Raw genomic sequence first — 144,179 nt, forward strand, 5'->3', positions numbered from 1 at the left:
TAGGAAACAAAACACAGACGGGGAGCACCCTACACTTTCTCGTAAGCTTCAATCTCACACGCGTTCTCCTTAAATTATTGAGTGTTCTTTTTTTCCACCTTCGCCTCTTGCCTTGGCCTCTCCTTCGCAACCACTTTTCTCCGTTCTCTCAGCAGTAAGCCACCCCACAGCCCATTTTTAACCCCTCAGTATGCGATCACATCAATACAACGACACTCTCCCTTACACCTTGCGTCGTGTCACCTTTCAGCTCCGAGTTATTTTTTTTTCGCGTACATGCTTGAAGACACCGACACACACATAGGCACCGTTTCACGTATAGCGTCCGCTGTGTTGAGGCATCATCACACAACTCGCGTCATAAAGTCCAGTCCTCGTAGCTGAAAGAGTGGGAACAGTTTGTTTTTCTCGTTCTTCTTTTCCTTGTCCCTTTGCCTTGGCCCGTGCTTTGTCGGAACGCCGCGAGCTGCCATTGGTGGCCTGACACCTCCCAGCGTGCAGCGCCACTCGGCAACTGGAGGAGGACACGGGCGTCGAACGACGTCATCTCTGGAACGATCGCAGCATTGGAGAAACAGAGGTGGAGGAGAAGGGATACACAGTTCGTGGTCACACAGTCCTTAGCGTGTGTGTTTTTTTTTCTTGTAGATTTGTGTTTTGTGTGTTTCGCGCGTGTGTGTTCGGTGTGCAAATCGTATCTTTCACTTTTTGTTTTTTTTGTTTGAATTCTGCCTCTCTCACTGCTCCATTATACCTTCGCTTTACACTTTACAGATCATACGTACTTTATATATAATATATATACATATAAATATATATTCCTTTTTCCTTCTTTTATCCTGTGTGTGTGTGTGTCTTTCAGCGGTGTCACACACTGTATCTCTCGTCTTACAATTTTTTGGTTATGCCGACAACCGGTGTTTGTTGGGTGTCGTGTGCAGTTAGGGTGTACACACTCCGCTCACGGTGGGTCGGGGGTTGGTCCGAGAGTGTCTATCCAGGTAGGTGCCTTTTTTTTTTCACCACAGCACACACAGAACGAACGAACAGAAAAGCAACCCGTTACCCCTCCTCACCACTTTCACCCAAACAGTTCACACGGATGACGCGGGATGGAGGAGAGGTGGTGACGTAAGTGATTGCACTCCCTCTTGCAAGCGTACCGGGGGCTCCGCGAGAACACGACTCTTCCGTGGGTGACACTCGCTGGTGAACAAGAAGAAAGACGCCGGTGCGATGTGATGACGTCACTTTCGTCTGGTGGGTGTAGAGGGCGTGCGCGTCGGAAAGCCAGTCCTCGCGTACACCTTGTAGGCGTGTTTACATGCCGAAGTCTCCTTATTGGACTTTTTTCTCCAAGCCTCTCTTGTTCCTCGTAGTGTACAAGATGGCCTCCTCGTCTCGGCGAGTGTTCAGATGAGGTCGATTCGTGTGGGTGTTGCGTGGGTCTGGTTGGTTGGCGCGAGTCCTTATGGTTCGTGCGCACGGCGTTGAGGTCACGTTTCTTCTCCTTGCGGAAGTTTGCGCCACACCGGTCGTGTTTTCAGAGTTCATAATGTTCTTCTACTCGTCGTCGTTGCTGTTTTGTTGCTTGCTCTGTTTCTCGTAGTAGTATGATGATACCACACGTGTGACCGCGACATGCACTTCTGGGCAAAGCTATTCCTTGACCGGATCCTTTTTTTTTTAGCAATGCGATAGGCTTGCCAGTCGAAGGGCAATTGTCCGCTCGTGTTTCTTCATATCTTGCCTGTTTATTTTTTACTTGTACGACGTGCCGGCGCGATTCTCGCGATAGTATTTCTTGTCGTACTTTCGGATTTGCCAATTTCGTGCAAGGATCCAGGTCTGTGCTCTGCTTATCCCAGTATTTCGATCACCACGCGCGTAGATAAGACAGCCGTTGTTATTCTCACGTTTGTTTGTTTCCCGAAAGAAGGGGGCTTCACTGTGGAAAGACACACCGACCGCACTATAGGTTAGATAGCTGCCATACACCGCTGTGGAGGATGATGGGACATGCTTTGAAACAGTTCTGCTCGTTTTGTTTGTTAGTGCTGGTTGCAAAGCTTAATCTCCGATATGAAAAGGCAATTAGGTCTTTATTGGATGCGCGAGGCTGAGATGAACCGATCGGGGGCAATATATTGGTTGAACAGTGATGCAATATTGGTCCAATTTCGCTAGTAAGTTTTAATTACCGAATTCGAGTGAATTTTATAAGCTCAAGAATCCCTTATTACGAGCTTCAGCTTGAGGTCAACTTCCGAAGCGTAAGCTACTCAAAGCTTAATAGTTTTAAACGGAGCTGACTAATTAATTAGCTCTCAGCAATTTAGTCGCGGGTGGGCAAAGAGTTGAATAACTGGCACCAGATGGTGTTCATCGGAGCTCGCTTCACTGAGGTGGTGTACGCATGGTGGCGGATGGTTATTACTTTTTTTTTATTGGGGCCACTTGTTTGTAATATCTTTTTTCGAGTTTGGTCGTGTTACGTCTTCTCCTCCGAGAGAAGTGAAAAAGAAGAAGCTCTGTACGCACATGGCAGCCGAAAGCAAGCAAGGAGGAGGAGAGGGTCATTGTTTTTTGAAAATCGATTTGACTGAGCTGGCTTTTTGGGCGGATTTAGAATTCGCCTAAGAAGCCGACGCGACCACCAGAGGAATAGCAGCTGCCGCTCATCACTTCTAAGGATGGCGGGGTATGGTAGCGTAATTGTAAACTTATTTTCGTTAAGTCGAAGTGTTGAATTTCGATACTTTGATGTCCTTGGTTTTGATGATGAAACTTGCCTAAATATCTTAGTTATTTACGCAACGTAACAATAAAATGCACGCTCAGAGTGGCTCTGGCACCACGACGTAACTAATCGTTAATACATGATTTTTTTATGATTCGGCAACGTCATGCCGGATGATTAAGGAACCACGGATACTGCGAGGACCCATAGTGTGTTTCCGTCAGAGAGAGATGGGCTAATTCCATGCTGCCGCTTATCACGCTAACGTTTGATATCAAGATCACCTAAGTTCAAGTTAGCGACGGTGGCAGCTGTATTCAAGTACACGACGAAAACCCCGGTATGAGGTGAATGACGCTTCCGAACCAATTTCCGACTTCCGATTCTGCGTTCCTCTGATAGCGCGACGGCTTCCGATATTTCGTTTTTTCGAATGATTCAGTTCGCCGGAGTCATTGTACATTTAATTGCCGCTTGTATCGATGCGGGGAGATCAGTCGACGAGGGATCGGACGCGTCACGTGACCGCGGGAGCGCGTTGTGACGTCACGAGATTGCGAGGAGCACCGAAATGAAAAGAAGTGGTAGAAAGAAGTTAAACGCATTTTAAGAAAAAAAAACATCTTAAAATAAAGAACGAGCGCACATGAACGAACGAACGAGGCGGGATCGACTGTACTTTTTTTTTTCTTTCGGCTTTTCTTTCCTTTCTCGAAATAATGGTTGTTTTTCCGCGTCATCTCCTTTCCGGGTTTTTTTTTTTTGTTTTTCCTCAATCTGGTGTTTTGTGGGCATGTCGGAACGGGAGAAACAAGGAGAGAGAGAGAGAAGGGGGAGGTTTGTTCAAACAAACGGTTGTTATGAGAACGGCAGCAGCTGCCCTGCCTACGCCTTGGTTTCGCTGTGCATGTGCGAATGGTGGTCGGGGATCACCTGCGGAATCTGGGGTGGAATAGTGTTGGCCATCTTGTGCTCCTTCTTCCACTTCATGCGCCGGTTCTGGAACCAGATCTTGATCTGCCGCTCCGAGAGGCACAGCGCGTGGGCGATCTCGATGCGCCGCCGCCGCGTCAGGTAGCGGTTGAAGTGGAACTCCTTCTCGAGTTCCAGCGTCTGGTAGCGCGTGTACGACGTCCGCTGCCGCTTCGTCTCACCCATGGCGTTCACGCCGTCTGCGTCAGAGAAGAACAACAACATTATAAGACTCACGAGGAAGAAGCAGGCTCTATGCATAGTTCTCATCAAAAAACGCTTTTGTCGTGCGTCTGTTTGTGGGCGTGCGTGTGTGTATGTGTGTATGTGTGTGTCTGTAAGCTCTGTAGTCTATGCCTCGTATGCGCGAGCCACAGAGTGCACGCGTGGACGTGCCAGAGTTCATAGTGGTACTGCCCATTCGTGTGTGTGGCCGACGCCTAATGGTGCTAAATCACTGACCACCACGGAGAGCGTCCTTGCAAATGCATCTTGCTGCGAAAATCTTCCGCGATTACAGGTCTTTTCTTTCTTTCTTTCTTTCTTTCTTTCTTTCTTTCTTTCTTTCTTTCTTTCTTTCTTTCTTTCTTTCTTTCTTTCTTTCTTTCTTTCTTTTGTTCGGTTACTATTTTCTGCCCACTCATTGTGCATGAGCGGAATTTATTTCCTTGTCGTGCGCGCTTCGAAGCTATAGGCCGCAATAACAAAGCCTTTCATTTCTGTCGCGAGTTCTGACATGCCTGGCTAGAAATGAGCGAGAAATAAACATCCGCCTTGAATCAACGTTTTTGGTTGGGATTATGCAGAGGTGAAACTGGGCTCGAGTTCGCGAAGCCTTCGTCTTATAGATACGTATAGGTATTGTTCGCTAGGGAAATTTTGGCCACTCCCGTAGTGGTACATATCATTAGTGAAGGGCGTCGACCAATGGTGAAATAGCGCTCACAAACGACTAGCTTTGGGAACATTGGACTAGTTGTATCCGTGTTTGTTCCCTTCATTTCTAACTTTTTTTTTCCAGAATGAGGTACATTTACTGGTTATGTAGGCCCTGCTCAATAGCGAAAAAAACGTATACATTAACAAAGTAGGTCTTCACAACAATGGATAGACGTATACAGTGAGATACATCTTCCCTGGGACAGTAGTGTTGAAATGTATCATGCAAGAAATTGTATTATCCGATGCAAGTACAAACAAAACATGAATATAGGCGCACATGGAGACGAACTAAGTATAACGCTGCCTCGTATGGCGTCAAGGGACACTACACAGCATGGCACATTATGCTTTGTAGCATGAACCACATAAAACACACTTCGCTGTTGAAATAGTTCGGGAGATCACCTATGGCATTTGTAACGAAGTCCCCCCCCCCCCCCAATGCTTGTAGAGCCGCATTAACCGGTTAATCGAGTAAACGTAATCGCGATGAACGTAGGAAAATTTTCTCTTCCCACGGGAAGCTGGTCGAAAACCGACAAAAAAAAAGGATTACTCTGAAAATTCTATTCCGTGAAATAGTATCAACGAGATAACGGTGTACACATGAAGAGAAGCATATGCTCAGTTTCGAGCCCTAGTGGTGGCGACATCTTGTGGCACTTCGTTCAACTATTTATTCCGATCGGTATACACTCACTGCTGTGCGGCATAACGGTGTAGGCAGCGATGTAACAACCGCCATGAGGGTATCTTCATGTGGCTTCTTCATGAAGGTCGTGCCACCCGGGATCATTCTCAAAGCTTCACAGTCGCTCACGGCGCAGCAAGATGTCCTTATACCAACACGTGCTGTTTCAGAATGTGTGTACCAGGGCGCCTCGGTATGAGGGTATACGTTAAAGATAACAAGCCTATATATAGGCCGTCTCTGCTGGACTTAAAGCACATTAGAGGCATTAAATTTGTTCAAGCTTACAAGATATCTGCGTATTTTCGTACGTTCATGAGTGTTCTCTCGCGCTACATGCATATCTTAGGCATTTACAAAGATAGTGTCAAGCTTCGGACAAGCTTTAAATGCTCAAAAATACGCTATTAAGTGGCCCAGAGGATAACCGCCGCTGTAGCTCGGTCGGTATACATAATCAGCCACGTTATCCGAAGGTTGTAGGTTCGATACCAACAGCCACCTGTCTTTTCGTCCACTTTTCTCTCTTTTCATTTATAACATGATTACTACAGTTAGACTACAAATATTGTACCCTATATCTTTCTAGGCTGAAGTTCATTCCTTGTTGGTTGCATTAGCTTGTGTGTACAAAGAGATGCGCCTTTCATCCATTCCTTCTTCTTTTGTTAGCATCTGGCACTTCTCAGGAGCAACAACTCGGAGATTGCACAGACTGTCTTTTTCTTGTAATCTGATTGTCCCTGCACGGCTGATGTAGTGTCACACATATAATGACACACATATAATGACACACATAAACACACATATAATGACACACATAAAACCACACATATAATGACAATCTCAACGTTTTCGTTCGGGGCATCTTATATACATCAGATGGCATGGGTCATTCACATCGATTCTATATACAGCACCTTGAAAACATTATAGAAAGCCCCCCACCCCCACACCCCGTTGATCTTCATCTCGCACCTTAGCCAGCCGGACAACGTTTCTAGAAGGCCACTTTAGTAGCATATGCGTTCGTAATAACGACTAACGTGCGACAACGTATACAGACAAAAGAAACAAAACCAGCGGCGGCGCAGTCATATTTAGTTCCACGTAGCAAGAGCACCCTCAAGTCATGTACGGTTGGCACTATTCGCCTTGGTGTTTTGGCACGTAACGTTCGGAACCACGCAACATAGCAACGCCAGATCGGTCATTTCATTCGTGTTATAGAAAACAGCAGGAGTCCCAAACTATACCGACAATTTGTTCTTGGCGTTGGCATAAAACACGCGTGCATACGCGACAGTCAAGGTCCCGATATCGCTACGCATGACGACGCCAAGCCTCATTTAGCGCCGCCGCAGGCTGGTACAACACGTCGCGTCGAAGAACGGGACTGTTATCATTCATTTCCGCGTAGGCGTCAGAGGAGAAGGACGAAGCGGGACCAAAAGGCGCGAAAGTCGCGTGTCGCAAAGACTTCGCCAGATCAGTGGGACAATATATACGGGCGAAAAAATATTATGCCAGTTCTAACCACGTCGCAGGAGTCGATGAATTGCCTTCTATGCGCTGGAATAAAGGTTGCACTCCTATACTGAAATGAGATTCGAAATGAGTTCGTATTTATGAAGCCATTCGTTTTTTCATACACTGCTTTCGGTAAAACAGCAACTGTGAGCTTGAGACACAGGTGCGCGCGCAGACAAAGAGGAGAACGCTATTACGCGTATAACAACTATAGCTTCAATCGCAATTGCTCGTTACTAGTGAGTGCCCATCTTCTCTACCTTTTTTTCAGGTCCATAGTAGAGTATACCGAGTACTCTAAATCGTTAACTACTTTTTCTAAACACACAGTGCCCGTCATGGAGCGCACGGGACAGCTTTAAGCTCTCCCATAGTAGAGTACCAATTACTCCAAGTTGTTGACAACTTTTTCTAAACACAAACATTTTTTTTTCTAAACACATGACCCGGCCCGAGAGTAATTTTTGTCGATGCCACCTCATCAAGTCTGAGGCCCGAGGGACGGCTTTCAGTTCACTCATAGTATAGTACTGAGTATTCTAAACCATTAACCACTCTTTCTATTCTAAACACAACCACTTCTTCTAAACACCGTATGAGTCAGCAGGACGGCTCACTGCTCTACATGCCACAGTTGAGTACGAAGTACTCGAAATCGTTGAACACTTATCTAAACAACGTGCGATCGAACATTGGTTGTGATATACAAACATTAAAGGCAAGGTCCGATTAGAAAAAAAAAACACTCGAAGCGCGCTTGAGCTTCGCCTATTATAGAATGCCATAGCGTACGCATCAGGCTACGCATTGCATTCTCAACTGCTAGCCTAGCTTCGGTTCTCGGAGGATGCTTCAACCGTGCTGCAAGGAAAGAAAACATCTATGCATGCGCATAACCTCGGCCGTTTCGAACTATCCCGAAATGTCTATTGCAAGTGCAGTCGCAATGTGCCCACTAACGATAGTTATAGCGCGAGAACGGAACGACGACGCAGAAACAAGAAGGACTTGAAGGACAAAGGACACGGGCGCTATGTCCTTCGTTTCCTTCTTGTCTCTGTGTCGTCGTTCCGTTGTCGAGCTATAACTATCGTCATGTCATACCATGCAACTAGCCCAAGCTGCCACACTTCTAAGTGCCCACTAAGCCACAATCCTTCGTCTTGTGAATCAACGAAGAGCCCACTATACACGCGCATAAGGCAACAAAGGTACGCAGCTGCTCCCTTTCTTGATGCTTTTGCTGCTGATGATGACTAAATATACCTGAGCGCTTTGTAATAGGTGGGCTTTTAGAACGCCCACTTGTTGAGCGATTCACATATTTTGACACCTAATGCGATTCTACGCTTCTGTCACGCAATATTACAAGCGTTAAGGAGACTCCTCCCGCTTCGTGAGATTTGTGTAAGGATGAAGCTTCATGAGGTCGAAGCTTGCACGTTGGCGTTGCGCACCGTATACCCTCCGATGACGCTGACGACGATGTAGAACAAGCGCGTTCCAGACCACACATTCGCTTTCTACAATCACGGTACAGCACACGCAAGGTACCCGCTATACGAAAAAGCGATGTCGATGAAGCGCCCACTATTGCACTATAACGTTCATCATTCTGCTGATAAGCGAGGTACCCGTTACACATCATTACGTACACTTTGTTCTGTGGCTGACAGATGGATGGATGAAAAACTTTATTGGGGTCCTGAAGGATTCCACCCCTGTTTTATTGGGGTATACGATTGCGGGCCGCTCCCACGTTGACAGTGAAAAATAAGCGCGTTCCACACAATAGGTTCTTTTTCTACCGTGGATGAAAACAACCGTGAACGCGCTGTCGTCATCTAAGCTGCAACGTCACGGGGAATGTGGACATTATTAACGACGACTGGCTTGTGCGAAATATGACGCTGCGATATGCTATAAGATGCATTTCATATTACTATAAACAACCAACAACAGTCAGGGGCACGTGTACAGACCTCGCCTTTAAGAACTTCAGATTACATCTTATCGAAGAACCATTGGCTCTTCATTTTAATGATCACAAGACAGTCTTAGTGAAGGAAAAAACGAAGTGCCCACCTCAATACCATATACGACCAATAAAACAGCATCGTATGTACTGTACACACGCGTTCTCACCCATCTGCACGTTCGAGTTAGCATTCGAGTGGGTAATGTACGAAGGATTCAAGGTTACTTGAACGATACCCCGCAGCTTCGCCCACTCATCATCGTTCGCTTCGTGGATATGCTATGATTCTTTTTTTTTTTTGAGCTGTTTCAAGCGATGGTGTGACTGCATCGTAGAACATCTGATTGACCCGGTTTGATACTCCCTCGAACCACAAGTTCTAATTATTGATTTCACTTGAATCTTTCTCGGTTTTTCGCTCCGTGACAACACCGATTTTTTGCTTACATCCAACAGCGCCGACTCTGACAGTGACATCGAAATTTATGCAAAACGATCTCTTTAACCTTGTCGCTTTATTACTTAACAATAAACAAGATAATTCTAGCACTAAGCGTTTAGTGTAAATAAAAAGTAGAAAGTTAAGCTTCAACTATTTAGAGCATCAGGAGGAGATAAGAATGAAGATATTTCAACGGTTAGTGGTGAACACGAGAGTATTTAGGAGACAAATGGAGGTAACAACAGGTATAAAGGAAGAAATAAAGGAAGGAAGAACGGAAAAAAAATAATGAAAGAAGGAAAGACTACACGTACCCCTTCACTCTCTAATTGCGTTCTCATTTATGCATGCGTCACTTTCTCCCATTTGCCTTGGTTATTCTAGAGTTCTCACGTTTATCTTGAATTAGGCTCAAAGTTCATTAAATATACACTCAAGAAAGGACCGCCATGGCAACAGGCTCGACAAGGCCACTTTGTACGCGTCACGAAAATCAACATGCCAATGAAAACAAGGAAGAAACAAACAATTTGGCAACGCCTGACCCCATGAGAGCTTAAACGAAGCGCAAAACCCGCGACCAGCGGAAGGAACATGTCTGCAAACAACGCTCAGACTCGATGGAAAGCCGTAAGAAAAGCAAGAGATGTTGTTTACCCCAAAACCGGCGCGTCTCACAATTTGTAAATGGCGGAATAAATAAATTATGCGTACGTCAAGAGGGAAGGGCCGCTTTAGCCGGGCAGGAGTCTGTCGCGCAGAGACAATCGCCTTCGTAAACAGGAAGAAAAAAAATACAACGGCACGCACGCACAGGTCGCGCGACCGTATAAATCTTGAGAAATTAATCTTCGCGAGGAAAAGGAGGGAGCCGAGGCGGCGTGGACCGGAAAGGAACTTGGTGCCGAGAGGCGAAGCGAAAGAGCCGCCGCCGTTTCAGTCTGTGGCTTCTTCGAGAGGCGGAAGGTGGCGGGGGGGGGCACAAGGGGGGGGGTTGAAGGGGGAGGGTTGTTGGAGGCGAGAAGAAGCGAGAGGCAATGAGTCAGGCTTCGTTCGTTCGTCGCCGGCGCGCTGGAAACCCGCGAATGCGAAAATCTCTTTCCATGGCATACAGCTTCCTTCATCTCTGCACGCACGACACGTTTTCTCCTATACACTACAGTCTTTTGTAAGAAGACTGCCTTTCTGCTTTTGCTTTCTTTTTTTTTATAACACAGACAGTTTTTTCAGAAGACGCTGCACGCTTTACTTCACGGAAGCCTCCATCCCTGTTTGTCTGGCAGCACTAGGTCTCGCCTCCACTCCTTCTACTCCAATTTGCAATCCTGATGGCACTTCTTCGACCCCACGTCGTTCTCCTGGTAACTCCTTCTTACACGTCTCCGCCGGCGGCGAGACTGTTTTTTTTTCTGTTTTTGTTTTTGTTGACGACGCGCCTTCTACAGCCGGCTTTTACGTATACCAGACAGACTGGGAGGGCTGGTGGGAGGGGGACGCGTCACTGGAGCGGCCTGCCGCAGGCGGCAGTGTAGAGAATTCGTGAGGCTGCTAGCAGCAGTGGTGTGTCGGTGCTTGGGGGCTGCCCCTACGCACACGCGTAGACGAGGCAAAGGCAGGAAAAGAGGCAGGCAGCCAAGCACGCACCCACTTCTCCTCGCTTCGTTTCTGCTGGCCGCCGTCGTCGGACACGCTCGCCTAGCTTAGGCCTAACCTCAAGAGCACCTCCACCCCCCCCCCGAACCCGCAGAAAATGAACCCGTAATAATTGCGTGTTCCGCCCTCTCTGACCATTCACGGGCGGCGGGCAGGTTGATGCATTGCCATAGAGGAACCGGTCTCCGCCACAGAGAGCACATTTTCCTTTTTCTTCTTTCTTTTTCTCTTCATTCGTTTCGCTCAGCCGGAGTGCATTTCTTCGTTCACTTCTGGGGCTGTCTTGCAGACGCTTGTACCCTCAGGCTTCCGTCGGGAGAGTTCTTTCGTGATTCCGATCGCTTGGGCCGACCATGTCGGCTACTGCTACTGCTTCCAGTCAGTTCCTACCGACTCGCTTACCGTTTTTGTTCTCCCTCTTTTTCTTTTTGAAAAGCGCGGGCAGTCACAGCAGAGTGCGCGCGTACACTCAGTGGCGTCGTCACACCGTTCGGATCGTTAATAGATCACGAACTCTTCATATCCGAAGAGCCAGTCCGGCCCAGAAGGCACAGCCGTGAGGAAGGTAATACGCCCCAGGGAGGGGGGGGGAGAGAAACGGGGAGGGGGGCGTCAAAGCATTCTCGGGAATTTCCCTGCGGCTTTCATTTGGCCACCGGTAGGTGGCGCGCGCGCGACAGAGTGCGTTGACCGGCGCCACAGTCCGGCACAGGACAGGAGCATCGGCGGGATGGCGGCGAGACAAGTTGAAAGATCCCCTCCGGCAGGCCACTATAGCAGAAGACGCCACGCAATAACGCGTGCACGGGCGTGATAGAAAGGAGTGGCTTTGCATCGCCCCATCAGGGCCTGCGAGAAGGCCGACCGGCCATCGAAAAACGCGCAGGTCCGGCGAACGAATTCTCAACCGTGCTTCTCGTTTCTTCTCCCCCTCATCTTAGTCCCGATGCTCGGAGCAAATTACTTCCAGATCGAACGTAGATCACACAGAGGTGGGCCAGGATGGTTTGCCGCCTCCAAGTGCGATGATGGTCCGGAACCATGCAGTGGAAGAAGTGGTGGTGGCGCCCCATTCAGTGCTGTGGCACGCCCCGCAGCACCACAGTTGGTGCACGGCGCTTGTCGATGCGGAGATATGCATACTTAATGTGAATCTCATTTCCAACGAAGGCGCCGACTGCGGCGACACGATATTTTTTGCTTCGCAGTCGGGACGGTGGAATGCTTAATTCGGCTAATTGCAGAGAGCACTCTGTAATTTGGAACGTCGCGAGAACGCGGGCCGGACCTGTCGCCAAGGCTTCCCTTCACCAACCCACATTTACGCAGAATTACGCCCGCACTGACGCCTTGCAAAGCCATGTTTTCTGTCTCTCTCTCAGTATACACGTGTGAGCGCACTTCGAAGGCGTTACGACGCCAACCCTGTCGTTACAAGGACGTCTCGATTCGATAGGTCCCGTGTTAAAATAACCCATGTTTTCTTCGGGTGCCCACTGGCCTTATACAGCAGGTCATCATTTTTGTTTGAACTAGAAGTACACCACTTGCTTTCCGCTTTGCATGAAATAGTTTGATAAAATGTAGCGTCATTCTCAGCCTCGTATTCAGGAAAAGGACTCGTACTGAAATCATTCGAGAACGTTTCAGCCAACCGTAACCCTAAACATCTCATAAGCAAAGGCCACTAGCCAATGGCAAAACACTTTTGCGAACAAAGCTTTGTGAATGCCATCCCCGGGGATCTAGGCTTTCAGTAAATGGCGTATGGGAATTCAGTCCCAGGCGTATATGGCAGCGTTTCTTGCGAAGTCTGAGAAATGATGGAGTACCCGCTACGTAACAACGGAATATCTAATATGACAAGCGCGGAACGTTAAAAGGGTTTTAAATTTACAAATTCGTAATAACCGGAGTTAATTGATTGATCGATATGTGGGGGTTAACGTCCCAAAACCACCGTATGATTGTTTGAGACGCGGTAGTGGAGGGCTCCAGAAATTTCAACCACCTGCGGGGTTCTTTAACGTGCACACAAATCTGAGCACACGGGCCTACCGCATTTTCGCCTCCTGCGACAATGCAGCCGTCGCCGAATTCACAACAGCTTTACGTTCGTACGATCGGTTTGCATTGGTTGATCGGCGTCGGTATACGTTTGATATACGTTTATATAACATCGGGTTTCGCTTAGTCTGCTATCACTGCACTCACGGCGTGAAACGTTTCTTGTGTATATATGCGACAAGGAACTTCAATGTGTACATGTGTATGTGTACAATACATGTTGATGAGTGCATGCTCACACATGTGAAAATGTGTATAAGTACTATATGTATACATACACATGTGTACACGTAGTACAGCAACGGTGGTAGGGGCTGGTCGATGCTCTTCAACTTTGTTAACCCACCATTTTTTTCGAACAGGCAACTTCTGCGACTCTACTGATTATTTTACGATTCGCCAGCGAATGACAAACTGAATACGCTAGTAGATTTCTGAAAAACAAAAGTTGTTTAGAACCAACAGCGAACATATTATTCGGGGAAGCCGAATACCAGTGAGAAAAAAGTTCTTACGAACAAAAACGTTTGTCGATTCAGTTCCTGGGAATGGATTAACAAGCTTTTTGTTAACCACTGGCGAACTGCCTTCTGTACAGACACATCCAGCAACACGATTAGCTAACTGTTTTCACTCATTCACAGTTTAAGCGTAAGTCATTTTTGTGATCTCTTAAGCAGAGCAGTTATAAGATTTTCTCGTGGCGTAAGGACTCGTTCTATTTTGATTAAATAACAAAGTATAGTCTTCACTGCTAAAACATATATGTCATGGTCATCTTGCAGTTTGACACTATAAGATTAATATAGAGGGAAACCACCCGCTGCAAGCATTACAATAAATGGTGAACTTCCACCCATTCGTACATCTTTATTATTATTTTGCACTGATTCAATGAGAAACTGGGTATTTTCACCTTTCTGGTATTTCTCGCTCCGTGTGACTGGCTTGTTTGACTCACAAGTGTTTTTTTTTTTTTCAGGACTAATGCGCTTTACTATAAGAAACGGTGCCCTTTGCTGGGGTAGTATTCAGATAAATCGCAGTTGAGGACGCGATCATGTTGCCGAATATTAGCGCAGATGTTCAACCAATAGCCTTAAATAGTAAATCTGGTTCTGCAACGTACAGTAACAGCTAGCAGCTCAGTAGGTCTGATAAATGGTCAAGGAACACTTTTCACCTAAACAGCTTTAGGGACGTCAATGTAAGAAGTCACCAAAGCTCTAAAGTACGTTAGAATCAAGCAGACAAAAAATAAAACGTCTTAGGAAACTGTATTTCCAATCATGATCATGCTGATTAATCAACGTCATAACATAGGTCCCAAACGAAAAAGAATGCCCAATAACAACATAGAAATGTTTATACGAATATCAACGGCAAGCTTAAAATTGAAGTCATAGACGTGTGCAATGTTCGTGCCCCCCTCCCTCTTAATGATGTATATGTGTGGGGCTGACATTGCACCCTCCCCCTCTTAGGTGACTATAGGAAAAGCGCGCCCCTTATCCTCCCCTCCCACATGTGGACGCCTATGACTAAAATGTGTACTTGAGTATAAAGAGCACTTTTTCAGAGTTGTGGTAATCTTGCATACGGAGCACGTGCCAATTAAAAGATACAGTGCACTGGTGTTTGAGCGGAAAGTTCACCGAATGGCACGAAAACTGCGTAGTCTCTGTCTACGTTGCTTCGTTTTTTTTAATAATGTTATGTTGGGTTTTACGTCCAAAAGTCACGATATTTTATGAGAGACGCCGTAGTGAAGGGCTCCGGAAACTTTGACTACCTGGTGTTCTTCAACGAGCACTGACATCACAAAGTACACAAGCTTCCATCTACTTCGTTCTTTCATTATCTCCAATATGACCATCCTTCTGAAAGGTACTATATAAAGCTTCAGATTATTCAGCAGCGACGTTCAAGCGTACATAACTATACAAGAAACGAACCTGCGTCCTTCGAACTATATTACGAATTAGCATCGAAACGAACAGTTAGCGCTTGACTTGGCAGCTGTATACGCAGTAGAAAAAAGATGCCATTTGACACATCTTCGTTTGTCCTGACTAGCCATGTTTACGACTCTCTTTAAAGATAGACGTGAACTCTCTTTGCACATCAGTATACTCTCGTCGAAGGGTCGTTTGACCTCAACGACTTGATATGATTCTCTGACGAAGTTCATACACGTGGCAGGCCAGGACTCTCTGAAACGAGTAACACACACTGTAGATTTGCCTTAGAGAGTGTATTCTTGCGCAGTCTTCCACGTTCTGCTGTAGCGGTCCTCAAGCGATCCGTCCCCGTGGTCACTTGGGACTGCACACTAGCGAGAAGCCGCCGCCGTGACCCCAACTTCCCCGGCATGATAGCCACCGTTATGCAGCTTATACAGAGTCGGCGATTATACGGGCTTATAACACAAGCCGTGCCAACGTCAGCGGCGCTCCTCTGGAACGTCGCAACAAAAACTCGCAGAGCTCAAAGCAGAGCAGTGGGAAAGCCGGGATGAAAAAAAAATAAAGGGGAAAAGAAGATACAAGGGGCAGATAAAACGAAAAAAGTTTCGATGAAAAAAAAAAGGAAGTTCTGGAGCTACTTTTTTAGCTGGTACGCCTCTCTCTCTCTCTCTCTCTCTCTCTCTCTCCCTGAGAGCGCGGGAAACATCGCCGGCTAGCGCTGCAGCGCGCGGGCCGTCCAATCGAGAGCGTGCGGGTCCCTGACAGGCGGTCGACTTGACGGTTGATGAAGATGAACGAGAGCAGAGCGGCGGACTCCCGTCCCGTCACCAGTCGCAAAACCGACGCGTGGGCGAGGAGGCGGCGGGGTGGCGTGGTACCGGCGTGGCGTATATGTGTCGGAGCTGCTGGCCGGACGCCGGCAAGCGACAGCGACACCGCCGAAGCACGACATAACTGAAGGCGCCTTTAACCGCGCGAGTCCGGATGTTGCAGCCGTCGTCCGAGGCGACGCTTTCGGCGGCGAAGGGAACGCGCACACCTTTTGCCGGGCTGCTTGCACGTCTTTGGGGGAAGCACCCATCACCTCGGCCGCGGTGTTGGGGCGTGCGTCGGGAAAACTGCCGCGTGGCATAACGTTCGTCGCACGACGTGCAAAATGATCGATCCGGGGGCTGTTTCGGAGCTGCGGTCTTTTTAAGACTGAAGGGAGAGACACGTTGGGGAGAGACTGCGTGGGAGAGTACAGTTTGCGACGGCATATTGGACACAGGCTTTGGACCTCTCCACTGAAGCTGCACACATATAGTGTGTTACATGTACGACCAAGAAGAGTGATAAACAGCCGGCAGACACGGCTGCGTGGTTCTCGGCCCAAAAGCTTTCTGCGAGCTGGTTGCGATTGTTGTTGTGGCGGCGCAACTGCGTGCGCTGCGTTTTCTTTTTTTATTTTCTTTTTCGCTTGCCTGGCGGTGATGAATGAGGCCCCGAGAGAGCGGACGGGTGGCGCATCACGCATGTTGTGTCTGTGCGCACGGCACACGCTCGACAAGCTGATTGGCTCGAATCGCGCCGTGAAGCGACGACGACGAAGTGTGGTGACGCACATACGGCTCCCTCTTCCCCGAAGAGCCGACAGCGAGGACAGTAAGGGAGTTCAGCGAACACATGAATTGGCTCAGAAAAAAAAAAGGCGGCCGTAATCGATCAGGCGCGACGTCCGGTCGGTCGATGCTGATGTCGCAAAGCGCTCGCCCATCAGCCGCGTTGAGTGGCGACGTGAGCATTGAACAGGATAGCACAATAATATACAAGTGAAGAGGTTTCTATTCTCGTGAATTAATCCGCGCCTTTCAGAGCTCTTACTCAATATTTTTCACTCTACGAACATATAGAATCATCAGGCCGCACAACATGGGGCTACATCATTTAGTAAGATGGCTCTAATACCTTACTTCGAAAAACTTCACTGATAAGACCGTGTTGGGCCCTTGGCCAGAAACCAACAGTGCAACTGTGGTCATAAAAGTGGTTACAACCTTTCTGCAAGCAACTGGACCATATGCGCGGCTATAACATTTTTCTCAGCTAGAAATAATTCTATATACTCCCCTCTCTATCTCACCATCGTCATCCATTAGTCCTTCTCCCCTTTCCTCTTCCCCAGTGTAGAGTAGCAGGCTAGAGCAAGCTCAGTAAAGTTGAGAGCTGGGCTAGTTGGTGAGACATCATTTAACCATATGGTGTAGTAGCGCAAATTCGACGGCGACGAAGAGGACAAGAAAACACGACACTCGCTCGAGTGTCGTGTTTTCTTGTCTTCTTCGTCCCCGTCGAATTTGCGCTACTACACCATATGGCTAGAGCAAGCTATCGCTTAGGCCGACCTCTGCCTTTCTGTAAATAAACCTCTCTCTCTCTCTCTCTCTCTCTCAAACTGAACAAGACTTTTTGCCAACAGTCTACCAAGGGTTACGATGTCATTTACCTGTTATAGCTCTTCTACTGCGTCTTCCCTGGCCTGCTACGGAAATGCTCACCGACCTTCGTGCAACAGCCATGCTATAGGTAATGACCGTTTTAGTTGAGCGTCCACAGAGCCGTTGCCAATGCTCAACTAAATCTTTCTATTAAATGTGCCGTTAGGGAAGTTGTCGCTTCCTGTAACCAGTCTCTTAAATTCATTTCCTATGCCAGAAACAGCATAAGTAGAACTATCTAGGGCAGCCAGTGTCTTTTGGCGAGTTAACATTGCCTATAAGTTAACACGACTGGACAAATAAATTTTTTCGATGCCATATAGTTAAGCACAACTTAGCGAACTAATTGGCATGCATAACAATCAGGGGTTATTTGCCATTGGTGGAATCGGGTTGCCCTGAATCGACTCGGGTCAGAAACGCGTGTCCAGTGGGTCCATGTGTTCTGATTGAAAGAAAGGGCTAGCTTTTCGAATCTGGGGAATCAGGAGCACGACCTCGGGGTCATTACACGAGTGGGGGGCCCACATACGCCATTGTGCATTGAGACTGACACGCACACACACACACAATGGGGAGCGATTGCACGCATGCACTCGTTACACGCAATTCAATCGCAGACAAAGAAACACTCCTCCTGCGACCCGTTGTCCCCAGCGCGTTTCTAACCGCCGGTGGTCGGCGGCTCTTGCACCGAGGGCGCTCGATGTGCCGCATCGCGCGGGCTGCCATTCCATTCGAGCGCACGTAAGCCCAGCAGGCTGAAGAGACCGTATCCAAACCGGCGCTGTCTCGCTCCTTTGGGTGCGCGCGTTTCTTGTGTCTGTTTGTCACTTTATGTTCTTTTTGGATCCCCCGCTACGGTGCTGCGTTATTGGTCCCTGTGCGATGTGCTACAGACGTCACTCCTGCCGCAGCGAGTCCCCCCCCCCCCCCCCATCTCGCAGCCACCCTCGAAGCCGCTGGGCGACGAAGTAGCTTGCACGAGCGTCTCGAATTCTGCTTTGTCCGCGCGGCTGCCCAAAAAATGTGTCTACCTTGCGCGCGGCGGTGGAGGGACGCGCGCGCTCTCTGGCTGCCAGTTGTTTATCGCGACCGAGCGACCATTTTTCATTCGCCGAGTCCAGCGCAGCGGCATTGTGATGGATGGTCGCCGCGAGCTCTTTTGAAAGGCAAGCATAAGAAGAGCGCCCTGTTACTCTCACACTCTTCATCCGCCTCCCCCTTCGCTCTCGAGAAAGCTTGCCCGATGCACCACCGTTGGGCTTCTGCTGCCGCCGGGTTCGCGGCTGAGCTTCAAGTCGACCCGCGGTTTCTACTCCTGCCGAAAAAGACCGCAGCCCCCCAAGCGCCCCTTCCCCCAACATCACCGCCAACCATCTCCCTCCCAGGTATGTCCCAGGTGTCTCAGTGTGCGGCCCCGACATGCCACTGCTGCAGCTGCGGCAATGCCTCCTTCCTTGCTCGCTGCTCTGCAACACCCCGCAGTGTCTTCGAACGTGCATCGGTTCGGCAAGGTAAACTCAACGTGATACAAGATATACGCATATGCACGGCCAAGAGAAAGAACGGCCATTCCTCGTCTGGCATTCCTACACCCTAAAGGCAGCATCCGTGCATGTTGTTGGCGTTTTTGCTCCTGTCTCGCGTCCCTGTCTCACTCGGGCATGGTATCTATTCATCACGCAGTTTTTGCGCCTGAATTCCGATCCTCGTCGCCTCGACACCAAGGAACGCGAGAGACTCGCGGTAGAAGGCATTGGAACGGATGCTCAGCTACAGAAAATTTGGCTGCCGTCGCCTTAAGAAACGAGGTTTTAGCGTCGTTCCGCACTCCAGTTAGTACGTGGCAGCCTTCCAAGAATCACATGCGACGTGTTGCTCGGAGAAGCTTTGCCTTCCGCATGGCGGGCGCCCAGTTTTCTTTTCGTCGCTGCAGTTCGCACGCTTGTAAATAGTTGGAGGAACTTGAACGCTTGAGTAACTGTTTCTAGTTGGCGTGCCGGTGGCCTAACGTGAAACTAAACGAATACGATCTCGTTCCCGTAAGGTAAAGAAAAGACAATAAAAAGAAACTAATCGAATGATGAACAAAGCTGCAGGTGTTGCTTCTCTGAAAGAGGTGAGCCTGAAACGCGGCCGTCATGTCTATGGGTCATTAAATATGTATTTATGACGTCACAACAGCAAAAGAGACGAGCGCTTTTACTTAGGCTTTTTTAATACCCAGGGCCACATTCAGAAAAGTTCTCTTTATCAAGTGCTTGTTCCCATTGGTTAGCCGGCTTCACTAATGATATGTCCGACATGGTGGCTGGCTCAAATATTTTCATATTACCTTACAAGAATTTTTAACGGGACATTTGCATGAATATACGCCCACAAGACAAGTGGATAAGCATACCTACAATAAAGCAGCGGTCTGGAGTATAGACAGAATAGAATAATAAACGGCTGCAGGACAATGCAAGCCTCTCTGTACTATATATAGAATGCAAGCGACTCTGATACAAAGAAATTCAGTCTACGTTCGCTACAGCGCACTGTATCAGCACCTAAATCGACACTTAAAGCCGTATGGCTGCGCGCCGGTTGCTTCTATAAAAGGGTTGCAATCTAGCATTTAAAAAAAATGGGGGGCGGGAGGCACTGGCGTCTGAATGTGCGCCTGTGTGTGTGTCTATTTGAGTGTGTACACAAGTGGTCGCATACATACGGTTAATGATGGCACACACGGGCGAAGTCTATACTCTTTCTGTTATTGTTCGTGCACTGTTGACTGCATTATCTTTGGTTTCCCTGCTTCGGCTAGACCTTCGCCGCGGACGAAGCACCGCAGTGTCAATGCGTAGAGCGGCTCCTGTATATAGAATAGCTGCTGCACACACACTGCCGACTGTAAAAAAAGAAAAAAAAAAGTCCGAAGAGACAGCAACCAGGCGCGATTGTGCAGCTGCCGGCATGCGTCAAGAAGTCGCCGCCACCACCGCCATGACTGAGTCACAATGGACGTCTGTGTAGACGGGCCCTGTGCTCTGCAGACGGCTTTTCGCCCAGGAGATCTTCATGAGAGGCCTCACAAAAATAAAAAAAGGCGACTTCTTGGACGCACGGAGTGAAAAATGACATCGTATATATATTCCGCCACACACGTCTTCGGCTGGGCCACCGTATATTCCGCATAAGCAAACCGGTTGCGGAGGGAGACCGTCTGTGCAACACTTTTTTTCGTTTAAAATTGTGTCTACTATAGCTGCAGTTGTTCCATATTGAGAGCGGGATTTCCAGAAGGCCACGCTTCGAGTGAACACTCTAAACTTCGATTTTAATGAATGGGAGTTGTCAATATATACATGAAGCAAAAGCAGCTGCGTACAGGGACCACCTGTATGCTAATCTTTTCGTACGTTTTAATGGTACACAAGATAATGCAATGGTCAGACATGCTTTCTCCGTTTCACATGTCTCTTTGCAGGAAAGCTATGGCAGGCCCCATGCATGGCTAATGCCCTAGCATTAACGCGCTTTCTGCGCTGATGCTCGTCACCCAAAAATATCTGACCGAATACACACCATGCTTGTCTTCATGGTTCATTCATGAGGCTGTTGAACCGCTCCTTTAGATGCTAAAATGGCACCAAGATTCACCTCAAACCGCCAAGTAATAGCTCTTCTTCTTAGCCTCTTTCACAACATGTAACTATAACAAGCTGTGAAGAACAAATAAAAAAATGAATGAATGAATGAATGAATCTGTTGGAAGTACTTATATTCAATTCTTAGTATTAGTTATCATTTCTCGAACCGAAGTGGAACCGCAGAGAGACAAGAAGGCCGCGTTATCGTGATGGGAGTTAAAGGTGCATGTGACATCCTAAATTAGGATTGTGCGCATACTGCACGATGTCTAGTGCCACGAAAGCTCGATTGTGCTTCTTATGGACCACTGGACTTCACGGGCGCTTGTGAAAGAACATCGCGACACCGTGATGTGTAGTCTCGAGCTGACTATTTAGTCATCTCTTTCTTAATCTTCTTTTTCTCTTGACCTCTTTCCTTTCTAATATTTCCTCTGTCCCCCACCCTAAGTGTAGGATAGGTAACCTAGCCAAGCTTAATTACCCTCGCTGTATTTCCTCTCTATCTCTCTAGAGCATATTATTACCATTACGAGGCCGAAGTTATATGAAGCCTTCCACTATATATATACAGTATCTTCCGCATAGTCTTAACCCCTTTGCGACGTTAAACATCGCAAACAAACCGATAAAACAAGACACACGGAAGAAACATTATGAGCGAATTCAAATCATAGCTGCCAAATTTGGACGTCATTTGTATCGGAGAGAGGAAACACAGAGAGACGCGTCCAGTAACGTGAACGTGAACCATGTTTTTTTTTTGCCATGCATTGCTGAGGCAGACAAAAATGAGAAATGGATAACAAAGTGATAAAAACTGAACACACACACACACACACACACACACGTGTGTGCGTATATATATATATATATATATATATATATATATATATATATATATATATATATATATATATATATATATGTGTGTGTGTGTGTGTGTGTGTGTGTGCGTGTGTGTGTGCGTGCGTAACATCCCGAATCAAGCACTCCTCGCGTTAATGACCGCTTCCTCACCAAAAGGGAGAGGCAAAAAACATAGATGAGACGGCACATACCAAAACAAAGCGGGCTGAGATAACCTCCCCTAAGCGGAGCTTCGGAACAAAGGCGATCCCAATTCGGCTCGTACAAAAGAACTCCGTCGGTGTCGCGGACTCGAAATTGACGCGTCCTTGCCAGTTCATGTACACTTATATAGATATACGAATACGGAACACAAGTACGCATAAACAACCGATGGAATCACAACTGCATGCACGGGAGCAACTGTAGCAGCGAAACCACGAAGGCGTAGCGAAGGGGATGTTACGAGGACGTCACTAGGACGTTGCGAGAAAGGAAATTTCCTGGTGTCCGAACCAATGCACAGCGAGGATTGTAGGAGAGGAAGATGAAGAGGAAGTGAGGAAGAAGGTCCTGGGACGACGACGACGTCGACTGTGCTCGCGGAGCCGGTCGGAAATGGCTCGTCAGCGAACGATCGAGTCAGGAAGTGTCGGCGCCGGGGCACCAACGGCTTCTGCCATTGCCTCCGTTTTTTTCTCGCTCTTCGGCACCAGCAGTGGAGGACCAGTAGCAGAGCTAATTACGGCGGGTGCGATGTGTTTTCGTATACCCGTATACGCGTGTGCCGGGATCAACAAAGGCGGCGCACTTGTTTCTTCTCTCGACTTTGTTGCACGCAACAGCGCGAGAGAGTGCGGGTTGTTCCAGGAACAAACACGGCTTCTGTCGCAGCTGGAAAGGTTGCCATAGTTACAGCAAGCGCAGCGTCGGAAATGCCACTTCGGCGACAAACTTCATCCAGCGCCCCCTGCCTCTATACGTCGCACACACCGACTTTCGCCTAAGCTATGTATACTCACGGGCGCGGCTTTATTGAGCCCCGTGTGGCTGTGTTTCCGTCGGCGCGGAGGGTAGTTTATATATTTACTCTTCTGATTCTATAGAAGCCAGCCTGTGCATCTTCGAATTTTTTTTTGTCTATGCGTGTCGTGCTTGGCTCGAATACAACGACTCCGGTCTGTTATTTGTTTATGGTCTTTTTTTTCACGCGACAGCCCCATATACAGCCGAAAGCGGTTCTGATAAACGAGGCGTTGACTGTTTGTTTAGTTGGAGCCGCTGGAAAAGCTGCCGAGCCATACGAGTGTCGCGACGAACAAGCTTCTCTCCCGAATATGAGGTTGTGAGGTGACGCGTATTGCGTGTCTATGCATTAGCAAGGACGGTGCGTCTGACGCCACGTCAGGCAGCCTGTCACGAAGTTGTGGCGCCTTCATTCCGTCACGCCATGGTTATTATGAGAGAAATAACTCGGGTAAGGTTTTGGTTTGGTTTGAGAGAACTCGCGTGACTGGAGCCTAATTGAAGTGAAGCGAGGAGTTAGATGCCGAGAGGCGCTAATGAAGTACAGATAAGAGTTGACAGCTAACAGAGATCGTTGTGGTATACGGGCCTGTTTCACGCGTGTGTATAGAAATAGTGAAACGAGTTCTCAATCGAAGTGCGATGTGTCGTAAAATATATATATATATATATATATATATATATATATATATATATATATATATATATATATATATAGAGAGAGAGAGAGAGAGAGAGACAGATATATATATAGTTCTAGGGAAGCGCTGGTCGACGAAGTTCTGGCAGGTGGTCGATGCCATAGGGTTTCTGGAACAAGGTACCCTCCCGCGTCCACTCATTGGCCACCTAATGAACGTTATCTTTCTCTAAAAAAAAATAAAAAAAATGACACGTGCACACTCAACCGAATTCTCTCAAACGTTACATCTATCTCAAGTTAGATAGGTATCGATAACAATTATTTTCATAATTACCGCGGAGACGTCTCTGCGATTAGTAGAGAGTTAGAAGGATGTGTCATATATTGATAAAATAAACCACCCGCACCTTCGGACTGGGGGAACTCGAGTAAATGCGTCAGGTGGCACGAGACGCGAGCATGTGCAATGGGGGTGTCGATGGCGCCGGATTTGCGACAAGGTGCGACTATGAAATGCTCCGCATTAAAAAAAAAAAGAAAGACGGAAACTAACATACCGACGTGACAAATTATCCCCTCGCGCGTCATAAGAATCCGGCCTCGTACTTTCGGGTCAAAGAGGCTTTGCAGTTACGTGGAGGGATCGGTTAATCAATCAGGTCAGTTTACGAGGTGGCGCAGTTTACGGTTGCGTCGGCAAAACAGTCAGAACAGTCCATGTTTGTCGTGCACCAAACCTGCGCGGCCATTAGAGCATTATTATTATTATTATTATTATTATTATTATTATTATTATTATTATTATTCGGTGAAGTATACGTGAATCTGTTGCAGCATTGTGTCGTTCGAAAAGTATATGGCGCTATACATTACGGAAAGTGAAACAACATTGATCGATCAAGCGAAACACCAACCCCGGCGGGATCACCAAATGGACACAGCCAGTGGAATCACGTGAATCGGCTCGGGTATATAGCAGCGGAACCTCTCAGCAACGCACGGAGGATGTCGGGATATATATATATATATATATATATATATATATATATATATATATATATATATATATATATATATATATATATATATATATATATATATGCCACCTCAACGTTCACGGCGTGCACATTTTCAGGACGTCCCGATGGGGCCTGAAAAAAGAATGCGGTGACGAAAATAACGACTCATTCCTCACGCAGTCACGAGAAGACAGCGGCAACATTACGAGGAGTCGAGGGGGGAGAGGTCACGGTCTTTGACCTGCCCTGCGCTTGCCTGCCTTCGGTCGCCCTCTCTTTTCGTTGGCTAAGCTTGATGAAGAGCTCGCTGGAGCATCGAAAAATTACTGTGCAGAGAAAAGCGAAAACAAAGCTCTAGTAATTGGTACATTATTGTTTGTGAGATGTATTTACGCGACCTACTAATGGCGGTTCGGGGCACGTGAGTGAGACCACCTGTATAGATAATGTATAAACGTCTCTGTAAGCCGACCGCCTCTTGTCGCACAGGGCATCATATCACATCTTAACAGCAGAGCGGAAGAAAACTGTGCACGTAGGCTTTATAAGTGAGCTTGAATGTTACTTTAAGTGATCATTTCGAGCGATGAATCGCCGTATGCCGAAAGGTGCAGCGAAAACATGTTTTGCGAAGAGTCGCGCTAGGTCTTGCTTCCGTAATGACTTGCCGTCATGGTCGTGTGTTTTTTTCTTGAGAACCTCGACACTTGCGTATACATCCTTCTCGTTTCGTTTGTCCGCCTACGAGTTTTTTGCGAGTGAGTGAGTGAGTGATTACGCATATCCTCTGACAATAGAAATACCCATATAATATAGCACATGCATCATCTGATGACACACATACTGATAGAATACAGTACACATATTCTGTATAATAAAGTAAACATATTCTGTATAATAAAGTACACATGCCAGTATAATAAAGCACATGAATCTTTTTATGATGCATACCGAGTCGCAGCTCATGTATCTTCTGATAATTGATTTCTCAATGGTTCAAGCCACGCACGCTTTGCGTCGGCACACAAGCCTCTAAAAGCTGTAAATACTGAACTTATATTGTATCGCCTTCTAAACTGCCGTTGCCAATCTGTGTCTATATATTTATAAGGGTAGATCTCTACCGAGGATCAGTAGGCGTGAAAACTATAGCAAACATAGAAACGCATAGATAGCGCTTGCACTTTCAAAGGAAAAAAAAAAATCCCTGAAAAAGACGTAACCTCGCCAAGAGGCACACACCTGAATAACCCAACGCGGGATGAAGAGAGACGCAGAAGGGAAGGGGAGAGGGAAATTAAAGCAAAAAGAAAACGGGCCGAGAAGTTGAGCCCACTGGTTCGAAGGGTCAAAGTTCAAGGCTGTTTGCCACTCGGCGGAGTCAAAGCTGCTGGCGTCGCTGCAGCGCATGCAGCTGTGGCGACGCTCTCTTGCTCCCTTGCAAAACTGTGACGAGCCTCAAAGCGCCGCGCCACTTTCGCGATCTCTTATCACTTGCTCTCTCTTCTTCTTACAAGAGGCGTTCTGAAAGCTAATGGCGCGCTGCTGCCACGTCGTCTGAGCTGAAGACGCAAGCGTCAATGTCTTCCTGCTTTATAACCGAAGAGACGACCTTCTCGAGGCCTTGTGCGACTTGTTTTGGTTTCTGAGCCGCGCGCTCCCGAAAGGAGGTCATATTACTTCACTCAGTGTTTTTTGCGTTTGCGTTCCTCAGTTTTTGAGAAATAAACAAACGAAAAAATTGGCGGTAATGTAACGCGGGTGCTGCGCGAAGAGGAGGACCCTAAGAGTATCGGTGCCGAAAGTTTAGCGCCGTAGACAAACCTGTTTGTCGGCTTATTTCACGGTTCTAAAATAGGAAGGGCCACTGTCACCTTTATTCTTGTTTTCTTTTTTTCTTGAGAGCTTCGCGTGTAAGGCGAGATAGCTTCAATGAAATGGTTTTCAAAGTGATCGAATACCTGAAACAACCATATCCTGGATCTTAAGGTAAATTCTTCGGGGTCTTTGTAAATGACTTTTTTTTTTTACGTAACCCGAGACGTATCCTCAGCATATATTATGCACCGCGGCTCGCACATAAGCAGCCAAGCGTGCGCTGTCATAGGGAATATACAAGGTAACTAAATTGTAACCTCTTAGAAAATATTAGCCATGACGTATTATCAGGGTGTCCCGCCACGGTAACTCATTTTTGCATCTAAAAAAAATGCAGGGAGAGGTGTGTATGCCAAAAACAGGGGATTACCGCGTGACAACGTTCGCCTGTAACACGGTTTCAATGTAACTATACGCTGCCCACATTATCGACATGTTAAAGACAATTGTTATTCCGGTTGTGTCAGAAACCAATATGACTGGTACTCGTTGACATTCGTTATGTGTAGTGTCACCGTCCTTAAAAGCGCACTATGATGTCAATGAGCATAAATAAGTATATCGGCGTAGCACGCACAGATCACACGACTAAAACGTCGAATCGCAACGATGAAGCTCGCGTTGTGTTTTAGTAATTTAGCCGTAGTGATAACTTTAATCAACAGTGCTGTTTTTCTCTCTCCTTGCACTGTGTTATTCTGCAGATATCACAAAATGTCAGTGCTGCAAGCTACGCAGAAATCGAGCAAGGTAAATAAGAACAACTCAGTGCAAGCGAGCACTGCGCTGTACACTCTTGAAAAAAAAAAAGTTATAAGGTTGCAACTGCAAGCAGATACGTAGTAACTGCCGAGATTACTACCTTTCTTGGACCGTTACTTACGTTTTGCTACCTGTTTACTACTTGCGTTACTAAATAGTTAATGACTGCAACCGTTACTAACTTCTTGCTACCTGTTTACTACCTACGTTAGTACACTGTTGGTAACTGGAATAAAATAGGTATATAGGTGCAGCCGTTACTGATTTTCCTGCATCGTTACTATACATTCTTGCTACCCGGCCGTTGACTATTTAATTTAAAATGGTAGATAAGACCTATGTATTAATTTATAAGAGAAGTCATCTCAACGTATCATCCTTAACATGAAAAACGATGCAGGAAGTTTCTATAAATCAAGATAAAATCATGTTATAAATTACGCGACCGAGACATGTAAGCGTCCTTCTGCTATTGTGAAAACAGACAAGTACAAGTTAATGGACCACAAGCAAGCGTATTACTACACACACGTGATGTATTAGGCGGTTACAAGAAAATTAGTAAATTACAACAAGCTAACATGAAGCTGCATAAAAATTAACCAGATGGTTAAAATTATTCCGAAGGCAGTCAGTATGGCCTATCCCATTATAATATTGTGGCTTTGGCACGTAAACCCCAGAAACGATTATTACACTTTAACCACTGATATATTGGAACTGCGAACTATTTATGTGCACCGAGACAATGTTAATAAGTTCGGTACCTTGTTTTGGCCGTTGTAGGTAATGCTTTCTCGTGGAACATTTATAGTAAATAGATATGACAAATCATATTATATAAGTAAGGCTGATTAAAGGCCTTGTATAACCAACAGAAGTAACCAAGTAGTATATAGGCTCACATTTTTTATATGATTTATCCTTAAACATAAGTTCTCACCTGTACCAGACAAGCATATTCTATGTAGGGCCTGTATATATACTCATCGAGTCACTTAGCACTGTAGCGTAGAGACCCTCTTACGTTTATTCGCCGCGTTGATGACACAAGGTGCATCGCTGAATTTGAAGGCCGATGACACATAGTGAATGCTCACTGTTTTCCTATAGTTGAGTACGAAGTACTCGAAATCGTAAAACACTTCTTTTTAAACACACCGCGCAAGATGACCTCAAGCTGTGTAGTAAGAAGAAATAAATTGACGAGTAATTACACTTTGGAAATAGTGTGTCAAAGTTAACATCGCAGTATCGGTTACTACTCTTTTCAAACCTTTAAAAGTCACAACCTGCGGTTAGTAACTCCTACAGCAATAAGAATCACTAATGACAAAGCTATTGTAACTGCTACCACCCACGCCGTTACTAACTGCACTTACTAGCAGAGCTTTAACACATGTGACAACACATTACTGCCCCAAACTTAGCAAGAACTACAACATTTTTTTAAAGAGTGTTCACTATACTGGGATGGCATATGGAATACAATCCCAAAGGTGCTTTGATCTTGGTCATAAATAGTTTTGTTTTCGTATAGTAGTATCTAAACTTTGCGAACGTGATCAGAGTCTCAGCTGTCGCACTAGGATGCTATATTTGGTGTGCTTGAAATGACAGCAAGGGTAAGAAGAAACAAGAGGGAGATGAATAAATAAATAAAAATAAATAAATAAATAAATAAATAAAAAATCGCGAGAGTCGACCTATGCAGCGTGTATGTATGTTTCGCACGTATGATGCTGTAACATGCGCGTTTAGAGCATAATCATGCCAGCTACGTGCGCCTGCTCAGACATCTTATCCTCGTTAATCCACAACACAGGGGTCGGATGGGTCGGGTCAGTGATATACAACGAGTTCATCACCACCGTCGCTGACGTTCGTGCGTGTGCGCGTTCTGAAAGCCCTCATCTCGCCCATAACGGCCGCGTTGTGGACAAAGCGCACCTGTTCTCCTACGGCGCCGCCCGGACGAGACGAGAGCTTCGCAAAGTGGCCACTTTTGGACTTCTTATATATACCTCTCTCCGATATCCCTGTTCGCGCGCACCTCAACTACACGCCTTCCTGTAATTGCGCGTTGGGTCAGCGGATATGAGGCTTTCAGCCAGGGAGATGTGTATGGCGTGCGCGCTAGACTGAAACAGTCCATGGCTATATATTCAGGTTATTCACAGTTGTCGTACAGCGTTTACGTGTAGAGAAAATTTGGAGCGCGCCACTTACAAGAGCATTTGAAGCGGTCAAACTATAATCAAGCAGCCGAAGACCACTTTGGCATGGCTTTCACGGATCGGGACCGAAAACTTTCTTTTCGTTTTTCGGTTTATAGTTTCACATGCATTGCGATAACGAACCATACAACAGGCGTGTATTTGAATACATATTGCATTCGTGTTCCTTTCATTATATGCATATGTTTTCCATTATTTGCATTTCACAGATTTATGCCATTACTGTTTCTTGCATTACTAGATTATTTATGACATTCCAGTGAAGACAAATGCCTGGGCCTATTTTCCATTTCAATAGTTCATTTGTACTTACTTTTTATAAGCCTATGTCGTTATTGTTTCTTGCATTACTAGCTTATTTATGACATTCCAGTGAAAAGAAATGCCTGGGCCTACTTTCCATTTCAGTACTTGATTCGTACTTATTTTTTCTAAGCCATGACATGTCATGTTCACCCAAGCCTGAGGACACAGACCCTGTCAAAGCTGATTAACAACCTTTTCGTCGGTAAACGCTAAGCACAACAGTGTTTTCGCCGCTGAAGGAAAATCCTGATTAAATCACTGACTGAATGAATGGCTCAAGCTTGGTGCTTTGAAAGAAAGCAATGTTGAAGCCTGGAACAAACTATTGTATCCGCAAAAAACGCGTGCGAAAATTTAGCGATGTGGCTTTCAGCCTTCAAGAAATGAAAGTCCACCTTGCGTGGACTCTAACGCCATCAGTAATATTACTATGATCTTGAAATAAATGACTACCTATAACAATTAATCCTGAATGTGTTGTACGCTTTCACCACACGTTTGCTTCGAGTTTGGAATCGAACTAAACATTTTCCGGCTACATTTGTTTTTCGTGCTTGTGAAGTAACTACAAATGATGCACATACATGTAATTCCTTGTTGCGTATATATATATATATATATATATATATATATATATTTATATATATATATATATATATATTCGCCGGGAGCTTACCTACGTCGTCCAGCCAGTGCAACCTCACGACAGCAATCAGTATGTGTGCTTGTCTGTTAAAAAAGGAAAAGTGACATTCGCACTTCTAGGCGTGTATATATCCCCATCAGGTCATTTCGACGCCAACAAACTAGACGGCATATTAAGGGCACATCCGGGTCCGTGGGTTATCACCGGGGATTTCAATGCGCATCATCCCATCTGGGGAAGCTCAAGGCTTAATTCAACGGGACGACGTCTAGCATCATTGGTATCCAGCCATGGTCTCGTCCTTCTGAATGATGCCAGTCCTACGTTTTTACGAGGCACTACATATAGCAGCTGCCTTGATTTATCCTTTGTTTCACGCCGATTTGCTACACGGGTAAAGTGGTTTTTGGACATTGAAACACACGGAAGCGACCACATCCCCACTTACCTGAAGATCAAAGGTATTTCGAACACGTACTCCTCTACCACAACACAAAGAATAGATTGGAGTGTGTTCAAGACTCAACTTGAGGATGCTTGTGAAGAAGGCCTGTCCAATGGTCTTCAGCAAGCTATTAAGGAAACTGCACATGCGACTACGCGCACAATAATACGCTCTTCGAAGTACTCTGAATATGACCTCGAGCTGGAGCGACTTCGTGCGATACGCCGTCGTGCCGAAAGACGATACCGACGCACCAATTCCACAGACGATCTACGGACAGCCCGGCGCATCCAAAAGAAGATACAACGGCGCCTTGACAAATTAGACACCCAACGATGGAGGAAATTTTGTGCGTCGCTAGATCCTCATAAACCGCTGTCTCAGATATGGAGAATTGTGCGAGGCCTACGTTCTGTTCCAGAGCAGCGTTTTCCCTTCAAAGCCCTTGCACTTTTTCATCGCCGGCATGAAATTGAGGTAGCAGAAGATTTCTGCGCTATGACCGTGGGCCAGACAGCGTACACAAGCCTCCATACAGTGAATCAAATCCCTCACTCACGGGACCCACGCATGGATCTACCGTTTACATCACAGGAGCTCGATGCGGCGCTCGTCTTATGTAATAAGTCGTCGTCAACTGGCCCTGATGACATCTCATACAAAATGCTGTTCAACCTTGGTAAACGGGCACGAGAAACACTCCTTAACATCTTCAACGATTCCTGGCAAGCTGGCGTCGTTCCGCAAGATTGGAAGATTAGCCGCTTGGTACCGATCCTTAAGCCTGGCAAATCTCCCCTGGACATTGCCTCTTACCGACCGATCGCACTCTCAAGTTGCGTAGGAAAGGTAATGGAGAGAATGATCTTGGCCAGGCTTGAATGGTACCTGGAATACTATGAGATATATCCGAACGCCATGGCTGGTTTTCGCCGTCACCGATGTTCGATCGACAATGTTATAGATCTCGTCACATATGTCCAGCAACAAAAGGCAGGTAAACGACTATCTGCAGCCATGTTCCTTGACGTAAAAGGAGCATACGACAACGTTCTACATGACGCCATCCTCGAAGCCATTGAGTCAGTGGGCCTAGGCGGACAACTGTATTGTTGGACACGCAGCTATTTACAAGGGCGGACCTTGTTTGTGAACACTGCAGATGGTCCAACTTCCCAACACCCAACGCATCGTGGAGTCCCGCAAGGTGGCGTCTTGAGTCCAACCCTCTTCAACCTCGTTCTCATTGGACTTATAGAACGATTACCAAGTGTGGTCAAGCTATCCGTGTACGCTGACGACATCTGCGTCTGGACATCTGGCGTGACAAGGCCTCAGGTACGCGCAAGACTTCAGAAAGCTGTGACGTTGGTATCATTGTACCTCAAGGACCAGGGTCTGAAAATCTCGCCAGCGAAATGTGCATTGATTGCTTTTAGTCGAAAGCCAATGAGACCATACGCTATATCAATCGATGGCCAAGTCATACCGTATGTCAAGACGCACAGATTTCTAGGCGTATTCATTGATAGAGACCTCTGCTGGGGCCCACATGTGGCCCACTTGAAGAAGAGGCTAACAGAAATTGCTAACTTATTCAAGTATCTCGGAGGAAAAACCTGGGGGACTTCAGTACATGCAATGATGCAATTGTACAAGACGCTTTTTCTTGGCTATTTGCGCTACAGTTTGCCTGTGTTGACCAACACCTGTAGAACCAACATTCGGACTCTCGAAAGTATCCAGGCCATGGCTCTGCGAGTTTGTCTGGGGCTACCGCGATGTTCATCATCAGCTGAGACAATCGAGATCGCTAATGACTACCCGCTGAAGACGCATATCATGATGGAAGTGCTCAGAGCACACGTAAGGCATCTTACTCGTGCCCCTGCCCATCATCTAGCTTCACTGCCAGAAGCCCGACCACGTGCCTCATTCTGCCAGACAGTCTTGTCATATCGCACACACATTCCTGCGGGATATACAACTCCATCGAGGATTTCAACTCCCCCATGGAGTATGACCTGTGCACATGTTGAACTCACGGTTCCAGGCATAGGGTCAAAAGCCCGGCTCTCGTCTCCAGCGCTAAAGCAGCTTTCCCTTCTCTTGTTATATGAGAAATACAGTGACCATACTCATCTGTATACTGACGCTTCAACTAAAGTGGATGGGTCTGCAGGGTCGGTGATCTTTCCTGCAACAGCGACAACGGTGAAGTTTCGTTTATCCCACCAGACATCATCGACAGCTGCGGAACTTGCTGCTCTACGTAGCGCAATTGAAGTCATTAAACACCAAGAAGCCAAGAAATGGAGCGTGTTCACGGACTCTAAGGCAGCACTACAGTGTTTGACATTCGCCTTACGCCGGGGACCTCATGAACAACTAGTGCTGGAAATTAGAGAGCTGCTTCACCACCTCTTCGACGAAGGACACAGAATCACGTTTCAGTGGATTCCAAGTCACTGCGGCATATTGGGCAACGAACATGCCGATGCAGCTGCCCGATCAGCACACGAAAATGGTGAAGAAAAATCTATACCATTTTCAAGGACTGATGCTGCAATGACCATCCGAAAAATCGCTAATGCAGAATTAAAATCCCTGTGGAACACCGAGTGCTTACGGCACACGCGACTGCGTAGACTGGACGCGTCTCGTCGACTCCGGCCTCCGTCTGGACTCTCCCGACTCGAGACAACGGTGCTTTGCCGACTATGGCTTGGTGTCGCCTTCACCAAAGCTTTCGCCTACCGAATCGGCATGGAAGACAGTGCTGCTTGCGGTCATTGCGGCAGCGATGAAACTATAGAGCACGTTCTCTGTCACTGCCCTCATTACAGCGTTCAAAGACGGCAACTAGCTGCTACGTTAGCTCGCCTTGACGACAGACCTTTGTCTGAACAATCAGTGCTGGAAAGAAGACATGATTTGTGGGCTCACAGAAAATCAGTGAAGGCCCTACTGAACTTTTTGCGTGGCAGCGGCCTATTGTATAGACTGTAGCACCCCAGCTCCCCCCCCCTTTTTTTTTTCGCGCGCGTCTATTTCCCTCTTCGCTTTCTTTCCAATCTTTCTTCCCCATTCCCCCTTCCCCTAGTGCAGGGTAGCAAACCGGATGCTCCATTATCTGGTTAACCTCCCTGCCTTTCCCTCATTTTATTCTCTCTCTCATATATATATATATATATATATATATATATATATATATATATATATATATATATATATATATATATATATATATATATATATATATATATATATATATATATATATATATATATATATATATATATATATATATATATATATATATATATATATAGGCAGTTTTACTGGCGGCAACCGCCAAACTAACGGGTAACGGGGCGTGGCTCGATGACCCTGATTTCGGATTCAGCGCGCGCCAATGCATGGGCGGACGGCTCCGTCATTTTTATTTATTCCGTTTTTTCTTTCTCGGCCTCGCGTGCGTTGTCATACACGCGAACCGATGCCATAAATGGGTCGTTAAAGTAGGTAGTAGGAGTTGGCGGTGCTCTAGCGGTCTATATTTTTGATAAGTGCCATCGCGAGCTTCAATTGGTGCATCATGAAGGAGACGGTGGGTTGTATTTATTATCCCTATATCGAACGATTCCGAACCGAAAGGCGATCCGCGAAATACTCTACACCCGAACCGTATAACGCTTCTCGTCAAGCTCAGTGGTTAAGCCATCATTCCGAACCGCTAAACGTTTTCGAGCGTATACTTATCGACTGATCTTCGAGTTGTTGCTGTCGAACAAAGGAGTGGTCGTATATATACTTGCTTTTGTTGGTCTCCTCGCCAGCCTCGATGGTAATGATACAGCTATGCCTACGCTGAAATCCGGTCTGCCGAGTGCGCATGATCCATTTAGGCTTCATGTCGCGAAAACCAGTTAAGAAGACACCGCATAGAGTTGAATGACATGGCAGCAGTGGCACTGAAACCGAATACATGATGTTATACGAGATCGCCTGCTGCTGGAATGTTTAGAACTTGGCACGACGCTCTGATGAGACCAACTACAGCGAATGATACATGAATAAGAAGAACGACTCACCCACTCACTCACTCACTCACTCATACACACACACACACACACACACACACACACACACACACACGCACGCACACGCACACACACACACGCACACGCACACGCACGCACACGCACACACGCCCCGCCACGGTGGTCTAGTGGCTAAGGTACTCGGCTGCTGACCCGCAGGGCGCGGTATCAAATCCCAGCCGTGGCGGCTGCATTTCCGATGCAGGCGGAAATGTTGTAGGCCCGTGTACTCAGGTTTGGGTGCCATTAAAGAACCCCAGGGGGTCGAAATTTCCGTAGCCCTCCACTACGGCGTCTCTCATAATCATAGTGTGGTTTTAGGACGTTGAAACCAACAAATCAATCAACCAATCAATCAATCAATCACACACACACACACACACACGTGCACACACCGCATGTTTTCATATACAAAGAATAACCACACATAAACATACCCGCACGTGCGTGCACATGCACTCACGCGCGTACACATACACTCACGCGCGTACACAAATAACGAACACACACACGAATACACTTCCTTGCTTGCTCGAATTCTCTTCTTTTTTTGCTCACGCTTAGTACAATGCAGAGAGCAATGTGATGGATTTACTCTGCAGCGATCAGAATCGGCGCTTGCGTTCTTATCACAGCGCCTTTTTCTTCCTTCTATCGATACTCATCACTGTTCCGCCGATCCGTTCACATAGATTTCGACCGCTTCGGGGTCTGAACGTGACGACGCATCGCCCGATAAGAACAATGACCCGAATTACGCTAGAGCGTTTTGCGCGCGCGAGCACTTATCAAGTGAAAACAGCTCGAGACAAATCGCCGCTGATCGACTTTGCTCGTGGCGCCCCCCTCCCACCCTTTTTTTTTTTCCTGCGGTAGTTCACTCTGCAAGCGTACGATCACACTTTATCATGTCTATAGACTGAAAATAGAAATAATTGCGGTCGCAATCACGCAAACAGTTAATTTTCGTCTTTCCGTTTGTTCATCGCCAGCGCGGAAACAATTTTGCGCAATTAGACCCCGGGCCGTAAGATATACGAGAGCATGCATATGCATAGCCCGAGGAAGAGCCCTCAAAATTGCTCCCTTCGTTGCGTTGTGTATACATATGTGAACGCACGGCAGCTCATACAATAAAAATGCGTGCCACCTACACGAGCCACACATGAGCCACCTACACGAGATTCCCCACTGCTAATACCTCATTATAGGGCTGTTAATATCACAATTAAAAACAAAAACGAGGTTCAAGCCGCTAGTGAAGAGTGTTTCATATCAGGATCGGAGCAACTCCACTATAATAAGAGCTAAGACGATCTGAAAAAGGCGCTTAAGCTAAATATATATCTGGCACAGCGCCAATACTCGGACGGTCAATCGATTAATTTTTTCGATGTTATGTATGTTTGTCGAAATATTTCGTTATTAACGGACGTCACCTAGCAGAGAATGCTACGACACGACATTGATTTGCGCAGCATAGGTTGATCCCCCCTTTTACAAGTAAATGACGCACGGGGGCGTATACTAAACATTCCCATTGAGTTGAACGCTTTTGTTCTATTTATTTTTTGCTGATATGGTATATTCTCTTCATATGAAAGCGCCAAGCACACAATTTTTCACAGGTCCCGAACGTAACGTTTTTTTCCTACTTTACCTTTCTATACTCTTACCTAATTAGTACAGATCGATACCATGGTTTATTAAATGACCCGTACCATGTTAAAATAGGGCATGGACAGAGGCGTATGATGTAATCCTTATCTCGGAATTATCCCCCAAGTGCCACTGCAAATATCTAGAGGGCGTATGCGTGTGAGCATACTTATTAGATTTAAGTATAGACTATTCATTGATAACCTGGGAAAGCAGCACCAGATTTTCATTTATTACACAATTTTGCGGTCAGAGAGCACACGTCTCCAATGACATTGCGCGTTCACTCTAGACCTGCAAAGCGTTGATATCGCTAGGCGGTAATAACATGTAGCTTATCAACCGTAGCACCTCCATAAGCATAGCTCTAAACTTCCAAGCAGGTATGGTTACTATAGCCTGTTCCTTGATTGTTTTTTTTTCTGCACCCTTGGATATAGTTATTCTTTCACGTGTAAGACTCTTCTCATTAGACATGCAATTGCGCATGAAGATCGATGCTGTAGCGCTGACTAGAGGAAAAAACGTTACTGCGACTTTTCTGTTTCTTTATGTTTCGTTTCTTTTTTATCGCAAGGGCCACTCTAGGTGCACACCATAATTATGCAGAAATGGGCAAGTCACCCTTGCATTTCTCGTTTATACCATCGCTATTTATCTTGTTTGTTTTTGTTTTTTTTTCATTCACTTAGTGAATGCCGTCTGAAGCTTAAACCCAACGTACACTCTACAACGTACACACACACACACACAATGATAACTGTCGGAAGGGAAGGGGTGAGTTTTCAAAAACCCTCCTTTCCCGCTTTGGCACCCGGCCGAGCTGACGCCGTGGCCTATACCGCAAAGCGTCATTCGTTAGGGTGGCTTACCTTCGTGCAGAAATGATGCCTGATGAAAAAAAAAAGAGAGAGGGAGAGAAAAAAGGGAAGAAATAACAAAGCACGTGAACAAAGTCACAGGCACGTAGTCACAATATTGCGTATATACCGCTCGAAATGTATTCTTTTAGGTTGCGAGAGTGCAACATGGCGAAAATTGGGTGTGTCTATAGTGAAGATGCCGGCCTTAATGTGTGTACTAGATTCAGCCGTGCGCAACCACTCGCGCCACGTTTTCCCCTTGTGGGCTTGACGAGTACATATACTCCAACTTGCAACAGCGACGAAAATGACCAATGGTTGTTTTCACCATAGGTGACGCAGTCTAATACGGCTAGGTGAAAGAAAAACGGCATTACTGGGCAGTGATCGCACGAAAGCTACCTAGCTAAAGCGATTCTTAAAATGGCGCCGGCAGGCTGAGCAAGGTTTAGCGAGCGTGAACTTCGCAGAAAGCGACCGCCCAATGGCAATCATTCGCATATGCCGAAAAATATTTAGATTACATAGGCGTGCCTTAGGGGCGGGGGAGGGGAGCCATTTTCACTGCAGCTTCCCGCCTTTCCTGTTGGGTAAGTTAGAAGAAAAAACACCATAGATGCAAAAACAACGATGGAGCGATGTCGGGCTTCACACAATGGCGTGTCCTTGGTGCCAGGCCTTCCGGGTCTAAAAGTGGATAGCATAACCAGTCTTTTGAATGCGACATCAGCGATCCTCAGATGCCATTATCGTAAACAATACGATTTCCCATCACCATGCGCCTAAACAAGGCATCAAAGGTCTGAGTAAAGATATGTGGGGCGGAATCGGCACCCTTTTCAACATTATTAGAGGGAGTGACCTCCTGCCCTCCTCCACCACCATTTGCAAGTCCGTGAAGGATGAATTGACAAAGGTATTCGTTCGTGACGGGTGCTTATCATTGGCCGGTGGTCTCCTTTCATGACATGTCCGATACGGTAACTGGCTGGCATGAACCGGTCTTTATGTAATTACTTTTAACATGAGAAATTCATTTTACGTTCAAACAGTGTGCAGCAATTAAACTTGCAAGAGAATGACAACTAGTGTGCGGCGTAATCACGTCATTTTGTTAGACATCACAATTCAGCCTGTAACTGAAATCGCATTTAAAGCGGGCGGACCTACGCTGAGCTACTTTTTTTTTTTCAGCAACGTGGGTCTCTTGATTCGGGTAGCGTACTTCAGATTTTAAGATTATTCTTCGATGGATAGCCGACAAGTAATCAAGGGCGAATGTATTTTGCTGAAAGCAAGGCGTTCTTGCAGCAATAGGTTCTTTCAGCATTCAGCCTATGAGATTCCACGTTGCATAAACAAGTTGGTACCATAGATTTGCAAGGCTATCTTTGCAGCAAGATTACGTACGCTTGAGGGCAGTTATAGGGCTCTTCAACACTGCGTGGTTTACACCTGTAGCCATCGAATTTCCCACATATTGCAATCGCTATCAACCGTGAAAGACTTCGGACCATGAATATTCTCCATGTGGTAGGACCCATTCCTCGCTTCAGAAGCAAGAAACTTAGTCAAGACTGATATATAAACACACTGCAGCAAAATATGCATTCTTTCACCTTTCCTCTTCATTCTCATACACAGTCATTTGTTTTTAGTGCTTATGTTGTTACTGTGTTTACAACATTACTTTATGTTCATTACTGTCGCTACGTTATTACTATAATGGCTGAATATAATGTAACTATATTATGATTATGTGCTTGTTGATTCAGAATTTTCACAAAGTTGACTTGTTTTCGAATCCGTTGCTTCTGCTGCCCCAATGTGGTAGGGCCTAGTCAAGAGGTTTGGATCCTCCTTTTGCCTTACCCTGTGGGCAAACCATGTATACGTGTTAAGCGAAAAAAAAAAGTTACGGGGCGACACATAATGTGACCACAACGTGCTCATCATCAAGCATATGTGCGCAGATAAACGACTCTGAGCAGACAGAACGCTTACGTAAGCTCGTGCATTCGACTGCGTCGCGTCGAAAGCGTGGGTGTGGCGAGAGGAGCTTTGTCCACAGCCTTGAGAAGGGGCTCCGGTGTGCTCGCTAATTTATTCACAATTACTGAGCTCATTAGCTGTTTTTTTAAACAAGAAAAGCTGCGCGCGCCTGCTGCACGGCTTCGTTTACCGACTCAACAATTCGTTCGCGTGGCTGTTGCTGCTGCTTATATGATTCTCGCCTCGTTTCAGACTGTCGAGTCCCCCCTTCCCACTTCGCAAACACGTCGGTTCACAAACAGCAAGCTGCAGGCGCCTCCGCCACCACCCAACGCGCAAGTACGGCACCGCGTCGATTAACGATTAAATGCCCCGAAGCGTGGCTAGTCGTCATTAAGGAACCTCATCTCGGGCTCCAAGATAACGTCGTTTCTTCTTGCCCGCGGCAAAACAAAGCTTGCCAGGCAACAAGAACGCCCCCTCCTCCCCCTTTCCTTTTCCTCACGGACATCCAACTGCATGCTATATGCCTCCGCACACGATTTGAGCACTTCATTGATTTTTTTAATTTTTTTTTAAATTTTTTTACTAGCAAGCGTTACAGCTTATGCCTTTCTTCACGCGCTTGCACATTGTGTAACAGTCCGCGCAGTGATATTATACGATGCCTGTTGCCTTCGCAAGCCGGGCCGCGGCCACGCGCACGTTGGAACACAATGACAGTTATATAGCGTTGGTGATTCGTCGGGAAGGCGCATTGAAATTTGCCGGCTTCCGGTCGTGAGTTCTCTGCGAATGATGTTTCCTAATGGTTTTTTTTTTTTCAGTCGCTGCGGCCACGGCCAAGTTGTAACCTCGGGACTTGCCCTAGAAATATATAGGATACGGGGGGGACTCCGTGGCGTCATACGTCTCCCTTATCGAAGCCAACGCTGACGTTTAACAGTAGACGTTATATATACATGTGCAACTCGTATGCGAGCGTTATGTATATAGTTGTGTGCACAGAGTTTATATCGTGTGCCAATTCAATGTACATGTATGTGCAATAGCAAATGTGCGAAGGTTATTGACTTATTGTAATGAAACTGGGAAATATCGGGAGCTATTTTGCTCAGATTAGTTTAAAAGGCTAGTTGGGTGGGCATACTTAAGGTTAACAGCACGAAGAGAAAACACATAATGGACCGGGAATAGACGGTACAAACGCTGCTCCCAACTGAAATTTTATTGACGAAAAGGCTCTTGTAAATAGCCGAGTAAACGGTAAAAGACAGTGAAAAAAAATATGATGATAATAACCGATGCAAAGATACGAACCTACTAAAAACATAAACAATCACTGTGGCCTGCTGCGCCGACCCTTGTCCCACCTATTTCCCGTCAGCCGTGTGTTTTTATTATTTTTTTTGCACTGTTAACCTCAAAGTTAAAATGCGCTTGGAAGGCCACTGCTGCTGAATAAAAAAAAAAAACTGAAGCGGAATGTAGCACGCTGCTAGGAAAACCTATGCTGTTACGAACATTGTTAGTTCATAAGAGTTTGATGCTTGCTAATTAATATACAAGCACACTAGTTCACTAATGCTTCTTTTGCTTTAGGAATTCATAGGCTCTTATTTTTTTTGTCCATTAGTCAACGAACGAGCTCTTGTCCTACACTCTATAAAATCGAGTTCTTCTCTCTTTATACTACACATGTGCATATGACTTTCGCATGTGTAACTGTGAAATAACTGTATAAATCCTTTTAAAGGGACTCACTAACTCTCTTTTGGAGATTCGTGCGTCACAAGACTTTCCTTGAGCGTGTTAACGTGCCTCTTCATACTTCTACAAACGTAAGTCACGTATATACGTAACAAGAGAGTCAAACGACTCTCTTTTTTCTCTTTTTTTCTTGTTGTGTAACAGTAATCCTCTTCCTATGTCCCTTCCGCAACACTGAAATGCTATTTCTCTTCCCGCTTTCCGAGTGCATCGGTAGCCAACAATGTGTTGAGCCCTGTTTGACTTTCTTTCCTTTCTTGCTATCTTTCCTCTCTTTCTCCTCATCTCCTTCTTTGCCTCCTCCTAGCCAGAAGACACTCTCATATCGCTGCACTTATCAGGAAGACACATTTTGCAAAGTACATGTATTATCGCATTCCAAAGCAACATAAGTACTGAGTAGATATACTTCATTCCTTAGCACTTGGCGCATAACTATTCCTTATGTACTTCGAAGCTTCTATTTTCGGCAGTTATTGCGTAGGCCAAACTTGACGTGATGCTTCAGTCGCATCAGTCAGTCAACTGTTTTGTTACCGCTCTCACTCTCACAACCATACTAGTCTACAATCAAACCTCATCGTAACAAACTTGCACCTTGCACGAAAACAGGTTTGTTTTGTCCTAAAGGTCGTTATAAAGGTACATTCCTAACATTACACTATTGCAACAGTATTTTTAATTTACTTCGTTATAACTGATATTTCATGATATCCGGGTATGAAATCTTCTGTTTTTCAATAAAAGTGGCTTCTGTTGATAAACGTCTTGAGTGTAATGGAATAATTCTGCAGGCGATGCCGGTTGTTTCTACAGCAAACGTTAAAGAAAATGAACATAATTTATGAGCTGGCAATATGTTCCGCGTATTCCCACGTTGAGCGTGCCTATACACTATTTGCGATTCATTGGCTGACACGTTATTATTCTGTGAATCTTATGCATATTTTTTTTTTACTGAATTCAGTTCTGGTAGTATTTTCGCATAGAAATGCAGCACGAGAATGCCAAGGAAAAAAAAAGTATCGTGTCGCAATATGGTACGTGGATAATATATGTAAAAAGTCATGGAGTGGCTAAGTAAATACATATATCGTACATTTAAGCAGCGGACATTTATGACCAAATAAGCGGTATTCGTCTATATATAATGTGTTTATACAATATTTGTGTTTCTTTCCGTCTTCTAATTCTGGTTGTCTTTTCCCAGTGCCGGTGCATGCATTGCCACTTATCACGCGATACTGCGGCTTGTTAAGTCTTTTGGAGAACTCTGCTTGTAACCTATATGGCATTCAGCATTGCAAAGGCTTAATGTCATATACACTGTTCAGAAAGAAACGATCGCAAGCGCACTGGAGCTTGGCGACCGACGACCGTCAAAATAAATCGTATTAGAATGACTGACCCCTGCTATTTGAAGCAATAGCAGTAAAAAACAAAACAGAAAAGAAATATAATTTTCACAGTGACTCACTTTACAGGCAAAATATCGCAGGATAAGTAAACATGAAAAAAAAGAACGCGTCAGTTATAATTATTGTGTGACAAGCATGACATATGCCGTGTTTATTGTAGCAAGTCAAACTTTTTTTCATAATAACCTATTCATACGTTATCACATCCCACAACAAACTCAAGCAGCGAGAGGTAAAGTTATAAGTGCAAGATACTTGAGTCAATAAAAGAACACAGTAGTAACATGCATAATTTTTCCATCTTGTAAATAATACCAAAACTTTCCATGTCCGACATGGGTAGTTATGAGGTAGTCTGAACATATGCTTAATATCTCTGCTTGAATCGCTTCGGCTTGCTACTTTCGGCGTGAAGGCGGGTAATTTCATAACGTGTTGAACGTGTGTGTTTACTGTAGTTATTTTGGACGTTGGGCAGCTGGCCTTCATCTTTAACTTGTGTTTTAAACGCCCTAATTGCAGCAGACGTGCACGGCGCGCGATGATATCTCGTGCAGTAATTTCAAAAGCAAACGATGCCTAAACGTTTTGACCACAGCAGTGACAGTGTCCCAAATCTTATGGTCTCTCTGTTTCACTGTCCCACATTAAGCGTGCCTTCGACTTATCGTCTACAACCGCTGGCGTTTAGTGACCTAGGCTATGGCTTCGTTTGTACACAGCCGAAGCCAACTTCTGCGATTCTATCGCGCTTTACTACGCTCGGCCTGACATGGGCACAGGTAAATCTATATAGTGTGTATAGGCTGTATACAGATAAACACGCAAACCCATTAGACGTACGGGGAGGTGCGAACGAGCCCTAAATCTCTCCACAGATCAGCCGAGCGTGTGCACATCTATATATCCCCAGTAAGGGCGAGAACTGTGCCGACGCTATATCGACGCGACCAGTGAAGAACACGATATTATTGAGACTAATGAGACCACCAACGTTCGAATTCCCCGCATATGGGGCATGCGGCGTGGCTCGAGGCGGGACTGTCAAGGCTATAGGTATTTCGAACCAAAGCAATACGACAAGATGCGACTGTTCCAATATGCTTCCAACAATAAAAAAAAGACTCCTAACATATGTGCATAGTAGCAAAAGCAAGGGACCAAATATGCAAGGTTATTATGATCGTGAAGAATTTTTAATTTGCAATTTTTATTCTTTTCGCACCGTAAAGCAATCTCGCTAAATGCAGATCGCTATGACACATGCAGATGTGTCCTTTCTGTTCGAATACATAGCGAACGGTATAAAAGGGCGGACTGCTTTTCCTGTGGACTCTTGGCAACGTTCAACCATGTGTTGCGGTAATATGAAGCCATCGGCTCCGCCTTCAGCCAAGACAGGTGGGCAGCTCTCTTGCGCAGCCCCGAACTTAACGATCGAACCCAGGTCGTCCAGAGTGCCCGTCAACGGACCGCCAAACTCGGCTTGACGGTCCCTATAGGTGGTATTAGCTGGGTGGAGCGGGGCTTCCCCTGCGTCTTCTCTGGACCAGAATGAAGCTTTAATCATCATCATCATCATCATGATCATCACAACGTGTATTACTATCCCCTATCTTTTTTTTTTTGTAGAAGCTCAGGAGAATAAAAGGCATGAACACGTGAACAACGTTGAACACGAGGCCTGACTCATATACGCTTCAAGACTCGATACTCTGTCCCTGTCTTTTTGATACCTTGGAGAAGACGCTCGTGAAATCGCTTCAGCAACCAGGCCCACGTAATAAATAAATATTCAGTGATGTTTTTTGGCGCAGTTATACTCTTCAACTACTAGCGATGCGGTATAGAGACTGATAAGCCACGATGAAATACTGTCGTTTGAAAATCGACGCACGAGATCTTGGCATCTTCTTAATTACATAACGAAATCAGCTGGTGTACAAGGGAATTCTGGACAAATGCACGCAACGCAACACAAACGAATAGCGCAACCATAAATGTATTATCAAACTAGTTCGTTTTAATTCGGTAGCGTGGAACACGCTCTTTTTGTTTTCCCACACTCGGTTAAAGTGCGGATTGCACCCCACCTATAGATGTACAAGTCGCTGATTTCAGAGTTTGAAAAGTATTATTTAACCAACCTGAAGCAATATTCACTTATTTCTATACGTGCAACAGGAAAAAGCGTTTATACCACAATGCAGAAAGTTCCTCCCGTATTTATCCTTTCATTTTATTTTTCCTAATATTGTCCCAATATGTGACGGTGATAAGCACACGAAGTCATGATTGGAGCCTGCGAAAAAAAGCGTATATATAAAAAAATGTTTGAAGTAAAGATCACGTTTTTTTTATTTTTACGCGACAACCCACTCACGCAAGCACCAAGCAGAACTCCTATAAGGCGCCAGTGCGTCTTTATAAAGTTCTGCAGTGTTCAGTCTTACATACAGCTGAGCAGTTATAACGAACCAAGAAGAGCGTGCACTGGCGCGAACCAGTGCAATTCTTCGTCGGGGCCCGTTTCCATTCATCTTTTTTCGGAAAGGAGGGGGGCATGGCCTGTGCACCCCTCCTGGACTCGTTGGTTGTAGGTTTTTGTCCCCGTGATGGGGATAAAATGAATTACCGGAGGTCGAGCTCGAGAAATGAGCCGACGACGCACAATTCGTCTCCGACGCTGGCGAAGAGACGCCACGGCGTCTTTTGCCGCCGAGCTACACGCACGCACACACACGCGCGCCGACCGACCGACCTCTAGCTCGCGCACTTGCTCGCGGCAACCGTATACCCTCCCCCAACTCTCCCTCCTCGGCGTCTCGACGACCCTGGCTACTTTTCTGCGCTTTGCCCCGTCCTTTTCGGTCGTGAAATATGGCGCTCGGGCGATTAATCTTTCCCGCTATTGGTATGCGCAGGATTTCCTTCTGTGTACATAATGAATTCCGCCGCCGCTGGCGGCGGCTTCAGTCGCGGGCGCTCGGTTTGGGGGAGACGGGTCTTGGGACGGGGGAGAGGGTACGGAAGGGTCTACCCCAGTAGAGCGAACCGGGATCCCCCCCCTTTCTCTCCGCTGCCCCCGCATCAACGGGGGTGGACAGACCACCAGAATGGGGTATACTACACACACACGACCCAAGAAAACCGTCGTCCGAACATCCTTCCCCCACCATACATACACACACACAGAAGGTTCGCTAATACGCGCGACATACAATATACACACGCAAGTTAGTTTTGCATTAGCCGCCTGAGCAAACCACCATACCCGCTTACGCGTTGCGAAGATGGCCGTGTATGTGGCATATTCCCCGATGTGCGAGTTAAGCTCATAGAAAGGCACGAAATGGAGGAAATGACATTGGGTTATACATATATACAAGAGGAGGAAGGTTTTCGAGCGGCAAGCGAGGAATCTTCAGTTCTGCAGCCTCCGGGTGTCATTAATTGTGCGAGGGATTTCATTAATCAGCTTAAGCGCAGTTGCGCACAATAGGGATGGGAGCTGCGGGGACTTCGCGGTATGCCCCTTCGTATGGCGAACAATAGGACGGCGGTTGCGGCCTTATATAGTACGGCAGACACGGCGGGCCTCTTCTTATTCTCTGCGCGAACGGTGACAAGTGCAGGAGAGAAACCCAGGGCTGGAGCCGCCACAATGGGAGTGCTTGCTGCTGCGGCCTTCCTTTTCAGGAGTGGGTGTGAGGGCCTGCGCGGCGTGTCTATAGAAGAGCTTTCGCGGTTTCTGCTTTTCGCACCGCCACTTGTATCCTCTCTCTCTTTTTTTTTTACTTATTGCCCTCTTCTTTACGCTATGTAAGACTTGTTTGCTCCTCGCTCTCACGACTAGCCAGTTTTTGAGGTGCACGCACTTCAAAGCGCTTGCTGTTACTCTCTTTAGTATATTTTTTTTTTGTTCTAGGTATTTTGGCCTACGCCCCTTAGAGAGTTCATAGAAGGTCAGCCTGACGTCTGAGAGTCGAGACTGCGAAGCTTACGTAACACGGGCCCACCAAGAATAAAAAAAGACAGCTTCTCAGGGTACGGTACAGGTATAGTTTAGAACAACGAATAATTGCGGCTACTGATAAGCAATGCTATCCAATAGCTTTACACGGCTCCGCATGGGAGGGTCTGATTTTTATAGACATTGTTGGGTCGGCGTGTTCTCTGTGCTAACGCCATGCATACTGATGCTGAAAGCAGTGCCAATTAGTTCCAACCTTTGCAACAGGTTGCCTCAGTGCACAATCTAAAAACTGCGGAGGTTATCACAGGAGTAAAATGTTTAAGTTACTCTTCGAAGTGTTCTTCTACTCTCGCTAAACAGAGTAAAATTCATTTTCACTCTGTATGAAACGAGGGAGCGGAACAGCTTTATACTCTACCACTCTTTGAGAGAGTGAAATGCCCATATACTCTTCAGGCATGAGAGAGTGAAACACTTGTATACTTTTGCGCTTGATTACTTTTAGATGCGTCGGCACACCGCGAGTGATTAGCACTTCTTAATATCCACAAATATACGCATTAAACCGTATTGCATTTGTTTGTTGAAGCGTTAGAGACGATTAACAAAAGAACAGCGTTTCCAGCGCGCGCCAGTGAACTTCAGCGCACTGGAAGGCACTTAGAACTCTTAATATCCACGTTTTTAGCTTTGGATATGTGTAGTAAAATACGCGAATACTATCTCATTCAATAGGTCACTATCGAAACTCAACGCAGACGGCTATGACATTCTTCTTATATTAATATTCAAGTTTTTCGCTACTACCATCGCACACGGGCGATGATGCCGTAAGCCTAACGTACGATGCGGCTACAGTGAAGTATTGTGGCTTTAGTCGTAGAAGGTGAACAAGAATCACCGAAAGTATGTCCAAGAGGTTGAAAAAGAAAAGCTAAATTGTTTAGTATACACTTCAGAAGCACGATGTTTCGTACGCAAAAATGACTACCCACTTAGCGAGTTAGTGCAAATTACGTTCATATAATTGGTTGCGCTAATCTTCCTGTTTCTACTGTAAAAAAAAAAAAACGAGTAGGATCAACGTTCTAATCTCTCGAAGCACAAAACAAACACAGTAAACACGTTAGCTGCAGTCCGGCTGGTTTCGAGAAGCGCAGAGACACTCAAATCTATGCGTCTAAACAAAAAATTGCTGACATCTCACTAAAATTACCCACGACATAAAGAAATAAACGCCCATGGCCGTCTGTTAATGTGGTGTAGTGCATGGTTAGCGTGGCGGGCTAGCGATCTGTAGTACGTCTAGAGGTTGAGTGCTCGAATCACTTCCTGATGGGTGTTCTTTTTAGATCTTTTTTTCTTCTTTTTTGTCTTAGTGTTCGTTTTTAGCTATCCTTACAATACGCGCGCGCGCAGAGATCTGTCAAAAACAATGAAAAAAAAACACAATTTAGGCTCACGTTCTGCTATTTCTTTTTCGTGAGGTGTACTGTTACTCTCTTTGGTGTGGTCATGCTACTCTGCTCCTCCGTTGAGGTGGAGTGCTTTGACCCGTTCGCGGGAATCACTGTACTCTGCCTGAACAAGAGGTGATTTACTCTGTAAAAGAGAGTGAAATATGGGACAAGTACTCTCCCAAAAAGAATGCCCAGCACTCTCTTATAGTTTTTAGAATGCGACTGTTCACTTCTAGACAAAATATATTAGGACTTCGCTTTACAAATGCTCCCCAGCCTGGTCTCACTAATGGTAAATGCATTCCATCTTTCTTTGCGTTCATTCGTGCCCAGGCACAGGTTAAGATAATGCGCGTATACACAGCTGTACACGAATGCTAAACAATACGCGGGAAAACATGCGGTGACTATATTGAGGGACGACGGCTTACCGCGCTGCTGTTTGATTATCCATAATTTATTGAGACGATATTCAGCGACTAGAGCATAAATGAGTAATGTAAGTACGCTAAGACCCAAAACGTACAACATAAGCTATAAAATTATACGCGGCGTACTCCTCTTACATAACGCACGTGTATACTTGTATAACGTATAGCGCACCGATTTATGAAAGCAGCGCGAGCGATGTTCGAAGCAGCCCCGCGAGACAGCGCTTTTAAGAAGTGCGCGTTCGCAGTTTGTTTCAATGAGGACGCAACGCGGCACCGGGAAGCCCATCCATCGTGATCAGAGACTGCGAGGTTTCTCACATTCCTCACGCGGCGGCTGCGCCAACCTCGCTCGGCCCTCGCGTGGATCACGCGCGGCGGCAACAAGGAATGAGAGAAGCGACGAAAGAAGCTAAGGAAAAGCATCACGTCGGCCACGCTTTCGAAAAGAGAGAGATGTGTGGTTAAATGAAGAATGCCCCCCCTTTCCTTATTTTTCCTCAAGATAGTGCGTGATTGTACGCAACGTGGCGAGGAGGTTCGGAGGGGGAGGGGGGACAGAGCGTCGGCCACGTTGCCAGCCTGAGTAGGCCTTCTCCTCTTGCGTTGCTTCACGCGACACGCAGGCCCAGAGTGAACGAGCGAGTTTTTTTTCTTATCGAGGGAAAGGGTGGCCAGTTGAAAGGATGAGACTCCGGAGGATAAGAGCAGCGCCAGGCGTGTGTAGCCTACACGGAGCCGTTAGCATGATGGGTTCGGCGGATCGAAGCAGGCGAATCCACTCCGCTTCTTCTTCTTTATAGCGGTCCCGACCCGCGGCCCGATTCTGGCCCCGGTCGCACCAGTATCGCCCCTCTTCTTCGCCTCGCTCGAAGGCCTCCTCAGCCACTGCGACCATCCATCAAAAGAAGAAGGCTGGCCGTCTCCGTGGCTCCTTCCTTCCGCCTCTCGCGGAGCTGCCCGCTTCCGCGACCTTCTTTATTTTTGTTTACGTTTTCGTCTTTGGTTCCGTTTATCCTTCACGCTGTCTCCCTTTTTCTACTCTAGGTTACGTCTCATCGGGTCCAGCCTGAATCCTTCAACAGTATACTCTCTCCCCCCTCTCTCAGGCCCTATTTTTGTACTGACTGTAGGGAAAAAGAAAGCAACATACATAAACAGCGTGGCCCACGTCCGAACGTCGTTGCACATTGATTCCACGGGTTTTCTTGGTTTCTTTTTGTTTTCTCCTGTGCAGTTAAGAGTGACAGAAGTCAACGCCTGTCTGTATGTATGTATCTCTCTCTCTGCAGCGTGTATGACCTCTTTTTGTTTTCTCCTGTGCAGTTAAGAGTGACAGAAGTCAACGCCTGTCTGTATGTATGTATCTCTCTCTCTGCAGCGTGCATGACCGCACAGAAACCAAAGACAAACTCTCGAGGCGACACCCCAGTTATGTACGAACGCACCCTGGACAGAAGCGTCACGAATTGTGAGGTAAGAAAATATGCGATCACGCTTTTACTGATCTCTGCAGATCACTTGTAGTTTCGCTGTATACTCGGATAAATCGATTGTTACGTAAGAGAAAGACGAATATATCTGCACTGTGCACGTATTTTGTAATTAATTGGAGGATAGTTTACAACAAACTGCCGCGCTTTAGGACCGAACAACTGCTTGTCCTCTCGCCTATGTCTCAGGCAAACTACCGATTGTTCAGAAGGCGGGCATAAGCCTCGACGACCGCTTTTGAGTTGAATATAGGTAATATGCTCTTATTGTTTCAGAGAGCGCACTTTCTCGATTGGCGCGAGACGCGCAACTCTGCCCTTCGCAAAGTATGCGAGGAAACGTGTTGCTTTTGCGTACGTCGTGGTGCTACAGTAGAACTCCTCACCTGGTTCTTAAAGGAACAACAGCAATAATGAATAATGAATAAACGTTGCTATTAGTCGGCAACTGCACGAACGAATTATGGTGTTTCGTTCGAAGCTCTCGTGGACTTCGAAAATGACGCACGGCGTAAGCATGCTGTAGAATTCCCACTTTCTTTCTTTCTTTCTTTCTTTCTTTTTTTCTTTCTTTCTTTCTTTTTTTCTTTCTTTCTTTCTTTCTTTCTTTGCCATCTTCCTGACAATCTATTTTTCAAGTTGTTTGTGGTGTTGTTCAAGTAAATTTCACAAATGTGGCGCGAAGGGAATAGGAAACGGGTGAGCACTTGTGTAGAGAAATGAGAGACATGCCAAACCCATCTAAACAATGGGAAAAAAGGACTATACGAAAGAAACAGTTTAAAGAAAGGCAGAGGGCGAGAGGGATGAGGCGGGACTCTCTATGCAACGTCGAAAATTAGGTTGGAGACTTGCTATTGGTTGCTTTTCGTTGTTTTTCTGTCTCTTCCAAAACATCCTCGCATGCAAAAGATTAGGGCTATAAAGTTGGCGGCTTTTCGTCCTAATTTTCTTGCGCTGTAGCGAACGGTGGTAGAGAGATGACGACAGTGAGGAATGGTGCTAGTGTTCGTATCATAAACGGTTTTCGGAACATCATTGAGTATTCCTGCACACTACAAATCTGCCGTCGTTCGAGGTCCTATCATGTTCGTTATATATCGCGCGCCGTTCCGTCGGCGTTCCAGGTTTTGAACGCACAACGCGGAACTCTATAACACCATAGACACATCCAAAGCGCGGGCCCTGCGCAAGGCACCAAAACGTTCACCCATTCCAACACGCCAGCGAGCCATCATCAGGAGAGCGAAGGAAGGGAGGGGAGGGGGGGCTACAGGCTAGATGCGTCCACGCTCAGATTCGGCATTCCGGCATCCGCGTGGTCGACTGCGCCAGGCACGTCAGTCATTCCTCGGGCACCGCTGCGACATTATGCCGGTGCCGACAGTCATTACTACCACCTCGAAGCTGGTTTCCCCCCCTCATCCTCAGCGCTCCCTGTCCATACGGCGAGCAAAAAAAGAACACAGCGAGATCGTTGGCCGCCGAGTACACGTCCTCGAGACGGTAAAAAGAGAAAAAAAAAACAACAATAATAAAATACAGCACTCTCAAAGTCATGAGAAGGGGCCAGGAATGCCCTGTAGCGCATGGACCATCGCGGGAGCAACAGCAGCGACTCCAGCAGGGCAACGACAGCGCGGGGCAAGTTTCAAGCGTCGCTGTCGCCAAGGGGTTCTGGGTGGCTGGCCGCTTCCCCTCGCCGCCGTTGCTGCTACGTTCGTTCGCTCTTGCTCCCGTCGTTGCTTGATGCGCTGCTTATAAAGGGGCTCCTAATGCCCACACGCGCCCAGACCTCTTGATTAATTTATCAGTGCTCGCCGTGCGTGCAGCCGCCTCTGCGCATTCATTGTTATTTCTTTCTCTTTTTTTTGTGCTGTACGTCGGGAGAAGAAGGATGACAAAATGCTATGGATGCGTGGTGACGCGGCGCGGCGACTATCGGGAGCTTCGGTGCCTCGCGTATTGCTGATCGTTCTGTGCCTCGGTGGCTCGCGCATAGTTGCATGTGTAGCAGCCGGGCGGAAATATACGGAGATGGAACAAAAGATTTATACGCCGGCACCCTATACGTATAGAAAAAGACGTATGAATGTTGACGAGTCCCCCCCCCCCCCCCATCTATGCTTTTGCGAAAACAATGCGGCCCTCTCGATGGGTGGCGGCTGCCTGGGCGCGTAGTAATGAAGTCAATTCTCTTTTTGTTTCTTTGACGTACGAAGGCGTTTCCATTTTTTTATTTGGGTATTCTTTTTTGTGTGTGCGTGTGAAAATTCTAACTGCTGAAAGTAATGACCATTCCGCCTTTGAGTAGTTTGCAATATATTTCTTCTGTAAGTGCCGCACCACACAAAGACTGACCACCGTGGTGCAGAATAGAGTTGGGCACTATCTCCCACATGAATACAAGCATAGGGGTCCTGCGCCCTGCAGTGGCGTATATACAGTCATAGGTTGATGATGATGATGTAAATGATACGAGAAATTCGAACCCTTCAGCGAAGCAAGCTATTGTCATACAAAAAAAGTAAGCTTTGAGAATGTGAAGAAAAAAAAATATGCGAGACCGCTAAAGCAGCAAGCGGAAAACGACATGCGTACACCAGCCTGCACTTCGCCCCTACAAAACCGAAATTACGCGCGCACCTTTAAAAAAAATTGTAATAACGAGTCTAAGACTTCCTTAAGAAATGACGGCCGTGTAAAAACCCTTCTCGTCGAAACGTGCTCCGGCCACCGCTTAAACGCAATCCCGCCGGAAAGACACGCCTACGCCAGTTAACGTATTATGCAAATCCTCCTTTATGGCGCCATTAACGCCCGGCCAAGCGACACCACTTAAGGAAGCAACGGGCAGGCATGCACGGCGTGCTTTCGCCGACGACGAAAGCGGAGGCTCTCCGCGATAAAGCCTTTCCTTCCTCAACCTCCTCTCCTTCCTCCGCCACGTCATCTCGCGTCTCGAACCTAAACACGGGCTGCGCTCATATCTCTCCCTCTTTCTCTCACCGTCTCACTCTCTCTCACACACAAACACACACATAGGGGGATGAGACCTGCACGACCCGGCTTCAAAATCTCTCGCGCCGCAGTTTATCTCGGCATACCTGTATTCTTCGTTTAGGGACGCGCTTGAGAAAGCGTGAACCTGTTTATATGCGCGATATCGCGAATGCGCGGTTGCGTCTCGTAGACGGGCGTGCGCGCGTGTGTCTTGAAAAAGCGCGATAAACTATTTCGCAACGTTATACAAGGCACTCGAGAGCACGTATATATGCCGGGGCGACTGACAAACGTAAGTTTACGTGGACGTGCCCTGCACACGTACGATTACTATAGAAGCCGCGTTGATACAACGCTATGCCCACAGCAAAAGCTAGTGTGCAAATTGGAAGCGGTCTCCATCAAAACTGTCAGACTGTAGCACTCACTGGTTATAATTCGTAAAGCTGATTCCTTGTCACAGCGTCATTTTGTATGACCTATAACATGTTACAAATCGCCTGTTGACGAAAATGGGTTAGGTGTTGAAGACACGCATTTGCATTTTACAGGGTGATTGTGCAGATGACGGCTAAAGACAATTCAGCGCCTTGCAATGCGACATCCCAGCCCGAACTAACTTTGTAACGTGCAGAATCTTGGCCTTTCCGTCCCTTGAATAGGGGGAAGCCAAATGGACAGCTCGTTCGGTTGACCATTCTGTATTTCCTTTGTATATTTCTCTAACATGTTAATAAGACACACACATAATATCTACAAAAAAAGATGTGTGCAGGCATAGTGTAGTGTTTTCATTTTGTTCTGACAAATCCAAATATTACCATTGAATAACATTATACGCTTGTGAGCGTGGAACAACAAAGAGCGCCACACCTGCTTTACTGAAGTATCGCAAATTTGGGCCATTTATTTTGCGTCCGAATATCTTCGAACACAACAGAATGAAATTCTCTTGAACTCCTGTGTACTTGACTGCCAAATACTCACTGATGCCTTGGAAAGCAGTATATCGTTAAGCAATACTCGTAAAGTTTTACAAAGACCAACACCCAATAGCGTAGCACACTATAGGCGAGAACGGAAACGCCCCCCAAACGGACAAGCTAAAAAGCGTGGGCGGAGACAGCGCAGTAGGACGAACTGCGATGAAACGTAAAAGCCGTACGCAATTTAACGGCGCAGTGTCTATAGATAAGAGCTCCCTGTCGACAGTACTACAGGTGTATTGACATCACACACCAACAGTGAATATAGTGAACTGAAGCGCCACCAAACGTCACGAGACGTGTACTTATGTGCACCGGAAGTCATGTGACCTCATCTGTATGCTGGCTGGCAGGAGTAGGCGGAGCGTCCCATTCGCGGCCTCTTGTGGTCTGTCTCGGCGAGCTATTTAGGTCAAGGTCACACAGTAATCACGTGCTGACGGGTCCTAGCTTTTATAACAGGGAAAGGTACCCCTAACGTTTTGTGAAACATTCTTCCGCAGGAAAGCCTCATATCGCCTTCAATTTACAGGGAAGGCTACAGACACATATACGGTGCCCTGTCATCATATTTTTTCCCCTTGCGAATTGGATGCAAAACAAGGATTTTCTCGCAATTAAATATTCATATTCAGCTGTATTATACAACTATACAGGGCTCAGAAGGAGAGAAAAAAGGCCCCAGCTGTTATAATCTGTTATAATATTGAATTACATCGTGCTATGCAATATAAACGTGCAAAGAACTTACAAATAGTGTTGGTTCTGATATTCATCCTTACAACAATCATGAAAATCCAATGTACTATAAAGGTTGTTTCTCCTGTGTCCGATGAAATAGGAAGAATTGTGACCGAATCAAGACTTGTCTTTCGTAAGTGCGTTTTCCCATGGGTCCTCCGGCTACTATGACGTCATGACATACATTGTATTTCGCATAAGTATTCTCTTACGAAATTTGTTTGCTTTAGAGACGTTTTTGTGCAAACAGGCCATGGGCGGGGTTCAAAGTAACCAATAACGTCGGCTGGAATCGCATAGCGACACAGCTTACTCCTTACTTGTCATCAACTCTACACATCATACAGCTGTGATGACCCTGCAGTCATCCTACACGGAGCAACGTTTTCTTGATACCGATACTTTCTTTTCTTTCTATATGTCTACAAGATATAGAGATTTGCATGTTCCTCGCCTATCTTCATGTGCACCTTATTATCGTCGGTGATGCGAATGCGAATAACAATTACGTAACATGAGCACCCCAGGTAGTAGCTGTCGTATACACAATAAGTTTTCATTCGTTTTTTTTTTGGGCGCCACTTTTCCAACACCTTCTTTTATTAAACCTTTATCGTAGCTCAAGGTTCTTATTACAGTCAAAACTTGATCTCAGTGACGAAACTAGTTTTCACCAATTTGCCGATCTAGCGAACAGAAAAATCACTTCCATGGCAAGTACCCAAGTGGTTCAATGTTGTCACCAACTCGAACTCTATAACGAAGCTTTCATAGCAATGAACTCGACTGAACGAAGTTTTTTCATAAAGTAAATGAGCAAAAACTCAGTTATTTCCTTTCAATTTTTACACATCTGGTTTTTCTTCAGACGTGCGCCGTATAACGCTACCGCGTTGGATCATCTAATCACCCTAATCACGACACTTTTTCTGTTTTCATGAGAGAGCGCGCCTTAGTCGGAAACACCTTTTCATATCAACAGGCCGCCGAGTGGTAGTACGTATTTTGATGTCCCTGCAAACGCTCCCAAAAGAACACAGGGGTTACTTTCGTTGATTAATGATTCATGCGACAGATAGGATAGATAATTTTCCTGAAACTTTCGTACATTGGCTGCATTCGTTCATCCCGTCTTAGAATATTAGAAGCTTGTCGTATAGTTTCACGTAACCGTCTATCTCGTCTACGTGTATCGCGCGGACGTGGGAGACATTCACGCTCGGCCGGCATGACCTCGCCGACTTTCCACGTGCATATAGGCGTGCATTAGTGGGAAATAAAATGTTATGGTAGTTCACGGGCGACGCTACATTACAATTTTAGATTTCGCAGCACCCTAAGCTTCTTTGATTTTACGAACTTTCTAAAAGGCAGGGCGCGCAAAAGACGGCGACAATATTCAACACACCACTAAGAATTCAACACAACACAAGCAGTGTTAGTCGGCTTCTGTGGTGACGACATATTTTTTTTTTTTTGGGGGGGGGGGGGGTCCATGTTTACACGTCTTATCTTTTAAAATGAATGCTTACCAACTAGCTCAGTTCTTTGTTACTTTAAAGGCCCGACCATGCCCAAACACCCGCTGGTGGTGGTGGCTTTCTGACGATGCTGCACGTCCCCTCTCGCTCTCTTTCTCTCCATAGGGAGAGGGTGCGGCGCCAGGTCAGAAAGCTACGTTCTGGCGCGCTGCAACGCGTACATGTTGTCAGGCCTTGAGCTTGACGAACTTCCCAATTTAACGAAGTAGCCATCGAGAAATATGCTATATAAAGAGTGGCCACTGGAGCCTTTTCGTGAACCAGGAAGAAAATTCCGACCAACCGCTCGATGGCGTACCCATGCTCAATTTTACTCTTTTCTGAAGACATATAATAACCTCCCCAGGAGGACAATGAATACCCAAGTTTGGCTTAATTTTTTTTTGCAAAGAGGAAATTTTAGGAATTTGTGCAATTTTCCATATCCGCTCTAAATCATTTCTCGCTGAGGACATTTAACGCTTTACAGCAGAAAACAGTAAAGTAGGACTAGAAAGTGTACTGCATTTGTTTTGCACGAAGAGGCACATTCATGTGGCTTAGATGTACTGTATATGTATTCCCTTTGTAGAAACATGAGTGTGTAGCCTCTTTTCTTTATCAAAGACACTCGCTTTCGGAGCATAAGGGTATGGGTTCAAATCCCAGCGTCGGAAAACAATGTTATTTTATTTATGCTGAGACGTTATCGGGTCTGACCAACCACTGGTGGCGCTGAAAGCAGTGCAGTAGCTGGGGCGCAGGGCTCTACGGGAGTGTCCGCTCTTTATGTATGCTTCTCTATGAAGTAACTCAATCGTGCCCATCACATGGTTAAATCAAGTTTTAACTGCATGTGCATTCATCAGACTGTTATGTTTACAAAAAGTGGTTAACGATTCTGGATACTTTTTGTTCTACTACGGGAGAGCACTGAGCCGTCCTACGCTAATAAATTGGAAGAATTGAAGAAACCAACAGCTCCGCACACATGCAAGTCAAACGTTCATGGACGCAGAAAAAAATGTTATGACGTTCATGCTAACTCTATGCGCAAGTACTCCAAGCAAATGGATGCTAGCAGTTCTGGAATGTATGACTGGTTGCCCCCTTATTTATCTACTGTGTCCGCCAGTCTAGCATATTGCATCGACAGTTAAATTGAGCTTTTATTTATCTTTAACTCTGCGTCGCAGGTAAAACTGTCACCGGGTCGTGCATAGCAGTTTTCTGTAGAACCACTAATGCGTTCACCTTGAGTTCACAGGGCAGGACGAAGTTTTCCTTCGTTAAGAGTCACTTTAATGTGTCATTTACTTCGTGAACCGACTTGAGAGCAATGCATTTGTCTTTCTTATTCCACAAACCCAAGGAATTAAACGTAGAAAGACGAGAAACGACGGCCGCTAAAACGAGTGCACGATAGCCCGTGTAAAAAGGAAGAGCAATGAAAAGGCGAGCAATCCAGTTTCGCGCGAACACATGGACACCGCGCGAGACGGCTGCAGAGGTTCCGCGCGGGCAGCAGCAGACCGCTTGCGCCGAACGGCGAGCAGGTGCTGAAACGCCGGTTGAGAAAACGGATGAACGCGGCCCCGCGCTACTCCATTAGTCGTCCTCCTGAGGATGGCCTCCCCTTTCTTCCCATTTCGGGAGTTCGGTTCGAAGAGAAAGAGAGAGAGAAAGAAGACAAAGCGGCGCCTGGCACCGAGGGAGCATCGCAAAACAGGGGCCTCCGCCGTTGCGCCGCCAGCCGACCGACGTCGACGACAACGACGACTACACTACAGACAGCGGAGGGGCAAGGATGAGGGGAGAGAGAAAAGAGAGAGGGTGTTGTTCAAGTAAGGGAGGAGTCCCTGATTGATTGCCCGCCGCTGGCCTCCGCCGCCGTCTCGCTGGCCTCGGAGCGCGCGAGACTGTAAAGGCTTTGCCACCCTCCTCACTCCGTAAACCCTCCGATGCTTCTAGGGTAGAACGCTGCTTCGGCGTCGCTCCCTCCGAAGCTGCCCTCAAACCTCGTTTTCTTTCTCTCGCGGCGAGAACGCTTAACTGCGCCAACTACGCTAAGGCACTAGTATACGCTGACGTTGCCAACGCGTGTGTCACATATCCAGCGCGCGCGGGAAAAAAGGAACGAAAGACGGGAGCGGGCAGAAGATGCGCTTTCCTCGTGAGGCACTGAAGAGGGGTTCCCGGCGATCGGCCGTGGTAATGGAAGTCACCGGCCGATCCCTTATATTCCCCGAGCGTTTTCGCCTCAGGTGCGGAGGAGGCGGTACACAGCTTAGTCGGGGGAAACCCATATTGATCGAGAGCGCGCGTGTAGGAGACAGCGACAATGCCTGGATTTTTCAGCTTTGAGAGAGTTTGCATTGGCCTTTGTCTTCTTTTTTTTTTCCTAGCTCCACATGCAGCGTATACAGGGCTCGCCGACGCTTTTTAGTTGATCGATCTCGGTAGTCATCCATCACGGTGTTGTTTTAAACGGGCTCCCTTCTTCTTTTCCCTACGCTAAGAAACGCCGCTTTCAGAATCAGTATATACCAAAGACGACGGCGCACAGCGCTGGAAATTTGGCAACAAGCGCTCCGTGACGTGGCATCGTATTGCGCCAATGTAATATGCTATAATATAGATTCTTTAAACTTTTGAATGTATAGTTATTTGACGTATAGAATAAAGCCGTTGCTTGATCAGCACGGTAAATACCCGTACGTATCTTGGTCATTGCAGATATTACTTGATAATGCTCTTCACGCAACCGTTAAAGTAGCCTAGTTAGTAGGACCTTATCGTACATCTGCACACCTGGTTTCATTACTACGTAATTTGGTTACCGGTGAGCTACGTGCCCAGATTTTAACGCCTCCTTGCAATACCACCTAACGTCTTTCCTTCTTTGTTTCTTTCTATCTTACTTCCATTAGGTTACCTGCATATCTGAGTATTGTTACAGGGGGTTTATTGGTACGGGGGTTTATTGAACGGAAGCTGGGATGGCGAGGCCGCACCGGATAAAACTGCCGAGAGATCTTCTTCTTCCCAAGTCCACACTTCTATTCCCTCTTATCAATCCGGCACATACACGTCGTAATATTTCCCCCTTCGCAGACGAAGCGCACCGCGCGTTTCATGCATCGTCCCGCAGTCTAAAAGCTTTGAGGCGAGCCACATGGGTAACCTCGGTCTTGGTTGATCGTCTCCCACTAGCTGTCAGTCGTGCTATTTTATAATCTACTGCACTGAGGCGCTCAAGGACAACGAATGGGCCAGTGTAGTGGGCGAGAAGTTTTGTGGACAAGCCACGCTTGCGGATAGGCTTCCACACCATTACAAGGTCTCCCGGTTCATATGTGACGTGGCGGTGCTTGCTGTCGTAGCGGAGCTTTGAGCGGTCTTGCGATGCTATAGTACGCAGACGGGCAAGACGCCGAGTTTCTTCTGCAAGGCATAGTGTTTCAGCTAATGAAGGATCGTCATTGTCATAAAACGAAAAGATAGTGTCCAGGGTATAACGAGGGGGTCGAACGTAAAGAAGGAAGAAAGGGCTGTGGCCGGTGGTTTCGTGTTGGGCAGTGTTGAAGGCATACGTGATGAACGGTAAGACGTCGTCCCAGTTCTTGTGATTGGACGCCACGTACATTGAAAGCATATTCACCAGTGTCCGGTTCGTTCGTTCAGTAAGGCCATTCGTCTGTGGATGGTAAGGTGTCGAATGACGAAGTTCCGAGCCACACATACGGAGCAGTTCCTCAACAACGTCTGCCGTAAACTGACGGCCGCGGTCGCTTATTATGACGCGAGGAGGTCCGTGGCGCAGTATGATAGAGTGCAGGAGAAAGGAGGATACTTCGCCAGCAGTCGCAGATGGCAGGGCGGCCGTCTCGCAGTAGCGGGTCAGGTAATCGGCGCACACTACAATCCAACGGTTGCCTTTTGCCGAGCGTGGAAAAGGGCCCACGAGGTCAATGCCAACTTGCTCAAAGGGAGTGCTGGGAGGCGTCACAGGCTGTAGAAGTCCAGCCGGAGCAGTCGTGATTGATTTGTGCGTCTGGCATTGAGTGCAACTGGCCACGTACTGCTCAACTGACTGGCGCATGCGTGGCCAGTAAAATCGCTCCTGTGTACGAAGGAGTGTTCGCGTCATTCCCAGGTGACCCGAAGTTGCGTCGTCGTGCATGGCGCGCAGAATGGAGGAACGGAGTGTGTGCGGCACCACCAGCAAGAAGCGGGAACCCGTGGCCGAGAAGGTCCTCTTGTAAAGTAATCCTTCACGAACGCAAAAGCGTCCGGCCAAAGTGGACGCTCGTGCTTCAGCAAATAATGGCTCCAAGCTGACATCCTTCCGCTGTTCATTTTCAAAGGTGGTCTTGTCCGGGAATACTGGAGTCACTGACGCAATTAGGTGATCGAAATTGTCGGCATCGCAAAGTGTTGTAGTAAGCGGCATCCGCGAAAGGCAGTCAGCGTCAGCGTGCTTCCTGCCACTCTTGTATGACACCGTGAAGTCATACTCTTGCAAGCGGAGGGCCCAGCGTGCCAGGCGGCCAGATGGGTCTCGGAGGCTTACAAGCCAGCACAAGGAATGATGGTCTGTGACCACTTGGAAGGGACGACCGTACAGGTATGAACGGAATCGCTGTACAGCGAAGACGAGTGCCAAACATTCTTGCTCAGTCACTGTGTAATTCCGTTCTGGTTTACTTAAAGTTCTGCTGGCATACGCAATGACATGTTCCTTTCCACTGTGTCGTTGTACTAGAACTGCACCTATGCCAATGCCACTGGCGTCAGTATGAACTTCGGTCGGCGCCGAAGGGTCGAAGTGCCGGAGAATGGGCTGCGATGTGAGTAAGAACTTGAGTTGGTTGAAAGACGTCTCACAGTCATGTGTCCATTCAAAGCTAGTACCTTGACGTAGCAGACTGGTCAAGGGGAAGGCAACGTCGGCGAATGCGGGAATAAATCGGCGAAAGTACGAGCACAGGCCTAGGAAGCTGCGAAGCTCTTTCGTTGAGCGAGGTGGTTTGCACGCTTTCACAGCTGCTGTCTTGCTCGGGTCAGGCCTGATCCCATCTTTGTTCACAAGGTGCCCAAGTACTAAGGTTTGTCGCTCGCCGAAATGACACTTCTTCGAATTAAGAACAAGGCCAGCGTTTCTAATGCATTCCAGAACAATGTCCACGCGTTCGTTGTGCTCACGAAATGTGCGCCCAAAGATCACGATGTCATCTAAGTAGCACATACAGACGTTCCATTTTAGGCCACGCAGAATGGTATCCATGAACCTTTCGAATGTGGCAGGAGCATTACATAATCCAAACGGCATCACGTTAAATTCATAAAGTCCGTCTGGAGTTATGAAAGCAGTCTTTTCCTTGTCCGCTGGATGCATGGGAATCTGCCAGTAGCCTGAACGTAAATCGATAGACGAGAAGTATGACGCCGAATGGAGACAGTCCAAGGCGTCATCAATTCGTGGAAGAGGATAAACATCTTTCTTCGTGATGGAGTTCAAACGGCGATAGTCGACACAAAATCTCCAGGTACCGTCTTTCTTTTTCACAAGGATCACAGGAGCTGCCCAAGGGCTCGATGATTCTTGAATGATGCCCTTCTGGAGCATTTCACGCACTTGATTGTCTATTATCTTGCGCTCGGACGGCGATACTCGGTACGGTTTTTGTCGGATTGGCTGTGCTGTTTCTGTATTTATCCTATGGCGTATACGAAATGGAGGAATGGAAGGCGTATGGTCACTCTGGGAGAAATCAAAAACTTGCAAGTACTTTAACAAAACGTCCACAAGCATTCTGCGCTTGTCGGCAGTCAGCGCCTTATCGACCATAGGTAAAACTTTCGAACTGTCTGAGCAGGCGGTCACTTGTTCATCCCGTCGAACGTCACTGAGGACAGCTACTGTTGTTGGCGAGTATTCTTTAAACGACGCTAGTTTAAGTCCTCCTGGTAGCAGCACCGGTTCGTTTGAATAATTCGTTGTCCAAAGGTCTGAACGACCTTCACTCACTGAAACTATGCTGTGGGGTACCAACGTGTTCTTCTTTATACAACTTAGATGGAAAGGCTCCACTAGCGCGTCGAAACTGGTCTTATTGTCGTTAATATGCGAAGAAGCTACTGGAACGCGCACAGCACAGAAGGCCGGGATAACGGTATCTTCATAGACTCGGAGCGCACCGCTTTCCGTACCCGAATTCTCGATAAGTCCATGAGGAACAGCGTCACTTATGATAACTTCGCCATTTCGACAGTCTACAGTGGCTCCGCACATTCGCAAGAAATCTATGCCTAGAATGATGTCATGAGTGCTCCGCGGAAGAACCGTGAATTCTGTCACAAACACTTGATCACTCAGTAACACTGCCGCGGTACAAACACCAATCGGACACAACGAGTTGCCGCCCACGCCACAGAACGTTATCGCTTTCTCCAACAAAAAGGTCACCTTTCTTCCCAAACGAGCTTTGAACGCAGCACTCATGATCGACACGGTGGCTCCAGTGTCCACCAAAGCCATCGTATGTACACCATCAACAAAAACTTGCACTTTGTTTTTAAACATAAGCACCGGTGGAGGTATCTCTTCTTGCAGCGAATCACCAGCGACCTCACCCCCAGCGGCCGCTCTGCCTAGTTTTCCGGAGGCGGCGAAGGGTAGCGGCGCCTAGGAGACGGCGACCGATTGGAGCGAGGGGCTGGCGGGGGTGTCAGACTGCGGTCAGAGGCTGGAGAACGGTTTCGCAGCGGCCTTGGTGTCTCGTAAGATGCGCTTCCAGGGAACGTTGGTGCTTGTGCAAAGTCGGACAGGTGGGATCTCGGTGGGCAGTCGTACCTCGGCGGCTGCCGGTAGTTACAGTACCTGGCAATGTGGCCTTCGACGCCACAGTTGTAGCAGATGGGTAGGGGTCGCTCGCCGAACCACTGCTGAGAGCGCTGGGCTGTGTAGGGTCGCCTAACCGAACGGGGTGGAGCAGATTGCTGAACGGGAGCTGCGCGCCTCTGTGGGGCGGGGCCGGGACGAAGACGTTGGTCATACCGCTGGTCAGACGCGAATGAGTCTCGGCGTGGCCACGAAGCCCTAGCCTCGCGAACGTCTGTCACACATACTGATGGTGGCAGAGGAGCGAACGGGGCCGGGTAGTAGGATGAACAGGTAGGCGTATGACGGATGGTGTCGTGGAACAGTGTGTCTTGTCGCTGTAGTTCTTCCCGCACTATTGTCCGGATAGTAGCGGCAAGGTCGGCGGGCGGGCTCACGTCGACGCTGGCGACCGTTGTTACATTTGCCAGCCTACCAAATTTCGGGGCAATACGACGGGTCTTTAGCTTCTCAAAAGTACGGCAGTGGCGTTGGACGGCGGAGACGGAAGTGAGGTCTTCCCTGCCTATCAAAAAGTTGTAGACGTCCTCTGCTATACCCTTCAGAAGGTGGCCGACCATGTCCTCTTCAGTCATGTACGGGTCTATGATCTTGCAGAGCATCAGGACCTCCTCTATGTAGGTGGTACACGTTTCTCCAGGAGTCTGAGCTCTTTGAGCCAACGTGCGCTCCGCGCTCTTCTTTTTTGAATCAGAGTCGCCGAAGCATTTCTTGAGCTCTTCAGTGAAACGATCCCACGTTGTTAAGGAATCTTCGTGGTTTTCGTACCACATCAGAGCTGTTTCCGTGAGAAACAGCGCGACATTTCCCAGTTGGTCGGTGGCATCCCAGCAGTTGTACCGGCTCACCCTTTTGTACTGTGTCAGCCACGCATCCACATCTTCTCCTGCTCTTCCCGCGAACGGGCGGGGTTCCATATAGTGATATCGAGGTGCAGCTGGCACTGACCTTTGTGTGGTTGAGAAGGCGTGACCTTCGCTCTCGGCCATGGCAGTTGGTGTCGGTGGCAGACCGGCAATACGACGGCTCCGGCGAAGTTCGAACAGCTGTGGCTCCGTGGTTCGTCGACGTATACTGTACCCAGCACCTTCCACCACTCTGTTACAGGGGGTTTATTGGTACGGGGGTTTATTGAACGGAAGCTGGGATGGCGAGGCCGCACCGGATAAAACTGCCGAGAGATCTTCTTCTTCCCAAGTCCACACTTCTATTCCCTCTTATCAATCCGGCACATACACGTCGTAATAGTATTATAGTCTCACAGAAAAGTGAAAATTATATTAAAGTTACATAACTCGTTCTGCTGCTTCAGGATTAAGTAACGACGCACAAATGAAGCGTATGTGAGCCTCTTCAGCAAATAGAGCTGCCATTTTCCTTCTCGCACCTGCTTTCATCTATACAAGCGCCCACTAAGTCGACCACCGTTTGCTTGACTCGAAAGTCATTTGTATTGAGATGCAACTGCCAGACAGATAAATCAGAACATACGGGTCTGTATAATTAAAAGCCTTCCGTCAACAAAAAAAAAATTACGCTTTTTGCCAAGTCAGTTACAACAGAACAAGGCCAGCACGTATACATACAGCTTTGTGTACTTCTCGCGCCTATTGCACCAAGCGAATGCATCGAGACGTATGAGTCACGCTGTACGATTCTCTTGCGCATGGGGGGGGGGGGGGGGTAAACGCAGTTGGCACTGGCACGGTACCCTTCACTTGTCTCTGTAAATGTAGCTTCGCACCGCTTAACCTAACACCTGCTCTCCAAAAGATGGTCATACAGGTACCACGCGGACCTCTTCAGCACAGACATTGCCTTGTTTGTCATTTATGATGTACCGCCCTGTTCAAAGTGCGTTATGCGCAAGTGCAGACTGTGGAAGCCAATAATTAGTGCATCTTAACCACGCTGTAGTATACATAAACGGTCCTAATCAAGTCACTATGGCACCCCCCCCCCCACAATCTGGAAACTAAGCACTCAATAAACAGGTAGGTGCACACACCCACGTACACACACACACACACACACACACACACACACACACACACACACACACATACATATATATATATATATATATATATATATATATATATATATATATATATCCTATGGGCATGCGGACATCCTTCCAGGTCATGAACCCTGCGGCTGTGCATGTCTACGTGCTCGATCTACCAATGCTGCCTGCCCTTCGAGCAGCACCAAAGGGTATATACAGACACGACGAGAACGACCGAGTGCAGGCCGACGCGGCGTGGGGAGGAATATATATGTTCTACGCAGCCACATCGATTAAAATCTCAGCCATGTTATAATGCAGGCACGACCACGGAGAGATTTCGCGGAGAGCCGGCCGACGCGTCGCGTATCGAGACGCGAGCAGTGGGTGACATTTTTGGGCTCCCGTCCAACACACAGCGGGAAGCGGGCCAGAGTGTAGCATTAATTAAACGGCCGTCGGAAGGGGGCGCCTGGGTTATGCGCGCGCTGCGCCGCCTGGCGAGTTGCAAGCACGACGTACAGTCCACCGTACAGAAGCAAGCCGCACTTGCTCCAACCCATTTGTGCGGCACCTTATTTTCTTTATTTCATAGCTCGCCGCCGCTTATCGCACTCCGCGATGATTCAGCGACCGGCGAAACGATGTCGAACGACTCCAGCGGAATCGCCAGAGCGGGAAAAAAGGGCCTTTTTGAAAATCGGGTTATGTTTTCAACAGAGGATGAGCAGAAACCTCGTTACACGGAAGGGATGAGGCGCTTGCTGTTCCGTGCGAATGGATACGTTGTCTGTGCCGCTGTTGCTGCGCCGAATATGAAAACGATTGAAAAAAAAAAGAAAAAACACTTATTCTTAGACATTTCATTTTATCGCGTAGCAGAAACCACGTGGCCAGGTCGCTTTAGTCTATACGGCGTAGACGAATTCTGAAAGATTTTGATTTTTTTTCCCCTCTGCATTTCGCAGGCCAGCCACCTCATCTTGTTCGGTATAGAGCACTTGCGGCAATGCAAAATATGACTGGCACACTCACTTTTCGGCTGAGAATCCAGGTTACCTTTGTCAAAGCAATGCGTTCTTGTTGGCATAGTAATGTACCATTCCGACTTGATTTCACGCGAGAAAAAAAAAACATTGACAAAACTGGACACATAAGTATGCACCCGTGTCCTGTTCTGTCCAGTTTTCTCACCCGTGCTAAAACCAAGTCACAGCGTATAAATATACTTCAATACACATCACTACGACGAACCTTAACTCATCCAGCAAAATAATTGGCACGATTTCTGACCCGATTTCTGTAGTATATACGGAGGCTGTCAGGTATACAGTCATGCATGTCGCCGGTAGAGGGGTGCAAAAAAGGCCCTTGCCCGTCCAAGACACTATAGCATTCACCCGGCTGCCATTCCTCGCCCCTTTTCCTACAGCTGTGCAACACTGGCCCGCATCCTTCAGAGAGAAAATCCTACCGACACCCACGAATACGTGTATGATTTACGTGCCTAACTCGAACAGTCTGTTGTGACTAAACCAGTGAAGCGAAATGTAGCCCCCTAACGATTACAATATGAATGCAATCGTGGCATCCTTCAAGAAGAGTTTAAATATAATGCGGAGCAAATAAGGATGGTAATTACGACGTATATAATAAAGTCTCCGAGTTTCGCCTTACATGTATACTTCATCAAGAGAACAGAGAAAGGTTTTTCGTAGGGTAAGTGGTGCTTGCAAAGCTTTGCCTGTTTGTGACACAAAATGCATTAAGTGAGAAAGGAGATATAGAAGAAAGGAGCATGACAGAAGCGACGAAGTGTTGGTGCTGTTCCATCCTCATTTTTTTGCGAAATGCTTTCTTTCTTTTGCACCAATCAAGCATACCAAAGCAAGTTAACCCGACTCATCAGTTAAACCACACGCTTTACAACGAGCCATTAGTTACTCGTTGCAAATGAGTTCTATACTCTCCAGTGTAAGGCGCGCGCCATGCACCAACCCTCTCTTCCTTCTTAGATTGTTCCAGTTGTCTCTTTTTCTAAACCAAATGGTTACAGGACACTGCATCCTTCGAAAATTTCGGTACATTCAGTACTGCGAAACTGCGGCAGCTAATTGTCCGAACCGATTCGCCCTTCGCGCCCATAGGCTTGTTCGGCGCAGCACTAAACTTCTCTGTATACTCGAACCACAACGCCAGGTCGTGCACATGCCAAGGCGACGCTCACGCTGTAACAGAAACCCCCTAACGACGACACACGAACGGGCCACCCAAATTTGTCCCCGCGGCCCTTCCGGGGTTCTCCCGCTGCTCCCACATAGAACGATATATATAACGGGCAACGAGGAGCTTCACTCATTCGGAAACGGAAAACGCGGAGGACCACGGAGCTCCAGGTCGGTCTACACCACGGGTTCGCGTGTATAACGCTCGGCGGGGAAACACAGCGGCGTGTTTGGGCTCGAGTTTGCAGCGGGGGAACGAGGTGCCCGCGGGGCGAGTCGGAACCATCAATACGCATCACTCCAACTCGAAATCAAATGGGAAAAGGCGGCGCCACTGAAAACGCAGCGGTGGAGGGGGAAGATATTTTTGCAGTCCTTGGGCATGCAGAGTTTGACGCCGGAAGCGTGACGTAAGATTAACGCAGGGTGTAAGAAGAAGAAGAAGCAGGAAGGTTGTGAACAAGGAAAGCGGAATTGACGCGAATTCGGAAGAAAGCAATTCAAGCACACGCAAGCATGCACGTGCTACGAGTGATGTCACGCCGTAACTCGAGTTCTCCCGAATAATCGAAGTGATTCGGTACCGCGACTGAACGTCACCCGATGCTATTCCCATCACAAATGTGTTACTTCATGTTGCTACTGCTCACTTACGATTGCTTGTATGAGATTCGCACATGCATGCACGGCTTACAAAAGCAACCAAGAGTACCCAGTTCCGCGGATTCGGAGGCAAACGGGAAGAGGCAGAGAGACATCTCTGTGTAGGAGCAGGGTTGCGGCGATCACACTGAGCACGCCAAGTTTCGAGTGGCTGGAGATTTATACTTATTTCGGGCGGTGCACCGGAGCCACTCCCTCCGCACGCATGCTGCTGCTGTACCACTGTTGTCGTTCCACGGCAACAGTGGTACACTCCATGCTCTCAGCTAATCTCCATGCTCTCAGCTGAAGCGAGGCAGACAGCTAGCACACTCGGGGAGGGTCGAGAGAAACGGGAGAATTATACACTAAAAAACAAAAAACATCCCAAGCGAGAGGCGCCGCAGTGGATGCTGTGTTTTCTCGCGGGCATGCACTCCAGAGAGAGCGGGGCGTCGAAATCAGATTTGAAAACGCGGGAAAGAGTCGGGAAGCAAACATAAAACGGTGGACGCACAACCCCAAAGCGCGGGCACCACGGCGCCTGCTTTGAAGGGACTCGCCACGAGTGACGTGTGTGTGTGGCGCGCTCCATTACGACGGATGCGAACTGCCAATTCAGTGCTGAGTGCACGAAGCCGGGGAGCTGCATGTTCCACGTCGAACCGACTCGCCCCATGGACTACACGAGAAGCTCTGTAGTATATACAGCTCTACGGTGCCGCATTGACTTATGAGACTTGCCGCACCTCTGAACTGTTGGCCGATTAATGTTTATTTTTGTACGTTTGTGCGTTTGTGGCTCTATCCGGCTGCGCGTGCGAGTGCATGTCTTGTTAACTCGCCCTGTCGCGCCCATGCATCTAGTCCGACAGTATATCAAGAATTGTGGCTGCCAAAAGGAACACACCCGGACGTGCGTAAGATGTTCCTCTGAAGAGTGTGGTGCATGCGCAGCATTCCGTTGTCTTTCCTTGTGATACTCATGCCGACCAAAAACGCAACCTATATTGGTGTTATCGCGAATCAATTTTGAGCGATACACATGAGAGATCGCGGTTAATCACTGAAATAATTTCATTATTTCTGTATTTTCACAACATAAATTCATAGGTGCTGCATATATTAAGCTAATCTGAAGACAATAACCGTGATAACGTTTATGAAAAACAGGCGAACAAAATTAAACCACTGAGGGAATAGTAGGCAATCGCGCGCGCACATACACACACCCACACATACACACACACACACACACACACACACACACACACACACACACACACACACACACACACACACAGTGCGAAGAAGATATGACAGCTATGCAGTGAAACGAGAACAAGTTATTTGCCTTTGAGCACTATATGTAATGTAGTCAAGTTATCAAGATATGGGTATGTCAGAAGATAAAATAAGTGCTTCCGAACTTGAACTTAACGCCGCGTGTTCATCCATGTGATGCATGGAAAGACGACAGAGGACCAAAAAAAAAAAAGGACCAGCCCCACAAAGACTTGAATATATAGGCTTGTGGGTATACGTTTTAAAGCTAAGCGGCACGCTATGTTATTAACCCGGTTAAAGAAGTGGAAGACAGAATTAAACGATGTGAGTGTTCACGCAATAGCATCATCATTTGTAGCATATAAACTCTGGTATGCTATCTAGTATAATTAATGGCCGGTATGCGCAACTACTGGAGACAACTGCGTCATGACAATGCTGGCTCTGACGTAAGCCTTCGAGTAGAAATTACGCCGATATGACGCGAGCTAATGACGTTAAAAACGAAGGCACGTGCATTGCTTAGCTCTAACCTGTCCCGCTGCCATCCGTGAGAACTGTACGTAGATCGGTTTGTAAGAGCTTTGTGATTGGCTGGGCCGCCTTCGCGTATATTATGCCGGCTATCACTATTGGCTGGTCTACCTGCTTTTGATATAGCACAGCTAGCGTGAGAAGCTCATCGTTTTGCCATTCTGGCAAATGACGACAGTTTGTACTAAAATTCAGCAGACTAAAGAACGGTGTTTACGTATACGATCGATGGTGTCCTGACTCGACAACGACCCGCTTCTTGCTGACCCTGTCAAAAAACATGGCCACACCGAGACGTAGGATTAACTAGAAGCAGAGTTAACCAACCAAAAAAAGTTTGCCTAACTATAGGATGAAGGACCAGAATAGTCATAATTTTATATGAAAAGGTTCTAACCAGCATCGCATGCTATATATAGTTTCTGACATAGGGCCCTGTATGAGCATCAACGGTACAAACGCACTGAGTTTTCGAAAACCTAACCGATGAAATGTTGCAGCTTTGGCCGATAATCTGTGAAAATCAATCGAGTACAATAAGCAACAAGCTGATGCGTGCATCTGTAATCTATATACCGGTCAAAAGCGATAAGCTTTCAGGCGCAAAGTGTCGTGTTTATGTTTACTAAACGTGGCCAGCCAAAATAAGCTACGACCAACTACACTCCTTCTCCCTGCATTATTATTAATGGCGTACGAAAACTACATTATGAATTATTAGGTCGTCATAATGTTTAAACTACTGTTGTTTCTTTTTTCAGTTTCTATACTCGGCCTAAATAACCGTATTCTTTCAGAAAAAGTCGGTCGTGATTAAGGGGGCGGTTCTCCATGTGCTCCTTCGGGGGCAGAGGAGGTGACTTGAAGCCTCCCTTTACTGCTGAGTGTTTTCGGATGACTGAGAACATCGATTATCGTACGATATCAATATAGCGATTCTTACAGTCGGATGCAATCGAAGCCTTCCTATGGATGTACGTACAAGCAAGTATGTCGAGCCATGCCATGAAGGGAGGTCACTTTCGTGCAACTATTAGATTCACTCCTTCATTACAAATGCACGATACTCGCACTCAGCGTGTCGATAAGAACGAGCTAGGTGCTGTCACCGTGACTTTGAGAGTTACAGTCACACAAACAAAGCAGCAATAATTTTCCCTAGCCACGTTCAAAACGGATGCAAAACCTATCCGATAAGTATTCGTGCACGCCTGCATGTGGTGCTTGCCAAGCCCCGCCTTCCACCGAGCTGTGCCGCCCTTGCCGGCGCATTTTGCATATCTCGCGAACTTATTTGGCTACTACATTCTGTTCGCTACTATTCGCGCTTCTGGCTTTTATTATTTTCTTTCCTATTTTTTTCCTTGGTGATTTTACAAGCATGGCGGAAGCAGACAGCAAAGATTATTTCATCTCGCTTCTCTATTCGAGTCAGATTGCATGATTTTGTGCAACGCTGAATATGGTCGGCTTGACGATGTTACCTCATCGCCAATTGATAAGGAGTTGTGCCAATAGCGAGGATAAACAGCTAAATTACGTCCTACCGCTTTCGATGCGGTTATTTAAAGTAATACACCTGAAATTATGACTGCATAACGATCTCTGCAATGGCGTGTTTTATTAATACTGCAACTTCAAATTCGCTGTCTTGCTCCATGCCATCAGTTTTGCAAAGGCAAATGTAAATATGTAAATTTCGCGCTGTTCTTTTGTGTCAAGGACATAATTATTTGTATGCTGTTCCATTCCAGTCTACTGCTGAAGGTCATTGTGAGCGTACACGCGGAAAGAAATTCACTCATACACACAATGCGTGCGTCCTGGTTGTTATGAGCAATATAAGAGAAAGAATGATGGAAGAGACGTAATCACACAATTTACCCTGAGTTAAAAACCCACTGAAGCAACAAATGTTGATGAAGTTTTGTTATACAGTCAGAAGTTTACAAGCTATATAAATGTTTACAGCTTCAGAGTAAAACAAATAAGCCAGCAGAGTGTCTTGCAGCCGATAGCAGGCCCCGAGGGTGTGTTAGAACAAGATAGTGCGATCGAAAGGCTAATAGTATATGCACCTGACAGTACGAGAGGATATAAAGAAAACGAAGAATCGGTGAGAGTGAAACTTTTCATCCACTCGTAAATCTTCTTTCGGAGGAACACAACCTTAACTTATCAAATCATCACGGACTCGTCATTTTTCTCATGAAATATAAAAGTTACTAATGACTCAATTTCAGATAGAATGTATGTACCGTGAACACGGTTGACACTTCAGCCATTTTCCCCTTCAAAGTTGTCATTTCTGTGAATATTTCTGGAAGTATACACTCGTCTGAGTCCTGTGTGACTGCCCGGAATACAACCTAGAAAGACAACACCTTTCTAATACAGTAAACAAGTTAGATAACCAGCCGCTGTCAGAACAAAGTATACTGCGCCATCGTCATGACTCATTATCACAGAAGAAGGCCGTGCAAGCGCTACTGGGCTTCTTGCGGACTACTGACCTGTCAGAACGCCTCAGAGTGGACTGATTTTGTGTGTGCGTGTGTGTCGGTGTCTTTCTTTTATTTATGTTTTAACTCTCTCTCTCTCTTTCTTTCAACCCTTTATTTCCCAACCCCAGTGTAGGACAGCATACCGGATACTATAGCATCTGATTACCCTCCCTGCCTTCCTTTTTTCTCGTTTCTCTCTCTTGTTCAACAATTAAAGCGCATATAAGCACTACGCGGTAGCATGCAGGAGCTTCATATTGAGACCTTCATATATTCATATTCATATTCAGTATTTGCATCTATTTAGCCTTCTCGATTGGCTTGTGCCACGGTCATTGCCCGCTATTCGCAACTTTCACGATCTATAAATGGCGCGACAGTACATTCAACATGGCGGTCGTTGAGATGATCGCCCCGAGCAGCCCCGAGAGAGACGGTACTGAAAAGTTATACACATTTGACGAAGAATGCGATTCTCCGCGCTTCGGTGGCACTTCGGTTTATGTTTTTTTATGAAAGTGGGGGAGCGCTAACATACAATAATATTAAAGTATATGTTGGGTAGCACATTGGGTAGACAAATATGCGCGAAATTGTGAATAACGTACACACACTCTTCCCGTTGCTGGCTGTATGTAATCGCGCGCAATGCCTGCTGTCATGTTGGAAAAAATATAATGGGAGCTTCACTAAAATTTCTCAGTAATATCAGAAAGATTTTCGAAGACGTGCTCTATCTTGCATGTCTTGCTCGAGTTGCATTCTGGCGCGAAGCTTGTTCAGCTCACCTAAATTAAGAAAGAAGAATAAGCAGACTAACAAAAATGTTGCTTTTCAATACCGAAGCACAAGCACCAATGGGGCTTGTTCTATTACTAGCAATATGATTTTATAGCACTTTCTTGATTAAAAGAACTGCAGAATATCAAAAAAATAAAACCGCCAAGCAGCGAAGAAAACCTGGCAAAATATACAATATTCACGTTTAATAAGTGACGTACGTTGCCGTTACTGGTCAATGTTTTCATTGTTTGAGAATTACAAAAGATAGCATTGTGTGTGTGTGGGGGGGGGGGGGCAGAAAGGCCAAAAAAGCGCCATCTTTAAGAAACACCGAATACAAATTGTTGCAGATCTAGGTCATGGAGGCACTTCGCAGACGCTTCAGACGTGGAATGATGCGGTGAACGTTTTGAAACCGGTCCCTTCATTCTATTCCATAGGCGGAACGTATTCCTGATTAGTTCTGGTACTGTTTATGTTGCGTCTTGGTGGCCCCGGCACCGACGAAGAAGCATTGAACCGAAGCCCGTAGCCTCCTCCGAGTGCTCGTCACCAACATTTTATGTACTGGTATATACATTTGTACAGGTATATACATTTGTATATACATTTACAGGTATACAGCATTTGTGCATTTGTACAACAGTTTGCACAACGGCCGTGCCAAGCGGATGAACTAAGCGCAAAAAACTGATTTTTGAGGTGCAAACCTGGAGGTTTCTGTACTCGTGCACAAAATGGGTGCTCCATACATTCACGGAGCTTGGTTATCTGCCGACTAAATTTAATCCGCTTAACTACTCACAGCTTTTTGGGGCACTGATTTCAACGAGAGACTTACTTTGCCTCCCGGTGTATACAGGCTGTGACCATCGAGGCTCGCAGTGAAATCAGTCTATTTTCTCTTTTTCTTTCTGCTTTCCCATTAACATGACAAATGTCAAAGGGCCACGACAATATCGAGGCCGTTCACAACGTTGCAAAACGACTAGAAACGCGGGTAAACAAGCAGCAACATTTGCAGTTTGAAACAGGTCCAAAGCTTCGATCATCTCAACAGAGCTTCCGTCCACTACCGCACAGCGGCGCCACGGTACATGTAAGTTGTGAATAGTTAGCAGGAATTTACACTTCACCACGATATAAGGTTCAATATTATGTATATTTCCGGTGTTCGTCTGTGCAGGTATATCGTTTGTGTCATTTATATTTGATACGTAATGTGTTGTACACCCTCAAGCGTCAGTTCATTCTATGCTTCAGCCAGCCGTTGTCAGTCACGTTAAAACTGTAAATACAAGGCACAGATTACAGTACAGTAATACAATTGGTGCAAAATGTACAGTGACCCAGCAGTCGTTTCTGAAAAAAAAAAGCCGTAATGCACATGCGCGTTTCAGTGACTGAGCAGCCGTCTTTCCTGTGTAAACACAAACGCCGATTACGCCGTGTTTCCATGACAACGGCACCCCGGATTACGCTGAACGAGAGAAACCATTATACAAGCCGTGCGGCGTGTATTGTGTACGGCTAATTTAGCGGCTGATAAGAGATAAGCTTCCATTATAGGCTGCACTTATCGCGCGCTCGCGTGTGAAACCGATGTCGCGACGAATGAGCGACAATACGTGCTTCTCTATACAAATACACACTGTTGCTGCAGAGCTCTCAATCGACTATTATGTGCTGGCGATGCTTAACAGAAACTTTATTTTTTTCAACGCACTGTTTACGCTGCTGCACGCAACTGTGTGCCGCAGCGCCCACTACCTGTGATTTTACACTGTTTCACCTGACACACACAAAGTACCGCTTTACGGGCGCCATGATATGGTCTGAAAAAAAAAGGGCTGAACAAGCACACCAGCCATGATGGCAATAAGGGCGCGGTATGTATCGTCATGTGACATTTTTTATTCGGGCTATGCATTTATGTACCCCGAAGACTGAAGAGATGTACAACGCTTTGTAAAAAGAAAATACTTTCTGCATAAGGAAAGCGTGTGTTCTGATGAGCCATTTATGTAATGAAATTTTCATAGAAAACAATCATTGCGAAAAAATCTACACAAACATTAGACAAGCATGAGTCTTCATGATAACTGCAAGGTCCGTATTCGCAGAAACATGTTACGCTACGATTGTATGTAAACAACGTCAGCCAATCGTAGCACTGGACATATCATTATTAATCCCGGTTGGCCAATGGGGTAAAGTGCTCAAGAAACTGAAGATCTGTGAACTTAAGCACGATCTTACTTTTATAGGGCCCCCAGCAATGACATTTCCGCACTATATGTAGTCTACAGTTATCTCACTCTCAGTGCTAACATTAAGATAGAGTAGCCTAGAAGAGAACAGGAATTTTATTCGCACAATGAATACCCTATAGCTATATACCCTGCGCGAGGAATGATTTGAGCAGCAACGTGTTTATGGTCGTCACAGATAGTGCAGTGCAGATTATCTATCATCAGAACATTTTAGGTTTGTATTATTTGATTGGGAGTGCGGGCACTTTCAAGCCTCCCGTTTATACGCCTATACGCAAACATTTCTTTTTTAGTAGCTATAGTCAACAATATACCCTGCCGCTACAGTCCGCATATCTGCAATTAGCAGCGTATTGGCTCATTTTCTTTGACCATTTGTTGGTTAGAAGCTTCGATAAGTGCACAGGTAACCAACAGACAACTAATCATTAAGCTTCAGCGTAACAATCTTGACGCGTAACAAGACACTTACAATCAACAAGCGCATACCTCCCACGGTTAGTTCTTCAAATGATACCGCGCACGCTCGGAACCCTGTGCAATAACTCAACATAAACGTCCCGAACATCCCATCAACCTTTTCATCTATCGAGAAAACACGAACCAGGAATACGTTCTTTGAGAAAGCGAAACTGTACTTAATTTAACGTTGTCGGTTGCTTAAGCAAAGTGCCCCATCCGGCACGATGCGCCAGTGATAAGAGCAAGCGCACTGCGGCTATTCTACAGTGCTCGCTCAACTGGATCGTCGTATCCAGAGAAATCCGTGCTTTCACGGCAAGTGCGAACACGCCTGGGAGAAAGACCTTCCCTCGTCGTGCAGAAACTCCAAGCGACAACCGCCGCATCTTCCGCGAATCTCCCCACCAGACGGCAGCTGATAGCAGCAGCGTGGCTGCTCCAGCGGTGGCAGCCCAGTCGTCTGTTGGCATCAGAGCCGAGCGCGCGGGCCCCGTTGCCACTGTAGTTCGGTGCAGTGCTGTCAAAGCTGAACCCCTACGCGAAACCTCCAAGTTGTGGTATAAGCATGGCACGACGAGAATACCGCTTGCAACGTAAAGACCAGCCCGGTGTGGAGTTTACAAAGCTGTTTACATTTGAAATTGTCTTTGTTACTCGTTTCCAATCCCCCATTTGTTTTTGGACAGGGGGGTCGTATGTGCTATAATTTATGAACAGACAAATATTCTTTTAAACAATGCAGTATGCTTGGTGACGCGTGAAGCAAACATGGGCAGCGAGGAGGAAAAAGATAGCACAATAAATTCCCTGCATACTTAAACACAGCGCATAGAAACATGAATTCCCAGGTGGTCGAAATTTCCGGAGCCCTCCACTACGGCGTCTCTCATATTCATATGGTGGTTTTGGGACGTTAAACCTAACATATCAATTAGAAACATGAATTCCAGCACCACTACATAAAAAACAAGAAACAAATTTATTAACGATAGAAACAAATACAATGAATTTCTATTCTTAAATGTCATAAATGTCATGGCACCTTCAGCAGTGATGCTGAAACCTTCTTTACGTGCAACTGTAACGTAAACTTTTCTTTTGCGAATGCATGGACTGAAGAAGTTGAATTCCCAAAGGTTCTGTGTGATGGACTCTGCTAATGTTATATGCTAGCTTTCGATGTACGACTGAATTGGTTTCTACCAAACTTGCTAGCGTAAGAGGATTTCGTGAGTTCACAGGCTGACGACATCCGTGCGCAACCTCTCTTGGCCATTGGCTGGCTACCTTTGGTAATAATATGTACAAAATCACGATTGGCTCAAGAGTTCTTTTACGGAGAATTCTAAAGTGAGATGCGAATACGGATTTAGAAGCGGGAGATTGTCATTGTTAGTGGGGACATATCAGTTCCCTTCAGAGCTGCCATGCGGTATGAGAGGGGTATGAGAAAATTATTTAGCTCTTACCAAGTGCCTCATTCAATACTTTAGTTGGAGCAAATGACATATTGCTGTTTACATGCGACCCAATCGCAACAGACACCCTCTGTTCGTCATTCTAGCGGTGTTCGAGCTGTCATTAGAGGTTACGCTGACGTTGTGCAACAAGTAGGTACAATTCTACATCAGTGCGTAGCACGCAATTATCTTATTCTCGTGAAATGATTGGGCTCTTCGGTGATCACATTTTTAAAGCGAAGCTGTCTCCCACTTTAATTTCCTGTAACGAAACGTGGCTGCGATGCATGCAAGATGTATGATTTCGATTTGTATTGTATCTCATTCTATTTCATTGTAATGTACGTTTCGTGCGACTTAAAAACGCGCCAACTTTATAAGCTTGTGTGACGTGTTGAAGTCAACAACGTTATACAGCAGAAAGCACAAGACAACACATGCAGAACGGATGTATCGTAGATTTTATTTATGAGGCCGTTCGCGTTCGTTAACATAACGGGGTACCAAGAATGAAAACTCGCACTCTGCTGCACACAACTGCGGCGCGAAACCGAGCGCCGAGCCCACGTTCTCCGGCCGGCCGGGCGGTCGGCTCGGCAGGGGGAGAGGAGGCAACCAGGGTGGCGGGCTCCTGCGAGGTCTTATACCCGCTCGCAAGATACGCCGCAGTCAAACAGTGTCCCATTGACGCCAGCCTGGAACTCGTTATTAGGGACCCATCAAGATACCACGTCTCGTGGCTGCCTACCACCGCGTTTTTGGCAGACCCCCCCCCCCCCCCCCCTCCCTCTTTTACTCGACCATCTCTTCTCGCTTCCAACAGTTCCGTCCTTGCCTCGTGGCGTAGCGTACGAACCCTGGTGGCCGCTTCAGCGACACACACCGGCAGCATCGATCATTAGGCGCGGCGCATCATCAGTCACCGGGAAAAGGGGCGAGACGCCACCTATACGTAGGGTCATGCTATAGCCGTTTCAACTGCGACACTGCACGGCCCACAGACGCGCACATGCCTGCTTGCTAGCCACATTCATTCATACGTCCATATACACACGAACACGCGTCCAGGGGCTGAAAGACGGTGCACAGCCCTCCACATGTATCCATATACAATATATACACACATAGATAGACAGACGCGGACATATAGCCCCGAGGTTCCTTCCGTGGATTCCATGGCGGGCTCTTCGTGGAAACTTCCTGCGGGCGCTTAGCCGTGTGTTATTAGGTGGATTCCGGCCAATATCTTCGGAAGCATCGATTGGACATAATGGTTTTTTTCGCGGTGTAATTTATGACTCTCGCGTCCCCCTTCTCGCGCACTGACAAAAGGACAGGCAGTTTGGAACCTCCGAGGTCTCTTCCTTCTATCCCCCTCTCTCTCTCCCTCTGTCACTCGTGGAGCGCTATTCGTGCTGTAATCCTGTGTTTCGTGGCGAGACTGCGGACTTTCGCCGTTTCTCTTGAGCGTTTGATGGCAAACAGATAAGACATGCGCGCTGCGCAGTTGCATATGCATGCTCGAATTCGCGGTCCCCAATCCTGCAGGCTGCACACACATAATGATAACTCGATTTCAGAACTGGGCTGAACTGTTGCGATAGGTCGCGTGAGCGATTCGCTTTGACGAGCTCACGCTGACTGTATTGCAAGCGTCACTGTGTGGCATCTACGAAGAAAAATATCGTTTAATGCGCCAATTATTACCAGCAGTCAGAACACAGCTCAAACATGTATCGCAGAACATAGACGTGGCTCCATACACGCGTCCTACATATTACATATTTATTATTCCCTACGCATTGGTATGTACATGCAGATTGGAGAGATCAGGCAAAACAGCCGGCCCTAAGCAATCAGCAAACGTAAAGGCTGGTGGTTAATACCGGTGCTGCAATGGAGTCGCTGGTTCTGCTCCATGGTGGTTGATGCCGAGTTGGCCGCGACGGGAAGGTGCATATCAAAAAGAGAATGTAGCGAGCGTAATTTTTTTATACTTTCACGGTTTATTAGAGCTAAGCACATTGTACGCCTGGCCTAATCTTGAGTAATATAGTTACGTTCAATACATGCGTCAGTGCACATTTCATTGACCACACCGAAAACAATCAAGTGTATAAACGTATAGTCTCACAGGCAGGCAAATGGCAACAATGTGAATGAGTAGAATAGGTATAACAGAAGTACCACACATGGCACGCAGACGGAATGTTTATCTCAAGGGCAAAATGTAGCATATACATAAGCAACAACAACGTTTCATGATTTTGCGTCTATGTTACGTTCCATACGTATACGTAAATTTCACACAACCGCACATGCATCACCTAACATGCAACTTTACATGACCTATCAGCTGTTGTATCGTGCGCTTACAGACGCAAAGTTCAACGTGTACTTGAACCTTGTATAAATAAACGTCATCGGAATTTGAGGTGTTCATTTATATATTTTTGATCAGTTATTGCAAGTTGATGAATGAATTTAAGCATCACTCCTATATAATTTTAGCACCTGGACGACACTGTTTGTGTACGTTTCTTTAATACAGTGGCTCTTTTATGTTCCGCAAATATTTTTATGTTATTTGGATATATGTTCAAATATTTTATCGGTGTTCATAGCTCTGTTCGCTTACAGATAGGGTATTGCTCATTTTGCTCACTCTGTCAGTTTTCATTCCTTAATGCGTAAAACAGATGCTACCGTTGTTATAAGCTCCCAAACTCCACTTATTTTTACTTGTAAGCGTGATACTACAAGAATTAAGGCAGCTTTGGAAACTGAAACCTCTGAAGCATACCAGTATAAACATATTTCATGGCGGTCTTGATGTGTTCACGTTACTAAACGATAATGATAGTGGCGTCAAATATATGATATTGACAAAACATGTCAAATCATTTTATCCGCCTAAATGAAAGATAATATCTTGCAGCACTATTCTACGCTGCATAAGCATGCAATCGTAGCTGGTGGTACAAGGTCATCTGATTGTACCTAGTTTCAACAGACGTCGACAGACAGAAACGATCATGCTTATTCGTACTCTGATAATATATTTTTCACAGCTATTAAAAAAAGCTAGTGCAGCTTACAGCGAGGATTAATAACACTTGGTGTTCGTGATTGTATCTTTATTTACTCTGAATTGCAAGCCTGCTCCACATCGACACTCTTTTCTCCTAATTATGTCTTAATAGAAAAAATTCACATATGATAAGATGTCAGCAGATCATTGCTTTATATAACGGCCAACGAAAAAATACCTTCAGCTTCGATCTACGACACCAGTAAGAAATGCGCACCAGAATTTCATATTATGCCCACGTCACGATTCAACTGCAGCGCCTCACAGCGACACACGCAAAAAGGCGACAAGCAATGGCGACGTCTGCGCAGCGATAGGTGGTTGGGGAAGGCGTGTCCGGTGTCAACCAATCACCGATGCGCTTGTAGGAATCGCGTCAAACCTTCACCATTTGTAAGTCTGACTTGCGACATGCATCACAACTTCTTGTTCGTTAATGTTATAACTGTGAAAAATACTTGTATTTGCTTGGTTTAGCCACTGCCAGGTACTTTGGACCAATTTTGAGCCCAGCATAACATGATGGGTTTAAAGTGAGTCACCGCAAGGGGCTATCACACAGACAGCAATCCCACGCAATTTTTTTTTCTTTTCGCCCGGCAGCTTCAGGACATCTTATCATTTAAAACATCATGACTTCGCACGAGCATTTCTCAATGCGCAACGAGGCACATGCGCCTTTTTTTAAGTGATGATTTATTTTTGTGAAACGAGCGTGTGTGCGTCTAAAATTGCCCCGATGCCAGACGAAGGCTACGGAATTACTGCTTAATGACAAACTAAACATGAGAAAGGGCAGAGATAATATAGAACAATAAAGCATACGTTATAGAACACATATCGTATATTTTCATTAGTAGTGCCACTGCTTAAAATTAACGCATGTTGGTCCGCACGTCGATGTGCATCTAATGACAGGCCAGCCAGCGCTTGTGACAATCCTTACAGGTACGTGGATTTCTTCGCCATCAATTTAAATGCGAGGTGCTCATGCCACAGCACCTTTTACACGTGTAATTGGAAACGAAAGACATGCGTACAGTCCTAATGCCATTGCTTGCTCTTTTTTTTTTTTGTTTCTGCTACGTGTATTAAACGTAACGAAGTAACCGTAACGCCGGTCGTTCGTTAACTTAACCTTGTGCTTTTATTTTTCGAGAGCAATGAAGCTATAATCGTAATGACATTCATTGCTCTTATCAGAACCAGTACTTCGTGTGACGCGAGCGATAGATACGTTCTCGTTGAACAGCTCAGGTTTAGTCGAAAGACGCTGCTGCTGATATCTTGCGCGACCAAGCGTGTTAGCAGCGTCGAAGTATCTACACAAATAAGACTACGATATGCACACTGAAAATTAACCGCTTTAATTTTTGTCTGCGACGCTAGTACTGAATTTGATCAAGTATAGTTTGTTCTCAAGTGAGCTGATAGAACCACTTCAAGGAAATTGTCAACGACACTCGCACAAATCGATCTGTTATTGCGCAAACTGTAACGAAAAGAAATGAAGCAAAACAGCCATTCAAGACCCGCCTATAACGACCGTTCATTTTCCAACCACACGGTAGATCTTTACGACACATTGTGCTGAGGGAAGCTCTGAGCTCACATATCTGCACGTTTTAATACTTCTGACGAAGTAGTCATAAGAAACCATATTTACAATGTTCGTGCAAACATTTTTTGTACAGCATTGAAATATAAAAATGGCTTGGTGCAGAACCATAAATTATTACTACCTCAACAATATTTTAAGCAATTTGTACACATGTTACTGCGTATGTGAAGTTGGTCCTCATGCCAGTATTTCCAACCCAGAGGTCTTCAGTTTGCCCATATATCAAATAAGCCTATGCTAACCATTACATGTTTACCGCCACACAGGTTAGAGATCAAGAGCTGTGTCACTGTGATAAGCTGCTGCAAGTCGCTTGCATCGCCACAATATTTTTGTCTCTCTTTCCGACAGACTGTAAAAGCGAAGCTTGCCGCTTACACAGCGTTACGACCTACATAAGGTGTTACAAGAATAAATCTCTTTACGGCTGACAATACGACGTGACAACATTTATTTCAGATCGCTCTTACGACAGGTTGCCTCGCACACGCTGTCTATACCGCGAAGCGCGCGCAGATGTTTCACGTGTCACCGACGGTCGTTGTCGCACAAGTGCTGAACGAGGCACAGGTGTTGGATAAACCACGAGGTGAACTTACGTCGCGATCGAAAGGTCCGGTGCCACGCGACTGAAAGTTTAAGCATGGCCTTCTTGCGACGCCACAACGCCCGGCGTACGAAGGCCAAACCGCACAACGAAGGGAGCGAGCGAGAGCAGAGCGTTTAAAGGCAGCGGCACCCACGAGGCCGTAAATTTGTCCGGGCCGTTAAAACTGCCAAGAGCGCGGTCGGGATTGGGTCGGTCGTTCGGCCGGCAATAGACACCCTCCGAGTCGGCCATTGGGCTGCCGTGTTTTTATGGGGCTGCCTCGAGCAGCTCTCCGACCGGGGCCACTCGAGACGCGCCCCGCGGCCACGGTGCTGACAGGATTACGAGCCGCGGACCTCTGGAGAGAGCCGCGAGGGGAGGAGACCGGCGCGATATTTACGAGCATCTCGCGGCGAACACCGGCAACGCCTCCGCGTGGTCTTGGCGCGTGCCGTGTGTTTACTACTAGGCGCGCGATGCGCGTGGCAGCGACTCACTCTGGCCGACGTGGACTTTCCGCATCCAGGGGTAGATCTGCGGTGGGTTGGCGGGGTAAGCGGGCTTCTGCTGCTGCGAAGACTGCTGCTGCTGCGCCTGTTGCTGCGGTTGACTGCCAGCTGTCGGCGTGGCCTGCTGTGCCGCGGCGGCGCTCCTCGGCGGACTGCTGTGCGCACCCTGCGCGGCGGGCGACGGCGAAGAGCCCCGCGTCTCCGGGCTCGACGGCGACTGGGTGCTCGAGGCGCTCAGGTCCTGCGGCGACGCGGCCGTCGACTCGGCCGTCGCGTACTTGCAGCTGGCCGCAGACGGCGTGGGCGTGCGCGGACTCGGGTGTCCGCCCGGAAGCCGCTGGCCGCAGCCGGGAAAGCCATGCTCGCCGCCGTTCTGCAGGTGCGCTGCCGGCTGGCTGTATGGTCCACCGTAGGGCTGCACGGGCGACGCCGGGCCGCTGTAGCAGCCGGTAGCGGCGTACGGTTGCACCTGCGGCGTGTAGTAGTCCGTGTCCTGGCCTCGCTGCTGGCCGTAGCAGGAGGCCAGCGAATTGACGAACTGGTACGAACTCATGGGTGTCGAAACTCAGGGCCCTCCCGGGGGCGCCATGGGGGTTGGCGGCGCGCAGCAGCAGTCACACGGAACACACAAAACTGGTAGGAGCACACGATGCCGACCGAACTACACCCGATCAAGCCTCAGGGCACGACTGTGCCGCCGGCCCACGGCCGCTCGCCTGTTATACGTGGAGGGGGGGCAGAAGGGGGGCAGCCCTGGCCACAGCGCCCTCTGCACCTTTCTGGCGCGCGAGAGAGAGAGCTCCGGCGGGGTCCGCTGCTGCTGCTTGTCGCTCACTGCTACGTCGCTGCCGCGCGCCCCATGATCGATTCCCTTCTGGGCGAATGAGACGCCAAGAACATTTCCCTCCTAGCCCTGAGACCGCATTATAATTTCTTCTAGCGGCAATTAATATCTGCCAGCTCTCTGCTGTCCTCCTCACCCCGGACACGGCGGCATCCGCCGTCGAGAGTAATCCGGCTACGCGCGTAGCAGGCCGCGACGCCTCCTCGCCGCCGGCGCTGAGCGCGACGTCCCCTGCCGAGCCTGGAGTCGCGCTAGAGGAGGTACCAGCCCTCGCCCGCGCGAGAGGATTTTCCACTCTCGTACCCGGCCGCTACGGCCACCCCTACTGAGTGACGTAACTGGCACGTGATGAAGAGTGCTCCGCCTCAACGCGCGCGCGCATGCGCACGGCCTTCGCAGATCGAGCGCGCCGCTAAACAAGGTTTATTTTGCGCGTCGCCGACGGAAGTGAATGGAGGCCGGAAGTCGCTCTAGTTTTAGTAGCACTTCGACGTTCGACCGTGTTGCATCACAGGAGTCGGGGACAACCCCGGCGATCGAGACGTTACACGTCCACGCTCGCGGCCGCGTCATTTAGACCGCGATTTATGCTCGCTTGTTGCCGCGAAGTTTACTTTTCTTTCCGCCTGGATAGGAGTGCACTCCAGATAGAAGGTAGGATTTTTATTTTGTTTTAATCAGTTCTCATTACTTCTTCCCAACTTAACTTTTTGCGGTTACTTTCGTTAACGTCTTTGCCGCGAAAATGACTCTCTTTATGTAGGGTTGAGTTATCGACATGAAATTGTCCCGTCATACAAGAAATAAACTTTTCTTTCCCCGGTTCGCTTGTGAGGTATTTTCTCTCTTATAGCGCGATCAACTGCAATACCCCTCCGACTACGTTACCAGCATTACATCGTGCGGCGATCACTGGCTTTATGTATACTGCTTTCTGTGAATTGAGTAATAAACAGCACATCGTTACTGAATTTTGGGCTGAATGTTGCCGGAACTTGTAAGGTTGGTGTCATTGACGCGTGATCACCTTCTCTTACGTATGCTCTAGGTTATAGGTTTAGCGCGCTTCGGATCGGATGCTACAGAAACCATTCGACTAGTGCTCGCTGAACTTGGACACCTGTCAACATAATGGACAGCGTCGTCATTGATAGTCCTGCCATCGCAGAGGTTATTAGATATGCCGAATAAATATAATATCCTTGCATGTTTTATCGCAGTATTGTTTTCGTTGGCGAATAGAGATAAAGAAATAATGAAAAAGTAAAGTTTGATCAGGCACGAGTTTATTTAGAGTTCAAGTGCCGGGCGCCAAACCGAGCCTCGTGGGCCAGACATGCGGGCCCGAGAGGGAAGCCACGCCGGCGGCTCCAGTGGCTGCGCGGTTCAAAAGAGGGCGCCAAAACACGACGCCGGCCCCTCGCGCGCCGAGGACGCCATAAATCTCGCGCGAAAGCGTGCGTGGCTGCCTCCGCGCCGGCGATGCCGCCGGCTCACTGGGCAGCGTTGATGCCGTTGCCGACGCTCTTAGCAACCATTACCGTCACCTTAACGCCTTCGGTACGACTCGAGAAGGTGCGAAGACCCACGCTAGCGCGAGTCACAGGTAAATCACCTCTCTTTTCCCGTCGCTAGCGGGCTTTCTTTGTGACCGGCCGTGCCGCTCGATGGAGGCCGCCATGACTGCTTTAAGCGCCTATGTAAACAAACATGGCGCCGCCCATAGGCACCGGCCACGGAGCAGGGCCCACGCGCTTATTATTATTATTTTTTGGCGTTCTCGGCCCGCTCTTATCAATTCGCGCGTACGCAGACGCCTTTGTTTGGTGCGAAGGCGTTACTGTCTTCAAGTGCTACGGTTCTATTACGACAACTGCGTTGTGTAAATGGCCATGTTGGCACTGAATATTGCGGGAGAAACGGATCGGTAAGCGTGTTTGCTCTGTTGCTATTACTTAATGTCTCATTTTCAAATTATCAAAGGGTGTTGTAAGTCAGTAACGTGCAGGTAAGGAATATATTTAGCCTACAAAGTGGTTCAAGACGAGCACGACTTACTGTTCTCGCGCGTAATACACCGTGATTCTGTTCGATTTCGTATAGGCCATGCAAGAAGGTCGACATGTTCATTTTAATTGACTTAGTAATACTTGAAACTGTTACCACACTAGACCACGTTCTCGCAATCGTGCGATGCCCAGGTGATAAACTATTTATTAAATCCATTATAAGGAGAACTATTCAGTGCTATCGATTTCAAAAGCAAATGCTAGTCGAATATCTGGCTGCTGGCGCCTATATGAAAGACCTCATTCAACGTTGTTAAATAGTTCATTCCTATTGTTTTGCATTAATTTAAAGGAAAAGTGTGGGACGGCCAATGTCACAAGGATGTGACGAATAGTTCAATACTACACTTTGCAAAGTTCACTTTTCATGGTACACTTTGCATAGTACGCTTTGCAAAGCCTCGCTGAGCACGTTCCACGAAAATTAAAGCTTTTTGGGCCGTTTTCATTGGTCGGCCTCGTTCCTAACTATATGCGCGGCAACAAGATTGGTTAGAAATTTCCTTAAACCCGTAGTTTCCCTAAGCACTGTAGTGAGGTTGGCGAGTGTCTGAAGAGCCTTGTTCGTGTACCAACCTGTAGATATTCCGTGTGCCTACTTGCTCATCCCTGGCGCTCGTGGCATTTCGTCGTCAAGGAAGAATCGAAGGCAAGAATCGCGAACACATTTGGATTTGGAGTCTCTGCGGCATTCATCGTGGCCTGCATTCATAAATACTCACGCTTGAACTCTTCGCAGTACGTCAGTCAATTTGGACGATTGTCTTATATTGACTGAAATCAGTTGCATAATAGCTAGAATCAATCGCAAGTGCAATGTGTTCCTGCTTTTTTTTTAAAGTAAAATCATGGCATAAATAGACAGTGTGGTCTGTCAGACAGCCACGGTGGGAATTTCCTCTGATATACAATTATTCAAAATTATATAATTATTATGTGCCTTTTGTGTTCAGTTTGCTTTCCATTAATAGATTCACTTAACTGTACAGTGTTATCTAAATAAACTACGAAAGAAAGGAAGAGAGAAAGAAAGAAAGAAAGAAAGCAACCTCGCTTATGTGATGTCTAGCGCATTCGTTAAGAAAATGTTTTGTGTTAATTACACGACCGCATTCTTGAGAGAACTAAATACTGAACTTAATGTAGTTCTTTATAACTTTCATAGCATAATAAGGCGACTACCGAATTTGCTGTCAAGAAGTGGCAGGGGCAAGACAACACATCTCGCACTGAAAGGTACTCCACAAGTTCAAATATTCAAACTGATGGCTAGCTTGCATATAATTATCATGCCAAATTTAAATGTGCACATTATAAATTCTTTCAAAACGCGCTTGGTGCCTTGTGTCAGTGTGGCTCGTATGAGGAGGCGTCAACTTACATCCCCATGCTCCTTGCTTGGTATGGTGTACCTCTGTACGCGCACACAAAAGTCGAAATTGTTTTATTGCACGTCGCAAACCTGTGTGTCTGAAGAAGCCGAAACCAACGCCTCAGCTGCAGATAAGTATAAATGATTCTGTATTTGTATAGTAAGAGAATAAATAATACTAGGTGTAATTTCTCCTTTCAATAGTTGAACATGATAAGTGGCACTTACTGGAATTCCGACATATTAGTAAACGCGTTACAGAGGTTAAATTAAGACTGCCATTACAGCCTAAGAAAAGAGAGTCATTCGGCTCCTTTAAAGGTGCTGTATCGCCACGTGTATGGCTCTCCTTAAAGAGACTGATTAACTCTCTTTGAAGGTCATTATATACTCTCTTCTAAGAGTCGTGTGACGCACAAGAGAGTTAACGGGTCATTTTAAAGCGAGTCATATGCTTGGAAACTCCAGACTCTCCGAAAGGAGTCAAATGACTCTCTCTTTTTTGTTTCTCTTTGGGTGCGGGCAGAACCAGTTTTCGCTTAGCACAACGTTTCATTCGAGTGAACCGGCCCGAATAAATGGATCATAAGGATGAAATAAGATGGCGCAATATCATTAATCGCAATACATGGTGGCCTTGGTAGGCCAAATGACCCGCGGTTCTGTCTCATGTTTATTTCCAAATGGCATGTACACCTTCAAGCGGTCCGATGCTGTAACCTGTTGACTTTAATTATACGCGGTCAAGAATCGCAAAGTCAGTACAAAAAATTATCCGAGTTCTTGTACTTCATGCTGTGGCAACCATGGTACTCACTAATTGTTAAATTCGTTTTGTTTAATTGAAACTTTTTTTTCTGTGGAAACCTAGGCAAAGTAAGTGTACATCGACGAACTAAGACAAATGGTCTTGGATTATGACACCTCAGTCGCACATACGAATATAATATATATATGCTTAAATATTGCCTTATTTCAGAGAGTCAGTATATACTACTGTCATCAGGCAAGTGGGTCTAAAAGCTTTTTATTCCGTTTTCTTAGATGGTCTAAATGTGTGACTATATAAAACTTCGCGTGTGAAGAGGTGTATGCGCATAATTAACTAAGAGAAGCATCTTCTTTGAAGAGGTCGCGATATAGCAAATTTTCACTATCATTATTTACTGCTGGCACCAATTCTTATAGGCCAGCTCCCGCACTTGTCCATGGCTTTGATTTCAGACAAGTATTCTGTTTATGCAATGTATTACAATGGGGCTATACGTGAACGCTTGCTGCAGAGTAGTGGCAGTAACGAGATGGCTGGGATGCATTTGTTATTGTTCACTATCATTGAAGCGTCGACTCGTGGTGAAGTCGCAAGTGCATGGACTGTATTGAGATCTGCTTATTATTCAAACTTACTGAGACGCTTCCCGGTGACGTGTAGTGAACTATAGTCTAATCCAGCATCTATAAGGAGGTTTTTCAAAGATATAAGCCTCGTATGAGGTTGATTAGCCCTCACGGGCGGATCCAGCTATTCATTATAGAGGGGGGCCGGTGCTGGCTAGATTTGCCGGTTCAGGTTGTAATAAGCGGATTTGTGGTTATTTTCTTGTCGAATCGTACAATTCGTTTTAGGCGTCAGTCGCGTTTTCTTGGGCTTAGTGCATTTTTCTTTCAAATATAGGTATTTTAGTAATCATTTTCACCAATAGTGCATTCGTGGTTAACAAATAGCACGTTTGTCAATGGCTTGAGTAACTGATGATTAACATTCAAGTCAAGCATACGTTGGGGGGGACCAACAAGCAACATTAATCATGCATTGGCAAACGTGCAATCAAGCTATAGTGGAGACCACCCTGGAAACATTACAAAAGAGGAAATCTGTTCTTGTTCGTAGCTGCGCATATCTTCGCTCTACAAAATAATCAAAGTGAATTCTACAGCTCCCCTTAGTATTGGAGTGACATTTTTGTTAGAATTAAAAGTATTTCCAACAAATTTTATTATATTCCCGCTCCTTCTGGTCTTCTTGGCAAAAGTCGCCCTGCTTTTTTTTTCTTTAGGGGTGGGGTTTTTTTTTTGTGATTACATCTTGCTTGTTAGCTTGGCAGTGTTTGACAACTCTGGACCGGGCTGTTTTTTCAAGTAGTTTCTATCATCCCCCAAACCCCATCACAACATATTTACAGGTACTTTGTCCGTCTCGTTTGTCCTAATCAGTGATAGAGGTGGACGACAAGCAATGAATGGAGGTGGGGGGGGGGGGGGGGGGGCTGCTGACACAGGCTTTAAGGGGGAATAGTAGGTTGTTAGCCCCCCCCCCCCCCCCCCCCCATTCCCATCTGCATCCGTCACTGCGGATTCACAGGTGGGTGGTCGGGATGTGCCATGATATATAAGGGGCGTGTCTTTAAAACATATAATATCATATATGCAGCACGCTAAGATATAAAAGCCACCACCCATCGTGCCCTTCCCACGAGTTTGTCGTGTCAGTGGTGCACTTCCAAGATTCATAACTTAGGTTGGTATTCAAGTATAGTCATGCGACAGTTAGAAGGCTGCCGATTCACTCCCGCGGCTACTGTCATATTCTACGAACTAGAAGCGCAACACGGCGTCCTGACTCATGGCCCATTCTCACCGCGCAGCTGTGCGCAAGAAGCATTCAACAAAACAGCAGCAACAATTCGTCAGACAAGAGTGTGAATTGTTACAATAATTTATGCTTAGTGCAGCGTATTCGGTATTTTTCAACCTTATAAGAATATAAGTGTCGCTTTGTAGACGCCAGGTGAACCCTTTTAGTTGATTTTCCCATAAATTAGCCAGCACGTTTTTACGTTTAATAAGCAGTGTGCTCGATGTCAACCAGAAACTGTAAGTGCAATGTTTGAGAAAACACCTGCCTTCTGAACATGTGACTTCGCTGAATGTTGATATTGCCAATGCTTTTGAGAAGACAAATATGGTTTTCCTGCATGTTGTATTTACATATTCTTGCGTGTTGCTTTTCTAAAGCACACAGACACGTTTTCTGCTTTACATTCGATCCGAGATATGGTAAACGTGCGGTTTGTCTGTGCATGTAAGCGTTCTCGCTTTATAGCATTGTATACATATGTTTCAGCATCGCGACTAACCGGTGAGAACGCCATGTTTTCAATACGGAAAGTTTGTCCAATTTTTCGGAATAATGTAAGTTTAGCGGGAAGGAACGCTTTCTTCCTTTTGACCAACTTTCTACGTCGTAGATAAGAACGTAAGTCACTCCATATAATGCAGTATATTCATACTCTTGCACCCACGTGTGCATAGCAAGCATACACGATCTTGACTCCAACTATCATCAGACGGTGCGCCCAGCGCTATACCGTCAACCAGTTGGCACCCTTAAGGGTGCTCGCCGTGTCTACACAACTAACACCCAACAATAAGGGTGTTATGACAACCTACACTATAAAATGATTTCTGGAGGAACTGCGCAGTTACCCCGAAAAGGGCTCTTTGCTCCATCGAAAGACGAAACGTGCGCAAAAAAGTGCAGACGGCACGGCAAGTATACCCCAGGTGGTTTAACTTTTCGGAGACCTTTTGTACGGCGTCTCTAATGATTATATGACAACTTTGGGACGTTAAACGGAACAATTTTTATTGCAACAATTATAGGTATACACCCTTCTGTTCTTCAACACCCTCACGAACGGCATAATAACACCCTTATGCCCCTTACACCCTTCTCTGAGGATGTACCAGCAAAGAAAACGGTGTTAAATTCGTTCAAAAAGGGTGTAAATCTGTAAAACACCCTTTTCACACACATAAGGATGTAAAATTTTTACTGCGTAGGGCCTTGCTTTCCTCCTTTTGGAGTAAATCACTCGTTTTTCGGAGAAACTGCAGGAATGTTCGCGCCGTGTGCAAATGACCCATGGGTGCCTACATGAGCCTGTTTCCTTTCAAGCGGTGCCGCATCGTGGCGTGGTGTGCGCGCGTGCCGACTGAGTGGTCGTCAGTTTGAATCCCGTGTGTTTGCTGCGAATTTTCCGAAATTTATTTCCGAATGTGATGATTGCACGTCGATTGTATGCCTAATAAAATGCCTGCACGCACTTCAAAAGGCTGGTTAAGTCAACCAAAACCTGATTTTTCCTTTGCACAAAATGGCTGTCGCTCCTTTGAGGAGTACAACCGTTATAGCATGGTTACTCCTTCGCAGTTATTCTCTAAATGGTGCAATGAGTCTGGAAAGGTATTTACTCCTTTAAAAGAGCAAACTCGATATTCCTTCTTTTTTTTACTTATTAGAGTGTAGAGCACCCTTATTGTAGGGTGTTAGTTATAGACATACAAAGTACCCTTAAGGGTGCAAACTGGTTTACAGTGTATAGGAGCTCCGGGCTTGGATACGTCGCAACCGATAACCGATTGCGTCACAACTGGCCAACACTATACCTGCCAGCACAACCATAACGCTATAAGAACAGGGGAATCACCGTCGCAGTAGTCCGTTTCTTGGGACCAGCAGCGCCCCACAAAAAATGGCTGCAATCTGCAGGCGATGAATGTTCTCGTGTATAGTTCAAACGAATGCTCCGTTGGCTGAAATAATTTTTTGCCCACAAGAATCCACCGATTGTAAGCACCAAGCATCAAGAGCTGCTCTCGGACGAGAACTTCGTTTAACGAAAACGTGTATATATTCTGCGTGTGTCTGATTTCTTGCATGTTTTCGGACTCGCCGCATCGGTGAGTCCGAACTTTCTCCCTTTCTTCCTCTATATTTCCTCTTCTCTCGCACAGGATAGCAAACGGATGCTGCAACCTGTAGCTCTCTGATTTACTGCTTCCATATGGACCTACAAGAACCCAGTAAAGAAAAAGCGCGCCTGTGACTGCCATTCTCTTATGAAATGAAGATAACAGGAGAAATAAATTAGGCTTGTTTGCGTTTACAATGTAACATTATTAAAAAAAAAACAGCTATTACACTCGAGCAGTAATATTACGCTTCTGTAAGACAAACCCACGGCTGCAGCAGCGTTCAAAAAAAGAATGTGTCGCTGAGGCCTACGTAGAGATTACTTGTTAGCCCTCTGTTATATATCAGTTTATACAGATGTTTCTGTGAAACTATCTAGTTAAGGTAAGACAGATGCGCTTCACAAGCGCACTTTGACGTCAGTGTGTTCTTAGTTTGGTCTTAGGTCCATATGGAAGAACTAAATGTGGCAAGATGATGTTATTCATGTTGTATTGTGCTGCAAATGGAAAACAGTTCTACATATATGTTACCTATAAATTAATGAACATATTTGTTTGCCTGAATAAAAGTATGCGGCCCTCGGTGGCTTCTGAACGCAATAATTCTGAGCCGGATGGAAGCGGTTGTGTGAGGCTCTCATGTAAACGAGGATTGTGCCCTGTACGTTTCATGCTTGTATGAACGTGTATTTTAGCTGTTTGTTTCCAAGGCACTATGTACAATCGCATGTAGTACTTTCCACTCTCCCCTTCCCTAGTGCATGGTAGCCTACCGAGGCTCAGCCATTGTTAACCTCCCTGCCTTTCTCCGTATGTTCTCTCTCTCTCTCTCTCGCACATTGTGTGTGCCAGCTAACGTGACTTGATGTGTTTGTCTTATTTTTACTTATATCTGCCAACTAGAAAGGTCAGTTACACACAGAAATAGTATTAACTAAAGTGGATACACGACCAAACACGTGTACATGTCCTGCAACCACATGTTGATTGATTTGATTGATATGTGGTGTTTAACGCCCCAAAACCACCATATGATTATGAGAGACGCCGTAGTGGAGGGCTCCGGAAATTTCGACCACCTGGGGTTCTTTAACGTGCACCCAAATCTGAGTACACGGGCCTACAACATTTTCGCCTCCATCGGAAATGCAGCCGCCACAGCCGGGATTCGATCCTGCGACTTGCGGGTCAACAGCCGAGTATTTTAGCCACTAGACCACCGCGGCGGGGCCTGCAACCACATGTTGTGAGACTATATACTTCCCTGGCTAAATTTACGTGGGATACCCGTATAAGGCAAGTGCATATATGCAGCCGAGGTGTAAGTTTCGAACATTTGGGGTTGAAATTCATGGCATTGCCACATGGATACCGCAGCAGCGGAAATTTTTCTTGTTTGCTCTTAAGAAACTTAGTTGAGTGGCTGCATGCATATTAATGTGTGATTGTCTGTATTTGATATTCGTGTACAGACTGAAAATCGGAACCATACGAAATTATTTTTACGAGCGTGTGAAGTAACTCACCAGAATGACATTGCCGTGTACACCTCACTCTGTAACCACTCAAAACCCATATGTTTCCGGTATTCGCTTGTATAAACCAATTATGACACCGCATCACATAGTCAATCACTTGAATCTATTTTTATAAAACCTAATCTATTTTTATACTACAATAAAATGTACGTTGTAGACGCCACTTAATTCACGGAATATCTAAGCACAGTTCAGCAGAATCCTAATGTTTTGCGCCATTCTTTTGGACAAGCCTTCTCTCTCTCTCTCTCTTGTCTGTGACGTTCTTGCTTCTGACAGGTTCATTTACGTTCATTACGAGTAGCTGTGATGACAGTCAACTCTGAACTCATGTGAGAGCGCAGTGAGACAGCTAATAACATAGAGGCCCCTGTAAAATTATTACTGATAAAACTAACTTCGGACAGTGCTTAGTTGAAAATGGTTACAAAAGGGATGTGTAGAGGAGCTGTCTTTAAACAAATGTCGCAACTCATTGACTCAAACCACAACACGTGCTGTTTAGCATGCGAGTTACGTGCGTTTCATTTACAAATGGTGGCTGTGAAAGTGCTCAGCATGGAAGCAAACTAGAGCACAATGAATCGGTGGATGGACTTGTGTATTGCCGTGTATTAAGCAAATAGAACTAGGTTGATGAAATAAGTCATCTGTTTCAGTAGAGGTGTATGAATTTCTAGACGAAATGGACAAAAATCAGCCTGGATTCTTGGGCACTGAAAGCACGAACCGTGCATGTCGTGTTTGGTGTACCAATGGTGTTACGGCATGTGGCTTCCTTGCCTACACTGTCTCCCTTATTCGCGTATGTGCTCAAGTTTCAACTTTCGCACTGAAGCAAGTGCAACTGATAATGAAAACGAATGGATGGTAGCAAAGAATCCTTCTCAATAGAGCTCTTTCAGACCAAGTATACGGGCTGTCCAGAAGATCCGTGATACGATGTAAGCTTAAGCCTCACTGTCCCGACGCGAGAGCCGTCTCAGGTAATCCTAAAGTTAATTATACCAATTGTCATGTCAGCGTCTAGTGCACAACACAAGACCTTGTCCTGTGCTGTAGATGCTGAAATTGAATACCAACCTGCACAAAGTTACGCTACATCATGGACATAGTGGCGACAGTGCAATAATCTTCTTTTTAGGTAATGACGTCAGGGAACAGGTGAATTATTTAGGGGCAGACGGCTAACCGAAAAAACACCGTTGTGTTACCCATACCAAGAAGCATCAAATTCCCCAAATGCGAAATCATCGGTGTGAAACGAACGACAAGGCATATCAACTCGGGTATCCACTTCCGATAGAAACAGTCACGTGAAGCAATAGTTAATCGATCCAAAGACATTCGCATTGTTAAAATGAGGTATAGAAATCGCATGTTGAAAGTTGAAGTGTTGGCCAAGCAGTAACTGGCGCTGTCGTATGAAAACTACTCTCTTAATCAAGCCCCGCGTGCCGGATAGACGGTAAAACGGACATTTTTGTCTGGTTTCCTGCGTGTAGCCAGCCTTTAACCAGGACCCGATCGTGAGTGTACTGGCTTGTATTGTACTCGACCCGGTCATGTGACAACTACTGACTTGTATTGCTATTCGTGTGCTAAGTGTGAAAAACAAAAAAAAAAACTCACAGGAAGCTTGAGCTTTGTCTTCAAGAGTCGAACGCACGAAGTGATTAGACCCTGTTCACAACGGCTCCTCCTCAGAGCAAAGTGAAGGTCACCTCACTTCGCTCCTCCGTGGACACGTCAACCGTGGCACAAGGAAAAAGAACGTCTGTACACGCAACATTGACCGTTTGAAACTAGCCAAAAAGACCTACCCCAAGGACAGTTGTTAAGTGACCACTACGCCACAATTCTTGCTTCTGCAAATTGGCATAGTGCCCACTGTACGCGTCCGTAACGCAGCACGCGCATCGGCTCCCCAGCACATGCACTCCGTCAATGCTCTGTTGCGAATGCATGAGGTTACGTGTGTACGTGTGTGTATTTCTATTTGCCTTGCTGACGGAATATTACTGGTTTCCCAGCGATATACTGGTAAATATCGCATTTTTTTCGTTCATGCGCGTGGCGAACCTAAACATACGCGTGGAAGCTTGGAGCTTCGCTCCTCACTTCTTGAATCACCATTGAAGATTTGGTATCAGCTTGAAAGAGAAACAACAGACAAACGGAAGGGCTTATTCACCCTTATACATTGTGGAAATGCTAATCTTTTTTATATGAAGCCACGAAATTCTGTACACTGGGGAACACGCTGAAGCTATAAATAACATACGTATACATATGCATCTCAAGACTCTATGACGGTGCTGAGACCACACGATAAATCACTGGGTGGGCCGTTTCGCGATGTCACACTTTCCTTGGCGTCTATAGGAACAAAGGTATATAGCATAAGCGACCTGCACGTTCAAGCATGTCTCGTAAGCGCTCTTATCTCTCTGCAGTGCATGGATTAACCTTACCTTGGGTACAAGACGTATACGTTTACACTCTCCGACGCCACACATCGTCGCGACAAGCACAGCACGCACATGGAAACCTACTATGGGACATTCAAAGCGGCTTACGATCACGGTCACCCGTCTCACGTCCGACCGGGGTCAAAGTCGTCGCCGGCAGCAAACACCTCTGAACACTGACACAGCCACCGCACACTGATGCAGCACACAACGACGTAGCGCGGGTTCTGCCCGGACGAGGGCGCTGCTTCTGGGGAGTTTCTGTTCTTTATTTTTGTTCCTCTCGCGTTCGCAGACGGGGACCACCATCAGGCTGCACTCTCATGGTCGTCGTCTTCGTCCCATTCTTCGTGCTTCTCGAGCGTCCTTCGTCGTCTTTCTTTTTTTCTTTTCTCGGCAATTAGGCACGCGTGGAGAGCGGGTAGGTTCGGAGCAGCACTTCCCGCATGGGCCCTGGAAAGACACCCCGTCCTGGGAATCGGCCAGAAGGGGTGACTCCCAGGGGGGCCATGCAGCCCTTTCTCGTGAGGGGGGGGGGGACCCCCTTAAATGGGTCACTAAATGGCGAGACGAATGCGGACTTCTTTGTTGCCGCGAGCATCCAAGACGCCGCACAGGAAGGTCCTCCATCGAGCCAACGGTTTCAGCGAGCATCGCTTTCGGCTCGCTCTTCGGTTAATGGTTCCCAAAGACGAGTGCTGAGTCGCAAGACAATGGTCTTCGAGTGTCATAAGACCATCAGCGTGGGACCCCCTGCGAGAAAGAAAAACGGTCTCCGAGGCACCCATCGCGGCAGCGACCACCACCTGACTCGCCCCGGGTCGGCTGCTGCGCTATCTGCGTGCATGCGCGCGCCCGATGGCCACATGTGCGCTCGCTGGCACGCCTGTCCCTTTGTGGTCGGGGCAGCAGATATGAAAAATCGTCCCGCGACCGAGGGTGCCGTGGCGGCGTTTTACGGCTTTCGTCCCGTCCCATTGAGTTGAGGACAGTCGCATCGTCAGCCGAGCAGTCGTCGGGGGCCTCGAAAGAAGGAAGCGTAGGGGGTGCCGAAAACGTTCAGAAAGAGGCGCCCCTTTAGGACCGTTGTCACACTGCTCGGAGTGATGCGCGTCGCGTCGTTCTTTTCCGAGGGCGCGCTTTACTCGCGACACCTCGGCCGAAGAAGTTGGGACACAGAGGCAATAAATTAGAGACCCTCGGCTGTCAGCTTGCGGTTTGCTGTTCAAGGTGAGCGCTGCGGATCTTTCACGACGACATTTTTTTCCTCATTTCTTTTGTCAGGTGCGCTCTCGACCGTTTAACGCTCGCGACATCTTGCAGCGCTCATTCGGCGAACTTATCTCGGTCGCACTCGTGACTTTCCGTGCGGCCGTCCGTTTTCCTGGTTTTGGCTGCAAGCTTCTCGCCTGTTGGCTTCAAACAGCATGCCGAAGTGTTATCGTGCCAACTGTTGTTCGTTCCTACGAGCCGTGTCGCGGAAGTAGGCAAGTTCTCCCACCGTCTGCATTCATTTTCTACGTTCAGTTTTTATGTGCTCGAGTTTCGGAGTTCCGGTGATTGCTCATACAACATATCGTCACAGCTATACGATAAGCGTTGCTGCGATCAATGGCATATGCTTTGTACTTTGCCCGCCAGCGGTACGCGGTGCATCGACGCACACACAAAAGAAACCTGTGCTCTGATGCTCTCAAACCGTCATTCTCGCTTGTTCCCGCGTTTCGTGAGGAAGGTGCTTGGTGTATTTAAGGACGATGGAAATGTACACATGACTTGACACTGACACACAGACACACATTCAGTGCGCACGCGCGCGTACACTTTGCGAAGCGGGTTGCACACCACGATGTTACGTCGGGCGCGCACATGCTCCTCTCTTCAGCTGTAAACCACACTGTCCAGCATGGTCGCACCGAGCCCCTTGGAGTCCTGAAGCACACTAACTAGTTCGTTTCCAGGCTTTGGAACGAGGAGTCCGCCTTGAAGCTTGTTTTCTTTCTTGGCCTTCATACGCCGGTTCTGGAACCAGATCTTGATCTGGCGCTCGGTCAGGCCCAGGGCGTGCGCGATCTCTATCCTCCGGCGCCGCGTCAAGTAGCGGTTGAAGTGGAACTCCTTCTCCAGCTCCAGGGTCTGGTATCGGGTGTAAGTCTGCCGCGTCCGCTTGGGTCCTTGCGAGGAATCTGCGTACCGACGTGACACAAACGTGTTATTCCCTTTAGAATTACTGTCAGTTGGGCGTGTTGGTAAATGTTCATGATAAAACAAGCGCAAAAATACACACACTCAGAGAAGACACAGACAAGCGCTTACTAGCAACTGAAAATTTAATTTCGAAGCGAACACTAATAAATACATCACACGCATGTACGTCATTCCCGACTTCCCCTGTCATCACCAACAACGTGATATAACAAAATATGCACGCGACCACAACCCGAAACAAACACGTGTCAAGAACTAAGGAAAGAAAATGTAAAAAAAACAAAAACAAAAATGAAACAAATAAAAAACAGAAAAAACCAAAGAAACAAAAAAATCCCTGTCAGCGATGATTCCCGTGACTGCCAGCTGGTCAAACAACCACTTCGCAAGTTATATCAAGCCATGTACGTCTACAACTAGGTGTGTAACGTAACGTTACTAAGCATGTGTGAGATGATGATGATATAGTCAGATTATAATGGTGGCACTTCCTTCACTTATTCGCGGCGGGCTTCACTGTTACACAGGCAGCGAAATTAGCGAACGATTGAGCACAGGGCAGCGGTTTAGGCTTTCTTGGTTAGATTTTACGCGTTGCTAAGGTGTCAAGTACGTTCGGTGAAGGCGCCAGCAGACTATCTTTATTCATTGGGGAAATGCTTCGACATTAAGGAAACCTGACTGTGGCGCCAGAGATTTGAACCTGTTTAATAAACGTACGGGCTCTTACGACATAATTTCAAAATTAAGGTATATATGGCGACAAGGCTTGCCTAAAATTAGGTATCCCTATGCTTTTTCGTATGTATACAGTGTAATTATTTTGCGTAAGAACTTTTGTTATGTCCTCAACGGGATGTGCCCTTTTTTGTATTGAAACAGCATTTAAATATCGACACCATGGCAGAGCAAGTGTACGCTTTCTTTATTGAACTTCCTAGTACTACAGAATATCTATAGCTTGATGTGAGTAAGTGCGTAAGTATATAGGCACCAGTTAAGCTTGCATGCGTCAAGTCAAATCGTAGCTTATTCTTAATGTCTGTTTATTCATTGAGATTTAATGTCGTACAAATAAATAGCTGGAAGCAATATAGGTACTGATGTACCCAAAAAGACCGACACTACACAAATGGAACTAACACAACACACTGCAGGCTAAACTCCCTGCTCTGCTTCTCTGTCGGTTTCTGTTGCAGAGATAAACACACTTACGAATGTAAGTAAATACACCCTTTGAAGAGTATTGTTTGCAAAGTTTAAAGGTAACACTACCTTATTTATTTTAAGGAACCAGCACTCCCTTAAAATGTAACATAATCCATAGTGGGTAGGTTCTGTTGCAGAGATAAACACAATTACGTATTTAAGTAAATACACCCTAGCTTTGAACAGCATTGTTTGCAAAATTTAAAGGGAACACTACCTTATTGTTTTAACGAACCAGCACCCCCTTGAAATGTAACATAATCCATAGTAGGTAGGTTATCCTAAATGCCACATAGAAGTAGCACTTCATCACATGGGCGTCGGCAGTGGGGTGCAAAAAGGCACTCCCCCCCCCACCCCCACCACAAGCCTTACCAGCACTTGCCCTCACCCAAGCTACACCTGTGCTTTCCCCTTCCCCCCAGCACCGCGATGCATCCCCTCCCCCCAGAAATATCCTGCTGATGACCATGCTCTATCGAACATGTAATGGTGCACATGCTAATGAAGCCTTTCCGTTACTTACTGTGTCTGTGTTCTCTCTTTGCCTAACTTTCCCGGTGTGAAGTTCTTCATCCCCTTCCAGGGTAGCATACCGGTTATTCTAAACTAATATTTGAACATTTACTCTCTCCCCATTTGTTCCTCCTCTACAGATGCGTGAGCGTGTTGTCACTTGCTCTCTCTCGCCCTATATATATATATATATATATATATATATATATATATATATATATATATATATATATATATATATATATATATATATATATATATATATATATAGAGAGAGAGAGAGAGAGAGAGAGAGAGAGAGAGAGAGACGAGAGAAAATATATATATGGATAGAAGTAGATATAGACGTGTATGGGACGCATATACTCGGTACTTTCTTTAAGAGTTCATTTCATGGCAGGCTTTTTTTTTTTATTCTGCCATGCCGGGGTTAAACTGTGACTAGAAGTTGTGCGACACCGAAAGCCCTGCGAACAGTGACCATATTGGTGATTCCACAAAATTGAGTAGTAGTTGCAAAACATTAACACTAAGACAACCAGGCAAAGGGGTAAGAATGCAAAAGAAGTGCTGAAAAATCGCCATACGTGGTGCGATAAGACGTACAAGAAACACGGGCAAAAAATAATGGGTAGGCAGCTAAGTGTTGGGAGACGTATCGAATGAAGACATGCTTAATGTTAAAGCTGTGAGGTAAAATAAAGCGAACATTCGACTACGAACATTAGCCGTATTTTAACCAACGTTAGCTAACAGCCAGAGTTAGCACGTGATGGCTGCATATAGGAGCAAATACGACAATTGATCTATCTGAGAAATTTGACGTTGCTTTTTGCACAATGTGGGAGCAACAAGGTCATGAAGGCACTGTCTTCTCCGCATGTATAGTTATGGGAACTGTCAAACTTCAGTGTACGGTTATGATACTGCCCGGTGCGAATTCTAAGGCGTCTGTTTCATCTGTTTAGGTGTTTTGATATTGCGATAAGTCGGGGGAAACGGTTCTGCTTCGGCAGCGCGCCCCTCTGGATTCAGGCGTCGACGGTGTTGAGCCCCTCCCCTGCTCGGGCAACTCATTTAGTAGCAAGCACTGCTCCACCAGTCGCGTGGCTCATTCTTCAGAAGGAACTGGCTGAGGCTATTTTGTGTATATAGGTGCACGGTTTACGTTAAGAAGAGAACGCCGTGAGTAGCGTGACTGGCGCGGAATATTTCGTGCACCCCATTTCACATCAGCCGCCGCCGACGGAGAGTAGCACGACTGCATCGATAGATGGGACACCGTGGAAGGCAGGTCATGGGTGCGTTCCGCAACAGATGCACGCGCGACGGTGCGCAGTACGGTGGCGCCGCGGGCGGCAACCATGGCCCGTGGAACCTGCCGTCTCGCTACTGTCGTTCCCTCCTCCTTACGCTGTCATCGCAATCGCTGTCCCCAGAAAAGAGCGCATTAACATATATACGGTTGGCAACTGCGGACAAGCTATCTAAAGAAAACCTATCAACGCATGCAGTGAATGTTAAACGGTAAGTGGTGCAATCAGAACAAAAAACACCCTCACACACGACAACAACAAATGCTTAACCGGCCTTTTTCAAAGCCATTGATGCAGGTGCCGAAATGAGTGAGCGGCGGGTAGCAATGTCGCGTAATAAAGTGAAGAAGGCACCCCGGGTTTACATACATACTCGCGCCGCGGGAGCTCTCCAGAACATCCCCGATAGGTGGCGTGTGGAGTCGATAACTGCCTCGTGGGACACCGGTGCACAGCAATATACGTCTCACAGGTGCGGCTGCATGCATGCTGTGCTGAACGCCTTTTGGCGGTTATACGCGTCATTCAATATTGGCTTTGGCAGGCCAGTAGCTTTTTTCATCTGATGTGTATACAGGGAATTGTCCCAACTCTTGCTTGCCCAAGAAGCGTAACTTTTTAACGCCGCGGACAAAAAATTTGCGAGGCGCCGTAGTACCGGTCTAGAGGCAGCTTGTCTTCAACAGGCAGTTCTATAGGATGTGGTGCCACTGCCGATGCGCGCAGTAGTCGTGACTGCGGGCACGCGGACCCAGCGACACCTTTCGAACGGCGCCCCGACATCTCGCAAAATTTTGTCCGTGACTGCGTTGGTCAGTATCTTCTTCGCCTATAAAGTTTCATTGCATCTATAACTGAAATAATTGGGCTTATATATCTTGGACAGGGCAACAGAATTGATTGCCGTGAAGCTTTGATATTCGTGTTACCGATTTCGCACACAATTAACACGTCAAAGTGTCATCGCAAACTCTGCAAAACATTCATACGTCTTCTACATTAATCGCGCAAGTGGATATAAATTACAGAGCATCTCATCTTCTGAAATGTTCTTTCATGCCGAGTGAAAGTGTTCGAGATATATAGTCAAGAGAAAATTTAGTATTAAGAATCTATTTTTTTGCCTGAGGTATCTTTTCTTCATTCACCACGTAAAATAAGACGTGGTGTCTTGCATAATATCGCGAAAGCCCTTTTTTTTTCGAGCTGAAATTTATCGTACGTGTTGCTAACGAAATTGGTATTTTGTAAACGATGTCTTCAAGTACGGTTCGTAAACTTCTGCGAAAAATTTCTGCGCTCCAGGTATTTAAATTTTACCTTACATAAAAAAGGAACTCCGAAACGGCTGTTAAAAGACAGCTGTAAATTGTTTGCTCGAGCAGATTATCAAAACGAACCTGTAATATGCATATTACCAAAAATGTTTTAATTTAACAGCACAATATCTATAGTATAACTAATATATTAACTAATATATTATTTATGACACACAACGTAAGGCTAGTGTCAAATTCCAATTCGTAGAGTCAGTCGAGTATCCTTCTATCTCCAGGTGACACTCTGTTGTAAAATGACAGTATACCTTCGCGCAAAATAAAAAAAAATGGAAGGTCATTTCAGAAACCAAGAATGAGTTTTACAAAATAATAATATTAATTGTCAACTTTCAGTCATGTAGCAAATGAAATCAAGTAAAATAATGGATCGCGCAGAACGCACATCAGAATGTATCTTTAACCTTCAATTGTCTGTCGAGCACTGAAAAAATTGATTGTGAATGTCTACCGACCGTTGGCAACCTGTGTCAATATAAAACGAGCTTATAGAGTCAGAATACTTCGGAATATTTGGTGTGACACCAAGTTAAATTCATCAAAGAGCACAAAAAAAAAAAAACGGGGGAAAAATTGGTGAATGTCAATATGTGAATGCTGACACGTCCGACACATGGCTTACCTGAGTACGACTTCATCCATGGGTAGAAGTTGTCCGTCTTGCTCGGAGACTGCGCGTTCGTGGGAGACCCCTGGCGCTCGTTCCCGGAAACCGGCTCCGCGCTGCCAGCGCTCCCGGCGTAGCTCTCGGGAGTGCCGGGACCGTTGCCTTCGGGCTGCGATCCCGCGCCGTTGCTACCGGGAGTCGCCGCCACTGGACTCGAAGCGGCCGAACTCTGGCCCGGGAACTGCGTGGTCTGCTGCTGAGGCTGTTGTTGCTGCGGCTTGACGATGGCAGCGAAGGGAGAGACGGTGCTCGTCGGCTTGCCGTACTCCTTCGAGGCGACCGCCGCCGACGTCGGGGCCACGTGGGCGTGCGTCTCGGGAGGAGGCCTGGCAGGAACAGCGGCCGAGTAGTACGGAGCCACGTTTGGGGGCTCGTAGCACGCCGCCCCGGGTTGCTGCTGCTGCGGCAGCATGTTGTGATGGTGGTGAGAAGGCGGCAAACCCAGGGATTGGTGGTGAGCGTGCTGCGGATGGCCATGGTGGTGATGGTGGGGATGGGACGGCGACATCGGGTGCTGGTGGGCATCGTATCCGAGTCCCTTGGGAGCCGCGTCGAAGCGGCCCGAGTACGGGTAGCGGCCGCCGGAGCCGAAGGTCGCCGATGCCGCTGCGGCGGCGGCAGCTGCGGCCGCAGCCGCCGCGTACTGGTGGTGGTGGGCTCCGGGTGTGTCGACGTAACCTGCCGGCGCGCCCGAGTACTTGGACGGGGCGTAGAGGTGCGGGTCCTGGGCGCCGGTGGGCCAGCCTGTCGCGCCCGGGCTCAGGTTGCCGAAGTACGAGGTCATGACGAACCGCTGCCGATCGGAGGAGTCGAGGCCGTCAGCATTGCGCGGCCCGTCACGGCGCGCCTTCTCGACTTGCCACGGGGCACCGCCGTCCCGGAGAGGAGGGCGCGGACCCACGCGGACCGGACACTGGGGAAACAATAGTGAGGGAGCAGGCTCTAAGGTACCCGTCGGCCCGGCGGTGGCAAATTAGCGCGCCGCCGCTGTAATCACAGGTAGCCCGTCACGTGACCTGGCCTCGGACGGCCAATGGGCGCCCTGTCCGAAGGAGTCGCTCGTGCGTCAAGCCTGCCAGCCGCATAACCTGGCAGCTGAAATGCTTATGATGAGATATGGATTAGACGTCGGAAGAGAGACCCCCTCACGTGTCCATTACGATGGGTGGGGGGAGCCTGTGGGCTTCTTTCTCTTGCCTTTGCTTTCCTCCTCGGCTGCCGTGCGGCCGGCTCACGTTTCGGGGCCCAGGAGAGAAGAATACAGACACCTTGGGCGCGCGGGCAGCCGCCGACCAATCAGCGCGCGCGACGCTGACCAGCGGGCAGGCCGTCGCGCGGCGCTCATGCCAACCGGACCGAGGGCCACTGATTTGTGGCTCGCGATCACGTCAGCTAGACGGCCTGCTGATGGCCATTCTGACGAGAGCTTGCCTGCCCAGGCGAGACGGACAACTCCATTTTCTCCTCTCAGTGTTTATGTGCTCCGCTGCCAAAGTTACGGAACTGGCTCGAAATACTGGTTTCGCAATTGCCACTGTTTTTCTTCGTATTTAAGAAAAAAAAAACAATTCCGCACAGCAAAGCGTTCGTACTTTAGCATTTTGAAACATGGCGGTCTCGACATCGCTAGGAACGTCGCCTTCCATGTACTAGATTTCGAAGACTTCACAACGGCATAGCGGTTCCCTGTCAATAACCATAATGGGAAACGAGCAAAACCTGGCGTGCCTCGCTTGGTAGCACGTGCTAAAATAACGCTTGTAAGAGCGCTGTCTGATTAGCACCGATCATAGTGCTTAGATTTTACGAAATATTACTCCTTCGGTGATCTCTTTTCGTCGGTTTGTTCGTCTGCGAGTTCAAGGTATGAAACTTCATATCCTACATGATAAAAGTAGCCCTACGTTTGAAGTTGAAAAGCACGCTGAAACGCGTGATCTAGCCTGAGACGCTGCAAAGGGAGTGGTGCTCTAACGACTCTATACACGAAGAAGTAAGAAAAAAGTCGGCAATTGAGTCGGGAGAGCGGCTTTCCCAACGCTATATAGGCGACGTGTTGCGAAGAGAGCGGACGGGAATCGCCTCTCCCGTCTAACGTATTGGGTTACGTCTGTTATGCGCTCAATACATCACGGCCGGAAACACCTTCCGCGCTGGTGTCCGGTTACTCGCGTAATCGTTTACCACTCGCGCGAAAATTGCTTCGTTGCACCTTTTGCAGACGGGCTTCAGGTATATGGGGGCACGTGACCGTTATTCAGGCGAAGCTGCGGACTGCTCTTTTATGAAGGCCGCTCTCGCTTTCTGTATTTGTTGAGCTGTTAACCGGTTATGTTGCTGATAATGAGAAAGGCAGCGTGTGCATCCCGCTGCCTCTTTGAACAACTTTACACGAGCGCTACTCCTTGCAAATTTTAGTTTACACCAGCAAAGCTTCACTTTGCGAGGCTGCATTGAGCCTGTATATAATTTATTCATTTATTTAGAGGTATATCCTTTCTTTTGGAATTCCTCGTTTCTCACCAATAAACAAACAAACAAAAAGAAGCCGATATCAAAACTCAAAGAGCCGGGTTTTTTTCCTCGTTCTAAATTATACGAACAATACAAATGACACTAATTGGTCATTATAAACGCGAAACGCGTGGCCTACGACCCATACTTGATTCGTCACCTTTAAAAACGTTGTGACAGTTCTGACTAACCCTGGCTTAAGAGGATGCGTGCTATGCAGTATTAGCTTCGTCTACACGATTATCCGGTATAGTATATATGCTTCACTGGGTCAGCCTATGTATACTTCTTCTACGGTGAAGAGCAGTGCGGCTCAAAGAAAAAAGTCATCTGCATACTCACGAGTCGTCAGCGTCGACGGCAGAATGGCATCCGTTTCGACGCAGTCTCCCTTCTGCGTCCCGGCGAGCCCGAGCTATAATACCTGGCCGACGCAGCCCGTCGCCCGAGCCAAAGTGGCGCGTGATGCGAGCCAACTCTTCCGAGGAGGCCCTTTGCCACTCCCGACACGGCAGCCACCGGGGGATTCACATGGGCCACCAGGACCCGGGCTCTAAATTTAGCGCCGAACGACGACAGATGTGTGGGTCGCTCCCTGCTCGCATTTTCTTCATTTCCAAAGCGTTTGTGTCGCCGTTTGAGTGCCGCCGCTCACTCGCGACCGAACGAACCCGGTGTCCGACTCCTCCTTTCCCTCGTCAAACCTGAAAAGCTAACAGCGAGGCATCAACGAGGCGCACGCGAACGGTTTCTGCCCGGGAGCTCCGCACGCACAGTCACTCACGCACGCACTCACGCGCCGTTCACATACAGCCAAACACCGCTCGAAGGAGCGACCCGGAGTTCAGCCAATGACCGAGGACCGCCGCCGCAACCCGCGCACAATCGGTCAGCGGAAGAGGTGACCGGTCACTGGCGTTTTTTCTTTCCGTTTTTCTCGCCTCCCCCGACACACCGAGCAGGAGCTGCCTCGGCGTACACGCACGCACAATAATCACACTCCCTGGGCACACATCTAGCGCGGCAGGGGGTTCTCCGACGTGGCTGCTGCGATTGTTGCCCGCGCCGCGGCTTCCGGCCGGTGCGCCCTCCGCGAAAATCCCCAGGGGGTCCACCGCCGATCGCCGCTCTGGCCGTCCCGTCCGGGGCGCTGCGTCCGTCACTCCGTCATAGGTGTCCTCCAGCCGTACGACGACGGCGTAGCCTGGCGCGACTCCTGCGCCGTCGTTGACGAGATGCTGGGGGGAGCGCGATGAAGAAGAGGAACGAAGGCGATAATCCAAAGGGGCACGACGGACAATTCGAAGTCGACAGGGCCGACTCCGAGCGCCGGTCCCTCCTGCGGTCAGGCCGACGTCGGCGCGAGTGTCTGGCTGACGGACGACCCTGGCGGGGACTTGCGGAGCGTTCCCGCGTTTACGTAAGTCACCCGAGAGTGACCTGGGGCTGGCGGCGGCGTCGGCAACCAAGTGCGATGTATGTTTTCGTTTTGCGGCCCTCGGCGGGCGTATAATATCGCCGACTAGGTGCGGGGGACGGCCCAGGTGAGGGAGGGCGAAGGGACGGCCGGGGAGGGCGATGCCGACCCCCTTGCGGCGCTGGTCCGCCTCGCACGTTCATTTCGATGCGCCGTGCCTTTCTTTCCTACCCCCCCTCTCGCGGACATCAAGAGCCCGCGCCGTGGAACAGGAAAGCAGCCTCACGAAGGTCCCCGAGCGGACGCTCATTGGCCGGCGGCCTCTGCATTCGCCGCTCTTGTTTTCCTTGCCCGTCGGCTTCCCAGGCTGCTACACCGTCCCACCTGTGTCTGCATGCATGCCCGGATCGTCGTCTGCCAGCCGCCGCCGTGAACGTGCGTGCGTGCGCGCATGAAGCCGCCGCCGTATACAACGTGGTGCCCCCTTCGCGAGCGCCATGCACGCCACGCCATCGCGCAAATATCTCGAAACGGGACGGCGCCACTGAATGCTGAAGCGCCCGGGATTTCCCCGTTCGAACGAGGTTGCCACCCTTTGTAGGCTCCAGGAGGGTGCTTTTTCGAGTCCAAAAGAAGCAATCACGAACAGGAAGCGCTCCGGGTTTGGCATGTCAGTGATAAATTTTGCCTGAAATGTTTTGGGTAAACTTGTAGTTTTGCCACTGCGGCTGCACAAGAAGCGAGCGAACATCATTCAACAATAAGTTTCATTCGATTTAGGAAAATCCAAACTATACGATTATTTACATCCTTGGCTGCGATTTAAATGAAAGTAACCAATAAAAAACAATTTATAAGAAAGTCTACATTCTGGATGGCTGCTTTGTCCTAGACGCTGCCTAAGATGTGTGAAACGTGAATGGTGAATCAGGGCATAACACAAAAATTATCTACATAAGCGTACATTGCATCTATAGGGTTGCTGCACATACCTCGAAGTCATCCACACAATTATAGGAAACTGGATGGTGTTTCCTTCATTCACTTTGGGACTTGCTTCCTCAATGTTACGATCCATAACCATCAATGTCGTTTATTTAAAGGCACCGTCACTGCAAGAAGCGGGCAAATGGATTTGGGCACCAAATCGTACCAACCCGGTGTGTATAGTTCTTGCGGAAGATGATATTTGTAATGACTGTTGTCTCCTTTTATTTTCCTTTGCGAATTTCCTATCACTCACTGTACAATTACAGCGCTATCAGACAAACGTTCCAATTCTCGCCCCTGCTCGTAAATATGTTGCAGGGTCATTGAACCATTGGTATCGAATGACTGAAATATTTCTTTTCATCGAGATCGCCCCGATGCTCGGCCCAGTAAGCGAAAGCATACCGCAGATGTTATCTCAGTGCGCACAAAGTAAAATAGTTAACTGCTCCAAAGACGTCCTCGTATACCAAGTCGTAACTTTCCTCCGTCCCCATCGGAGGGAACCAAGTGCATGGCACGCGTCTCCTGTCCACGGTACTCAACAACCTCGGTAAAGTAGCTTCCCTCTGTGGGCGAGCCCACGACATTTATGGCCGTGCTAACATATGTGGCCTGGTGACTTCGCGGTTAACAAGTGTGTCAGCCGAGTTTTATGCGCCCCGAGATAAAGGGAGCGACAAAGTGCACTCGGCTTCAGAGAGGCCGACAAAGGCTAGAGGCCAATTGGCTTTCTAACACCTCCCCTCCCCCTTTTCCATTTCTTTTTTTCTTTCTTCGAGCTAAGCAACCTCAGTGCAAGACGACGACAAACGGGCTGATTTCTTGCCTCAAGTGCAGCAATGGCTATAGCACCTCCCCGTAGCGCTTGCGAGAAAAGGAGAGACGAGGAGAGAACTTGGTGTACATTGCGGGGGTCCGCCGCGCGGTTCCGTAATATATGGCTGCGCGGCGCAAGGTCTCTTAAGCTCACTTTACCTCGCAACATTCGAGCCGTTTAGGAGGGGGAGAGACACTCCGAGTCTCGCCGCGAGTGCGCGGGACCCTGCGCAGAAGCCTCTACCCAGACCGTAGCCGAGGGCGGGAGTCGTGGAGCTGAAAGACATAAAGAGAGAGAAGCAAAGAAACAGCAATTGGTTACTATAGCGCGAGGAAGCAAATGGCCGAAAACGCCGGAGGCGATAAGCTTTGTGCGTGTGTCCCGCCTTGGACTCCCGGAGCGCGCGACGCAATGCTTTAGCGAAGCTTGCCTCCGAGAGGGTCGTCTGAAAGAGGGGAGGCTCTTAGCGCACAGCGCGATAGCTCGTAAAACGGCTACAAATCGGTACTCGCAGTATATGGTCGCATGTGTGTTGGTGGGTAAATAAATTTCGGGCGCGCCCCTCCCCGCCACCGCGCGCGGCAGCGAGAGCCCTCGGACCGCAATTTATGGGCCGCAGTAAAATTCGACTCCCCGTCGGCACTTGTGGACAGGTGGGTGCGAGAAGTATAAAGTAAAGTAGAGAACGTCGCTTCGTTATCGCCGAGTCCCGTTCCTTGTAAGCACTTACACCTCTCAGCCCCTTCGTCCCCCCCCCCCCTTTTCTATATTTTTTGTGACGCCTTCTTTTCTTGGCGTAATGCTTACACATGGGCGTGTATATTACAGGAGGGGTCGGCTACTGGGCATTTTACACACACCCCTCTCCTTACTGAGCACGCGTTTGGGGCTAATAAACGTCTGTCGTGGGAAAGTGCCTGTATACGCCTGCGTAGTCCACCTCACGGGAATATTGGAGCGACGAATCGGCTTTGCCATTGCTTCTTTAAAAAAACGACCATCGCCTGCGCCTTCCGTTTCTCCAGTGCGCATTTAACGCTGTTGTGGGTACGTGCTCATCGGCTCTTGTCAGCTTACATTTACTGCACCCTTTTGATAATTTAGTCAAGTTCCCCGTTTTGTGGTTGTTATTTGTTTTCCCTTACTATTCTTAGGTCTCTTCGAAAGATGTACTTTTGGTTTGTGGTATCTTGTCAGTTTGTGGCTCGCTACCTCATATTGGAATCAGCCAAGACTGACGCTTTTTTTTTTTGTAAGCGTTATCATTTCTATGAGTTTTTCTTTTTCTTTCTTCACTGACCACACGTTTGTATGGGTCTGTGAGACTGTTATACAGCGATTCAGGTTATGCCAGACAATCAAGGGTGAACTCAAAAGCGGTATAATTGTTGTCAGAATTCCTTCGCTTTGTTATCACATCTAGCAGACGTCATCATTGCCGATGAGTGGAAGACATGCTTTACGACCGAGAGCTCGCAGTGTGTTCGTGGAACTGCTGACTGCCGTGACTCCCGTGCAGGCTATTCCTACGTGCTCAATTACGGACTGCGATTTCGGTCGCGCATATATATAGCTCTAACCATTCGAATGGTCGTTCGGAATGTTTCAAATGGCGCGGAAGCAAATATCGTCGACACTTCTCTGATTACCATCGATCATCGGCAGCAGCCACTGTGTCCCGCGCCAATCGTCACGTATCTGGTGTGCTGTCACGTGGGACCTGTCCTCGCCACTTCCCCTCCGGGTGTTCTCACTTTCATTGTGTACGGCCTACCGAAAAATCGCAAGAAAGAAAAGCACGTGCATACACGTACTTACTTATAGTACAGAGCATCATAAGCAGCAGCGCGGAAGCATTTTGGGGCGCGACCAAGTTTGCGACAACAGGGGCAAAATTATTGGACGACGGCCGCTGGCCAATGGGAGACTGTGTTTCCACACGGCGCCCATGGGAACGGAACGGCCGAACCAAAGCCAAGATATACAAAGCATTGCAAAATAATAAAAATGCAAAAAAAAGCAAACGATCGGCGACCAGATTTGGCTGGTGCATAGCGTCACCCTCGCCCGTAGGCCGGTGCGAGGGCTATGTACCACCTTGGCCCGTTCGGGAGGACCCGCTCCTCGTTTTATACCTGGACGCCACTGGCGCCAAGTTCGCTTCGCTCTTGTCTCTAGGCTTTCCTTCTCTCCGAGCCATTAAGTGCCATCTCGTAAGCTGGCGGCCTCTACGGACGCTATTCGGAGCTACAGGAGCCTCCATACGTCAGAATCACTCAGGCGAAGCTTGCGGAACACGACCCAGCCTTTTTCGTGTGTATGCGTGGCTTCGGAATGCTTCCGTGCATGAAACATTTCATGATCGCTACACGAATAACTTTTTGACGTGAAAACTCGCTTACTTCGGCTTCGTACGCGAAAAAGCCGCAGTCAGCGATCGTAGAGAAGTGCTCCATCTAAGGTGTGCATATTACGCGTGTGTTTGTATGGGTCGTTTTACCGTAACTAGTGTTCTCTCGGTGGCGGGCTTGTTTTGTGATCAGCCGTTTCTGATGTGGCTATTAGATGCATCGCAGTGACTCATGATATCACATCGTCAGGTTTAATTTTTTTTCTCCTGGATATGAACGCCAGACCGTGATTAAGTGGCTCTAGCGTTGGACTACGGATCACGTACATCAAGGTCCAATACCCGGCAAGGAGGGACGAAACAGTAAGGAGGCAGCGTTGCGCAATGAGACAACTACAAAGACATTTACAGAGCCAGACTTATTTCTCCCAGGCACAGACGAAAGAATGGTATGGCAAAATATATGAATACTATTTGCGAGGCACGCAAGAAAGAAATATGCACACTTGAGTATATGCTGTGGAACTCTATATCGGTCACTTGGCCTTGGCATTTCCCGAGAACAGTTTGCAGGGATGATCAAGTCCCTAGACCACATCCCCCAAGTTCTGGCCCCACTACACCCATGAGAGGGCTATAGGAGGCTTGACTTCCCGGTAGCGACGTGGGATTAGCCAAGCAGGTGGCAGCACCGTGTACATAGTCTAAACAACGTTATGTCCATTCATTTATCTTTTAAGTAACATCGCTCACGCACAGTGGCGTGCGTGTGTGATGACTGCCGCCCCCCCCCGTCATGATTGCCCCCCCCCCCCCCGGAATCAAAAAGGTGTCCCTCCAAAAAAAATTCTATCTATATACGCCCCTGGACACGCACCCGCCGAGCTTCGTTTTCTCCCAGCTTTTCTGCGAGGGCAATTGGACTCCCGAGGTAATCGTCACTGACCTCTGATCGAAGTATACTTCCTCTCGCATGGCCTCTCATCAAAGTACTTCCTAACTCATAGCCATTTGAGACAGCATGAAGGCTTGATATATTACACTCTTAAAAAAAAAGTAGTGCTACTTGCTACTTTTGGGTAGTAACAGTTTGTCACATATGTTACAACCCTGTTAGTAACGGGAGTTAGTAACGGCAAGCGTAGTCACTGTTACTACTCTTGCCGTTCCTAGCAGCAGCTAGTAAAAGCAAGGGTAGGAATCCTTACTACCGTTGCTGTTACTAACAGCAGGTAGCAACAACAAGGGTAGTAACTGTTACTGGCCTTGCCATTACTACTTCCTGTTAGTAACGGCATATGTAGCAATAGTTACTACTACTCCCATTACTATAATATGGTTGTAACATATGTGACAAGCCGTTGCTACCCAAAAGTAGCAAGTTCCACTACCTTCTTCCAAAGTTACGAAGCTAATATGTTAGTAATCGATGCTACGTTCTTACTAGCTACGGCTGGTATGGAGGTACGACAGACTCTTCGAATACACAATTGTGTGCACACCAGGTTAGTTGAATTGATTATTCTGATGGCCATATTTTACCGAGAACATTGTAGCTGTAATGAATGCGACGAAAATGCGGGTATATATACCAATAATATAGATATGCACTATACATATAAAATCAGAATAATTGCCAATGTATTGCATCATGGTATTTAGCACTTTTTCTTGGAAAACACCTGGTTCTGTTCCACACTGCGAAATATATTATCATGAAAGACACTACGAACACACCTCCAAATTCACTGCTGAGTGTCAACGGCCGTATAAAACCACAGGTTTATGCGGCTGACATTGTCAGGAACAAAACAATGCATTGTTCCAAAAGCCAGGGAGCAATGAAATATGCCACACAGTGCATTTTTATATGAAAACATTTATTGATAACACACGTCTGTAGGCATAACTTAAGTTGCCTTTTCAAGCGATGATATTTGCCGTATGACTAGCGGCATCTGCTTTGCACTTGTCGGCAAGCCACAGAAATGTTCAAGTAGAGTGAATGTTTTTTTGTTGGCGCCACTGTACTTGACATCGAATATCCAGTATATTTCCATAAGCGCCGTCATACCTGCAATTACATCAAGCACCTCTACACTAAGCCCTTCAAAGCTCGCAACTATGTTTGTAGCTTCAGAGGCATTTTTGCCCTTCAGCGAAAGGGCAGGGTAGGTGTCCTGTAAAATGAGTAATACATAAAATCAGCATCACTGATGAAAAGTATACTAGCTGATATAAAAAAAGGTAAAGCAAATAAGCTCACCGGTCCCTGCAGAAATCGCGGCTGCTCCTTTAGGAGCATGGGCAGCAACTCGACAATGCCAACGGCAAAGCGATCTGTTGACGAAATATTTTTAGGCACATCAAACTTTCACATATAAGGGCATTGACAGTAATACTCCTATGAAAATGACTTATAAAAGTTTGGAAATTTGGGAAAACTGGAAAAGCTGGCAAGCTTCTACACGTACATTTCTTTTCGTCACCATCCAGTGCCTCGACTTCTTCTTCAATTGCTTTCACAGCTTCCTTCGCGCAACGACGACACTTCGCAAGCTCAAAACACCGGTCTCCATACCGGTTTATAAATTCCAGGACCTTTTTTTCTAAGTTAACGCCAGTGAGAGCAATGAACTCCTCATGAAGCTAGAACGACAAAAAAATTGTACCGAATCACCAACAAATTTGCAACTATCGATAACATAAAAAAACTCATTGTTAAGTTCTCTCACATACATTTCTGCAGCAGGATCAAAACCACAGCTGTTTCTGCTCACCATTTCAGCCTTTGCCAAAGCAGGGTATTTCAGCACCACATCTGCTGTTGATGGCCTCATTTCCTTCATCCACTTCTGTCTAGATGGTCTTGTCTGCTCCATAGAATCACCGAGTTTTTGCATGTCAGGAATAGGCCGCTTGATTTCTTTCACCATGTAGTCAATATGGCTATTAATTGTAGCCTCATCATGCTGAGAAGCGACATGTTGGGAGAGATCTACAATCTAATCAGCAAAAAAAAGATGGTACTGCACAGTGAAAGATCACGACAAATGACATGAAATAGGCAGACATGAAAACTCAACTTTTTGCTAGCTCAGTTGAAGAATGTTGGCATTTTTTTGAACTGGACATGTGTAGAGAACTCAATTACAGGGTTGACTTACGTAAGAGAACTGAAGCAGTGTGTACTGATACCATCTTGCTCTGCGAGTGTGTCATAAATTATGTTAATATCAAAGTTCTCACAATGATTCTCTCCAATGTCGACCACCTCGGCACTTCACCACTTCCAAATTTACACCTTGTGAACCAGCATATCGCAAATGTGTGTGTAAAACCAGTGAACCACGCCTCCTACCTATATCAGAAGGAGTCTGAAGAGGTAACACTGATTTTAAATATTGCCAACTGCGGTGTCGGTGTTAGAATACAAGAGTTGTTGCCTTTATATGTATGTCATATATGTAAAACTTTGACCAGATATTAGTTAGTAGTGCTTGTTCTTTCATATAAAAAGAAAGTTTGAAAACTTGAAATTTCGAACCTAATATGTATCTTGCCTCCCCCCCAAAAAAAAATGTTCACCTCTAAAAAGCTTCTGGAAAAACATTGGTTTATGTATAGTTACATGGTGTAGTCAACAAATAAAGAGCAATAAGGAGCTTTTCTAATGTAGAGGACAGACAGATATTGAAGCCAAGCATAGCATATGGGCATTGTTTATGGTGGCCACTGAAAGGGCATTAATTATCGCTGGTTGGAGCTTTCACATCACATGCTCACTGAGCTGCAGTAGTTTGATTTCACCTGTCCACTTATTTCAGTACTCATGCGAGTTTAATAGTTGAATCAAAGGATTGTCAGTCACTTTCAGTGATAAGTATGGTGCAAAATGTAGAACACAATATTTAAAGCTGGAATGATGCATGATGTCAATAACAAGCTGATACCGAGCAATAAATCTACTACTTGCTAACCAAGGAGCATGGAATCAGCCAAGTCGGGAACCTAGCTACAAAATGAAGAAAAGAATGAGGAATCGAGCAACATGCCCGCGGCACTTGCTGAAACGCCGAGTTTTAAACATACAGGGACACATAGAAGTTTGATAGAGCGTTACCATCTTGACTCAAATAATAGAGCCTTGCATGAAAACTGTGAAAGTTGTTGTTTTGTTCTCCATAGGAGATAAGATGATTTTTTTGTTTACCAAATTTATTTTGTCTTATTTTGCATTTACTATACTTTAACTGTCAATATGGCCCTGAAAACTTGCCTGGCTTCTTAATGTGTTGATATGAAGAGGTTATATCGTTAAAAACATGAATAATGTTTTACTTCAGTAGCTCACACATAAAATAAGAGTGACTTCATAGTTGAGTTCTATGTACCAGTCCATTTGACGTTTCACTTACCACATGGCAGTGCCGCTTAGTATTGGTGCTTTCTTCTAAGTCTTTGCGTTTTCCGTAAGCTGCTCTCGCTGCTTGAACAGCTGGAACTGTGCACAGAGACTTCCTCATATATGCGAATTTGTATTTCAAGGAGACTTTCCATGAGTCCTGGAAACAACAATTTTTTTTATTATTTCAAATTTCCGCACAGTGGACACTGTCCTCTTTGAACATGGTCACTTTTGAAGCAAATGATTCTTTGGGAACCTTGATACACTGCTTTTAACCTGCTATGGGGCAGAAGCAGATTCAGGTGACAATACCTGGCAAATTTAGCTGTTCCTAGTAATATCAGCATATCTGTTGTATTTTAGCTTTATCTGCTCATTCCAAACTCCGGTTCCTGCATTTTATGTATGTGCTGGAGCCATGCGGCATGGCGAAGATCGTGGCATTTCAGTCGCAGAACTGAGCTTGTGTGAGCCTCTATTCAAGCTGTGATTAGAAACTACATATACCATTAGTGGTAATATTCAATCCCCAGAAGCGATGCATTACATCTGTATTTATCCTCTTAAACCGGTGTTAAAGCTTATAACCAGGGCCAGTTTTTAACTTTATTAATGCATGATATGAATATATTGGCCATGGGCACCTAGTTGATGATTATTATCAAACCCTCAAGTTAATGTCTGCCATTATCAGAGTTCGATGAAACGACTCTAAGAACATGCATGGCAATTATTCAAATGTAATAAATATGGGGTTGAAACTTCTTGAATGCTCTCCAAGAACAAAATAACTTGAAGGGCACCTGCAGTCTAGCTCACCAACATGTATGACATCCCAATAAAGTTATAGGAATGCCATTGCTTTAGTGCTTACCCAGCCTGTGCCAATAGTGTCCCTTAGCACTGGATATTCCAACACGAGAGATTTTGCAGCTGCTTCGTAGAGGCTTCCTGGATAGCTGTAAAAAAGAGCAACTTTAAAACCTGTACTGAATTAAACACATGCAAATACATGCCTATACTTACACTGTTATAGTCATGAGATGATTTGCAATCCACCCTACAATGCGGGATTTAGTGTGACTGGACACTTTTCCTGGTTGTGTCCTTTCAATCGCATCCTTAATATCTAAGGGCACAGGTGGTAGCCTATAATCATTTTCACAGCAGGCAAGCTGCTGACTAGGTGACTGCTCATTACTTTCAAGGGTCTTGGGCAGGCTACCTTCATGCACTGCTGTCACTTTGTCAGTTGTGCTGAAAACAGAGGCTAGTAAGTGATGCAGTTTTCCAAAAGCAATATTAAACTTGGCACCTGAAATTTAGGTACTGACCTGCAGCTCATTAAGAAGTTTTCACTGCACACAAGCCTGATTTTATCTTTCTCAGAGAAGACATGGCCAGCTGGTGGGTCCACAAATTCATCATGTCGGACGTTGTATACCTGAAAGAGATTCAGATGTGATGTTCAAATTCCCATAAAGTTACCTCAATAGGCACAGAACCTGAAGTAAGCAGACTACCAATGTTATATTCAATAGCACCCTAGAATCACTTTACTTGTCCTGTTTTTTTTTATTATTATCATGATGCCGTGTGTATTGTCGAGAAACCCTTAATGTATGTATTGTAAAGAGCATTGTAAATTACTCGTCTGGACATTCGGTATCAGTAAGTTCAGATTTGTGAAATAGTGACAATTAAACTTGTGAAATTTCACTGTTTCATAACATCAATTAGAAATAAACAAAAGCATTTAATGATTGCTGTACTAGCAGAAGATAATCACTGTGCTACAACGAAAAACCACACTCACAGTATCTGCTATCTATAAAATACTGTATACGCTAATGGCACAAGTCTTCATTCAATAGACCATGGAGCCTTATATTTTCGCACGTTGAAGGAATTATTAGGCTGCATTTCTTGCGTGCGCTAAGCTGAAGCAAATTTTTTAGCTCTGTTGTTATCTCTGTCGTCAAACTTTTCTTCTACAGTGTATCACAATTTAGAAATTAGAAATGGCTCTAGCCAAGTTCGTAGAGATCTCGACGTTTCGGAACCAATTCGGTATTTTCCTAAGGAGATGACTATATTGGTCATGGAAGCATCTCCCCGTCTTGTTTGACAATGGCCCCTGCTTTCTCTTTCTCTCGCGTATCGGAGGCTGTGAACGTATACAGAGGGAATTGTTCCTAACGACCGGTTCATGTTTACAGGTGTGTTCTGAATGTAACAGCATTTGAACAAGAGCCTCCTTCATAGATTCCTTTCTGTTTCAAGAACAGAAGCGATGTCGAAGTCGATCTTATGATCGTGCTTCTCATATTACTCTGCAAGAACGCTATGCTGCACTTCTATCTTCCAGACTGTTTCTGGGAAACACTTTCTCTGACCTATGTAGCTGGCTTTACCTGGCAGCTATCACCTTTACAAAAATGGCTAAAATTCAAACTGTGTTTCAACATCCAACACCACCGCTTGGCAACACCATAGTTTTTTGCAGAAGCGAAATCATGCGCTAATAAATACAGTGTTGATAGCCCATTAATGTTTCGAGTGCACACATTTCGGCAATGAAATAGCTAAATAGAGATAAAGGATCCGTCGCTATTCCATTGGTAATTTGAATACTCACACACCTAATAATTATTGATGATTTCACTACACAAAGCAACACAATATATCAAAGAATACAAAGCATTAAACACACCTAACGACACCTGCGAGACAGAAATGCCGACCGTGGGGCAAACGTACAGCATTGGTGAACAAGCATCCAGAACACAAGACTGCGCGCGCACGCACGCACGCACGCACGCACGCACACATACACACACGCACACGCACGCACGCGCACACACACGCACGCACACACACGCACGCACACACACACACACACACACACACGCACGCACACACACGCACGCACACACACACACACACACACGCGCACACACACACACACACACACACACACACACACACACACACACACACACACACACACACACACACACACAACACTTTACGCTAGCTTTGAGAATTTTCAGTTTCTGACGAGCATACCTGGGAGCACAGCTGGCGGTCCCCCCGCCCCTCACCCTATTGTCAATTAAGACGTAGAAGGGGGTCGCCATGTTTGCCCCACTCATTGACACAATAGGGAGAGGGGTGCTGAGTTTCAGAAGGCAGCGCAAAGTCAGCCAGGGTAGTATGCAGATATCTTTTTCAGAGGGGAGGGCACGTTTCTGATCTATAGTGGGTACCGGGCAGGTAAACGTTCATTTTGTTCTGTGTAGGCAGAGCGAAAAAAAATTTCGGGGTGGGGGGAGAGAACGTGCCCGGCGTGCAACCTTCACCCAGCCCCCCTCTTCAGAGGGGAACCCTGCGCATGCCGATGCTAACAAGCAGCTTCTGCACCCACGCTATTTTCACTATGGAAGATACATGCAGTAACCACAGAAATTAGCCTATTCCATGTCCTTCGAAATTGATAATAAGTCTTTCTTGTAGTCCAATTTTATTGATTTCATGTTTTACGTGCGGTACAAAAGTCTTACTTTTTTTTGCTGATCTCCTTACATACCTAACCTCTTAACATCCTAGCTATGCCTTTATTCGTGAACAATCTCGCTCAATTTGAACACCAGGAAACGAACTCAGCGACGGCCACTCATCTTACCAACGCCGTGTCTTGGTGCATTGCCTGCTCGATAACTGGATGACCAAGCGCGCTGCCCCACTTTCCGCTAATGAAAGTTCGTGCGTGCCTCCGAGAGACAGATCGAGTGCGCATTTTTTTTTACCATTTTCACCTCTCATCCTCTACATCTGTCATTCCCACTTCCCCATCCTCGGTGCAGTGTTGTTGAGTTGACCTCCGAAGTGAGCCACAGTTACGAGGCCACACTTATTTCTTCACTTTTTTTTTAAAACCACCCCGATAGCCGATTCGCACCATTACATTATCGCAACACAACCACTGCGAATGCCAGCAAAGGGTGGTTGCGCGCCGCCGAAGCGGAGATTAAACCTGGTTTACATCTCCCATCAGCAACTCCGAGACCACGTGCACGCTTCGCGGGCCGACAGCTCCAGTGAGAGAGCAGGGCAAGAAAAGCCCCACGCTTCGAAAAGCGCGAGCGCATGCTTGGTAAAACTGTTGAAGCACGTGCTAACAACGGAATATAATCAGTACTGTTTGGGCCACTGTCACAATGCAATTCGATGCACTTCAGGATAGAGACAACATACCTCAATCCGGCATGCTTGCAAAGAATGGCCAAAGTCTGTCGTCTTCAAGGCTTCCAAAATGTCCGCCTCCGTCGGTCCACGAGCAGAAATAATCTTCTTGCGGCCTTGAAATGACACCAAATATTGGAATTCCGGCGGCTCCATGAATACACAAGCACGTGGGCGCGGGAGGAAAGCTGCTGACACGTTCACACTGCGACAACCTGCTCTTTGCCTGGCTAGCCACCCTAGCCTGGCTCAGCTTCCGTCGATGTGTGCGCCCCCTGCCGCGTTTCAGTAATCAGCGCCTCCTGAAGGTAACTATCACAACGACGCTGTCTGTTGTTAAAATTTTGAATCTTGAAGACCATTTGGCTCTGTGCAGCGGAAATTTGTCCTGTCTGAAACCTGTAGCTGGCATGCGAAGGTAATAAAGAACATTTTATTCATTATGCCGGTCCAGTTGGGGACAGCGAGTGAGTAGAAGGGCATGAAAAGAGAACAAGTTCTCCCCCCCCTTTTTTTTTCCTGGTCTCTTCTCTCGCTTTCTTATTCCCATTTCATCTCTCCACTCTAGTCTATTATCCCCCTTCCCCAGTGAACCACTGCTCAGGTGTCGCAGTTGGCGGCAAATATTTGCGGGGTTCACTTTTCCTTTCTTTTCCGATTCTGAAAACCACTGCCCCCCCCCCCCCCTAACGTTCGACACTGTAACGCGCCACCACCTTCCATGTTTATATAGCTTACAATTATGCGCTTAACCAGATGGACATTGGTACAAATAAGTAAGACCACCACAAAGAAGCTAACTCAATTCAATTTGTGTGCATCGAGCGCACAAATTAATTAATTTATATTAATTCTCTGCTGCATGACTCGCTCGTGTAGGCAGATGCCACGTCCGTTTTAACGTGAATTTACGACGACAGAAGTCATGTGCAGCTACCACTTCGCTCAATACTAATTAAGCAGCGGTTGTGTTATTTCAGATAGTGTGATGCAGCTCCCCACGTGTTGTTTTGAAAGGTGTGAGACACAGTTTTCAAGGCCACTCGTAAAAACAAACTGCTTCAAGCATAATGTAGGCAAAGAATTCTGTTATCTCTCGGCCATTCGATGAGAACTTGAATATGTTCTCCGAGCACGTGAATGAAGTGCTAAGATTTCATTTATCGTGGCCATTGAGTTCGTGACAAAACAATCACCGGTGTCAACATCATTTATTCTACAAGCGATATTATGTCACTTCCGCACGGTCTCACTCCGAGAGAGACTCTAATGGAGTGATTGTGTTGCATGTAGGTAATATTCACTATCAAAACCTGTGTGAGAAATTTTTTTTGTTGCTTCAAGGTCTTGTTGTTCTGTTAGGAAAGATATACATACATTGGCTGAAGGAAAGAAGTGAAAACTGAACGGCTCGTTTTTCTTTGTTCGACAGAATATTAATGAGGACTAACAGACAATGATGCCAGAGATAGTATAGGGAATGTTATTCGTAGTTATTGCAATGTAAGTTTGACGAAATAAAAGTGGACGAAAAGGTAACTTACCGCAGTCAGGGACCGAACCTTCGACACGTGCGATGCTCTAGAGCAGAAGTTGGCACAGCGACGGGCCAAATGGAAGGGGGGGGGGGGCTTTGCGAGCAAAGGGATAATGTAAAAAAACTGTAAAATCATGTTTATTTTAAGCACGCGTCATGAGGTTCCAATTAAACATTGGTTACTAAAAAAATTGCATTTTAGGCCAAAACTGCCTGGTCCTTTAAGTATACGAAGAAATAAGGTTAGAAGGAGAGGGGGGGGTGGACGTCCTGCCGGGGCCACATATATAGTAGTGCCTCGCGGGCCGCAGGTTGCGAACCCCTGCTCTGGAGCATCGCATGCGTTATTCGAAGGTCACAGGTTTGGTCCCTACCAGCGGACTGCTATCTTTCCATGCCATTTTCTTTCTTTACATGTACATTGCAATTACTTCTAATAACACCCTCTATATATTTCTTGGAGTCATTGTCTGTTAGTTCTAATTAAAATCATGTTAGTTGACAGAATAATGGGGCGGGTGGCTGCCTTTACAAAGCTCGTCGGAGATATGACCATATATAGTTTAGCTAGACCACTGCGACGCATTTAATCAGGATGGCCCCGGCATATCGTACAATTGAATGGTATCCAGAGGACCGCTGAATCACACTAAAGAGTTCAAACATATCGGGCGCGTATGTCTTCTCGATCTGCAGTTGTCCAATTAATGTTTTATTATTCTTCTTAGAAAGTATTCCCAACCTCCGCTTCTTAAGATGGCACACTGTCTGCCATATTAAACCAGTACACTGCAGCGTCGAATCGGCATGCATATTCCATCGGCATATTTCACTAGACCAAAAAAAGTGACACTTTTTGGTTGAGATCTCGGTTTGTGCTCCGAAACACGGAGCCCAGAGTGGTCTATAGCCACTCTAGACCACTCTAAGTTACTGTGACCATTGTGCCAATAGACAACTGAGGTGGGTGTACGTGGGGCAACCGGGTTGGTGTGTAAAAATGGCTGATTGTTCGAGTTGGTGTCGGTGTGTAAACATTCGGCTAAGCGAGCATCTTAATAATTCTTCTACAAACGGCTATTCACTCAAGTCTAAACACTGTGTAAAGTAGGTACCAATAACACGTGTCACCCACTTCTCGACAAAACAAACATTTGGTATCGCCGCCGGGATCGTTGCACTCGAGAGTCGTTCAAATTTTTACATCATCACCAGACGTGGACGCAAAAGCAAACCTTTGCTACCTTTTGATGATTGTGAGCTGGAATAAGCATGGTACGTGGGCGTAATCTCGGCACCACACAAGTTGGCTGGACGGTGTCCGTGGGTCAGCCACGTTGACAGAAATGCCTGGATGCCTGAAGAAGCACACCATACCTTATGTGAAATGCGTGACGGTTGCATAAATACCGCTGTCGTGTGGGAATACGTACGTAGGCCAAACAGGACGCTGTCTCAACGACCGACTCGGGAGCATCCTTTATCTCTAAAGAATAAAAGAAATGCGTATTTACCTGCGCATGGTATAGCCTGCAGATGTGATCCTCGGCTTCGCGAGGTCAAGATAATAGGCAGAAGCAACGAAACATTAGTGCGAGCTATTGGGGGCGTTTGACATTAAGAAAAGAGGCACAGCTTACATTATTGATACGACTATTTTACTTTACCAAAACGAGCTGCAGCTTTCTGACACGCGAATGTGACCAGTGTTTACCGATTTTGACGCACGCATTCGCAGAGATTTGTAATCTGGTGGCCTGTTCTTTCAAATAAACAAAGAAGTTTATCGCACGACCTTTCTGCTCCCTCCTACTTATTTACTAGAATCTGTGTTTTTTCCAAGTTTGCGGTATTATGTACCCTACTGACGTTAAATCAAATCGCCCAACAACAATTTATACTTAGTGTTGCATATTCAGAAATTTTTCAAAAATAGTTTCCTTCGCTTTACAAGTACGTTTCATAAATGTTACTTTACTGTTTCTGTCGCATACATTTCACACAAAAAATTCAACGGTAATGTTTGCTTATAACACCCTCATCACCTGTCGAGAACGACGGGTGATGAAATTGGTCCCCCGCATTGAATATGTTCCATATTTTTGATCCCATAAATTATGCAGTTTAAAAGAAAACTGGGTTCCTTTTCGGGCTGCTTGGTGCTATATACATAAAATATGAAATACTCAATCAAATGTGATACATCCTTTTCAGATTCCTGTCGATCTCACTTCAGTTCGGTTTATTACCTTATCTCCCGTGGAATCACCCGTTTAATTTCTATAACCATGGTTAGGAGACTAATTGCGGTTATGCTTGCTGTGCAGTCCTTTAATTAATGGACTTTACTTGAAACAGAGGGACGCCAATCAAAGTAAGGAGTAAACAAATGTTTTGTTTTGTTGTTCTTAGGTGCAATATCAAGACTAACAAAGAAAAACTAGCCCTTGAAATATCCACTTCTTTTCTTCTTTTTTTTTAGCTGCAAGAAAAAATTCCACGATTCGCGTACTTTTTCTTCCTGCCGTGGGGTCGTGCCTATTCTTCATGATGAGCGAAATTATATTGAGCGCACTCGATTAGCAGCGCACCTTAAGCCGGTTGAAGTTACTGGCTGTCTCCTTGCGAAAGGGGCATGCCCTTCCTGTACCGACGTGGGTGCCGCCCGCAGCCGACCAGCCGTCTTGAAAGACGTCAGCTCCTCAGGGGAATGTGTAAAAAGTTTGTTGACTGACTGACTGTCTTGGATAGGCCAGGATTTCGCGAAAACCTGTTTAAATAAGCTGCATCTTGTTCGACGACGCCGGCATTGTGAAAATAGATGCCGTGGTCCGCGAACGTACTCTTTGTCACTGGAACTTGGGGACATCGCTCTTATGTTGCCGTAGCTTCTCAGGAAGTTCAATACTTGCCCTACGAATGAAATGTCACAATAAGCACGTGCGTGGCATGAAGTAAACCAACCCATGCGCTTTCCCTACGGGCAGCCTGTATTTCGGGCACGATGAAGGGCAGGTCCAAGAAATCCACCTGCACAGTGTACTTCCACGAAAAGCATGTCCGTCCAGTTTAGCGTGGCTTTTTCAAATCTTGAACTTGTTTTGCAAATAAACAAACGCTCGCTAATTGCAACGTATATCGTTGCAAATTTGGCGAGTGTTTGTTTATTTGCAAGACACGTATGCCCCTCGCCAGACGGTGTTTCGTCGAATCCTTCACTAGATCTTGAACTTGATTTTGAAAGAAACCGTTTCTGCATCGACCAATATTCACGGCGCTGCTAGACACGTGTAGGAATGTGTACCCTCTCGCTACCCGCAGCTAAGACGGCACATGAATTCCCGTGTAAAGGCAACTACTCCTTATCCTTATTGTCAGTGAAAATATCTCACCCTTGCCACCCACCCCCCCCCCCCCCCCTTCCTCCACGACGCCCGCCTTCCAGGTGCAGTCTAGCCCGGCCGTGCAAAAACCCTCAAAGAATGCGGAGCTTCCACGTGTTGCCGGTTCGTGTTTTTCGCCCTCCGCCGTCTTGTCAACTTTTTGGTCCTAAATGGTAAGCCATGCTGGCCCAGTTCGGCTGGTGAAAACTACGGATAGAACTGCAGTTACGTCTGCCATGTAGCTACCTGTAATCATGGTGAGCCGTCGGCGTACTTAGTCCAGAATACCGCCCAGCGGCTGTACGCAAATACTGCCGCGAGTGAACATGTTACACTCATGCCCAAGATGTGCGTTCTCGTCCACGAAGCTCTGCAAAGTCGTCTGGCACATAAGAGACCATCGCCACGACAATAGATTTTCTATCATGTGCGGTGTGGATGGGTGTGCGAAAACCTACAGTGAGTTCGAATCTTATCGAAGGCACATTTACCGTGTGCACAGACGATATATGGACATGGATGACGCAGAGGAAGCCGGTGTTGAACCAACAGTCCTCGAAGAACCACCGGTGCGTGCCACAACAAGCTGCGCTGCGCACGACACAGTGGGTGATCACAGTGAAATGTTTTCATCTGGTTGCTCGTCGAACATGATCAACACGGAATGCGATGCGGTCTCTGTTCCCACTGCTCGAGTGACCACAATCAACGACTTCGTGCTGAAAATAAAAAAACAGCTGTGCTTACTTTTTTTTCGTGTTGCAGAAGTGCACAAGCTACCGCACTCTACGGCAGAAAGTGTTTTCAATGACTTCAAGATTACCTTTCTCGACATAATTCGGACATTCGCTTCTGTCATTGAAAATAACATCGCGATGGAGTCGGCAGGAATCGAACTGCGCAAGTTACTCGCTGGTGAATTCTTAGAGGATATTTTTCAAGCAGCAAGTAGTAAATATAAGCGAGAGCAATTCGCCAAGCGTCACCTGCCCTACGTAAAGCCTGAAGTGCGTGATCTTGGTGCTGGTGAGACTTTTCAGTTTGTTCCTATAAGTGGTGTCATGCGAAATCTTATGTCCTCTGAGAACTTCCGCGACCACATAGAGCTAGATTTCTCAACAGGAGCGCCTTCACCAACGCTGCATAATTTTAGGGATGGCTGCATATACAAAGAAAAGTTGCATGCACTACTCGAGGATGGCGCGCAGTATACGCTTTTTTTTGTGTTGTACAGCGACGAAGTGGAGATAGTGAATCCGCTGGGGTCAAAGCGGGGTGTTCACAAAATCCTTGTCGTGTATTTCAGCGTGGTAAACATCCATGCCAAATACAGATCACAGCTCAGCTCTATCCATGTAGTTTTAGTTGCACCATATAGACTTGTCATCAAGCACGGAATCAATGTTATTTTGAAGCCAGTTGTAGATGACGTATCAGCTTTATGGATGACTGGTTTCACTCTGTGGAAGAACTCTGTTGCGGTAAAGGTGAGAGCGATTCTTGTTGCCTTTTCCGGTGATAACCTTTCAATGAATCGACTTGGCGGATTCACGTGTTCTTTCAGCCGTGGTCGTCCATGCAGATTTTGTACTTCACCAAACTCGGCGTTCAACACTGCCTTTCACGAGAGTGATGTTCAGGTTCGAAATCTGCCCTTGCACCAAAACCACGTTGCAAGTGCTAAAATAAATAGGCAGCTAGGCACAGCACTGTACGGCGTTAAAGATGAATCTCCACTCACAGATGTTGCCTATTTTGATGTGACAGTGCAACTGCCTCCGGACTTGATGCACGATGTGCTGGAGGGAGCCATTCCACATGTATTAAGGCACATTTTGCAAGGCCTGCTTCGTTCTGGAGTAATTAGGCACTCAGACCTTGATCGTATCCGCACATTCGTTTTTGGTGCTCACGACAAAAAGAACAAACCGGAAGAAGTCGTGAAATCCTTTCTTAATGGGCAAAGTGCATACAAGGGAACAGCTTCTCAAAAGTGGTGCCTATTCAGATTTTTTTCTCTTATGTTTGCAGATATTGTTCCTAAACAAAATGAGCACTGGGAAGTGTACCTACTTCTGAGAAGCATTGCAGATATAACATTTGCCGACAAGATTCCTCACGACCATTTGGCATATCTGCAAGATGAAATACGATTTTTTTTATCTTCATTTGCTGCTCTCTACCCTGGTGCAATAATACCCAAACTGCATTTCTTGATTCATTACCCTCGGCTCATCAGTGAACTTGGTCCACTAAAGCAATACTGGTGCATGCGATATGAAGCCAAACACCAGTACATGAAAACTATTGCACAGCGCAACCAAAACTTTCGAAATATATGCAAGTCTATCGCAGAAAGACACCAGTTGCTGCAGAGTTTCGAATTTTCCAACTTAGAAGTGGACCGTGGCATACAGACTAAAAGATCCAGGCAGCTGAAGCTAGAAGACTTGTGCTCATACATGCGCAAAGTTGTCTCTCCTGGCATTCCAGTGTGGGAAGTTGGTTCTGCCGAGGTGGAAAACTTGGTTTTCAAAAAGTTCGATGTAGTCATCCTAGAGAAGCAACAGCTGCCACTTTTTGGCCAAATAAGAAGGCTGTATATTTACTGCGGAAGCCTTTTCCTGCTTGTAGATGTGCTCATGACAGTCAGATTCGATCGTCACCGCTGGTCGTATGTTGTCGACAATACAGACGAGCAAAAACTTGTACAGCCCTTCAATCTTCCATCACCTCAAGTTCTTGACCTATATTTTGGTGCTGAGCTGATGCTACGGCCTGAAATTATGATTGTTGAATGATGTCCAAATTGTCATCTTAGACAGCTTTTTGTCACGGGCTGAATCTAAACTACTAGTAGCGTAGCCAATGTTTTTTTAGGAGAGGGGTTTCAGTCATACTTCATATATTTTTGCTCTGGAGTTTGTGTATTTGGAAATGTCCTCCCTGGCTACGCAACTGAAGATGACGTATGATTTTATGTTACATCTCTCTTTTAGTGTATGGTTTCTAGTGTGCTGTCTTTACTGTATTTATCTTTTACTGTACCTGATGCACCCTTTCATCTACTGTTTTCTAACCAAAGCTTGTTACATTCTTTTTCTTTTATCAGTGTTATTGGTCTCTTCCCACTGTATTGCTGCAGAGCGCATGGCACTTTGTGTGATAACAAATTAAATGATATCCACCACATTTATAGTGAAACGCATTGTGCATGGTTACTTTGTTACATATTGCTCTGTTTATTTAGTAGTATCCGGAGCGGATAATTGATATGATTGTTACTTTGGACTATCTGATGCGCACATCTGCTGTTAATGTGAAATTGCTACCTTCAACTGCAACCGAAATATTATCATTCAGCGAACAATTTCGGTTAATCAACATGAAACACAATGGGCAGCCACAAAGTTACGGCTTAGGGCCTGTTAGCTTAGAGTTATGCAAATGTACAGCTGTGAAAATTTACACCTATAGAATATTTTCTGTTTTTTACACATGGTGCCTATATATATATATATATATATATATATATATATATATATATATATATATATATATATATATATATATATAAGGGAAAGAAGTGTATAATTAAGGGCTCGTGTTTGCGTGTTTTGACACAATAATAATGAGATCTAACAGACAATAATGCCAAGAGGAAAGTATAGGGAAAGGTATTAGACCAAATTGTAATGTAAACGTGAAGAAAGAAAAGTGGGTGAAAAAATAACTTTGCCGTGGGCAGGGACCGAACCTGCGACCTTCGAATAACGACCTTCGAATAATATATATATATATATATATATATATATATATATATATATATATATATATATATATATATATATATATATATATATATATATATATATATATATATAAGGGTCATGAACCACCCCTGGGCTTGGTGAAGAGAGAGACCGTGATCAAGTATAGAATTTGTATTTCAATACCTTCAACTACTCAACATTTCAACTCTTTACTAACAAGAATACGAAAAAGTTAGTAATACCTCAAGTGAGGTAGTAAACGTTGCAGCTACTATACTTCTTTGCATGCAGCTAGTAACTGCTTACTAATGTATGTAGTAAATAGGTAGCAAAGAGGTAGTAAAAATTCAAGAGAGGTAGTAACAGCTGCAGTTGCTACCCTATTGCAGTTAGGTTGCAACTGTTTACTAATGTAAGTAGTAAATAGGTAGGAAGAAGCTAGGAACGGTTCAGGAAAGGTAGTAACCGTTGTCGTTACTACCTGTTCGCTTGCAGTTACTACCTTTTTACTAACTTTTTTTTAAGAGTGTAGCTGGACAAATGGCGATGCAAGGCTCGAAGACGCGAGTTTTATTCGTGACCACGGCTGCCGCAATCCCATGCAAGGCATAAACACCCCTGTGTACGTTAACGAATCCTTCGTGGTCAGAATTATATATCCCACGGTGCCTATGGCGTGCTGATAATCACATGGTCCGTGTTTAAGGCATTGAACATTCCAACACCTTGTTGTGTATCATCTTGATCAATATTTTAACATACGTAACATTCCAATACCTTGTTTTGTATCATCCTGTTATGTTAACATGATAACGGTAAAGAATTCGTTTCGCAGAAATCTCGGTTACGGTGTGGGTGTTGGTCATGGAGTCGGGGTGGCCGTTGATGGCTGTGAGCCAAAAATTGGCGTTCTCAATAAGTGAAAATTTGAAATCAGGGCAAATAAATGAATCATATAAAAATTTCAGCCGGAGTGAAGCTCAAGCTCATGGCTTCTGCGGGGCAAGAAGGTGCGTACCACGAAGCCACCTTCGTGCTTGAAAGCATGTTTCTTCTTCTTTTATAATTTGTTATATTGTTTCTTTGTTTTGTTGTCTTGTTTTATCGGTGCTCGCAGTCTTCCTCTTCCTCTTGTAGTTTCCCATGAGTTTTAGCAGCTTCTGACCTGCAACCAGAGTTTTCTTATTCATTTTCGATGGACCAGCGTTCAGGTGGGGTATTAAGCAAGCCAAGTTCTGGGGGACATACTCGTAAAATTAACCACTTGATGGACGTCACGTCAACATCGGACGCGAACTACTTGACTAAGAGCAGCTGAGCTACCACAGCGACTATCCCCCCAGCCGCTTTATTGGTTATATATGTGAATTTCAACGTGGTAGGGTCATTCTCCATTTATTCTCTCCATTTATTCTTAGTTTGTCATAAGTTAAAGAAACGCTGTCTCCAGCCTGCTTTTTTTGTTTTACCATAGTTCCAGAGTTTCCTTCTTATGTCCCGAATACGTGCTGAAAAATCTTCACTTGTGGAATATGTGGTCCCTTTCAACCTGTGGCAGTTTTTAAATACCCTAGTTTTGTCTCGAAAGTCGGCAAATTTCAAGATTATCGGTCGCGTTTTTTTTTTTTTTTTTTGCCGCAGGTTTCCCAAGTTTTTGAATTCTTTCGCAAGTGATTGGCTCCATTCTCAGAATGTTTTTGACGATTGTTTCATTTACAACTTCTTCAAGCGAATTGTCACTTTCTTTTTTTTATTTTCAGGTACACCATAAATGATGATGTTTGACCTTCTGGAACGATTTTCCAGAATATATACGTGCGTCTGTGTGAGGGAGAACAAAATTAACCCAATAAAGCGTTTGTTCAAGTCGACTACTCCACAAGTAGCATACATATAGCATATACAAAGAAAGGAAAGTGCACTTGTGTAGTTTTCTCTCTATATATTTATATCAATGTATGCTGGCAAAGCCTTCCACGCTTGAAACAGAGACCACAGTTATGAAGGATGGTTCACGTCGTCATGCACGAAGATAGATCTTAGTTCCGAGAATGGCGTTCAGCCCATTACACCGTGAGAACGTTTTTTTTTTACCCTTTGTTTCCTGATTCTTATTGCAGGGTGCAAATGACTCGGCTGGTTGGCACACAGGTGGTAATTATATACGATGACAGAAGGCTCGTTCCCATCTTTGAGACATCTTGCTCAGGCAGCGGTCAAGGTCAGCAGTGGTACAGATACATTGTTGGCCGAGATAATTAAGTCAAAAAAAGGTAATTAATACAACGGGCTACGAAACAAGTGACAGCGGAACATAGAGAAACATAGGGAACATTTTATGTAGTATTTAACTGTAGTGTAATAATTATGGCATCAACGGAGATGACTCAAGCGGATAAAAAAAATGCAACTTGCGGCTGGCAGGGCCCTCAGTGCTTATGTATACATTCTACAGATCTAGGAATCGGGACCCAAGTTTTTAGCACCAGACAGACTGCTTCGTTAGTGCTGATTTCTGCACTTGTTGTTACAACGACTATCGCCTATAACAAACTGAACTATGGTTACGATGCTGTTTCGGGGTAAAGAGGTTGTACGGTATGTTCGACATTTCCGTAAGCACTTCACATAACAATTATGGAGACAATAATACAATAAGTGGGACTGGGAGCAGGTAAACGCAATGTGCAATGAAGACTAATTGGTAGGTGGTTTTAATTGAATATTGATGTGGCTGCTCTGGGAAGAATCAAGTATGATGATGGACGGAGGTCATCTCAGCAACATGTGGTTTGCTCATGGCGTTGCCCTGTTAAACCTCGCCAAAAGTGACTTGCAGCATATCACTGAGGACATTAGCTTACGTGGTCTATAAAAGCAGATTTTAAGCTTAATATGCATAATGCCGGAGTGATGTTTTTTTATAGAGCACATGAAAAGAATGACTCTCTATAATTTTTATCAACCTGCAGGATGTTAGCTAACGTATGTTTATTGGGGCTAATTATTTAGTTGGAAAAATTGTGATGATCATGAGAAAAAAATGTGCGAAGCAATAGGAAGGGTTATCCGCCTATGATAGTTCGGCAGTTTCTGTCAAACTATGACTGCTATAGTCCCCACCCCCCTTCCCCCACAAAACAAACAATGCAAAAAAAAGTAAGTGCCATTGTGCTCGTGCTACCATTATTTAGTAGTAATTTAGATGTCAATAAAGAAAAATAGACCTCGATACACCAAGTATAGACAAATTGAGACGTGACGCTAGCGTATACATAGCGGATCGATGTGGTATACATAGCGGATGTGGTATACATAGCGTATACATAGCGGATCGATGTGGTATGTAATAGAAGGGCATATTGTTTATCTCTTTTGTAATAGCGAACGCTACTGACCGTAGCTGCTGCTGTTAGATTCTCATCATAACTATCATCCATCACAGCGGTGAGTTGTAGGGGCCTACTGTCAATCCATACAGAGGCAATCCATACGCGTTTTGTGTATCGAAGCGCTTTTTCTTACTACTTTAGACTAGACTAAATATAGCGGTACGATACATCTACAGCACTGATAATATCTATGCCGGATATATAAATTACAGACATTGAAAGAAATGATCTATTGCAAACTGTCCTATAGGCGGCATACAACCACTGCATATGATGTCTTAGGCGCCTAGCACAACGAGATAAGGAAGGAACTGATAACAGGGCCCTAAAGAGTTGTACTGTAAGCGTTCATTAGGGCGGTAGCCTCAGATGCCTCATCAAACATGAGAAGTGAATGTAGGAGTTCGCGGAGTCGGCAGTGCCGACACGAAGGATGCCAAAATCATCACGTTATGATGTCACCTTGTGACGTCATCTTGATGGTGCCGAAAGATTTTGGGGGTGGGGTGATCGATTCAATTGACCTATGACAGAAAAAAAGAAAAAGGTGGCTTTTCTCTTCGAGTCGTAGTAGGCGAATGTATGCACTAGCAATAGCCTTTATTTCTTTCTTTTTTTGAAGAGCAGAGCTTTTCGAGATTTGCTGTGCGTCGTCGATAGAAAAACTATCATCATCAATAGCCGGCATGCTCTCAATCACTGCCCATGTCGCTAAGGAACAATCAACTGACCAACCGAACAACCACTGGGTATACAGGTGGTTAGCAAGATAAGTTCACCATATATGTCAGGTATACTCCGACAGGCGTTCAGAGAGGCTGACCTCGTGTCCACCACAGAAATTTGCCCACAGAAATCGGGCAAATTTATGTGGCAATGGGCCACAGAAACTTGCTCAATTTCTGTGGCCCGTTGCCTTAGGATAGAGCAAGCACTGTTATAGTATAGTATAGCTACGGGAGGAAAAGAGGCAGGTGAGATGGTTAAAGCCTAGCCTTGTCAGTAGCAGTTAGGTGTCAAGCAGCTCTCCCCTGTGACCAATCCTTGCCCAATTCGGTCCAAGCTGTGCTAATTTTTAAATCAATTTCCCTCGATGGAGGCAGCTCCTGCATACTCAAATACAGGCAATAGGTCAGAGAAACCATGACGGCGAGAAAAAAATGCTTAACGAACGTTAATTATTCAAGCGATGATATTTTAGGGGCTTGCGTCATAATGTGCAAATAAAATTAATGAAATAAAGAGCTACACCTGCTTGTCGTCTGTTTTGAAAACGAGTCTACTCTATTTATGTGATAATTCAGGGACGTAAACATTACATACGAGTGTCACCCTTAATTACACCCCCCCTCCCTTCTCTTTCTCTCATTTATGGGAACACTCGTAAAGGTGTGTTCTCTTTTGGCTAGAAAGACAAAAGAAAAAAAAAGCAGGGACAGCGTTTTATGTGAATTTCGTGGATCGATTTGAAACTCTATGATTCTTTCCTGAACCCTATTAAGTATGAAAAATTGAACGTTACTGGAGGCCTGCAGTAGACCACGACCATGTTTCATTGATAGCTATTAGACAACTACGTATCTCGTTTTATTCGGTACTTTAAGTTCAGTCCTATGTTCGGGCAACATATACTAAAAACTCGCCCGGTCCTTTATGCTATCAACTTGATGCACTCAAGGGCAAAGCCCTCTTCTTCTTTTTCTTCTTATTCGATGTATTGATCCTGCAACGCACCCTTCCAAAAGCTTTCATGCATCTCACCTTCTCTTGCACTGTATACGTTCGCCCCACAATACACCAAGCGTTAGGTCATGACGTCATTATGACGACACTTTATGTGACGTTGTGATTACGTCACACATTAAGGTCACCATGCTATGATGTTTTGTTTTTTTTTCATCACTCACATTGCCGCCTCGAACAGCGGTCGCCGATGGTAAGTTTTCGTATTCAATCAGACACCTAACTCTCCAGCTGTTAAAATGTTTTTGATTAGTTTGGTGTTATGATTTTATTGTTTTCAGAATATGATCATCAGCTGTTCTGGTCATTGTTCGTGGGAGACATTTTGAGGTACTAGAGTATAAACGAGAAAAGTGCTGTTGCACGAGCTGTGAAGTTGTCCAGTAGTATCTCTTGTGATACAAGGTTGTTATCTTCACCACGCCTTGCCTTTATATCTTACAGATGCGCACATTGTGACTGTTGCTACCTATACGATGCGTTATACATGCGAATATGAAATCGCCATATGACGTCTTTTCACTGTTAAACAATGTGCATACCTTTCTTTTTTTTCTCCTTTTTTCACTTTGTGTCACTATCCCGCTTACCTGCTCTGTTGCCGATGTAGTTACTAGAGCTTTATGTAGATTACGTGCATTATAAGTCTACGGGGACCTGTAGTACATTCCTATCGCTTATTTTCATTTTCTTCTATAAAAGAATGAAAGAATGAATGAGGAAATAGGAGTTGCGCTCTACTTTTACCCCTCTGAAATCTCCACTTCAATTTATTATGTACATTTACCGGCTCCAGCGAAATGCTTTAGCATGAATATAAAGGTGACAACTTGATAAATGTGTCGGTGGCGCCAGCCCAAATTCGAAAATACGAACTGCAGTGACATCGATTTCCAACTTTTGCAGTGAGGAATTGCTGAGCTCGGTCATCGAATAGAGGTGGTCACCCAGCCGATGGTCATCAAGTGGCTCGCCACAGCGAGGTCCGGCAGCACGTGCCAGGCGACGGGTCGGTGGGGGACGGTCGAGCTTAGACGTCCCTCATCGACGCATTCTCGGGACGTTTATTTGTGTTTAAGGGGCCCAACCCCCGGCGGAGGCCGCCTTGTTTCGGCCTGCGGCTCTCTTCGAGCCGCGGCTCGTGATTAATGGGCTGCCTCGCTGAGTCACCTCAGCTCGCGCCTGACCAGAGGGATTTCGGCGCTGTAGCGCCTCGCATCAGAGCGCTCGCATGATAAAGGCACCGGCGCTGCCGACTGACCAGTCGCCGGCCGAGGCGTCTTTGTGCCCGCGACCCGGCTGCAGCGCGCTGTGGCTCCTTGCTTCACTCGGCTCATTGCGACCTCCTGCCCCTTCCTCCGGGGGTCTCCAGCATCACCCGCGCGTCCCTTTAGGTTGCTGTCCAACTCGCGCGATCCGTTGTTTGTTTCCTGGAGGCAATAAATTGTACCTTTGTGAGCGAGTCGCCTGAGGTTGTGGGCAGGGGGTTGCAGAGTTGGGTGGAGGGGCGCTAGAGTCACTCAGCTAACCATCGCTACGGAAGGCAAGACCAGTAGCCCTGCACGAGGTGACGGGGGTGCAGGGAGGGTTACACCAGCCAGGAAATGAGCGTCTGCTGCTGGACGCGTGTCTCGTGCATCCGCTCGACTGGAGGCGAAACTCTGGGCGTCGTGATTGGTAAACAGGCAAACACGTATACACAGCATCGATCTGCTTCGTTTGGTGTTTGTGCAGCGTGGCGAGTCATGGGTGACGCGCGCGTGGCTGCATGTCCCCCCCGCTGGCGAGCGTCCCCGTTGAAGTATGAGGCACATTGCCTTCCTATCGCGGTGTTCACACAGATGGTCTGTGAGGCGATAGTGGCCCGCTTATGACCCCTTGTAATCATGGGTGTAAGAGGCGCTAAACGAAGATTAACGCGCTTTGCGGCTTCCAAAAGACGAAGGTCCTGCGATGTATACAGCGGGCGAGGCGGGCTCTCAATAATACATGCGCATAAGCGAATGCGTAAGCGTTTCAGCCAGAAGGGTTGTTAGACAATTTTGTATGTTATTAATGTTGAACATGTAGAGGGTCAAGACGCAGCTTGCATTGTCTATTTGTTCGCGTGGTGCTTTATTTTTACGTGCATATTATACTGTGTCATTAGAGATGAAACTGACTGTATACACTGGCTCTGTCAAGGGGCTATATGTGTATCCTTGGTGTAACGTACGTCGTCGCATCATTTGCAGTGTTTCGTTCAATGAAAAATGGCATGCAATCACTGGTTCCTTCTTAGAGCTATCATCTAATGTGATAAATGGTAATGGGTGTCCACTTCAAGTTCAATAGGAGAGAATAAGGACAGTGCCATTTTGTGACACGGGCAGGATAGACACATATGACTCAAGCTCATCGTGAAGGACGTGGCTTATTGTTAATGACATTGTTTGAGGACGTTTTGCTTTGCATTATCGTCCAGCTTGTTCCCAGCATAGTTATAAGTGTTATTTGCTTGTATGCGTGTCAAAAGTGTAGCATAAAGAATAGGAGGGCTTATAAGTCCGAAATGGCGAATGGGTTATACCAGGTCAAAGACATGCACCTCCGTACGAAAGGGGTGCAGCTTCCTGCCTTCATCGACCATTGTCGCATTCCACCTGGGTTGCAAGAGATAAATCTTTTCTCCGAGGTGCCCTACCAACTGCGGCAGGAGCGACAGAAGGCGAATGCGCGTCATATTTCTGAGGGGAAGCGAAAGAGTGAAAAATGCGCCAGTTTCTGCCCACAATCGAGTCCACCCTCCCACGCCACCCGCAAAAAAAGAGCGTTTCACCATCCGCTGCATATTATAGGAACCGCCATATCTCATCGGCCAGCCTTTCTAGCCTTCCCAACACTGTATACGTCGCGTGTGGAGAAGAAGGGAACGTACGCGACATGCTGGGAGCAGACGTAGAAACGCATACGGGTGTTTCGGCAAAAACACCTATTCTTCCAAGATGTCTGCGAAGTGTGAAAGAAAAAAAGAAGTGTCCAAAAGTGAACCAAGCACAAGGAAACCAGAAGGTCTCCATGGACCTTGCAGGTCATCGTTTCGGGTGAGAAGGAACCGTTCGACAGCCTGAAAGGAGCAGCATGTTTGCGCTTCGGCCGGGCTTTCTGCTGTGCAACTGAGAAAAGGCAAACAAGAAAAAAAGGGGTGAGCGTGTGTTTTGCGCGCGACTCGCGACCGCCTCTACGCCCGAACCGGTCCCGACATCTGCGGAAGTCTGTCGGGGTTCCGGGGTCCGCGTCTGGCAGACCTGCACCGGATGGCGCAGGGCGGTACCCGGAGAAACACGGCGTGGACGCGTGACCAAACGCGATGCGATGTGCCTTATCGGTCCAGTCGGCGCTACTTCGGGAAATCCCTGCTGTCTTAATCTGCGGCCTCGGCTGTGATGGGGCTCTACCGAGTTGACAGGGCGTCTTGGTCACGTGCGACAATTGCGCCTCCCCGCTGGTCACACCCACGAGCCAACTCCCCGGGGCTGAAACGCGGGACTACGAACGTGACGTCGGAGTCAGTCGAGTGCTTTGCCGAGTCCAGGTGGGTGTGATGTTATCTTTCATCTGTAAGCTTCGCCTTGGCAAGGAAGAATCGTCCAGCTGCATGTCGCGAGAACAGCGTGATTGAAACGTCTGCTATCAGCGTTGGTCAGTTCTTTATTTGATGGACGCGAGTAAAAAACTTCATAGCGGGTCACAAACACTTACTACATGCTTGCACTAATGGTCCTTTAAAATTCAGTTTGTTTTGTTTGTTATCTTTGGTCGATGTACCAAATGGAAAATAAGGCTGCGTAGCTGATCGGACCGGATTTTTCGTTTTCCAAGCATTTGGCTGTAGAAGCCTATTTTCTGTCATTCAAGATCTGTCAGCAACTTGTGCTCCGTCGTGTAAAACACTTCGGGTGGGTGTGTGCCGCAGGAATCAGAAAAGCCTCGCTACCGAGTGCAGCAAACGCGAGCGGTAAATGAAAACTTCGCTCGGTGAAGGGGAGCACGTAAAACACGTGGGACAGAGAGAGAGAGAGAGAGAGAAGTATAAAGAAGTACAAAGTGACAATTGAGAGTGAGAAATAAAGCGACAGGAAAGAAGAGGACGAGAAAAGCAGAGCGAATTAAGACATGAAAAGACGTAAAAGCTGAGAAAGATTTAGAAAAATATAGAAACAAACACGCAAAAGCGATGAAAAAACAAAACAAGGCAAGACAGAAAGATAAAGAAGCTGAGAGAAAGAGAGATATAAAGACAGAGAAAGGTGTAAAAAGATAGAAGAATACAGATGTGAAAAGGAGATAGCAATACACAGCAAAAGAGAACGAAAAAGAAAGATAGAAATAAAGAGACACAAGGAAGAAAGAAAGAGAAGCAGAGGTAGAAAGGGAAGATAGAAAAATAAAGATAGAAAGAGCGATAAGTAGAAAGAAAGGAATAGAACGAAACAAATATAAAACAAGAATGCAAGAAAGAAACAGGAAAAGTAAGAAAGAGAATACAAACAAAAAATAAAATAAAGCAAGATGAAAAACGCCTCCAAGCTCCACTATTTCTTCAGGCTTGGTACCGCTATCGCGAGGCTGCCATAGCTTTTGAACCCTTTCGAACGCCTGTGACTAGTCCAGTCTCTCTGTCTGTCTTCCTCATTATTCCACTCCCCTATCCCTTTTAACGTAACGCGGAGTACACAACCGGACTTTCTGCTTCGTCAACCTTTCTGTCTTGTGTTTTTGTACTTCTCCCTGTCGTATTTTTTGTTTTTAATATTTATCGTTATAAGTACCCGCCGCACCGGCCTTGGGCGTTACCGCAGGGGGCAAACCATCTGCGCACTGCCGTGAATACACAATCATGAAACAACATCATATAAACAGCCGTAGGACTATGGCATATACGGGAACCACTATAAAAGAGGATTGATTGATTGATTGATATGTGGGGTTTAACGTCCCAAAACCACTATATGATTATGAGAGACGCCGTAGTGGAGGGCTCCGGAAATTTAGACCACCTGGGGTTCTTTAACGTGCACTATAAAAGAGGAAGACAACATAATTTATACTAAGCATAACCGGTCTCATTACATATATTTAAATGCGATGCATAAAGCAAGACTTCTCGTAACCTATAAGATCGAAATTTTCGGGTTCGATATGTAGGACACCGGGGGTTTAAGGATGTTGACATGTGGGATGTCATTAAGTATAGGCTATTTGGTATACTATATGTGTGTGCTGCTGTAGTTGCGTATGATACCGCGGTCGTTCTCTTGCCGGAACCACTTTATGACAGTTGCTAGAGTCATATATTACTCGAGTCCATATAATAATTTTATTTTGACAAATCAATCTCTTTCGCATCAGTCAAATGAGGACAGACTAAACAAACGCAATGCGTTTCTCGGGTACGTTCGTAAAAATGTACGAACACGCGAAAAAAAGAGGGGGGGGGGGAGCAATGACGCCTAATTGGCGTTACCAAGTTCAAATGCAATAAAAGGAATTATTACGTGCCTAAGTCGAGCCAGTGCAGGTGACGCTTTTGTGCATGGCTGCAGTGTTTCGGTAATGACACGACACGAGTGTGAATGATCAGCCAGATTGATATCACGCAAAAGATATTCGGGTCCGGCGCTGTGATCTATTGGTTACGATGCTTGGATGCTGGCCCGAAGATAGCGCATTCGATTGAAACAGCGGTGGTCGCACTTCGATAGCAGCGACATGTTAACGGCCGGTGTACTTTGCGATGTCAGTGTATACGAACACCAGATAGTCGAAATTTTCGGAGCCATTCACTGCGGCGTCCCTCATACTCATATCGTGCACGGTATTGGGCACGCAAAAACCCTGATATCAGTGTTGCAACAGATATTATCTGTCCCATGTTTCAGTTTCTTACTGCGTTTCTAAAAAAAAATGCTATAGTTGTTCGTACCTTTCAGTGCTATATCTGTACATTAACCACCGTATTCTAGAACGTTCCTTCACTCAATGCTTCACCTTGACTTGAAAAAGTCGATAGGAGCGCCGTCTTTTGGCAGACCAAGTCACTGCATATCGGCAATATGCTGCCGCGATTCTTGAGAAGCGCAGTGTCAATTTCAGTCGAGCAGCGGCGCAGTGCTCCGCTCAGTCATTGATTGATTGATATGTGGGGTTTAACGTCCCAAAACCACTATATGATTATGAGAGACGCCGTAGTGAAGGGCTCCGGAAATTTAGACCACCTGGGGTTCTTTAACGTGCACCCAAATCTGAGCACACGGGCCTACAACATTTCCGCTCCGCTCAGTCAAGTGAAGGGCGGAATTCGAGTCGAGGAGCGTTACTGAATACGGGGGTAAATCCTAATTCAATGAAAGCAACACTCAAGATCCCGACTCGCAAGTGAGAATCGGCACAGGTTTTAGCGACATGACTCTAGAAGCAGCTTTTATCTCTTTAGTCGTGTTACTTACTTTTCTTCGCTTAGAAATTCACCATTACAAGGACTGTGATTCCGATTGTGCGTATACTACGACGTTTTTGTACACCAATGAGTGTTAATTGTACTTTCGTGCGTGTCGCGTTATATACCCACCTGCGCGAGGAACTTGCGCGAATGGAGTATATTCTGTAAACTTGAATGGACGCAAGTCCGCTTCGGTCTTTTCTTACGCAACTAGCAAGCATTGTTCGCGACTTCATAAATGTAGTTCTTTCAACGCGTACGAACACGGAGAAAGTTGTAAAGCGGCCCACTCATCGCCATTTTCATCTCGCGAGGTGTCACAAAAGCGTGTAGACGCCCAACGCCTTTTGCTGGTGCATGTGGATGTAGCGAGCCAGTTGAGCGATATTTATTGCGACCAGGCACTTTACAGCACATGCCTATTTCGCATGACCGCATAAGCTTTGTGAACGGGCTCCGCTCCTGACTTCTTTTCAAGGAAACCAGCTTCTCCCCGCAAGCTCGTTCTTTTGAGTTCATTCTTCCTTCGTTTTTTTTCTTACTTATTTTGTGTGATCCGAGCTTTCGCCACCTTCATTGTTCGCGTGATTCGTGTGGTTTTGAACAGTTGTCATTTGATGTCGCTTTGGTGCAAGAAGCAGTCTAACAACGAGCCTGCGTGTGTAAAGGTGGTCCGCTCATGCACCACCCTGTACAGCGTATACTAGTTCTAGTACAATGTAACGACGCTGTTCCCCTTGCATTGAGGGAGGAGGATAAGCGAGTGTCACTAAGCGGTCACTAAGCGAAATATTCAGTTTGATGGTTGATAACTACGAAGGAAACAGTGTCGTCACAGAGGGTGCTTTCGAAGGGAATGCATGTAGATGTGCTTTTTGGTGCATCAGCTTCGGTTACACCGGCTAAATTAGCGAGATCTCATCGCTCCGCGGTGATTACCAGTGGTCGCCTTTATAGAGAGAGAAATAAATAAAAGGAAGAGACAGGGAGGTTAACCTAGACTAACTGGTTTGCTACCCTGTACGGGGGTGGGGAAAAGGGTCGGAAAGAGGATAGAAGATTTATAAAAGAAGATTTATAAAAGAAGATTTACAAAAAGAAGATTTATAAAAGAAGATTTATAAAATCTCAACGTGGCTATGAACTATTTGCAGGAAGAACTTGAACTCGCCCATTGGACTCGAACGACTATTTCAACTGGTCAAAAAGTTAAATGTTTTAATTTCTGTAATTACTGTCGTAACTAATCTTCGTGTGCATCTGAAGACACTTTCTTCCACAGTAAAGGGAACGCCGAAGGTCGCCCGCACATGCGTGCTTTTTGTATACTCTAAATAACATTGGACCTATTTCTCGAAACACACTCGTATGAGAATGCACATTTGCGTGATCTTCGGCATAATAGGGAACAACAGGTGAGGACCTAAACGTCCCGTTTAGAGCGTCGTGCTATACATGGCCGAAATTCGTCCTGTATCTTAGCTAAAAAAGCATCATCATCATCATAATCATCATCATCATCATCATCATCCGGCACGCGCTTCCTTCGTCCGTTTCTTTTTTCATCGGCTTCCACAACATCCTCTTCTGCTTCACTTCCAGAATACTTGCACCGATATTTCCAGCGTGAGGTGAAATAACTCCGACGGGGAAGATAATGAGCTAAAGCGAGATAGAGAAAGAAAGAAAAGCGAGGATGAGGGTCCCACTCTTCCTCTTCTCTGGGCTCATTCTCCGCTCCAAAGAACGAGTGGTGAATGAGCGCAGAGAGAGATAAATAAAGTAATATAGAGGAGGAAAGAGGCAAATACATTGAACGGCACGGATTAGCTCGTTCGTTACCGCGCGAAAATGGTTGTTTTTCATGTGCATCGGGAAGATAGTTTTTGCCAGTTTTAAAACTACTCCTGCACACATTAAAGCATACCAAACAATGCAAAATGAAATGCTCTTTCCAAAAAAATATGTGTTGTAGAGCAACAAAAATATTTTAGAATAAATAAAAATGTGAAAAGTGTGAAATTTCTCGTCGCCAGCTGGTAAACAGTGGAATAATAAAACACTATATATGCAAAAAAAATCCTAAACAAAAAACATCCAGAATATACATTTTGTAGATAAATGCCCCAGGAACAGTATAAAAATATTTATTGTTGTACAAAATCTTTCTCTTCACACAGACAAATAAAATCAGAACCGAGGTGCTGCTTCATTGCGCAAGCCATGCGGTGAAGCATTGGATGTTTTTTTTTTTTTGTTAGACACAAGTGTTTCGTACACTCTTCTCAGTAAATTTTCGTTTCCTTTCGATAAGAGTCTCCAGGTATTCTTATATAGATGAATACCCATGATGTGAATGATCCCTCCACAATTGAGATGTCCAATGAATTTCGCTATTTCATCTAGCGTCACTCTTTCCATGAGCCTCCTCACTCCGCATAGGTTGGCGCTCCAATATATGCATCCACGCATATTCCTTTGGATCTTTGAGCATATCGTAATCAAAAACAGACAATATTGCGCGCTGTTCTAAAATCTTTCGCACTGCCCTGTAGTCAGGGCCAAGGTGTGCCCCGGGGGCCTTTTTGTCGTTAGGAGAAGCTCTGCAGCTAGCGCCACCACACCGTGCCCTAGCGAAGTGTGGACCACGGACTTAACCTGAGTAACTGTATGATTATGCACAAAAGTCAGAAGCTATACGCACTTGCGTCGGAGGAGATAACTTGAGGATGTAAACAAAACAAACCTATGAACGGCCGCGGATGTCCAGGCTGATGAAAAACATCGTCACCATAAAACTTGTAGCTGAGTAGCTGTCAACCACGAAACATCAGCTTGTTCTCACTCAACTCAGGTGGGGTGGCAAGACACAATTTCAAGCAGTGCATGTGTTTTGCAGCGCTGATGCGCACCCCTTCGCGCGTGAAAACCGCGTAATAGGAGCGACTAGCGATACTATAGATGTGACCCTGTGTCTCATAACGATACAAGCAAAACCAAAGTGGCTGGCAAGTGGCTGTGGGAGCCACCTCCACACTTATTACATGCAATTGGCCTTGGGAAATAATTTTTATAGAATTAAGTTCACCTGACTTCTAGCAACAGCTCTCTACTGATTAAATGGCATAAAGTTTCGACAATTATTGCTGCTCAACCCGGTCAAATTCGATACATGATCAATTCGATATTTGCTTGCAAGGTTTCTTTTTATTACAGAACTTCGATGTTGCGGTATTGTAATCCCGAGGGGCACGCACTTCTGTCAAGTTCGCGAACTTAGTGCATTTTTTCATCTACACACACACACATTGTTTCGCGCAAAAGTCTGTTAAAAATCACTATGTTGCCCAAGTCGGCAAATTCAAAAAAAAAAAAAATTCTGAAAGTCAATGTCTGAACTGCTAGAAAGTGCTTGGTGGACGAGACAGACATTTTACAAGCCAAGATCGATGACCGAAAAGAGTCGATCACTGGTCATCGATCACCAGTGATCGATAGAATACCAAAGAAGTTTATTCGGCACCATTGTTACGTCGGGCATAATAGCAATGCGTGGAAAAGAGACAGGTGAGAGGGCAAAAGCCTAGCCATGCCGAGGATCAGGTA

The 144,179-nt window shown here is 46.4% G+C and overlaps 3 protein-coding genes across 4 annotated transcripts; all 3 read right to left on the bottom strand.

Annotated features, from left to right (window-relative positions):
- Positions 1–3,480: 3,480 nt before the first annotated feature.
- LOC119172358 (uncharacterized) lies at positions 3,481–83,911 on the bottom strand. The gene is made up of 2 exons (XM_037423420.2): positions 83,204–83,911; positions 3,481–3,912 (listed from the first exon to the last, which is right to left on the bottom strand). The coding sequence occupies exons 1-2, from the start codon at positions 83,766–83,768 to the stop codon at positions 3,626–3,628; spliced, it is 852 nt and encodes a 283-aa protein (XP_037279317.2). The 5' UTR covers positions 83,769–83,911; the 3' UTR covers positions 3,481–3,625.
- Positions 83,912–95,999: 12,088 nt separating this feature from the next.
- On the bottom strand, positions 96,000–107,522 carry LOC142761749 (uncharacterized). 2 transcript variants are annotated; one of them, XM_075893654.1, is made up of 3 exons: positions 106,377–107,522; positions 103,476–104,433; positions 96,000–98,453 (listed from the first exon to the last, which is right to left on the bottom strand). In XM_075893654.1, exons 2-3 carry the CDS (start codon positions 104,302–104,304, stop codon positions 98,149–98,151), a joined length of 1,134 nt encoding a protein of 377 aa, XP_075749769.1. In that variant the 5' UTR covers positions 104,305–104,433; positions 106,377–107,522; the 3' UTR covers positions 96,000–98,148. The 2 variants fall into 2 exon arrangements, with proteins under 2 accessions (XP_075749769.1, XP_075749770.1); XM_075893655.1 differs by lacking the exon at positions 106,377–107,522 and having other exon boundaries at positions 103,476–106,001.
- A 5,950-nt stretch (positions 107,523–113,472) lies between these two features.
- Positions 113,473–125,208, bottom strand: LOC142814610 (sterile alpha motif domain-containing protein 3-like). The gene is made up of 9 exons (XM_075893652.1): positions 120,277–125,208; positions 117,354–117,463; positions 117,046–117,276; positions 116,894–116,978; positions 116,030–116,176; positions 114,392–114,616; positions 114,086–114,260; positions 113,878–113,951; positions 113,473–113,791 (listed from the first exon to the last, which is right to left on the bottom strand). Exons 1-9 carry the CDS (start codon positions 120,418–120,420, stop codon positions 113,522–113,524), a joined length of 1,461 nt encoding a protein of 486 aa, XP_075749767.1. The 5' UTR covers positions 120,421–125,208; the 3' UTR covers positions 113,473–113,521.
- Between the last annotated feature and the right edge of the window lie 18,971 nt (positions 125,209–144,179).

Source organism: Rhipicephalus microplus, chromosome 4 (assembly GCF_043290135.1).
Source record: "Rhipicephalus microplus isolate Deutch F79 chromosome 4, USDA_Rmic, whole genome shotgun sequence".
Taxonomy (NCBI): domain Eukaryota; kingdom Metazoa; phylum Arthropoda; class Arachnida; order Ixodida; family Ixodidae; genus Rhipicephalus; species Rhipicephalus microplus.

Bases quoted from the DNA above. Each gene is read 5' to 3' on its own strand.
- LOC119172358 (XM_037423420.2), bottom strand. From the start codon at position 83,768: ATGAGTTCGTACCAGTTCGTCAATTCGCTGGCCTCCTGCTACGGCCAG. The intron at 3,913-83,203 runs GTGAGTCGCTGC...TCTCTGACGCAG, and splicing joins GAAAGTCCACGTCGGCCAGA to ACGGCGTGAACGCCATGGGT.
- LOC142761749 (XM_075893654.1), bottom strand. From the start codon at position 104,304: ATGACCTCGTACTTCGGCAACCTGAGCCCGGGCGCGACAGGCTGGCCC. The intron at 98,454-103,475 runs GTAAGCCATGTG...GTCGGTACGCAG, and splicing joins ATGGATGAAGTCGTACTCAG to ATTCCTCGCAAGGACCCAAG.
- LOC142814610 (XM_075893652.1), bottom strand. From the start codon at position 120,420: ATGGAGCCGCCGGAATTCCAATATTTGGTGTCATTTCAAGGCCGCAAG. The intron at 117,464-120,276 runs GTATGTTGTCTC...AATCTCTTTCAG, and splicing joins TGCAAGCATGCCGGATTGAG to GTATACAACGTCCGACATGA. The intron at 114,261-114,391 runs GTGAGCAGAAAC...TTGTCGTTCTAG, and splicing joins CTTTGGCAAAGGCTGAAATG to CTTCATGAGGAGTTCATTGC.